Below are 144,179 nucleotides of genomic sequence, written 5' to 3' on the forward strand. Positions count from 1 at the left end.
TGATCAAGGCGGAGCCTTTGTCTCCAAGGTCTTCAAAGACTACTGCGAACAAAGGAGGACTGGGTTAGAGCACAGCACGCCACGTAATCTGCAATCAGCGGGGCTGGTGGAATGTAAAAACCAGGAAGTAAAAAAGCTATTGGCCAAACTGTTGAGAAGCAGGGGAAATAAGTGGACCACCATCATTCTGGAGGTGCAGCTATCACTGAATAATGTGCCCGCAACTGCATCAGGGACAGTGTCCCCTAAAACTCCATATTATCTGATGTATGGGGTTGAGATGCATGCACCACTTACCCATGGTTCTTTTATTGCCTCTACACTCTCTGATTCCTTGACCCGACAGGGACAGTTAGATTTTAAAAAAGAAGTAACAGAGGAGATTCATCAAATTGATCAGAGGATAAGGGAGGCAGATAGGCAGAAAAAATTGACGAACAAAGCATAGCAACCTCTAGCAGGGGAATGGGTGCAGAGAAAGAAATTCAAGCAAAAACCTGGTTTAAGATCTAAGTGGATAAAACCTGTTCAAATACGTTCCATTATTAATGAAAGATCAGTTAAAATACATATTAATCAGCCAAATGGCAAGCATATTCTTAAAACTGTCTCCATAGACAATCTCAAAAGATGTCCTGTGGGATACTGAAATGGAGGAACAATACAAGGTGCAGTCATACACTATCTTTCAAGACCCCACTTGGGGCACGACACAGGAAATGGATGCGATCAAACTACTGACGACGGTCAGCCAGACGGTGTCGCCGACTCCTCCACACGATGCTTGGCAACGCCTCAGGAATTGGATTTGCAAAAAGCCACAACCAAAACAAGTAAACTTCAATGAGTTACTTCAACGAAGGAGGAAAACACTGCGGATGGAGAAGGAATCAACTGAGCTCCTGACAAGGCCTTTACGAAAACAAGAATCTGTCCTCACGCTGGATCAATGGAACAGCGTGTCAAGCTTCAGCCAGTTCCAAATGACGTCTCCATGACTCGTATGAATAACTCACCTCTAAGGAACGTACATCTGCCAATTGGACATTCTAAGTACATGTTGTTTCGCTAATTGCCTGACATTGTACCTATCATCCTTTTAAGTTGTGTTCAATTTAAAATAAGGCACAACATTGTCCTGGGATGACTTAAAAGGAATTTTCATGTAGCACATGATTAGGCTCCTGTGAATCTCGTGAAATTAATGTGCTATTGTAACCTTATTAGTAACATTGACCAAACTCTGTCTTGATGCCCGAGCTCATTTTTTAGTCAAGAGGGGGGTGTGAAGGAATAAGCCAGATAAACTATTCAGAAAAATACACCGTTCTATGAAAGACTTCTGGCCTTATTGAAACATGACAAACTGGGTCTGGAAATCTAGAAACCGAACGATGAGAAAACTGTAAAAGCATTCTGGCTATAGAGATAAGATAGTTGTTGACACTGAATCAATAACCTTATTGAAACAGAAGGTTAAAGGCTCCTGACAGGCTGACCTTTGGGAACAAGACAATGGTTTACCCTGGTTAAGGTGTTCTAATTTACACTTCGTAAAGAAGCACAAACATCTGCCTTTGTAAAAATGACATCAAGTAAAACGCACCTGCTGTTACACCAGAGAAGAGACATAATTCTGTAATGCTACCAGCTGAGGTGATGGTAAGAATTGCAGGGGTCAGCAGAAAAATGACTAGAGATAATTAGCTTACATCAGCAGAAAACCTTAAAGGAAATACCACTGGAAAAGGGTATAAATATTGAACTCTCAAATGGGATAACATTTGCTTTAATCGGGCAAAGTGATTCTCGGCTTTGGAGGTGGCCCTCTAAGTCTCCAACTCTTTGTACCTCGAGGATCAAAGGTATTTGATTTTGGTGGATATCCTGTAGAAAACTAAGAACTGTAAAACTAGCGAAGTTAAGATTTGAGAGTAAGGATTTCTGATAATAGAATTGTAAGCTTTCTCTTTTTGGAGCTGTTAATGTTGCGATTGACTCACCAACTGTAAATTACATGTCGGTTCTTTAATAAATCTATATATTTTTAGAATTGTCTCACACAAGACTTCTGTATCAAACTCGCAAACTCAATCTCTGTACACTCTTTGGTGACTGAAATGAGGAGGAATTTCTTCACCCAGAGAGTGGTGAACCTGTGGAATTCTCTGCCACAGAGGGCGGTGGAGGCCAGTTCACTAAATATATTCAAGAAAGAGTTGGATATATTTCTTAAGGCTAAAGGGATCAAGGGATATGGGGAGAAGGCAGGGACAGGGTACTGAATTTGAATGATCAACCATGATCTCATTGAATGGCGGAGCAGGCTCGAAGGGCCAAATGGCCTACTCCTGCTCCTATCTTCTATGTTTCTATGTTTAAGATGGCGGGTAAGCCTGGATCATTGTGTGACATCATATAGACTGATGACCAATCTAATTTTATTCTCTCCATCCACGAACGTCCCAGCAGGGAGGGGTAGTCTCCTTTAACTACGTAAAGCGGTAACTTCCTAGTTTGTCCATTCAACTGAACTGTGACCTCAGTGATACCTCTCACGGTTACTCTTTCACCGGTATATGTCTTTAACGCTATGTTAGCTGGCTGAAGTGGAAGGTGGAAGTTTTAAAGTTTTTTCTCACATTGCCTTCGGTTCTTTTGCCAATCACCTTGAATCTGTGTCCTTTGGTTCTTGACCTTCCGCCAATGGGAACAGTTTCTCTCTTATCTACTCTGTCTAGACCCCTCATGATTTTGAACACCTCTATCAAATCTCCTCTCAACCTTCTCTGCTCCAAGGAGAATAACCCCAGCTTCTCCAGTCTATCCACGTAACTGAAGTCCCTCATCCCTGGACTCATTCGTGTAAATCTTTTCTGCACCCTCTCTAAGGCCTTCACATCCTTCCTAAAGTGCAGTGCCCAGAATTGGACACAATACTCCAGTTGAGGCCGAACCAGTGTTTTATAAAGAACACATAAGAAATAGGAGCAAGACTAGGCCATTTGGCCTTTCGAGCCTGCTCCGCCATTCAATAAGATCATGGCTGATCTTCTACCTCATCTCCACTTACCTGTACCATCCTCATTGATGTGCCTTTATAACTCAAAGACAAGGATTTTAAAGGATTCAACTAAAGGCTTTTAATCACTAAGAACATAGCAGCATAGCAGGTCTTCCCACATCGAGTTCATCTGGTAGTGAGTGACTCATACAGCTCCTGAGACCTTTATATGGCAAAAGACAGGGGCGTAGCCAATACACACAATAGGAACAAAAGGGTATGGTTCACACAATACAAGCAGGTAAAATACAAGCAGGTCTGATGAAGGCATATTTCATCACATTCACCCCTTCTACAGATTTAGTCTGTCCGGGGGTGTGATAGTCCTTCCTGAACGTCGCAACAGTACCTCGGGTTCCGACCGGGAGTCCGTGGTGCCCTCCTGGGCATACCCATGTGCCGCGGGTGTTGCAGGTACTTCTGGGGGTGGTGAGGATACCTCTGGGGATGGTGGAGGTTCTTCTGGGGGTGGTGGTGATGGGTCGTCGTCGTCGTTTCCTGCCGAGGCGAGGTCCTTTATGGACACGGTGTCTTCACGCCCATCGGCGTGCTTGACGTACGCGTACTGTGGGTTTGCGTGGAGTAGGTGTACTGTCTCCACGAGGGGATCCATTTTGTGGCCCCTCACATGCTTCCCTGGGGTGGAGAGCCACGAGGGTAGGGATACTCCTGAGGTTGATTTGCGGGGAAAAACAAACATCTTCTCGTGAGGAGTAGTGTTAGTAGCAGTACACAGTAGCGACCTTATCGAGTGGAGTACGTCTGGGAGGACCTCCTGCCAGCGGGAGGTGGGGAGGCCTTTAGATCTTAGTGCTAAGGTGACCGCCTTCCACACTGTCGCGTTCTCCCTCTCCACTTGCCCATTACCCCGGGGGTTATAACTAGTGGTCCGACTCGTGGCTATCCCCTTCGACAGCAGGTATTGGCGCAGTTCATCGCTCATGAACGACGCCCCCCTGTCAGTGTGGATGTAGTTAGGCATGCCGAACGTGCAAAACAGGTTGCCGAGGCACTTGATGACCGTGGCACTGGTCATATCTGGGCAGGGGTAGGCGAATGGGAAGCGGGAGTACTCGTCCACAATGTTGAGAAAGTACACATTGCGGTCGGTGGAGGGGAGTGGTCCCTTGAAATCTAAGCTCAGGCGCTCGAATGGCCGTGTAGCTTTGATCAGGTGGGCTCGGTCGGGTCTGAAAAAACGGGGCTTGCATTCCGCACAGGTGCGGCAGTCCCTGGTCATAGACCAGACCTCCTCGATGGAATAGGGCAGGTTACGGGATTTTATAAAGTGGAATAGCCGGGTGACCTCCGGGTGGCAGAGGTCATTGTGGAGGCCCTGTAGCCTGTCCCCCTGGATGCTGGCACACATCCCTCGTGATAGGGCGTCGGGGGATTCGTTGAGGGCCCCCAGCCTATATATTATGTCGTACTCAAATGTGGAGAGTTCGATCCGCCACCTGAGAATTTTGTCGTTCTTGATCTTCCCCCTCTGTTTGTTGTTAAACATGAAGGCTACCGACCGCTGGTCGGTAAGCAGGGTGAAGCGTTTGCCGGCTAGGTAGTGCCTCCAGTGCCGCACTGCCTCCACTATGGCCTGGGCCTCCTTCTCTACCAAGGAGTGTCTGATCTCGGGCCCTTGGAGGGTTCTTGAGAAAAAGGCTACGGGCCGCCCATCCTGGTTGAGGGTGGCTGCTAAAGCGAAGTTGGACGCATCGCTTTCGACCTGGAAAGGGATGTTTTCGTCCACTGCCCGCAGCGCGGCCTTCTCAATGTCGTGTTTAATGCTGTTGAAGGCGGTGTGGGCCTCGGCTGTTAGCGGGAAAGACGTTGATTTCAGGAGGGGACGGGCCTTGTCGGAATAATTGGGGACCCATTGGGCGTAATAGGAGAAGAACCCCAGGCACCTTTTCAGGGCTTTGGGAGTGTTTGGTAGGGGTAGCTCCCGTAGGGGGCGCAATCGGTCGGGGTCCGGGCCGATTTCCCCGTTTTCCACCACGCAGCCCAGGATACAGAGGCGCGTGGTGCTAAAGACACACTTATCCTCGTTGTAGGTGAGATTGAGTCTGAGGGCGGTTTTCAGAAATCTCGCGAGGTTCGAGTCGTGGTCTTGCTGGTCGTAGCCGCAGATGGTGACATTGTCTAGGTATGGGTAGGTGGCTGTTAACTGGTTCTCATCGACCATGCGGTCCATCTCCCGCTGGAAGACCAAGAACCCCGTTCGTTACCCCAAAGGGGACTCTGAGAAAGTGGTAGAGACGTCCGTTCGTCTCGAAGGCGGTGTATGGACAGTCCTCCGGCCTAATGGGGAGCTGGTGGTATGCCGATTTTAGGTCGATGGTGGAAAACACCCGGTATTGCACGATTTGGTTAACCATATCCGCTATGCGGGGCAGAGGGTAGGCGTCTAGCTGGGTGTATAGATTAACCGTCTGGCTATAATCTATCACCATCCGCTTCCCTTAACTACTACTACCTGGGCGCGCCATGGGCTGGTACTGCATTCGATGATACCCTCCCGCTTGAGTCTTTCTACTTCCGACGCAATGAACCGTCTATCCTCCCAGCTGTACCGCCTACTCTTGGTCGCTATGGGTTGACAGTTGGGTGCGAGGTTGGCGAACAGAGAGGGTGGCTTGACCTTCAGGGTAGCCAGACCGCACACTGTGAGGGGTGGCTGGGACCCACCGTAGGTAAGTGTGATACTTTGGTGGTGGCACTGGAAGTCCAGACCCAAGATCACGCTCACACAGAGATCTGGCATTATCAATAGTTTAAAATCTCTGTAATCATTGCCTTTTACCGACAACATAACCGCGCAGAAACCTGTAATTTTTGAGGTATGAGTCTTATCGGCCATGGCGATTTTGCCCTGTGTGGGGACTATCGTTAGAGAAAGTCGTTTTACCAGGCTAGGATGAATAAAGCTTTCGGTGCTCCCGCGGTCAATCAAGCATTTAACCTTGTTCCCGTTTACCTCTATGTCCATCATCGATTTAGACAACAGATGTGGCCTGGATTGATCCACTGTGATCGAGGCCACCAGTGGGTCCTGGAGGTCCGTGTAGTCGGGGCAAGATGGTGGACTCCATGAGGGTGGGCAAGATGGCTTCCAAGATGGCCGCTCCCACGGCGCACACGCGGCAGTGGTGGAGTTGGAGGCGGGGTTCCCTCTGCAGACTTTGCTGAAGTGTCCTTTCTTCCCGCATTTAGAACAGGTGGTGCCCTTCACTGGGCACAGATGCCTGGAGTGTTTGTCCTGACCGCAGAAGTAGCATTTCGGGCCCCGATGCATCGCGGCAGTAGTGGGGCTCCTGGGTGGAGGCTGGGGCTCCGATGGTGCTGGGCTGGCCTGAGGCCTGGGAGGTGAAGATGGCTTCCAAGATGGCGGCCCCCACGGCGCGCACGAGGCGGAGTGGGCTGCGTGGCCTGGGGAACAGGATTCAGAGTTCCTCTGGGCCATATTCAGCGATCGCGCTATATCTATAGCCTGTTTTAAGTCCAGTCCCTCCTTTTCAAACAGTCTCTGCCGAATACAGTTTGAACTGAGGCCCGCAATAAGGGAGTCTCGAATCAGCTCCTCCGTGTACACGATGGCAGACACGGCCTTACAGTTACAGTCTCTGCCCAGTACTTTTAGGTTTAGTATAAAGTCCTCTAGTGACTCACCATGCCGCTGCGTGCGAGTAGTCAGAAGATGCCTGGCGTACACCACGTTTATTGGCCGCACATAGTGGGCCTTCAGGATGGTGCAGGCCTCCTCGTAGCTGGTGGCATCTTGGATGAGAGGGGAGACCCGATGGCTCACCCAGTTTCGCAGGATTCCCAGTTTCATGTCTCCGGTAGCGGTTTCGGCTGCGGCTATGGCAGTGGATGAGTTTGCAATGAAAAATTCGAAGCATTGGAACCAGTGTCCGAACTGTGTGGCTGCGTCTGAGGCATGAGGGTCCAGATCCAAGCGCTCTGGTTTCAGGAGTCGATCCATCTTGTTTTAGTGATTAAAATTGATGTGCCTTCAATAACTCAAAGACAAGGATTTTAAAGGATTCAACTAAAGGCTTTTAATCACTAAGAACATAGCAGCATAGCAGGTCTTCCCACATCGAGTTCATCTGGTAGTGAGTGACTCATACAGCTCCTGAGACCTTTGATGCGCTATCAATTACTCATAAAAGACTGAGAGTTAGAAGAGTAACCAAAGGCTTTTATTAACAACAGAATGGAGGTCTGCCTCGCGTGGTCAACCGGTCCATGATACTAAGAGCTGGGGAGCAGTCACCTTTATACTAGGACCTGTGGGAGGAGTCAGCCGAGGCATGTCCAGGCATGTACACAGTGGAATACAAACAGGACAAACAGGAATACAAACAGTGGTTTACCACAACCTTTATATGGCAAAAGACGGGCGTAGCCAATACACACAATAGGAACAAAAGGGTGTGGTTCACACAATACAAGCAGGTAAAATACAAGGTCTGATGAAGGCATATTTCATCACACTCATATTCCTTGATTCCCTTAATATTCATAAATCTATCGATCTCTGTCTTGAAAAACTCAACGACTGAGCCTCCACAGCCCTCTGGGGTAGAGAATTCCAAAGATTCACCACCCTCTGAGTGAAGAAATTTCTCATCTCAGCCCTAAATGACCAACCCAATTCAATTGGAATTCGTTCTGACACAAAGCACATTTTACATAGGTAGTGGGAGTGAAACCAGGCCCATCCCCCAATTTTGCCACTTTTCCTGAAGGTACTCCATTTTAACAGGCACTGTGGGTTGCAGGTACCTCCTCTTCTGAAGTGGCCATTCTTCATTTGCCAGTCTATACGGTGGGAGTTGGCAATCTATTGAACCACAGAATCATCGAATGGTTACAGCACAGGAGGCCATTCAGCTCTTTGAGCCTATGCCGGCTCTGCAAGAGTACTTCAGCTAGTCCCACTCCCCTGCCCTTTCCCCGTAGCCCTGCAATGTTTTTTCTTTCAGGTACTTATCCAATTCCCTTTTGAAAGCCACGATTGAGTCTACCACCACCACCCTCTCAGGCAGTGCATTCCAGATCCTAACCACTCCGTAAAAAGTTTTTCCTTATATCGCCTTTGGTTCTTTTGCCAATCACCTTGAATCTGTGTCGTCTGGTTTTTTGACCCTTCTGCTAATGGGAACAGTTTCGCTCTATCTACTCTGTCTAGGCCCACATGATTTTGAACATCTCTATCAAATCTCCTCTCAACCTTCTCTGCTCCAAGGAGAACAACCCCAGCTTCTCCAGTCTATCCACATAACTGAAGTCCCTCATCCCTGGAATCATTCTCGTAAATCTTTTCTGCACCCTCACTAAGGCCTTCACATCCTTCCTAATGTGCGGTGCCCAGAATTGGACACAATACTTCAGTTGAGGCCGAACCGGTGTTTTATTAAGAACATAAGAAATAGGAGCATTCTTGTAGTCTATCACTATCCTCCTCACTGTTCAGTATACTTTCAAGTTTTGTGTCATCAGTGAATTTTGAAATTGTGCCCTGTACACCCAAGTCCAAGTCATTAATATATATCAAGAAAAGCAGTGGCCCTAGTACCTTCCTCCTGTCCAAAAAATAACCGTTCACCACTACGCTCTGTTTCCTGTCACTTAGCCAATTTCATATCTATGCTGCCACTGTCCATTTTATTCCATGGGCTTCAACTTTGCTGGCAAGCCTATTATGTGGCACTTTATGAAACACCTTTTGGAAGTCCCTATACACGTCAACCGCATTGCCCTCATCAACCCTCTGTAACCTCATCAAAAAACCCAATCAAGTTAGTTAAACACGATTTGCCTTTAACAAATCCGTATTGTCTTTCCTTAATTAATCCACACTTGTCCAAGTGACTGTTAACTTTGTCCCTGATTATTGTTTCTAAAAGCTTCCCCACTACTGAGGTTAAACTGACTGGCCTGTAGTTGCTGGGTTTATCCTTACACCCTTTTTTTCACAAGGGTGTAACATTTGCAATTCTCCAGTCCTCTGGCACCATCCCAGTATCCAAGGACGATTGGAAGATTATGGCGAGTACCTCCACGATTTCCTCAACCTCCCTCAGCATCCTAGGATGTATCCCATCCGGCCCTGATGACTTATCAACTTTAAGTACAGCCAGCCTTTCTGGTACCGCCTCTTTATCAATATTTCTTTCTGAAGTCCATCCTATCTTATCACCAACCCATCCACACATGTCCCAGCAGGATTGCTATCGGCAATGGAAACCCCTGATTTTGTACTTTTATACTGGTATAGGACAGATAACCTGCATTAGTTAAGAACTAGGAGCAGGAGAAGCCATTCGGCCCTTCAGGCCTGGTATGCCATTCAATCAGATCATGGCTGATCTTCTACCTCTGTTCTGAGTATAGTGCACCCGGGCATGGTTTGTACTTTCCTCATTGATCAAGTCTGAGTTTAGATGGATTTTTTTCTTGCTACTTTTCTTTCCTTTCAAGTGTGTTGACTCTTTGGGGTACAGCAGGAAAGTTAGTAGAAAAAAAAGGTACTGTTACAGCGAACTCAAGGACCTTCTGGATCCCCTCAAGAAACAGTCACAGAGTTACTTGAACATCAACTGCTATTGCTCTGCATATGTGCAAGTAACCAAACAGAAACTATTTTTAAATATGTAAGAAGTTGAAGGCCAAACTGGGGTTTTGGGGGTATGCCATGTTTCATTGTGATTAATCACGCCACAGTCCGCAAACTCAGCTGTCATTTTCTGCTGTTTTGGCTGCCGTTATTCTTTTGCAGGAGGAATGGGATGACTCTTTCAAAAGGGAATTGGATAAATACTTGAAGAAAAAATTGCAGGGATATGGGGAAAAGAGCAAGGGAGTGCAACAAACTGGTTTGCTCTTCGAAAGAGTTGGCGCAGACTCGATGAGCCGAATGGCCTCCTTCTGTGCTGTACTATTCTATGAATCTGATTACTACCTTCTGCATTGCAGGGAATTTCCTATGCCAGTGTGAAAAACATCAGTCACGGGCCTGACTGATACCAGGTTGCACATCAAACCAAACTTAGCCCACGTGGCAGTTTATACATAACTGGTAAAATAAACTATATCCCATATTGTCAGGCCATCAATCATTCTTAATTACAGAACTTTCTGGACCTAATCAAGATTACATGCAAGGAGAATAAAAACAAATGATAGAGAAGTGCCCTAATGGATCTTTCCAGAGCCCACATACTCTTACAATACTGACAGTTTATTGACATAAGAAAAGCATTTATTGGCGTTTTTGATACAAGATACATTCAATATACATCTTACACAATTTTATAGAATGAGAGGAAACCTACAAAAGTTGATTTATCCAGAGGGTGGTGAATATATGGAGATGACTGCTCAGAGAGATGCATACTGTCATCAAATTTGGGAGCTAGAGATGAGAGATAGAAGTGTATGGCATTTTTTGAACTTTGGGACTAGCCACATGGCCCACAATAGTCTCTTCCAGTCCTATACATTCCTCTGAAGGGTATATTATATATAAACTGTTCTAATCAAATTGGGCTAATTGTCCGAGTACAGCCAGCAGCAGGGAATCTCATCGGCCACCAACACATGTTGGATAATTACAGGCAGTTCATTCACAATGTCCTGATATGGACTGGCGAGGTTCTCCACTGCTGGCATGTACGAAGAAAATTCCTCCTTGCTGTGCTCCCATGCTTGGACAATCCCATTGATTTGTTGTGTGTGTGGTGGGGGGGGGGGCGGTGGAGGGTGGGTGCAGGAGCATGATAGCCCATTTACACACATCCATCATTACACGTTGCCTGGGAGTCCAAGTGAGGCTACAACTGGACAGAAATTTACCACTCCAGAACAGGCTCAGCTGACTAATTCCAGCTGCATTGTCATCTTTGATTTTAAAGATTTCTTCTTCTCATGATTAAACAAAACAAAAATCAATTATTGCAGATGGTGACACTAGCACTTAAAAAAATACATAATTATTGGAAAGATCATGTTGGATTACTGCCCACCATCACAGTCAACACAGCAAAGCGGTTTACATTTCAAGTTCTCCTGGCCTGTAAATAAACGCTGCTCCATGACGCTGGCCCTTTAAATATCTTGCTCAAAGCACCTTTATAACGTGGATAAATTGACTGCCATGTAGTACAAACTTATCCCGTTACAGAAGATACAACACAGATTACATAAAGTGGAGGCGTTGTGATACTGTGTTAGTTGGTGTGAAAGTGTCTTGTATTTGGGGTTACGCTCCTTCAGCTGGATATAGGCCTCCCTGTTGATTGATAGTCCAATATCCTGCCCCAGCCCACAGCTCTTTTCAATCAGATGCATGTCAGCCATGGTTTCAGAAGTTATCTTCCCAAACCATTGAGCATTGAGTGCAGAAGCAGTCACACAGATGAAGAAAATTATAATCTGCAAGAAAAGAAATTGGGTGTAAACATTTTGAATCAGCATCGCTGGCTGAATCACATACATCAGTCAGATACAAAGCAAAAGTTCCTTTTATGCTGCCAATTTAATGATCAAAGTTAAAGGCAGTTTTCTACCGTGGGCTAATGGTCCTTAGAAATTAGCATAAGGCTATCAAAACACATTTCACTTAAGAGTTACAATAGCAAGCAAGCCACAGCTGAAACAGCATATTTAACAAACTATGCCATCGATTTGACATTGTTGAACATTTTAATACCCATTTAAAATAGGCTGAGAGAATGCTGCTGAGCGCGCTTGTATGTTTGTGAGTGCATGTTACAAGCATCGGCTTAAGTGACCAGATTTCAATGTAGCAATCTACGTTCTTCAACTCGGATTACTGCATTCCACAGATAATGACAGAGCCCTTAGCTAATTTTTAAAAGGACACCCTGGTAAACTACCTGGGATAGAGTCCTCAGTGTCCACATTCTCTCCTGGCCCTCCCAAGGAGCTGTAGCAGTAGAACATGAGAAAGTGCTTCAGAGGGCCTTCCACAATACATCTAGCAATACAGTGCTGGTGTGGCGACACGCCACCACTGGACATAATCCGCTCACGGCGGCACGGACAGTTTAAGCAGACGCCCCCAGCCGGGGGCCCTTTCCTCCAGCAACTTGTTTCCTGCAGGGACAGGCTGCCGGGAGCACTTCCTATCTGGGGAGTATTTAAGCGGATGCGCGGGCTTTTCCAGTTCCTCTTTGCCATGAGGTTGAATAAAGCAGTTGTGTTTTACTAGCTCTGGTCTCGACTCCCACGTTTGCCGCGGTATCTCAACACTGGTGACCCCGACGCTCAGGACGAATCCTAAGCTAGCATGGCGGATACAAACGCAGTCACGGTTAAACTACCGGACTTTTGGGAGAACCTGGCTGAAGTCTGGTTTGTTCAAGCTGAGTCCAGATTCCGGCTGAAACACATTACAGTCGACGCCACAAAGTACGACTACCTCGTCTCCTCTCTCACCTACGCCACAGTCCCCAAGGTTTGGGCAGCGCTGCAGGATCCACCAGTGGAAGGCAAGTACGAACATCTGAAGGCTGCGCGCCTTAAAAAATTTCAAACGTCCTCTTACCGGCGCAACTGCCAACTCCTTGACCTCCCTGGCCTTGGTGCCGCTTCACCCTCGGATCTGCTTTCCCACATGCTGTCCCTCTCGGACGACAAAAACACCGGCGCCCTCTTTCGCACGCTTTTCATTTGGCAGCTCCCCGCCAGCATCCGCCCGCTCATTGTGGAGTCTGGCTCCACGGACCTGAATGACATAGCCGAAAAGGCTGACCGGCTGCTCTCTGCGCAGTCTGCTCGCGACGTCGCGCCCGACCTCACGGCAACGACCACGCGGTCTTCCCGGCCCACTAGGCCCGACCGCCCTACCACTCCGGGTCACTGCTACTACCACACCCGTTTTGGCACTAGGGCCCAACGCTGCACGCCACCGTGCACTTTCAAACCCCCCCCCCCCCCCCCGCACCGGCCCCCGCGATGGCCGCGGGGCAAAAGGGGCCTCTACTGTACGTCACAGACGACAGAACCAACCGCCGATTTCTGTGCGACACAGGGGCCCAGCACAGCATCACCCCCGCCTCCGCCCTCGAAATCCAACGCGGCACACGGGGTATCACGCTGGCCGCAGCCAATGGCTCTGACATCCGCACATATGGCACCCGCATGGTCACACTCGACCTCGCAGGCCGCCGCTATCGTTGGGAGTTCCTCACAGCCAAGGTCCTCTGCCCACTCATCGGCGCCGACTTCCTACGCGCCCACGGCCTCCTTGTCGACATTCCGAGGCACCGCCTCGTCGACATCAACACTATGGCCCCCATCCCCGGCGCATTCACCCTGGCCCGTTCGGCCGGCCTGACGACCTACTGCCTCGCCAGAGCCACGGACGACTACTCGGCCCTCCTAGCCGAGTTTCCCGCCCTCACTAACCCGACATTTTCGGCCAAGGCCGCCAAACATGGTGTGGAGCACTATATCCCCACCACCGGCCCCCCAGTTTCTGCCCACGCCCGCAGACTCAACCCGGCCAAGCTGGAAATCACGCGGGCCGAGTTCACCACCATGGAACAACTCGGCATCATCCGCCGCTCCAGCAGCCCTTGGGCCTCGCCCCTCCACATCGCCCCCAAGCCCGGCGGAGGCTGGCGCCCTTGCGGGGACTACCGCCGCCTCAACGACGCCACCACCCCCGACCGATACCCGGTGCCACACATCCAGGACTTCTCGGCCCGACTGGCCGGACGAACCATCTTTTCCAAGGTCGACCTGGTGCACGGTTACCACCAAGTCCCCGTACACCCCGTGGACATCCCCAAAACGGCCGTCATCACTCCATTCGGCCTGTTCGAGTTCCTGAGGATGCCCTTCGGCCTCAAGAATGCAGCCCAGGCTTTCCAGCGCCTTATGGACTCAGTCCTCCGGGACCTGAACTTCCTATTCGTCTATCTAGACGACAATCTCGTGGCCAGCTCCTCCAAACAGGAACACCTCGAACACCTTCGCATCCTGTTCGGGCGCCTAGCCCAACACGGGCTCATCCTCAGCCCGGCGAAGTGCCAATTCGGCCTAACCGAGATCGATTTTCTCGGTCACCACATCACCCCTGCTCGAGCCGTCCCCCTGCCCAACAAGGTGCAGGCCGTCCAGCAATTCCCCCGCCCCAAAACCATCAAGGGCCTCCAGGAGTTCCTCGGGATGGTGAACTTCTACAACAGGTTCATCCCCAGAGCTGCAGCCCTCATGAAGCCCCTATATGACTCACTCCGAGGTAAATCCAGCAAGATGGACGTAGCCTGGACCACTGACACGTCAGCCGCCTTCGACGCCACCAAAAACGCGCTCGCTGACGCCACCCTGCTCGCGCACCCGAAGGCCGATGCCCGGGTCGCGCTCACCACCGATGCCTCCGACCACGCGGTCGGAGCCGTGTTCGAGCAGTGAGTCAATGGCGCGTGGCAGCCACTTGCCTTCTACAGCCGCCAACTGCGCCCCCCGGAGGTCAAATACTCCACTTTCGACCGCAAGCTTCTCGCGCTCCACCTGTCGGTCCGCCATTTCAGGTTCCTCCTGGAAGGCCGCCCCTTCACCGCGTACGTGGACCACAAGCCGCTCACATACGCGATGGCCAAGCACACCGAACCCTGGTCCGCTAGGCAGCAACGCCAGCTCGCAGCCGTGTCCGAGTTTACTACGGACATCCAGCAGGTCTCCGGTAGAGACAACGTTGTCGCCGACTGCCTTTCCCGTCCCGCCATTTGCGCGAATCACCTCGCGGTCGACTACACGCAACTAGCAGTGGCCCAGCTCACGGACCCAGACCTCCTCTCGGCGGCTACCAGCCTGCCAGGGCTACGCCTAGCCAAGGTCGCGCACGGGCCCGAAGCCACGGCAGTCACTTGCGACGTCTCACTCGGCCAACCCAGGCCGGTCGTCCCTGCAACCTGGTGCCGCCGCATCTTCGACGTGCTACACGCGCTCTCCCATCAGGGTGCCCGCGCATCCGTCAAACTCCTCTCCCAGCGTTTCGTCTGGTGCGGCCTCAGCAAAGATGTTCGGACTTGGGCCACCTCCTGCCAACGGGCTAAGGTACAGCTACACACAAAAGCACCCCTGGGCGACTTCGAGGTACCCAGCCGCCGCTTCGACCACGTACACGTCAATCGGTCCTCTGCCACCATCACAAGGCCAAACTTATCTCCTCACGATGGTCGACCGCTACACATGCTGACCTGAGGCAGTGCCGCTGCCCTCCACCACTACAGCCGACATCGCCAGGGCGTTCGTTAACACCTGGGTCGCAAGGTTCGGCGTACCAGCCGACATAACCTCCGACAGAGGCGCCCAGTTCACCTCCGAACTCTGGACGGCCACAGCATGCAACCTCGGGGTGACGCTCCACCGAACCACGGTGTACCACCCGCAGGCCAATGGGCTGTGTGAGCGCTTCCACAGGTCACTCAAGGCCTCACTCCACGCCGGCCTGCAGGACAGTACCTGGACTGACCGCCTACCGTGGGTGCTACTAGGCCTACGCACCGTGGTCAAGGAAGACCTCCAGTCCTCGGCAGCGGAGTTAGTCTACGGACAACCGCTGCGCGTCCCAGGCGAATTCCTTCCGGAGGCTACCACGCCTTGGTTGGCCGAACAGCAGCGGCTCAACTCTTTCTCTTTCGCTCAGCAGTTCGCCCCACTTCCGGTCAACCGACACGGCGAACTCGCACCTCACGTCCCGCCAAATTTACAGCAGGCGCGCTTCGTCTTCGTGCGACACGACGCGCACCGCGGGCCCCTGCGACCCCCGTACGAGGTACTACAAACCGGGAACAAGGTCTTCAAGCTGCGACTCGGCGACAGGGTCGACACAGTCTCCATCGACCGGCTCAAACCAGCACACACAGAACCAGGGGAACAGGTCCTCGTGGCCCGGCCTCCAACTAGAGGCCGTCCCACCAACTAGACCGGCGACCACTCAGAGCCGCTGCGGCAGAACCATCAGACCACCGTCACGACTCGTCCACTCCTCCTAAGCGGATTCTGGGGGGAGCTCTGTGGCGACACGCCACCACTGGACATAATCCGCTCACGGCAGCACGGACAGTTTAAGCAGACGCCCCCAGCCGGGGGCCCTTTCCTCCAGCAACTTGTTTCGCGCAGGGACAGGCTGCCGGGAGCACTTCCTGTCTGGGGAGTATTTAAGTGGATGCGCGGGCTTTTCCAGTTCCTCTTTGCCATGAGGTTGAATAAAGCAGTTGTGTTTTACTAGCTCTGGTCTCGACTCCCACGTTTGCCGCGGTATCTCAACACTGGCCTCTAGTTCAGAGGATCTTCCCAGAATTCTAGCAGAACATTCGACTCCCACTCAACACTCCCTGGGGGCTCTAGCAATGCTCAATGCCTCTAGAGTTTCTTTGTACGATGACAAGGCACCAGTGAGCACTAATGTGTGGCACCCGCAGCACTGGTGAGTTCAAGCAATTGCCCATGACTGAGCTCATCTCGGCCAAATAGCTGCAGGGAAGGATCCAACCTCCACAAGGGCAGCAAACATTTTTTTTTTTATTTTTTAAAAAGGGGCGAGAACAAGCTGCACTACTGCAGCTCCCATGTCTGGTTCAAAGCAGCAGAGCCTGGGAACAAGTAGATTAGAGTTTGTGCATAATCCAGACAGACCCAGAAAAGGGGAAAATAACTTTGAATGAAAGGGTTACATCCCCACCCACAATACAAAATAGGCTTCCAATGATGACCATTAACCCCAACACAAGACATACGTGCTTCCATCCATTCCAAATCTTCCCTTGTGAGATGGCAAGCACTGTGTATGGTACCTGAAATGTCTCTTCTTTGTTTAACAGTTCACTGGGATGATGCATTGCAAAGATGGTTAAGTTAAAGAAAGCACAGGTAGATCCAAGTTGAAAATAGTATGGAAAGAGTCTGCTCTGAATGAAGCCAAACGTGTGTCTGCTGAGGTTACCATCCATGACCAAACCTGTAGAACAAACACACCAGCATTAAGGGCTTCTAGAGGAGAGCGATGCAAAGCTGCCTGTAGCTTAAACTGCAAGGAGGAAACCTCCCCCAGCCCCCTCAAATAAAAAGGAAAAAAAAAATCATACAAAATCAGTCTTAGGCTATCTACATTGGTTATCTTTTCACTATTTTATTTACACAATATACATAATGAAGTTCAGCATGAATTCCCTTACCCTCACCCTAAATATTTTCTGCACTGCTGCAAATGGTAATTATGGATGGCCACTTGGGCAGCTTTGCTGCAGCAATAATTTACTTAATTACAAAACTAAATTTAATGCAGCACTGTAGGTTCTCTGATGCTAATATTAAATGGGTGCAGGGGTACTTATTTATGGATGTAAATGTCACATTCCTTAGACAGCAGTTTTCACACACAATGCCTGTACAAGTCAGCAAAAACAAACTCAATAGGAGATAAAACATTTGGAAAGGAAAAGGGACAGTTTGTGCAACAGATAACCACTACAAAGCAATCATTCTCCTGAGCTTAAAAACACAATAGTCAATATCAAATAGACTCCAGTAAATTCTTCTGCGGCCCTTCAATCCCCATTCCAACAGCTGACTCGTGACCCATCTTGCCCTATTTCCGATAATGGGAAATACTGAGTTAAATGGTCCAACATGCAGGCTTGCCTGCACCTGCAATGCAGAGAGCTGACCTGGGCCATTTTAAAATGGGAATCCCTCCCCTATTTTAAATCGGCTACAGGGACAGGAAAAGATGGCCCAGATGGCTTGGCCTGCGGTACACTGCTGAGGATAGGAAAATCTGCCATGGGAGCTGATCTTAAAGGGCTGCACCTAGTCATTAAAAGGGAAATTATACTACTTCTCCAGTTTCTAACCCCAGTAAGTAGGTGGAGAGGCAGACATGTGTAGGGAGGGAATTCCAGAGTGTAGGGCACAGCTGCCAATGGTGAACAAAGGGATCTGGGGGATGCACAAAAGACCAGAGTTGGAGGAACACAGAGTGGAACCAAACAAGGAGAGTCCCACGGTGCTGGATAACCTCCGATGGTGTGGTCGACTGTGTCAAAGGCTGGGTGAGAAGTCGAGAAGGACGAAGGGTGATACTGCACCACAGTCACAGAGAAAGTCATCTGTGACTTTGGTTCAGGTGTTTTGGTGCTGTGGCAGGGTCATAAACATGATTGGAGAGATTCAAATGTGGAGTTGTGGGAAGATGGGCACAGATTTAGGAGGCAACAACACATTCATGGACTTGAAAGAAAGGGCGGGTAGAGATGGGGCAGTAGTTTGCAAGGACAGAGGGTATGTTTTCTAGCGGTGGGTGATGAAGGCAGTTTTGAAAGGGAGTGGGGCAGTACCCGATGAGAGGGAGCTATTTACAAATCGCCAACTTCCACAATGCAATCCGAGGTGAGAATGGAATTCCTGAAAATACAGGCCCTGTGGTCAAGATTATGAGAACCAACATAATGAGGGCAATTTTAACCTACCCTGCCTGGGAAACTGACGGGATCGGGAGCAACGCTGGTTTTATAACTCGCCAGTGAAGAGTAATATTCGGCGGGGTGTAAAACCTGTATTCCACCCGATCCTGTGGGATTCCCGCCGGGAGAGTTAGGTTAAAATTACCCCCAATCTTAGAGAAAAACATCACTCTGCTAGATGAACCGGTACGTATAAATCTCTTCCACTGGCACAGTTTCTCAGGTTGGACTTTGCGGGTTTGAGAGTCTGTCCCAATGCCTCTCTTTTACTACAAAGACATCCAGACTGGAATGATTAAAAAATTGGAGGCCATGAAGAAACATAATGGCCCAGAAATTGGTGTCGTGGGCTTCCCGCGGGTGCAAGCCCCCGACCTACACTTACATAGCGCGCTGACAGTTGAAGCCTGGCCCTGCGTGGATTTCCTGTCAGTGGTCCGGTTCAGCTCCCGGCGCGCTGTGCTTGCGTGATCCAGCGGCGTAGTTAGTTCGATGAGCTGGCTGGGATCACGTGAGCACTGGGCAACCAATCGGAGGTTGCAAAAGTTCATTCATGAGTTTGATAGTAAGAACTGTCAAACTCATGAAAACTCTGGGCACCCAAAACAGTACTTAAACTTCAAATAAAAGTTAAAAAAACATCCCACTAATTAAATGAACTATTAATAACTGTAAAAAAAACTATTTTAAACAATTATTCAAATTTCTGAAAAAAATTTTTTTTTAAAGAAATCGGGTCTAAAAATACACTTACCTTACTGTAAAGTCTTTAAAAATAATAAACCTGTGGAAAAAAATTTCTAACTTTAATTATTAGACCACTTACCTTTTAAAACGAAGTCCTTACGTCTGCTTTTTTCATTCGTAAAAAGTTGAGGCCTTCACGCACGGGCAAACTTTAAAAAAAAAAGGAATTTCAGCGCGCACGCGCAGACTCCTGCGCGCACGCGTTCGACCTCTGAACCCCTTGGTTCAGAGGAAAGGAAATGCCGGTTTTCCGCGTATGCGCTGTGCATGCTGAAAACCGGCAATTCCTCCGGGCACACGCGTGAGTACCCCGTCCGTACTCACGCGTTGTGCCCGGAATTACTGGGCCGATCGTCAAAGACATTGGCCTTGAAATTAGGATCGGGAGCTTGCCGCGCGTGCAAGCCCCCGATGTGCACTCACCCTGCGCGCCGACATCGCAAACCCGGGCCTGCTTGCATTTCCTGTCACTGGCCCGGTTCAGATGTCGGCGCGATGTGCTTACCTGATCCAGCGGCGTAGTTAGTGCGATGTGCCGGCTGGGATCAGGTGAGCATTGTGCAGCCAATCAGGGGAGGGGAAACTCATTCATGAGTTTGACAGTAAGAGCTGTCAAACTCATGAAAAGTATGGGCTGCCAAAACACTACTTTAACTTTAAATAAAATTTTAAAAAACATCCCACTGATTATATTAACTATAAATAAGTTTAAAAAAATGTTTTAAACAATGAATCAATTTTTTGTAAAAAATAAATTTTTAAATAGGGTCTAAAACTAAACTTACCTTACTGTAAATTCTTTAAAAATAACAAACCTGTGGAAAAAAAAATTCTACATTGTACTAAAAGCCCACTTACCTGTAAAACTAAATACTTACGTCTGGTTTTTCCATGCATAAAGACCAGAGGCCTTTACACTCGGGCAACTCTGGAAAAAAAAAGGAATTTCACTGCGCACGCGCTGCCTGTGCAGTCGCGCGCGTACTGCCTCTTAACCCCTTGGGTCAGAGGACAGGAAATGCCAGTTTTCAGCGCATGCGCTGTGCATGCTGAAAACCGGCAATTCCTCCGGGCACACGCGTGAGTACCCCGTCCGTACTCACGCGTTGTGCCCGGAATTACTGGGCCATTACAATCAGCAGTGGAATTATTTACACGCTCAAGTAGATGATGGCAGAGAGACACAGGCACTAAGTTTTATATGCAGTGCCAATTCCACTGACAGGGTAAGTATTTATATTTCTTTGGTCAGTGGCTTCTCAAGACCAGCCAACATACCCTTTACTACATTACATCATCATGTCTGCTAAATTGGTGTACTATTTGCTATTTGCAATGCAGAACAGAAAGAAGGACACTAACATTCCTGTGCCAGTATTGGGACAGGACTGTTACACAACCTCCTAGCAACGATTTTCTTATGTTTACTTTTCCATCTGGTACTGTGCCTTGACCAAAGTTACTGCCAGCAAATTTGTGACAGTTCATAAGATCCACAATAAATAGGTCTTTGCTGCTGCAGAAACAAGGCACACCTAGAAGTGGCACCTTGGGGTGGGGATGGAAGTAGAGTGGCTGCATTGTGGGAGGGAGTGAGGAGGGAGCATGCCAGCATGACCTAGGGAACGGAAAATGTGCCAGTGTGACCTCTGAAGTGGGAGAGGGGACGAGGGGAGGAAGAGTACCTGCTTAAATAAGAGAGTGGATGAAGAGTGCCAACTTAACTAAGTTGGAGAGGGAGTGCCAGGATGAACTGTGAGAGTGGGAGACGAGGTTGTCTCTGTGAAATAGTGGGGAGAAAGATAGAATCATAGAAAGTTACAGCACGGAAGGAGGCCATTTCGACCCATTGTGTCCGCGCCAGCCAACAAAGAGCTATCCAGCCTAATCCCACTTCCCAGCACTTGGTCCGTAGCCCTGCAGGTTACAGCATCCCAAGTGCACATCCAAGTACTTTTTAAATGTGGTTAGGGTTCCTGCCTCTACCACCCTTTCAGGCAGTGAGTTCCAGACCCCCACAACCCTCTGAGTGAAGAAATTTCCCCTCAAATCCCCTCTAAACCTTCCACCAAATACTTTAAATCTGTGCCCCGGTTTTTGGCCCTTCTGCTAAGGGAAATAGGCCCTTTCTATCCACTTTATCTATGCCCCTCATAATTTTATACATCTCAATAAGGTCTCCCCTCAGCCTCCTCTGTTCCAAGGAAAACAGATCCAGCCTATCCAGTCTTTCCTCATAGCTAAAATTCTCTACTCCCAGCAACATCCTTGTAAATCTCCTCTGTACCCTCTCTGGTGCAATCACATCTTTCCTGTAATGTGGTGACCAGAACTGCATGCAGTACTCTAGCTGAGGCCTAACTAGTGTTTTATACAGTTGAAGCATAACCTCCCTGCTCTTGTATTCTATGCAAGATGGGGTGCAGCATCTCTATAAACTTCTGTGAATTGTGATGGTAGAAGGTTTGAAAGGGGGAAAGAAGATGTATAAAAGTTAGTGTAGCGGTGCATGATGGGGACTTGGTTCTATGCAAAAAATGGTCAGGAAAGGCAGTGTATGGCATTACCTCACATAATCGCGTGACTGGGCTGGCTACAAGATATAATCAAGGATAAAGAACTGCAAATGCTGCAAGAAATTAGGTTGAGTGAAAGAGCTAATGTTGCAAGATAAAAGGTATGCTCAAGATGTGTAGCCGCCCTAGAAACCAGATGGCCTAACAATATCCCAAGGACAGTAAGTAGATCAGGAAGCAGACACAATTCTTGGGACGAGGACAAAGGGCCAGTAAACAAATGCTGATCAGAGCTAATGATGTTATAACGCAGAACATTCTAGAAGGTAGGTGGGAACAATGTATAGCGCATCAAACTATACTGTATGTATAAATATCGACTAACCGCTGTAACAATTCGGAGGAGCTTGGCTAAGGCGGAAGCAGGCTGTCTCCCCACCGGTGGCTGCCTCACCGGTGCGAATTGGACTCTCGATCTCAGACTTGTGTTGAGTGATTTGAAAATACTCCACAACAAGGTTACATATGTAAATTGTTTTTGCCTTCAAATGCTGAATCACACTACACTTCAAAAGCATTGGAAAGTATACCAAAAAATATAATTTCTTCATACATTTCTACATTTTCATTGTGAAAATTACACTTCTGTATACTTAAGTTTATTTTCCCTGTACAATACAATTGAGGCAATATTGTGTACAGCTGCAGTACAAGTCGTGACAAGTTCACATCCCAATGCACTTGTAACCATTTCTTTTTCTATGTCTCATGTGAGGCCATTGGGTTTCATTTTTCACAGAAAAACAAATTGGATTGGAGAATGTGATCCTAAAACACTAACAAATCCTGAAATCCAGGAATCCTGTGATAAAAAGGAATTGAATTTATTCAAGCCACTTTGATGCAGTGGCCTTGGCCATATGTCTTTTTTGCAGCCCATAATCGTTGTACATTGTTTTTTTTAATGAGTTGTCAATTTTTTTTGAGGACGGGGGTTGTGTCAACATTTAAACTGTTCAACAGCTTCCCAGGTTTTATAGGCTGGCATGCATGAATGCTGCAGATGCATGTTCATTGTGACATGTTTTAACCTGCTAAAACTTGGTTCTGTTACTGGGAATTTAACGGTTAAGCAATAGTTCAACATGGGAATCTATTACAGTAAAGGAAAAAGGGGAGACACTTACCTGATATAAATGTAACCCATATCTGCATCCCCCAGAATGTAGACAAGAACATCAGGTGGAGAAGTTTGGCAAACGTTGTGGGTTCTCCTTCAGTAGACATGGCAATTGGCATAGATGACATCACACAACCAAGGAAGGCAGAAACCCTGCACCAACATACAGAAAATATATGGAAGGGAGGTGAAGTGCAGAAAGAAAATTAAACCAGGCTCAAGGTGATTATCTCTGACCCAATTGTGATTAGTAAAAGGCAAATCTATATATATAAACGAGTCGATCTGTCTGTCTGTCCTTCTGTCTGTCCTTCTGTCTGTCCTCAGGTGTGCGTCTGTCCGGCTATGCGCTCGAAAGTTATACCGCGTACCTACGCGCGCGTTACCTCCGAAGAAAGCTTACGCTTCCGGGACGCTGGTAAGCGTATTTACTTTTCGGTCGGACGAAAATTGTTCACGCCTTATGCAAAAAACCTTCAAAATTAAACTCATTATCTGCTAGCATTGATTGACTGACGTCAAGGTTCGACCAATCCTGTGCCGTCACGATTGACCAATCCTATAGTACGGTCCCCTGATGGTTGGCCAATCGGTGTGTGTGTGTGTGGGCGGGACTAATCATTTTCATCTCGGGGATCTGGCAGCCATTGTTTCAGTGCCATGACTTCAGCTTCCAGCTCAAACTACTTTGAAAGTTAGTATCTCTTTTAAAAATAACATAAGATTTACCAAAAACGTTTTATAAGTACTTTCACTTTCATCTTTCAAGGTATTAAGTGTGTGTGTGGGCGGGACTAATCGTTTTCATCTCAGGGATCTGCCAGCCATTGTTTCACTGCTTGCAGCTCAAACTACTCTCCTTATCCAGCTTTGAAAAAGTTAGTATCTCTTTTAAAAATAACATAAGATTTACCAAAAATGCTTTATAAGTACTTTCACTTTCATCTTTCAAGGTATTAAACGGTAGAAATGTTGCCCGGCAGCAGATTCACAAAGGGACACAGACAGGGCCCCAAAGCCTGGCACTCGATTTAAACCGCCCGCCCCAAAACAGCCCTGGCAAAGCCGGGCTCCCCCAGCTAGTATATATATATAAATATAAAATATATTGGCAAAATAAATGTTTAGTATAGATAATGATGGAATGCGCCGTGGCTCAATGGTAGCCTTCCGGCCTCCGAGTCGGGTTATGGGTTCGCGCCCCACTCCAGACAACCCCGGCAAGTGGGAACAAATGTTCCGGTCTCTAAATACTGGGTTGACATCCAATGGGATACTAGTGTCCCTCCCTTCCACTGCCCAATTGCATCTAGTTAGTCCTTCTGGTAGGCAGTTGTGAATCAGGCTAACGCCCCGTCCGCATCATTGCGGAAACAACCAAGAGCACAATCTGCTGGATGTAAAAAGCAGCATTGAAATGGCTTGTCTCATGTGCCACTGGGCATGGAAGAGAAAGAAGAAAAAGAACATAGACAACAAATAAGTGGTGGGAGATTGCAAAGAGCTCCAACAGATCACAAAGGGTCTGATGTAGCAGACAATCAGAGAAAAATACGAATGAAGAATTAGATATGAAGTGGTTCAAAAAATGAGTTTAACACAAAAAACGCAATAGATCACAAAGGTGTGAAATAAGAAGTGTGGCCAACAAAATTCTCTAGTTCAAAGTGAGAACAGGAGGAAACCCCACCAACACAATATTCAGTGCAACAGTGGAAGAAGTCAAGGAGGGGTCTAATTAGAACTGGGTCAGAGAGTGGTTAAAGTATCTCTGAGCTTCCAGTTCTGGTGATAGGTCTACACCTAAAAATGTTACCTTGTCTTTTCTCTTTTCAGATGCTGCTACACCGATGTTATTTCCAGCACATGTGCTTTAATTTGCATTTCCAGCATTTGCTGTTTAATTTTTTTAATGTCTATTTTTTAATAACAGGCACTGGATACGTGCAAGGGACCAGATCAATTTTAAAAGGGATATTTCATATTCACTCTAATTATTTTGAAAAGACCAAATGGGTTACAAATAAATATGACTAATAACATTGAAGGTGGTTATGTTTTCCTGTAAATGTCCTCCAGAATAAATTCCAAAGCAACTAATAGAGGTCTTTAAAATTATGAAAGATTTTGATAGAGTAGACAGAGGGGGAAAAATTCAGTTGCTTTGCGTCTGCAGTTAGTGCCCCAAGGGGGTGCCAACAGGGCGCAAAGCAACTAGAGCCTGGGCATGGCGCCGCTAACGCCTCCCGCGAAATTCAGCGGGAGGTTAGTAGCGGTGGTAGCGCCCTGTGGTGCTGCGCCTCTGGCGATTACGTCATCTGGCTGGGGCGGCGATAATTAAAAGGGTGGGTGCCGAGCGGCCATTTGCTTTTGGGCCGCCTGCCAGCACCTGCCCCCTCTGGCTTCCTCCTGTGGGGTGCTGGCTGCAATCTGTCAGCCCGGCACTCCTCGAGTGCCAGGCTCTTTTGCCGGCACCCCGCTCCCCAGTGGTCCAGCAGGGCCCCGGTGCGTGCTGCGCTAGGCCCCTCCTCTTTAATGAGGGCAGGGCGGCCTGCAGTACTGTGGCGCTGCTGCACGTAGCGCCGCAATGTTCAATTGGAGCACCCCAAGAGGGAGGGGTAACGCTTCCAGTAGAGCCCTGCCTCCTGCTTGGGGCACTACCATTCAATTTCGGGCGCAGGAGCACTAACTTTTTCAGGGCGCTAAAAGTAGTGCCCCAGCGAAGTTATTGCCCCAAAGGAGGCGCGAGCCAATGTCCCCCCACCCCCACCCCCCCAGAGTATTTCCACTTAGAAACATAGAAGATAGGAGCAGGAGTAGGCCATTCGGCCCCTCGAGCCTGCTCCGCCATTCAAAATGATCATGGCTGATCATCCAAATTCAGTACCCTGTCCCTGCTTTCTCCCCATATCCCTTGATCCCCTTAGCCTTAAGAAATATATCTAACTCCTTCTTGAATATATTTAATGAATTGGCCTCAACTGTCTTCTGTGGTAGAGAATTCCACAGGCTCACCACTCTCTGGGTGAAGAAATCCCTCCTCATCTCAGTCCTAAATGGCTTACCCCTTATCCTTAGACTGTGACCCCTAGTTCTGGACTCCCCTGCCATCGGGAACAGCCTTCCTGCATCTAGTCTGTCTAGTCCGGTTAGAATTTTGTAAGTTTTAATGAGATCCCCTCTCATTCTTCTCAACTCTAGCGAATATAAGCCTAATCGACCCAATCTCTCTTCATACGTCATTCCTACCATCCCAGGTATCGGTCTGGTGAATCTTCGCTGCACTCCCTCCATGGCAAGAACATCCTTCCTCAGATAAGGCGACCAAAACTGCACACAATACTCAAGGTGTGGTCTCACCAAGGCCCTGTACAACTGCAGCAAGACATCCTTGCTCCTGTACTCGAAACCTCTCGCTATGAAGGCCAGCATACCATTTGCCTTCTTAACCACCTGCTGCACCTGCATGCTTACCTTCAGAGACTGGTGCACAAGGACACCCAGATCTCGTTGCACTTCCCCTTTTCCCAATCTATTGCCGTTCAGATAATAATCTGCCTTCCTGTTTTTGCCACCAAAGTGGATAACCTCGCATTTATCCACATTATACTGCATCTGCCATGCATCTGCCCAACCTGTCCAAATCGTACTGGAGTTTCTCTGCATCCTCCTCACAGCACACACGCCCACCCAGCTTTGTGTAGTCTGCAAACTTGGAGATATTACATCTAGTTCCCTCGTCTAGATCATTAATATATATTGTGAATAACTGGGGTCCTAGCACCAATCCCTGCGGTACCCCACTAGTCACTGCCTTCCACTCGGAAAAAGACCCGTTTATTCCAACTCTTTGCTTCCTGTCTGCCAACCAGTTTTCTATCCAAGTCAGTAGCTTACCCCCAATCCCATGTGCTTTAACTTTGCACGCTAGTCTCTTATGTGGGACATTATCGAATGCCTTCTGAAAGTCCAAATACACCACATCCACTGGTTCGCCCTTATCTATTCTACCAGTTACATCCTCAAAAAATTCCAGATTAGTCAAGCATGATTTACCTTTTGTAAATCCATGTTGACTTTGTCCGATCCTGTCACTGTTTTCCAAGTGCCCTGCTATTACATCTTTTACAATGGACTCTAGCATTTTCCCCACTACCGATGTCAGGCTTACCGGTCTATAATTCCCCGTTTTTTCTCTACCACCTTTTTTAAATAGTGGGGTTACATTAGTTTAGGGTTGCAAAGGGGTGGAAAGTTTCCGGTAAATTTCCGGTAATTTTCCACGGGAAGTTTAGCTTGGGAATTTTGCCCAAAAAAGCACATGCTAGCATAATATTGTTTTTTTTGTATTTCTTTCTTTTTTTTCCCCCCCCACAGGTCCTCTCTTAAAATTACTAACAGAGATGGAATCTTAATTATTAAGGAATTTCTTAATCAATATATGTTTATCTTCTTACTTGGCTTGTTTTAATAATTACAAGTTTTGTGTGTGACTGTGAACAAATGTGTCCTGATTGGTTGGATGAGTGGATGAGCGATTAGCTCCCTCTATTTGTAATATTTGCATATCGAATTGTGATTGGCCTGCAGGCATCTGTAAGACTGCTATAGTTTTTTTAAGATCCAGGTTAGGGGTCCTGAGGGAAGTCATTTTGTTTTCTGCTGATGTTGTGATGATGCAGTAAGTAAATCAGACTTTATACCAAATAAACCAGTTACTTGTTGAACTCTGTTGTCCTTCAATTTAAAATATACAAAATAATACACTATTGGTGATGTAGCGTCGTGTGTGTACAGGTCATGCTTCCATCACATGGAGCATCAGCAAAAATGTACTCACCCTGTTGCAATCGTGCTGATCGACCGCAGTTCGACACAGATGAATGCCCTTTATTTCTCTGCATAGAACAATGCCACGTTTACCGTCGGATGTGTGGAAGCATTTTACCCCAGGCATTAAAGATGGAAAGACTGTGTACATGTGCAAACACTGTAGAAAGCCATATGTAAAGAATGCCACAAAGATGCAGCAGCATTTATCCAACGATCTTGGATCACAAAAGGTCTTTGCAGTAGTTACTGACAATACTGCAAATATGAAGGCTGCTTGGGCTCAAGTGGAGGAGGCCTACTCTCATATTACGTCTATTGGGTGCGCAGCTCATGGGCTTAACCTGCTCCTCAAGGACATCATGGGTTTGAGAACCATGGAAGCACTGTACAAGAGAGCCAAGCAAGTTGTTAAGTATGTCAGGGGAAAACAGGTAGTTGCAGCAACCTACAACTCCAAGCAAATGACAAAGAACAACAACACCACACTGAAGCTGCCCAACAACACTAGATGGGGTGGTGTTGTCATAATGTACAACAGCCTTCTGGAGGGTAAGGAGTTGCTGCAAGAAATGGCAATATCCCAGTCTGGGGATATGGAAACCACCATCAAGAAAATACTGCTGGATGATGTGTTTTGGGAGAGAGTGGTTAGCAGCCTTAAACTACTCTCACCAGTAGCATCTGCAATTGCTCAGATTGAAGGAGATGACACTGTCTTGTCAGATGTTCTCAGGCTTTTTACTGATTTAAAAGAACAAATCAGCATTGCCCTACCCACATCCCCGCTGCTCAAAGCAGAGGAGAAGGCAATTGTTCAATTCATACAGACGCGTCAAGAATTTTGTGTCAAGCCGATTCATGCTGCAGCATACATGCTGGACCCAAAGCATGTTGGGAGACCAATACTTTCTGGAGAACAGATCAACAGCGCTTACAGTGTGATTTCTACCCTCTCACACCATCTCAATCTGGATGTGGGCAAAGTTTTGGGAAGTCTGGCAAAGTTCTCTACCAAGCAAGGTCTTTGGAATGGGGATGGGATATGGGAATCATGCAAGCATATCAGTGCACATACCTGGTGGAAGGGACTTTGTGCATCTGAGGCCCTGTCACCTATTGCATCGGTGATACTCCAAATCCCACCTTCATCAGCAGCCTCTGAACGAAACTGGTCACTTTTTGGGAACACGCATACAAAGGTGCGCAACAGGCTGACTAAGAGAGTGGAGAAACTGGTGGCTATCCGGGCGAACCTACAACTTATTGAGCCAGATACAGAAGTGTCCACCACATAGCTAGACACTGACACAGAGGAGGAAATGGACACGTCAGAGCCAGAGTCAGAGAATCAGGAGGAGCAATGAGGAGTGGAAGACTCAGAAGACTCATGAATAGAAGACTCAAAGGGACAAAATAAGGACAAATTACAGGCTAAATAAGCTGACGCTCTTTTTATTTTATTTTAGATGGGTCTTTTTTGTGGGGGTTCAATAAAGTTCAAAATTATAACCTAAATAAAGTTTTGAAAGCCTGTTTTTATTTGTATGGAACAGTATGTCTATTTTGACGACAAAGATAATATAAGGGTCAGAGACAAAAACCATCAGTGTGCAAAAAAACTCAAAATTCCCATAAATTCCCCAAATTCCCATAAATTCCCAAAAATTCCCATGGAAAGTTTCCTCTTAAAAATTCCCAGAATTTTGCAACCCTACATTAGTTACCCTCCAATCCATGGGAACTGTTCCAGAGTCTTTACAATTTTGGAAGATGACCAGTAATGCATCTACTATTTCTAGGGCCACTTCCTTAAGTACCTTAGGATGTAGATTATCAGGCCGTGGGGATTTATCGGCCTTCAATCCCGTCAATTTCCCTAACACCATTTCCCTACAAATACTGATTTCATTCAGTTCCTTCCTCTCATTAGACCCTATGTTCCCCGACATCTGAGTTTATTTGTGTCCTCCTCTGTGAAGACAGAACCAAAGTATGTATTTAATCGGTCTGCCATGTCTTTGTTCCCCATTATAAATTCCCCTGATTCTGACTGCAAGGGACCTACGCTTGACTTCACCAATCTTTTTCTCTTCACATATCTATAGAAGCTTTTATTGTCAGTTTTTATGTTCCCTGCAAGCTTACTCTCATACTCTATTTTCCCCCTCTTAATTAATCCCTTTGTCCTCCTTTGCTGAATCCTAAACTGCTCCCAATCCTCAGGTTTGCTGCTTTTTCTGGCCAATTTATATGTTGTCTCCTTGGATCTTATGCTATCCCTAATTTCCCTTGTTAGCCAATGTTGAGTCACCTTTTTTGTTTTATTTTTATGCCAAACAGGGATGAACAAATTATGTAGTTCATCCATGCGATCTTTAAATGTTTGCCATTGCCTATTCACGTCAACCATTTAAGTAACATTCCCCAATCCCTCCTAGCCAACTCGCGCCTCATACCATCGTAGTTTCCTTTATTTAAATTCAGTACCCAGTTCTCTGAATCAACTACTTCACTCTCCATCTTACTGAAGAATTCTATCATATTATGATCGCTCCTCCCCAAGGGGCCTCGCACAACAAGATTGCTAATTAATCCTTTCTTATCAATTAATACCCAGTCTAAGATGGCCTGATCTCTAGTTGGTTCCTCGACATATTGGTCCAGGAAACCATCCCGTATACACTCTAGGAATTCCTCTTCCACGGTATTGTTACTAATTTGGTTAGACCAATCTATATGTAGATTAAAGTCACCCATGATAACTGCTGTGCCCATATTGCACGCATCTCTAATTTCCCATTTAATGCCATCCCCAACCTCAGCATTACTGTTTGGGGGGTTTGTATACAACTCCCACTAACGTTTTCTGCCCCTTGGTATTTCTCAGCTCTACCCATACAGATTCCACATCATCAGAGCTAATATCCTTCCTTACTATTGTGTTAATCTCCTCTTTAACCAGCAATGCTACCCCACTGCCTTTTCCTTTTTGCCTGTCTTTCCTGAATATTGAATACTCCTGGATGTTGAATTCCCAGCCTTGGTCACCCTAGAGCCATGTCTCCGTAATCCCAATTATATTATATCCGTTTACATCTATTTTCGCAGCTAATTCATCCACCTTATTACGAATGCTCCTCGCATTAAGACACAAAGCCTTCAGGCTTGTTTTTTTTTTAAACACTCTTAGACCTTTTAGAATTATTGTTTCCTGCGGCCATGTTTGATTTACACCCTTGATTTCTCTGACTGCCACTTTTGCTTTTCTCCTTCCTGTCTTTTGCTTCTATCCTTGCTTCCCTTTCTTCTGTCGCCCTGCACAGGTTCCCAACCCTCTGCCATTTCACTTTAAACCCTCCCCAACAGAACTAGCAAAACACTCCCCCTAGGACATCGGTCCCGGTCCTGCCCAGGTGCAAACCGTCCAGTTTGTACTGGTCCCACCTCCCCCAGAACCGGTTCCAATGTCCCAGGAATTTGAATCCCTCCCCTTGCACCATTCTTCTAGCCACGTATTCATCTGAAATATCCTTCTATTTCTACTCTGACTAGCACGTGGCACTGGTAGCAATCCTGAGATTATTACCTTTGAGGTCCTATTTTTTAAATTTACCTAACTCCCTATATTCAGCTTTTAGGACCTCATCCTGTTTTTTACCTATATCGCTGGTACCTATATGCACCACGACAACTGGCTGTTCACTCTCCCCCTCCAGAATGCCCTGCAGCCGCTCCGAGACATCCTTGACCCTTGCACCAGGGAGGCAACATACCATCCTGGAGTCTCGTTTGCAGCCGCAGAAATGCCTATCTATTCCCCTTACAATAGAATCCCCTATCACTATAGCTCTTGCGCTCTTTTTCCTCCCGTCCCGTGCAGCAGAACCACCCATGGTGACAGGAAGTTGGTTGCTGCTGCCTTCCCCCGATAAGCCATCCTCCCCAACAATATCCAAAGCGGTATATCTGTTTGAGAGGGGAATGGCCACAGGGGACCCCTGCACTACCTGCCTGCGCCTACTACTCTGCCTGGCAGTCACCCATCCCCTTCCTGCCTGTGCAGCCTTTACCTGATTAAACGTGATATCCACGACGTCCTTAGCATCGCGAATGCTCCAGTATGTATCCATTCGCAGCTCCAGCGCCGCAATGCGGTCTGCCAGTAGCTGCAGCTGGATACACTTCCCGCACACATGGTCGTCAGGGACACAGGAAGTGTCCCTGATTTCCCACATAGTGCAGGAGGAGCATGCCACGGCGCCGAGCTTTGCTGCCATGACTTACCTTTAATTAATTTAAATTAAATCAATACCACCAATTATATTACAATTAAATGATATACTCAAGGGCCCTTGTTTCCTAGCACTCCCCACTACACAACAGAGACCTTAGAAATTATAACCACAAAATTAAGACCATCTAAACTTTATAAACTATGAACCTTAACTGTCAAACTATAGAGTAGTATAAATACTCACCCAATCAGCTGCTTCCTCCTGCCTGTGTCAATTTTTGAATCGTGACGTGGCTCTGGAACGCCGCCGCTGGTCTGCGAGATTGGTAAGCCTCTGTAAAAAAGCCTGCGAAAGTGAGTTTAAATACTCACTGAACCTCCGCTCTCACCGCTGGCCTGTGAAAAAAAGCCCGCGAAAGTGAGTTTAAATATTCACTGAACCTCTGCTCCCGACAATGGCGTGTGAAAAAAAGCCCACAAAAGTGAGTTTAAATACTCACTGAACCTCCGCTCTCACCGCTCCTGGCAATGACTTATGGGGAAGAGCAAAACTAAAGGTCATCAATGTAAGATAGTCACCAAGAAATCAATTAGGGAATTCAGAAGAAACTTCTTTACCCAGACGGTGGTGAGAATGTGGAACTCGCTACCACAGGGAGTGGTTGAAGCGAATAGTATAGATGCATTTAAGGGTTGGCTAGATAAGCATATGAGGGAGAAGGGAATAGAGGGTTATGATGATAGCGTTAGGTGAGAAAGGATGGGAGGAGGCTCAAGTGGAGCACAGACACCGGCATAGACTGGTTGGGCCGAATGGCCCATTTCTGTGCTGTATATTCTATGTAATTCTATGTAAAACAAATTAGGGCTTTACATGGTCCATTGCTGCCTGTCCCAACATAATCATCAGGTCTTCTGCAATAGCTTCTCCTTCTGCTCCATATAGTCATTTCCATTCTGGACCCTGTCTCATCCTCATCTATATGCTGTCACTTGTCAATATTATTTAGATTTATCAAAATTGATTGATCCTGCCAGAACTCTACATCCTAGACCTGATTCCATCCACTCCATGACAGTTCACAACTTTGGTGTCCTTAATCACCCTGAACTAAGCTTCAAACCCATCATACTATCCATCACAAGACTGCCCAGTTTCACCTGCATAATACCAAGTGCCTCGGTCCCTACTTCATCCCCAGCATTATTGAAACTCTCATCCATGCTTTGTTGGCTCTAAGCACAGCTTATTTAATGGTGTACAAAAGCAAAATACTGCAGATGCTGGAAATCTGAAACAAAAACAGAAAATGCTGGAATACTCAGCAGGTCAGGCAGCATCTGTGGAGAGAGAAACAGAGTTAACGTTTCAGGTCGATGACCCTTCGTCAGAACAGCTTATTTAATGGTGTCTTGGGCTGCATACCACAAGCCCCAACTCACCTATACAGTACTACGTTCCGCTCACTTATCACAGATATCTGATGAAAAGTCATTGACCTGAAACATTAACTCTATTTCTCTCTCCATAGATACTATACTGTCTGACTTGGAGTGTTTCCAGCATTTTCTGTTTTTAATTATAAAAAACGCTGCTCGCTGGCTATTTAATGCATTAATTGCTTCTTTGTGACAGTACTTAGCATTTCCACTTTTTACTATTTCTCTACCCTCCTCCCATTTTCTTATCTTCCAGTTTTGAAATCTGACGCAAAGGGTTTAGATCCAAAAATGTAACCAGATTTCTTTTTTCAGATTCTGCCAGACCTGCTGTGTCTTTCCAGCACTTTCAACTTTCATTAAAAGGCAGGCCGGAGTTGTTTAGCTAGGCTATGGACAGCAATCTAAAATCCTGGAGAACCGTCAATATTAAATGGATCTGAAAATGACCTTGGGGGGAGTGGGGCGGTAATGTTTGTGGAGAGGAAGGCGGGGGGGGGGGGGGTCGAAGAGAAAGAGGTAAAAGTCCGATTGTCAACGGGAACTGTGTGCGGTTAATCCATGATGCAAGGCTGTTGCAGGCGTCATTAACTAAAGCGCAGAGTTTAACCAAATTAATTTCCCCTGAAACAGAAATAGCACAGAGATTTTCAAAACCCGTTAATAAATAAAACATTCAGATGCTTCTTCAGGGTCTCAAATGTAGCTTTTTTTTTCATTTAGGACAATAAGATCTAGATTAAAATTCAGACTAAACATTCACTGATAAATCGTTTTCATTTAAGACAAAAAGTTAAAACTTTGAATCTGTGCGGCTCTTTATTAATCGCTCATAAATTGAACGATCAGGAAAAAAAATTCAGAGTCAGAGAAATTTACAGCACAGAAGGAGGCCATTCAACCCATCGTCTCTGTGCCGGCCGAAAAAGAGCTATCCAGCCTAATCCCACTTTCCAGCTCTTGCTCTGTACTAAATGGCTTACCCCTTATCCCTAGACTGTGATCCCTGGTTCTAGACTTCCCGGGAGTGCACATCCAAGTACTTTTTAAATGCGATGAGGGTTTCTGCCTCTACCACCCTCTCAGGCAGTGAGTTCCAGACCCCCACCACTATCTGAGCGAAAAAAATTCTCCTGAACTCCCCTCTAATCCTTCTACCAATTACTTTAAATCTATGCCCCCCTGGTTATTGACCTCTCTGCTAATTGCAGTTACATTTGCTGCTTAAACTTCCAACAGATGAATGCCCCGGGTAAAATGCAGAATGCTTACCCTCCTCCCCTACACGACTTATCCTGAGCCAGGCTATCCCACAGGATGCAACCTTTCTCGCTTCAGCGCTGCGCACTCATCCTAACTTGGCTGCCAGACTTATTCTCTCCCTCTCCCCCCCCCCCTTCCTGCTGTTCTGATTGGTTGTGGCGGCCGCTACATTCTACTTTTTTCGCCCGCCGAGTCCCCCAAATGCGAATCGGCGGCACGCCCCCCTATGCGTCCGCGCATGCGTTCAGAAAAGCGGTCTCACGGGACTTGTAGTCTTTCCAGGCGGACACCCGCGTCGGCCGTTTTATTTTAAAAACCAGCGAGAGCGAACGTTAAGCAACAATTCTTACGCTTGTATGCTTAAGTGGGGGGGGGGCAGCAAGAAGCCTTTTTTGTGGTTATAATCTTGGAGGGAGACATAAGATGGGAGAGCTGTCGCCCCTGGCAACCGGCCTCCCCTTCTGGGGAGGGAGCATCATTCAGTGGAAGCCAGCCAGTCGGCACGGGCCTAGTCGGGAAACTGGGCCGGGCCCGTGTCCGCGCGTGCGCACGCGCCGATCGAGCGAGTGTTTTTTTTCTAAAGCCGGGGAGCTTGCGCGCGCGTGCACGAGCCGGCTGGTCGCGCGCGGGGCGATGACGTCGCGGGAGAGGAAGCTGGCTGAAGGAGCAGTGAATGGAGCGCTGAGCTCTCCTGTACCCAAGTGCAAGTGTGCAAGATGGAGAAACTCCGGAGCAGCTTCTTTCGAGGCAGACGTTCCGCGGCTGCAGAAACTGTCAAGCTGAGAAAGAGAAAATCGACGCTGTACAGCAAAGAGCGCTCCGACACGGAGCGGGGCGCAGGTACAGTCAGGATGGGCAGCCAGTTTAAGTGTATTCTGCCCTCGTCTTGCCGCTGCTCTTTGCAAATGATATTGCAATTCGTCTCGTTGTATTCGGTTTATAAATGCCCTTAGAAGAGACCTGTTCTGGGGGAATCTTTCCCGGCTGCCAACTCGTTGGATAATACCATGTGCAAGAGTCTAAAGTGTCTATGAACAACGTTGCATATAGTTCCAAGTGCGGCAGTATTATTTGAAGAATTGCTACACTTTAATCTGAATTGAAAGAGCTTAATGCACCCTCTGGACGGGGAAGATTTTTGTTGCCTAATAGTCCCGTAGCATAAGTCAGCCTCTTTTATGTACCTCTTCCGACCAGCTGGAGTGAAGTTTTTCCAATGGATCGCAGGATCCCAGAAGTCAGCCTAGGAGGCCATTCGGCCCATTGCGTCTGTGTCGGCTCTTTGCTAGAGCAATCCAAAATAATCTGATCTGGCCCGATGAAAGGTCATCGACCTAAAACGTTAACTCTGTCTCCGTAGATGATGCACGACCTGCTGAGTGCAACATTTTCTGCTTTTATTCCAAAACACTCTTCCCATTGCCTTGTATCTTCCTATGCCTCAAATATTCATTCCTTTTCCCCATAAAAGATCCCTCAACCAATTTCTGTGGCAAAGCATTCCATGCTGCAACAGCCCTCGGTATAAAGAGATTTCGCCCAAACTTTCTTCTCCCTCACTATGACAATTTTAAATTGATGATTCCCCGTCACTGACTCTCTCCAGGGTACTATCCTGTCAATACATTTTTGTATTTGAATTACTAGCACATTAGTTATGTTACTGTGTACGAGTAAACGTTGTGTGCAGTGATAGCATTGTTTTTCTTTGGGTGGCCGGCACTGCCTTTCAGAAATTAGGTGAGGGGATCCCTAGTCTTATGTGTCAATACTTGCAGGGGATCTCCCACACAAAAATGCTTGCCAACCACTGCTGTACACTATACATTTTTTGGAGCAATTATGTGTTCTGAAGGATTTTGATGGAGTAGATAGGGAGAAACTGTTTCTACTGGCAGGAGGGTCAGTAATCAGAAGGCTCAGATTTAAGATAATTGGCAAAAGAACCAAGGGGGAGATGAGGAATCACAGAAATCACAGAATCACAGAAACCCCACAGTGCAGATAGAGGCCATTTCGGCCCATCAAGCCTGCACCGACACATATCCCACCCTATCCCCGTAACCCCACGTATTTAATCCCCCTAACACTAAGGGTCAATTTATCATAGCCAATCAACCTAACCCGCACATCTTTGGACTGTGGGAGGAAACCGGAGCACCCGGAGGAAACCCACGCAAACACGGGGTGACTGTGTGTGGAGTTTGCACAGTCACCTGAGGCCGGATTCGAACCCGGGTCCCTGGCGCTGTGAGGCAACAGTGCTAACCACTATGCCACCGTATTTATGCAGTGTGTTGTTATGATCTGGAATGCGCTACCTGAAAGAGTGGTGGAAGCAGATTCAATGGTAACTTTCAAAAAGGAGCTGGATATATACTTGCAAAGGAAAATAAATGCAGGGCTATGGAGAAAGAGCAGCAGGGGAGTGGGACTAACTGAATAGCTCTTTCAAAAAGCTGGCACAGGCATGAATGGGTCGAATGGCCTTCTGTACTGAGCTTGGGAACATAGACAAGAGTGTTATTCCAGTTGAAATAAACTTGAGTAAAAAGTTGGCAGATGCAAGTTTTAAAAAATGGTTTATGGTTGTTCCAGAATTTGACCAAATCATGCTGTTGCTAATAACAGGAATCAGATATACCAAGTAAATTCCCTAATTCACCCCAGTGTGTTCTCTCCACTGATTAGGTGCTGAGATAGTATACAGGACTTTACAGAAATGGGTGTTTTGGAGAGCAAGAAAATGTTAATTATCTAGCAGTGAATGCTTAGCATTCATAATATTTAATCATGGGACATGATTTTCTTTAAGAATAAAAATTGAATTGTGCACAGGAAGCTTTTTTTGTGGGAAGTGCTTCATTGGATATAATTTTTCTATAGAAGTACTCGTTTGCGATTATAAGATTGCTTTTTCTTAAGGTGTAATATTTACTTTATAAAAAAATGTCTAATGTGACACTGTCTTCCTCAGAAAAACACAACTGGTATTTGGATCCACCAAAAGATTTTGCTGCTTCTGTACTGCTTGTGTAATTGTAATGTTTCTGTTTTTTAATCCAGGTTTATTGGGTCCAAACACCTATTTAATTGTATTCACTGTAGCTTTGAGGATGGTGAACTGCATTCTAGTCCAGACGAGCTTTGTTCCGGATGAGTATTGGCAGTCACTCGAAGTTGCACACAACATGGTCTTCAAATATCCTTTGGGTTTTCAAATTGTTCATGCACATTGTAAAAATTGTAACTTTTAGATCAGCTTATTGCAATTCACAGATGTGCAAATCTTTTGGACATCACAGATGTAGTATAACTTTTATGCTTGGCCATGCTGCATTTTTGTCTATTTATGACAGCAGAGTGGGATGGAAGTGGGATATATGGGATAGTTATGTGCTCCTGAACAAGGAGACCTAATGTAGCAATATATGCTTTAAAGTAACCTTGACTTCAAAAGGCTGTGAATTCCTAAAATTACTTATTTAAAAACAACTTTTTAATTTTCTTTTATATTCTTCTCTATCCCGCACCAAAAAAAAGCTTTTGGAATGATGGTTTACATGTTTGCAGCTGTAGTTCTACATGCAGTGAATTGCATAATGTCCTGGACAATATTTATCTCTCAATCAACATATTCTATCACATTGCTGCTTGTTGGAGCTTGCTGTGTGCAAATTGGCTGCCGCGTTTCCCCCATTACAACAGTGACTACACTTCAAAAATACTTAATTCGCTGTAAAGCGCTTTGAGACATCCGGTGGTCGTGAAAGGCGCTATAATAAATGTAGGTCTTTTTATTTCAAACCAATCTGGGGAATGAAGGGGAACTCGACCTGGCATATGTGTTTGTGCTCTTTCTTAGTGTTTGATATCTACAGATGTCTAATAGCATTTCTTGTGCCCACCCCACTTTGGTCAGAAAATAGTCAACAGAATCTAATTAGGGAAGGGGAAAATACTAAAAATTAGAAGATGGTACAATGCAAATATGAATTAAGGTTTTTTAATTACAGAAAGGAAGACATGAAAACCTTTGTGCGTGCTACAACCAGACCTCAAATATGGCCTGATACTATATCTCATTTGTTGACTGGGATTGCTAAAACTGAATGCAAATTGCATGAAGTGTGGATAGATTTGGGGACAGCTAGCTTTGTCTACTAGAATGTATTGCAGTACTGTAAAGGAAAAGTTAGTGTCACTTTTTCACGTCTAAACTTAAACACGGTCTCTGATAGATTGGTTTTGTAAAGTACAATTTTAGTCAGCTGTGTCTAAATTAGTTGGCACATAAAACTTCTCACCCATTTTCCATTGACCACAATGCACTGTACTGAGCGAGAGAGTGACACTCTCTTTTTGTAAGAAAGTGCCTGACTCCTGCTGGATGCTTGTCTCAGTTAAAATTGGGAAGAAAGAAACTGATCCAAAAATCTGTAATAATATTAAAAATATTACATCCGCATGCACGTCCATTATAAGTTCCAATGTGAACATGTATAATGGTAATTGTCTAGGTAAACTTGTAATGTTGTGATTACACCCTCCTGCCAATGGTCGTGCTGCAGTGCCTCAGTTTTACATCCTCCAGCTCGTCAGTCTGCACTGCAAAGAAACTCCTATACGCCAACCTTCTCTGCTTCCCAAATTGTTGTAAGCTGTGCTATTTAACTATAAATAATATAAACTCAAAGTATTATGTAAAAATAAGGATAGAATATATGACTTTAAAATGTGGACTGAATTACATCTGTGCACCCTAATCCAATTATCCCAATGTCTGGGACGTCCAGATAAACAAATCAACCCCTGTTGCATTTTTTTTGATCAGATATTTTACGTTGTTCAACTTCCTTGTTTACATCAAACTTTTGGTAATCTACTAGGAAGGAGAAGCAGGGCCTTGGCAAGTTGAGGAGCAGAGAGGACCAAATGACACTCCGAATGTCTGATGTTGCAGCTGGGTATGAAGGATCAAGGAGTTGTGAAGTGGAGGGACCAGCCATGGAGCAAGATGGTGGCCTATATATACTATATCTTGTATCAGATTATTGCTAAGCACTTGCTTAGTAGGGATTAATCAGAAAACGGGTCATGCCCAATCAGAGCTCACATTTTGGTGGTCACATGGTACTCAAGGATCAATCAATCACGGTGCTTAAAGCAGACAGACTGACTTGTTTATTTTTAAAATAAATATTTAATACTACAACCTTAACATTCTCAAATATGGATATTTAACCTGGGAATGGAAAGAGAGGCTACGAGGCTACACTTATCCATTGTTCTTTGCAAGCTTTTATAAATTGTTGCAAATATTAAAGAAGGATACAGTTCAACTGCTGGTAAGGTTTAAAAAGTGTATTTGTTTGGAACTAATCAGCCTTGCCTCTCAAAAATGAGATTTATATTGAAATGCTGGGAAAGTTATTGGCTGAATTGTTTATTTTTCGGAAACCTCTATGCTTGTCTGTTCTTTGGCATCCTAGAATCATAGAATGATACAGCGCAGAAGGAGGCCATTCAGCCCATCATGCCTGTGCCATCTCTTTGGTAAAACTATCCAATTAGTCCCACTCCCCTGCTCTTTCCCCATTGTCCTGTAAATTTTTTCCCTTCAAGTATTTATCCAATTCCCTTTTGAAAGTTACTATTGGATCTGCTTCCACCACCCTTTAAGGCAGTGCACAACAACTCTGTGTAAAAAAAAAAAAAAAAAAAGTTTCCTCCTTGTTGCCTCTGGTTCTTTTGCCAATCACCTTAAATCTGTGTCCTCTGGTTACTGACCCTTCTGCCACTGGAAACAGTTTCTCCTTATTTACTCTATCAAAACTGATCATAATTTTTTGAACACCTCTATCAAATCTCCTCTTCACCATCTGTGCTCCAAGGAGAACAACCCCAGCTTCTCCAGTCTCTCCACATAACTGAAATCCCTCACCCCTGGTACCATTCTACTAAATTTCTTCTGCACCCTTTCTAAGCCTTGACGTCTTTCCTAAAGTGCGCTGCCCATATTTGAACATGATACTCCAGCTGAGGACTTGCCAGTGTTTTATAAAGGTTTAGCATAATTTCCTTGCTTCTATGCCTCTATTAATAAAGCCAAGGGACCCGTATGCTTTTTTAACAGCCTTCTCAACTTGTCCTGCCACCTTCAAAGATTTGTGTACAAACACCCCCAGGTCTCTCTGTTGCTGCATCCCCTTTAAAATTGTATCATTTAGTTTATATTGCCTCTTCTCATTCTTCCTACCAAAGTGTATCACTTCACACTTCTCTGCATTAACTTTCATCTGCCATGTGTCTGCCCATTTTGCCAGTTTGTTACTATCCTCCTCACTGTTTACAACATTTCCAAGTTTCATGGCATCTGCAAACTCTGAAATTATGCCCTGTATACCCAAGTCCAGGTCAATTAATATATATCAAAAAGTGCAATGGTCCAAATACCGACCCCTGGGGAACACCACTGTATATCTTCCCTCCAATCTGAAAAACAACTGTTCACCACTACTCTTTGCTTTCTGTTTCCAATTCTTATCGCTGCCATTGTTCCTTTTAATCCCATGGGATTTAATTTTGCTAACAAGTCTATTATGTGGTACTTTATCAAATGCCATTTGAAAGTCCATATACAGAACATCAACCGCACTACTCTCATCAACCCTCCGTTACTTCATTAAAAGAACTCAATCAATTTAGTCGAACACCATTTGCTTTTAACAAATCCGTGCTGACTTTAATTTATTAGCCCACACTTTTGTCCCGGATTAATGTCTCTAAAAGTGTCCCCATCACTGACATTAGGCTGACTGGCCTGTAATTGCTGGGTTTATCCATCTTCCCTTTTTTGAACAGGGATGTAACATTTGCAATCCTCCAGTCCTCTGGCACCATTCCCATATCTAAGGAGGATTGGAAGATTGTGGCCAGACCCTCCACAATTTCCACCCTTATTTCCCTCAGTTACCTTGATACATCCCATCTGGACTGAATGACTTTTCTACTTTGAGTACTGCCCACCTTTTTAAGTACCTCCTCTTTATCTATTTTTATCCCATCCAATATTGCTATTACCTTCTCCTTTACTGCTACATTGGCAGCATCCTCTTTAGTGAAGACAGAGGCAAAGTACTCATTTAGTACCTCAGCCATGCCCTCTGCCTCCACAAGAAGATCTCTTTTTTGGTCCCTAATCGGCCCCACCCTTCCTTTGACTACTATTTTACTATTTATATGTTTATATAAAACCTTTGGATTCCCTTTTCTGTTAGCTGCTAATCTATTCTCCTACTCTCTTTGCCCCTCTTAGTCTCTTTTTTAGATCTCCTCTGTACTTTCTGTATTCAGCTTGGTTCTCTGCTGTATTATGTACCTTACATTTGTTATAACCCTCCTTATTACATTAATAAGGATGTATATTAGATGTATCCTGCAAAAATATCAAATAAGATGCTGTGATTCTGGCAATTGGTTGATCCTTCTAACTAGCCAGAAGATGCTGAAAATGAAGGCCTTTAAGTAGTATCAGATGTTTCATTTATTCCTTGCAGCACTGTAAGAATGGTGGCATGCATGATTTTTTTTTTTTACCTCAATCTGCTGAAATTTGCAACTGCAATGTGTTGCTGTGGGGAGGTGCTGACTTGAGGACAGGTGCTTCCCTCAGGAAAATTTGTTAGAAGCGATATCACCAAACAGTATTTGCATTTTTGCTACAGCTAGCCCAGCAGAATTGGAGGTGGAGCCTGGAAACAGGACTGGCCCCGACAACATCCTGAAGACTTGTGCCCCAGAACTCGCTGCGCCTCTAGCCAAGCTGTTCCAGTACAGCTACAACACTGGCATCTATCCGACAATGTGGAAAACTACCCAGGTATGTCCTGTCCACAAAAAGCAGGACAAATCCAATCTGGCCAATTACTGCCCCATCAGTCTACTCTCAATCATCAGCAAAGTGATGGAAGGTGTCATCGACAGTACTATCAAGCGGCACTTACTCACCAATAACCTGCTCACTGATGCCGAGTTTGGGTTCTGCCAGGACCACTCGGCTCCAGACCTCATTATAGCCTTGGTCCAAACTTGGACAAAAGAGCTGAATTCCAGAGGTGAGGTGAGAGTGACTGCCCTTGACATCAAGGTAGCATTTGACTGAGTGTGGCATCAGGGAGCCCTCGAAAAACTGAAGTCAATGGGAATCGGGGGAAAAAACTCTCCACTGGCTGTGGTCATATCTAGCACAAAGAAAGATGGTTGTGGTTGGAAGTCAATCATCACAGCCCCAGGACATCGCTGCAGGAGTTCCTCAGGGCAGTGTCTGAGGCTCAACCATCTTCAGCTGCTTCATCAATGACCTTCCCTCCATCATAAGGTCAGAAGTGGGGATGTTTGCTGATGACTGCACAGTGTTCGGTGCCATTCACAACTCCTCAGATAATGAAGCATGCAGCAAGATCTGGATGACATTCAGGCTTGGGCTGATAAGTGGCAGGTAACACTTACGCCACACAAGTGCCAGGCAATGCCTATCTCCAACAAGCGAGCGTCTAACCACTGCCCCTTGACATTCAATGCATTACCATCACCGAATCCCCCACCATCAATGTCCTGGGGGTCACCATTGACCAGAAATTTAACTGGACCAGCCACATAAATACCGTGGCAACAAGAGCAGGTCAGAGGCTGGGCATTCTGCAGCGAGTGTCTCACCTGACTCCCCAAAGCTTTTCCACCAGCTACAAGGCACAAGTCAGGAGTGCGATGGAATACTCTCCACTTGCTTGGATGAGTGCAGCTCCAACAACACTCAAGAACCTCGACACCATCCAAGACAAAGCAGCCCACTTGATTGGCACCCCATCCACCACCTTAAACATCCACTCCCTCCACCACCAGCGTACCGTGGCTGCAGTGTGGACCATCTACAAGATGCACTGCAGCAACTCGCCGAGGCTTCTTCGGCAGCACCTCCCAAACTCTCGACCTCTACCACCTAGAAGGATAAGGGCAGCAGGTGCACGGGAACACCACCACCTCCAAGTTCCCCTCCAAGTCACACACCATCCTGACTTAGAATTATATCGCTGTTCCTTCATCGTCGCTGGGTCAAAATCCTGGAACACCCTCCCTAACAGTACTGTGGGAGTACCTTCACCAGACGGACTGCAGCGGTTGAAGAAGGTGGCTCACCAATTCTGTTCGATGCTCCTTTCTATTCTGCTTTACCCTCCTCTTCAGTCTTTGTATCGCTGCTTTGGGAAGTGAAATGACCTGATCTGGCTGCTGCAGGGTGCTCTTTGATTTCAGTCCTTCCTTTAGATTGACTTTTAGTCCTTTGGTTGGCGCCATGCTTTGACACATTAAGAATTAGAACTTGATGTGATGAGTTGTGGGGGGAATTTTCCAGGTGGTCAGCAGGTGCTGGTCGGGACCCCACTGTCAACCCACCTTTACCAAATGTTGGTTCTATCAGCGTTGAGCAGACCAGACAGTGTCGGGGGAGGCAGTTCAGGTCCTTATGACCTTGTTAACAGAGGGTTAACAACAACTTTGAGCTTACCGTTCTAATTTACCAGCTCGCCAATGGGATCCACACTGCTCAGGGATCACGTCTGTTAAGCTGGGTGGGTGTTGAATGGCCATGGAATCATCTCATTACTTGACAGCTTGAAATGTGCTATAAAAGCTCCCATCTCACAGTTGTTTACTTTCCAAACTCACAAGCTGTTGCTTACTGCATTTGGAAGACAGATTGAGCTTTATGCAGGTTGCAAGTGTTTGGAGCAAACTCTCTATCCAGTGTCACCTCATTGGAACAACCTCTCTTACCATTGACAGATTGCACCTGCGATCTATTCCATCAGCATGGGTACGGTTTATACTCTCTCACCTTGGTCCACGATCAGCTGCAACACCAGCATCACCAGGCACACCAACAACCACACCAACCTTCTCCATAATCACCTGATGCTGCACAGGACAGAGGGCATCAGCACCCGACCACATTGCTACCCGGGACGCCAGGGATGGCCTCACCATGGCCAGATTTACTTCACTTGACGGTGCACACCATGGCTGCCACATGCGCCAGGTTGGCACCACCCACACCAACAACATAAAGCATCCCTACAATGCCCGAGCCATTCCTTTCACACTCATCAGCATTGCGGGGGATACTGTTAGGTCTCACCATTCACTGCAACTCACTAAGCCACTTCCAAAAGTGCGCACAAATCTGCCCAAGAACGGAAAGTGTTGAAAATAAAGATTTCAATGTTTGACACCATATTAACAGAAACTTCACATGAACATTAGCTAAAAAACACAAGTGCCTACCCTTGTGTGTTGTTAGTTGATATGATTGGACTCGGATGAGGGTGAGTGCGAGGGGTGGCTAGTAAGATGGGGAAGTGATAATATAGATAGAGAGGGATGGGTGGAGGTGCAAGGTAAGTTGGTGTGAGTAAGGATGTGCAGGAATAGGGTAGGGAAGGCAGAGTGATGGGGATGTGATGAGTGGCACAGCAGGATGAGGTTGAGTGTGGCTTTGCAGTAACGTTTCGTGATCTATTGAGATCATTGAAAGGTTTGTGCCACTGCAGCCTGGTCCTCCTGACGACATCTCTGCTTGTGCCCTCCTGTACAATGTGCAACCAGGCTGCATTGGTGTCCTGGGGAGGTCTCTTCCGCCCATTGGAAGGGAAGAGAACCTCCCTGTGTGCTGTGACTCCCTCCATAAGCATATGGAGGGAGTCATGGGAGAACCTGGCTGCAGCCGTGCACCTCTGTGCAGTGCTCATCAGTGTTTGCAGCACCTCAATGCTGTAGAACACTGACAGTACTAAATGTCTAAATAAATTTTTGCATGGTCCCTTTAAGGAAACCGGCTGATGACGACGCGTCGTCAAATGACATCATCAGACCTGCTTCCTTCAGTTGGCTGGGAAACGTTGGGGCGGGGGGGTGCTTAACAAGCCCAAGCAGGGGAAATTAATTCTACAGAGCAGGCAGGAACCAGCAGCGGGGTCTCAGAGCCACAACTTGCACTGTGTTGAGCAGGATGCTGGAGATTGAATCAATTCAGATTATATAGAAAATGTTCTGATTGCACAGATACCTATTCAGCAAAGAAAAATATAAGTTTCACATCCATCTGTGCTTTTTTCAGCTGTAATGGTGCAAGAGGGCAGGAATAATGGTTCTTTCACTGGCAGAGATGGCACTCACTTAGCAATGATTTACATCTGCAATTTTCCCTCCAACTTAAACTGTATTGCTGTCAATGAACCTGCCATAATTGTTTTTGCAGATCTGGGTTCCTCGACTAGTCCAGTCTTTCCTGGCAGCACTGGCAGATGTAAAACTGTACTCTATCATGAAAAAACAGGAGAGTGCAGAGATTGCAAAATGGGTGGTAAGCAGGTTGCTTCTTATATCTTTTCATATTTATTTTCTTTTTATTGATGTGGTATAGAAATTCTTCCCAAGGTGTTTGACTCTGCCTTAAGTCCTTCTCAACTTGAGGGAGAGACTTAAAAGTGAGTGATGCACATGGAAGAATTTTCATGCAACAAGCACTGAAGGCATGATACAGTTAGTATCTATAGTATTCAGCACACCAATAGACTTTATAATGTGTGTGTATATAAAATAAGTTGGAATTGTTGTCTCCTTGAACACTTGTTTTTCAGATAAACTGACAAATTATTGCAACAAATATAACAAAAGTGAACTGGAACATTCTTCTGTGACAAAAAAAAGGCCGCAATCCTGAGGATTGGGAGCAGTTTAGGATTCAGCAAAGGAGGACAAAGGGATTAATTAAGAGGGAAAAATAGAACATGAGAGTAAGCTTGCAGGGAACATAAAAACTGACTGTAAAAGCTTCTACAGAGATGTGAAGAGAAAAAGATTGGTGAAGTCAAGCGTAGGTCCCTTGCAGTCAGATTCAGGGGAATTTATAATGGGGAACAAAGAAATGGAAGACCAATTGAATACATACTTTGGTTCTGTCTTCACAAAGGAGGACACAAATAACCTTCCAGAGATGTCGGGGAACATAGGGTCTAATGAGCGGGAGGAATTGAAAGAAATCAGTATTTGTAAGGGAAATGGTGTTAGGGAAATTGATGGCATTGAAGGCCGATAAATCCCCAGGGCTTGATAATCTACATCCTAGGGTACTTAAGGAAGTGGCCCTAGAAATAGTAGATGCATTGCTGGACATCTTCCAAAATTATATAGACTGTCAAGTCCAGCTCCACCAATGTTAGTCTACCCTAATTTGTCTATTCCTCTAAGCATTAGCCTATAAGTAAGACCTTAAAGGCTGCATTTTAGGTACAGTACGTTGAACCGTTTTTTTGTACAAGGCGATTGCAATCTAGAAATATTAGAAAGCTCTCTATTTAACAGCATAATTACTGTCATGAATTATGTTTGTTGCAATGGACTATGAAATCAAAGGGGGGGGAAAGGCATTGACACCAAAGATCTTGGTTTCCATGGTTTGCACTATGGTAAAAGAATCCTTTCGTTGTATCATTTTGTCTATTTCACAACCGTGCAGGTCTAAGTTAGTTTTGTGTGTCAGATGCATGGACAGCACCATCTAATGACAGTAATGGGGAATTAAATTGCAACACTAAGATGTGCATTCAAAGCTCCAAACCAGAAAATAGGGGGTTTGCTGCCCTTAACTGTAACAAAAAAAAAGTATTTGTGTATTTAGAAAATTATTTTATGTAAACTTGATGAGTATCCATACAAATTTTGAGAGACTATTTAAAAAAAATCTCTTATTTTCTTCCAGTATTTCTCCCAACTGTGTTCCTGGTTCACCTGGTATTGCAGTACCCGGACTATTACGAATAGTATGGAAGCTGTTCTAACCAGCTTTACACTTTATTACTACCCTTTTCCGGGTACAAAGACTGGGAGTAGGTCAGGAAAATGTTTGCTTATTCTAAATCCTTTTTAAATGCTATTGTATAATTTAGTATAGTATGTTGGTGTGATAGGATGTAAAATTTGTGCTCCTAACTTCCCACACAGAGTAGCCTGATCTTGGCTAGACCCTCATGGCAAGCTATTGAACAGAGAGCTTTTCAATAGAGAAAATAGGAGGCAGATTCACTTCCCAACTATTTTTGTCATTGTCCACTGCTATTGAAAATATTACCTGCATGCGCTTTCCTCAAAGGCATGTTTTGTGGACAGGAGAAAATGAAGGATTTATAGAAGATATGAAAAAAGCTACAATTTATAAGAAAAAATACAAACGTTGATCGGGAATTGCGATGAACTAACAGTTTGCTGCTGATCAAATATTCTTGTAATCAGTTTGTTTACACTGGCGATTCCTGTTTTGGAAGCTAGTCATTATGGAAGACCATAATGGTCTAGAAGGACAAGGGCAGCAGGCACATGGGAACACCACTACCTCCAAGTCCCCCTCCAAGTCACACATCATCCTGACTTGGAAATATATCGCCGTTCCTTCATCTTCGCTGGGCCAAAATCCTGGAACTCCCTCCCTAACTGCACTATGGGAGTACCTTCACCACACGGACTGCAGCGGTTCAAGAAGGCGGCTCCCCACCACCTTTTCAAGAGCAATTAGATTTGGGCAATAAATGCTGGCCTTGCCAGCAATACCCACATCCCATGAATGGATAAAAAAAATGTCCCTGTGACTCATTTATTCTGAGCATTTTGCATAATCAGACATGTATTGGGAACGTGAATGTGATTGTGAAAAGGTATAATCATTGATGTATTTTGGGTAGGTCCTATAGCCTTGCATACTGCAAATATTAGTGTGGCGACACGCCACCACTGGACATAATCCGCTCACGGCGGCATGGACAGTTTAAGCAGACGCCCCCAGCCGGGGGCCCTCTACTCCAGCAACTTGTTTCCCGCAGGGACAGGCTGCCGGGAGCACTTCCTGTCTGGGGATTTTTAAGTGGTTGCGCGGTCTTTTCCAGTTCCTCTTTGCCATGAGGTTGATTAAAGCAGTTGTGTTTAACTAACTCTGGTCTCGACTCCCACGTTTGCCGCGGTATCTCAACACTGGTGACCCCGACGCTCAGGACGAATCCTAAGCTAGCATGGCGGATACAAACGCAGTCACGGTTAAACTACCGGACTTTTGGGAGAACCTGGCCGAAGCCTGGTTTGTTCAAGCCGAGTCCAGATTCCGGCTGAAACACATTACAGTCGACGCCACGAAGTACGACTACCTCGTCGCCTCTCTCACCTACGCCACAGTCCCCAAGGTTTGGGCAGCGCTGCAGGAGCCACCAGCGGAAGGCAAGTACGAACATCTGAAGGCTGCGCTCCTTAAAAAATTCCAAACGTCCTCTTACCAGCGCAACTGCCAACTCCTCGACCTCCCCGGCCTTGGTGATGCTTCACCGTCGGATCTGCTCTCCCACATGCTGTCCCTCTCGGACGACAAAAACACCGGCGCCCTCTTTCGCACGCTTTTCATTTGGCAGCTCCCCGCCAGCATCCGCCCGCTCATTGTGGAATCTGGCTCTACGGACCTGAATGAGATAGCCGAAAAGGCCGACCGGCTGCTCTCTGCGCAGTCCGCCCGCGACGTCGCGCCCGACCTCATGGCAACGACCACGCGGTCTTCCCGGCCCACTAGGCCCGACCGCCCTACCACTCCGGGTCACTGCTACTACCACACCCGTTTTGGCACTAGGGCCCAATGCTGCACGCCACCGTGCACTTTCAAACCCCCCCCGCACCGGCCCCCACGATGGCCGCGGGGCAAAAGGGGCCTCTACTGTACGTCACCGACGACAGCACCAACCGCCGATTTCTGTGCGACACGGGCCCAGCACAGCATCACCCCCGCCTCCGCCCTCGAAATCCAACGCGGCGCACGGGGTATCACGCTGGCCGCAGCCAATGTCTCTGACATCCGCACATATGGCACCCGCATGGTCACGCTCGACCTCGCAGGCCGCCGCTACCGCTGGGAGTTCCTCACAGCCAGGGTCCTCTGCCCACTCATCGGCGCCGACTTCCTACGCGCCCACGGCCTCCTTGTCGACATTCCGAGGCACTGCCTCATCGACATCAACACTATGGCCCCCATCCCTGGCGCATTTACCCCGGCCCGTTCGGCCGGCCTGACGACCTACTGCCTCGCCAGAGCCACGGACGACTACTTGGCACTTCTAGCCGAGTTTCCTGCCCTCACTAACCCGACCTTTTCGGCCAAAGCCGCCAAACACGGTGTGGAGCACTATATCCCCACCACCGGCCCCCCGGTTTCTGCCCACGCCCGCAGACTCAACCCGGCCAAGCTGGAAATCGCGCGGGCCGAGTTCACCACCATGGAACAACTCGGCATCATCCGCCGCTCCAGTAGCCCTTGGGCCTCGCCCCTCCACATCGCCCCCAAGCCCGGCGGAGGCTGGCGCCCTTGCGGGGACTACCGCCGTCTCAACGACGCCACCACCCCTGACCGATACCTGGTGCCGCACATCCAGGACTTCTCTGCCCGACTGGCCGGACGAACCGTCTTTTCCAAGGTCGACCTGGTGCGCAGTTACCACCAAGTCCCCGTACACCCCGCGGACATTCCCAAAACGGCCGTCATCACCCCATTCGGCCTGTTCGAGTTCCTGAGGATGCCCTTCGGCCTCAAGAATGCAGCCCAGGCTTTCCAGCGCTTTATGGACTCAGTCCTCCGTGACCTGAACTTCCTATTAGTCTATCTAGACGACATTCTCGTGGCCAGCTCCTCCCAACAGGAACACCTCGAACACATTCGCATCCTGTTCGGGCGCCTAGCCCAACACGGGCTCATCCTCAGCCTGGCGAAGTGCCAATTCGGCCTAACCGAGATCGATTTTCTCGGTCACCACATCACCCCTGCTGGGGCCGTCCCCCTGCCCAACAAGGTGCAGGCCGTCCAGCAATTCCCCCGCCCCAACACCATCAAGGGCCTCCAGGAGTTCCTCGGGATGGTGAACTTCTACAACAGGTTCATCCCCAGCGCTGCAGCCCTCATGAAGCCCCTATACGACCCCCTCTGAGGTAAATCCGGCAAGATGGCCGTAGCCTGGACCACTGACACGTCAGCCGCCTTCGACGCCACCAAAAACGCGCTCGCCGACGCCACCCTGCTCGCGCACCCGAGGGCCGATGCCCGGGTCGCGCTCACAACCGACGCCTCCGACCACGCGGTAGGAGCCGTGTTCGAGCAGTGGGTCAATGGCGCGTGGCCGCCACTTGCCTTCTACAGCCGCCAACTGCGCCTCCCCGGAGGTCAAATACTCTACTTTCGACCGCGAGCTTCTCGCGCTCCACCTGTCAGTCCGCCATTTCAGGTTCCTCCTGGAGGGCCGCCCCTTCACCGCATACGTGGACCACAAGCCGCTCACATACGCGATGGCCAAGCACACCGAACCCTGGTCCGCTGGGCAGCAACGCCAGCTCGCGGCCGTGTCCGAGTTTACTACGGACATCCAGCACGTCTCCGGTAGAGACAACGTTGTCGCCGACTGCCTTTCCCGTCCCGCCATCTGCGCGAATCACCTCGCGGTCGACTACGCGCAACTAGCAGCGGCCCAGCTCACGGACCCAGACCACCTCTCGGCGGCTACCAGCCTGCCAGGGCTACGCCTAGCCAAGGTCGCGCACGGGCCCGAAGCCACGGCAGTCACTTGCGACGTCTCACTCGGCCAACCCAGGCCGGTCGTCCCTGCAACCTGGCGCCGCCGCATCTTCGCGCTACACGCGCTCTCCCATCCGGGTGCCCGCGCATCCGTCAAACTCCTCTCCCAGCGTTTCGCCTGGCGCGGCCTCAGCAAAGATGTTCGGACTTGGGCCACCTCCTGCCTCGCCTGCCAATGGGCTAAGGTACAGCTACACACAAAAGCACCCCTGGGAGACTTCGAGGTACCCAGCCGCCGCTTCGACCACGTACATGTCGACATCGTCGGTCCTCTGCCGCCATCGCAAGGCCAAACTTATCTCCTCACGATGGTCGACCGCTACACACACTGGCCTGAGGCAGTGCCACTGCCCTCCACCACCACAGCCGACATCGCCAGGGCGTTCGTTAACACCTGGGTCGCAAGGTTCGGCGTACCAGCCGATATAACCTCCGACAGAGGCGCCCAGTTCACCTCCGAACTCTGGACGGCCACAGCACGCAACCTCGGTGTGACGCTCCACCGAACCACGGCGTACCACCCGCAGGCCAATGGGCTGTGTGAACGCTTCCACAGGTCACTCAAGGCCTCACTCCACGCCGGCCTGCAGGACGGTACCTGGACTGACCGCCTGCCGTGGGTGCTACTAGGCCTACGCACCGCGGTCAAGGAAGACCTCCAGTCCTCGGCAGCGGAGTTAGTCTACGGACAACCGCTGCGCGTCCCAGGCGAATTCCTTCCGGAGGCTACCACGCCTTGGTCGGCCGAACAGCAGCGGCTCAACTCTTTCTCTTCTGCTCAACAGTTCGCCCCACTTCCGGTCAACTGACACGGCGAACTCGCACCTCACGTCCCGCCAAACTTACAGCAGGCACGCTTCGTCTTTGCGCGACACGACACGCACCGCGACCCCCGTACGACGGACCGTACGAGGTACTACAAACCGGGGACAAGGTCTTCAAGCTACGACTCGACGACAGGGTCGACACAGTCTCCATCGACCGGCTCAAACCAGCACACACACAACCAGGGGAACAGGTCCCCGTGGCCCGACCTCCAACTAGAGGCCGTCCCGCCAGCACAGCCAGCGGCGAATCGCCCGGCCCCACCAACTAGACCGGCGACCACTCCGAGCCGCTCCGGCAGAACCATCAGACCACCGTCACGACTCGTCCACTCCTCTTAAGCGGATTCTGGGGGGAGCTCTGTGGCGACACGCCACCACTGGACATAATCCGCTCACGGCGGCATGGACAGTTTAAGCAGACGCCCCCAGCCGGCGGCCCTCTACTCCAGCAACTTGTTTCCCGCAGGGACAGGCTGCCGGGAGCACTTCCTGTCTGGGGAGTATTTAAGTGGTTGCGCGGTCTTTTCCAGTTCCTCTTTGCCATGAGGTTGATTAAAGCAGCTGTGTTTAACTAACTCTGGTCTCGACTCCCACGTTTGCCGCGGTATCTCAACAACAGTCATGTCGTTTTTTTAATTGGCAAACATGGTATGTGTGATTTGAAAAGTATTGAAAGTACAACTTGAATGCTTCATCACATGATGTGATACTCGCCTGAGGTTTCTACAGGAGTTCTCTGATGGGAATTTGACACAACCCCGGAGAAGTGGTGTAAAAGTGGCTGATCTTCTCACTAAGTTACAGGTAGGAGATCAAAAGAGCCCTATGGAAATTCAGGACTATTGATGAGGACTCATGGAGTTTAAAGTCATTACAAACTCTGTGCAGGGAGTGGTAATATCACTCCCATGAATAATTTGGTTTTCCTCCACTGCTTTCTCTCCACTCCCTTACATTATGCTCTTGCATCTTCATGGTCTAAATTTGTTGCGTTGACATTCTAGTGCATGGACGTCTCTACAGATTCTCTTCATTACAGCTTCATAATGTACTGAGTTACTTACTTGAGGTTGGTTTGAAGACAGGACCTTCAGCCCACCCCACCCTAGTTTTTTTTTCTGTCCAGACAGCACCATAAGAACATAAGAAGCAGGAGTAGGCCATTCGGCCCTTCGAGCCTGCTCTGCCATTCAATGAGATCATGGCTGATCTTCTACCTCCACTCCATTCACCGGCCCTATCGCCATATTCCTTGATGCCCTTACTAGTCAGAAATCTATCGACTTCTGTTTTGAATATACCCAATGACTGAACCTCCACAGCCCTCTGGGGTAGAGAATTCCAAAGATTCTCTACCCTCTGTGAAGAAATTTCTTCTCATCTCAGTCCTGAATGGCCTACCCTTTATCCTGAGGCGGTGGCCCCTGGTTCTAGACTCCCCAGCCAATGGAAACATTCTCCCAGCATCCACCCTATCGAGCCCTGTAATAATTTTGTATGCTTCAATGAGATCCCCTCTCATTCTTCTGAATTCAAGAGAATACAGGCATAGTCTACTCAATCTCTTCTCATACGACAGTCCCACCATCCTAGGAATCAATCTTGTGAACCTTCGTTGCACTCCCTCTATGGCAAGTATATCCTTCCTTGGGTAAGGAGACCAAAATTGTACACAGTACTCCAGGTGTGGTTTCACAAGGCCCTATATAATTGGAGTAAGACTTTTTTACTCGTGTACTCAAATCCTCTTGTAATGAAGGCCAGCATACCATTTGCCTTCCTAATGGCTTGCTGCACATGCACATTCACTTTCAGTGACTCATTTACAAGGACACCCAGGTCTCTTTGAGCATCTGCATTCCCCAATCTTTCACCATTTAGGAAATTCTCTGCCTTTCTGTTTTTTCTACCAAAGTGGATAACTTCACATTTATCCACATTATCTTCCATCTGCCATGTTCTTGCCCACTCAGCCTGTCGAGATCCTCTTGAAGCCTCTTCACAACTGACACTGCCACCTAGCTTTGTATCATCAGCAAATTTGGAAATGTTACATTTAGTCCCCTCATCCAAATCGTTGATATAGATTGTGAATAGCTGGGGCCCAAGCACCGATCCTTGCGGTACCCCACTAGTCACAGCCTGCCATCCTGAAAAAGACCCGTTTATCCCTACTTTTTGTTTTGTCTGTTAACCAATACTCAATCCATGCTAGTATATTACCCCCAATTCCATGTGCCCTAATTTTGTTCACCAACCTCTTATGTGGGACCTTATCGAAGACCTTCTGAAAATCCTGATACACCACATCTACTGGTTCCCCTTTGTCTACTCCACTAGTTACATCCTCAAAGAACTCCAATAGGTTTGTCAAACAGGATTTCCCTTTTATAAATCCATGATGACTCTGCCCAATCTTACTATTAGTTTCTAAGTGCCCAGTTATTGCATCCTTTATAATAGATTCCAGCATTTTCCCAACTACTGATGTGAGGCTAACAGGCCTGTAGTTCCCGTTTTCTCTCTCCCTCCTTTCTTAAATAGCGGGGTTACATTTGCTATCCTCCAATCTGCAGGAACTGTTCCAGAATCTATAGAATTTTGGAAGATGACAACCAATGCGTCCACTATCCCAATGGCCACCTCTCTCAAAACCCTAGGATGTAGGTCATCCGGTCCTTGGGATTTATCGACTTTTAGTCCCATTAATTTTGCTAGTACTGTTTTATTACTAATAATAATTTCTTTAAGTTCCTCATTCTCGCCACACCCTTGGTTTTCTCGTATTTCTGGGAGATTTTTTGTGTCTTCCTCCGTGAATACCGAAACAAAGTATTTATTTAATTTCTCTGCCATTTCCTCATTCCCCATTATAAATTCTCCCGTCTCTGACTGTAAAGGACCTACATTTACCTTCACCAGTCTTTTCCTTTTCACATATCAGGTAGTTACATTCTATGGACTAAAATAAAAATGCGCAGGTCAATCTGGATAGAGATTTGAATTTGGCCTCTTAGCGAAGAGTCCCACTTCCTAGCATAACAGTTTATTTAATTTTTATTATTTTGCCTTTTTTGGGTGGGAGGCCATGGAGTTCAGTTTTTCTCCTTTGAGGTTTTACCATTGATTAATCTCCCTCCTCTGGAGAATAAATAAAAGTCCCTTGAAAAATTGGTCTTTTTTTTTGTTCCATGCTTTTTTTTAACTGCACAAATCACTTTGTGAGATGACGTGCCAATAGTAATGCCATTTTATTTTTGTGATAACATTTAAGGGCAGCTTTAAGCAGATCTCATTGTGTCTGTTTTTATTTTTTCTATCTGCAGTTCAAAATATCTGGCTCTGACTGCTTTCGCAGTTGTTGTGCGCCCCACCGCTGTCATCCTTTGGCTGCCGCTGCTATTTTCTCATTTCTGGCAGGAACGGAAGAAACTGGATCTACTCTTGCACAAATGTCTACCAGTTGGGTATGTACAAGAGGGGAGAGGAGTTTGCCCTATATCAGTCCAGACAGCTACAATTTCAAACAAACCAGTTGAAGAGCCAATTCTGTATTTTTTGCTGTTGAATACTATTTGCTACCAGCAACTAGATTACTTCACTGTAGATACTCCTGCATTTCCATTTCATGTCAAGATCAGAGTTTGTTGTGGAACAGAAAGGAGCAAAAATTCAAACACTAACTATAAATTATTAGTTATGAAATTTTAAGTTGGGAGCAGCTTGGCTCTGACCTAGATAAAGATTTAATGGTAAAACAGTGCCTCCCATGATTCTCACAAAGCACTATTGCTGGCATGAGTTGTGTCCCAGCTTCATATCCACACCATCCATGGTTGGTGGCTCTGTACTACTGCTGACCTGCCTGAAATTAATGGGGTATATCACAGAAATGCAGGATGACTATTCTGTCTGGTGGAAAGTAGGTGAAGAGGAGGGGGTGAGGCAGGGGTATGGCATTAACAGGAACAGTAAGCAATTCCTCACCAATACTTCAAAACAAGCCTGTTTCATGTTCATATTGAGGATTATAACTCTTGCCTGAACACTCTGGGACTTGACTTCCAGATAACCCTGACATGAGCAGAGATTTCATTTTGGACTTGATGGAAATTATCCAATGCACAGGTATGCTTAGGATTCTAGCTCCCACCACCTATGTGGATTGCTTCAAGTACCTTTGAGAATATCTGGGTCAGCTGTGCATTAGACTTGTCCTAAGAGGCTTTCTTGATCCCTGAGGAATCATTGTTTACAGAGCTTGTGGCAAACTCCTCTGTAATTTTTCATGCACAAAACAAAGAAAATCCTCAATGCAGGATCAGGTCTCAGTTGCTCCTGCAAAGGAGTCGGGAAGGCTGGTTAGCTGGGGCAGACAATTGTATCTAACAAGCAGTGGCAGAAATGCTAGGATGTACAGGAAACTTTTTTTTTATCCGGGACCGACGTGGTGCCGGTTCATCAAAAAATCCGGATAACCGAGAGCTATAGTAAAAGATATGGAGAGCTGACAGCTCTGTATAAAGCAACAAACCCTGTTGCTTAGCAACAGGTGCAGAACAATGACCACAAGTTCCAAGCGTCTCTGTAGCTTAGCAACAGCTGCAGCCACACCTAATTGCACAGCAACAGATCCAGAAAGGCAAGTAACATGAAGTAAAACTTACCTGAACCTACTCCTGAATTTTGCCGGTTAACCGAGATTTCCGGTTATTTAGGTGCCGGTAAATCTAAAGTTTCCTGTAGAATCATGTTTCTGATTTTCCGTGCAATGTAATTTTTCCACTTTTGGATGTTTTGAGGTGGGGACAGATGCAGTAGAGAGGTTGTTTCCATTGCACATTGTGTGCCATTCTTTGTTGGTGAGCAACTGCTACCAGTCTTCTACCAATATTTTTCTTTTGCACAATTCTCAGCAGTTGGTTAGAGTGGCTTAAGGTGACTCGTTCCTTCCTGGTGGCACAACCAAGATCATGAACCTGTTGTGTGGAGGAAATCAGGGTGGAAATGTGTGTCCTAGCACTATGAGGCTGTGTGTTGGTGTGCCAGTTATTTTTTTTAGAGAAACCTAATCATTTTTTTTTTGTAAAAAAAAAAATTGGAATTTTTTCCCGCTGTGAATATGCTGTTTATTTTACAGATGCTTAACACTTGGGATTTCTCTGATCATTGACCGAATATTTTATGGTGAGGTAGGATGGTTTTTCAAATTCTTGACTGATCTTTCAAAAGCTACTGTTGAGCTGCATAAGACAACTGTGGTAGTGTGGCTAGCCTACGATAAAGCCACTGGCCTGGCCTACTTTGGAGCAAATTGTAATGCATCTTGTTTTTAATAGATCTAGGGTTTGTTATTTTCAGTTTTATAGATTAAATTATTTTTTGCTTTATTTAAAAAAAAACACTCAAATTGTTAAGTCTTCTGCTTCAACAAAGCAAACCGAGTACCTGCTTCTGTAGCTCTGCCAATAGTGCTCTTAATCTGGCTGCTGATGCATAAGGGTAGTTAGGGAAAGGATTACTATCCATTAGTTTAATTGATTAATTTATAAATGCTAACTGTTCAGTTGTGTATCTATGTAAAATGGTGATTCTGTACCACTCATTTCTTTTCCTAAAGTTTATATATCTTTTATATAAAAAAAAAAAAAAAATCAATTAAGCTGTTTTGGATTCAGAAACTTACATAATATGGTATCCCAGTTTTGAAGAAAAACATTCTGGGGCAGGGCTACCCAAGATATTTGCCTTTCACTCTCCCCTGTTGGTAATACCTATGCTGTTATCTTGTTCCATTTACAACCCCGTAACATAATATGTTGCCAATTTACGTTTTGTTCCTGTCTGTCTTTGCTTTTTTCACTCTTTCAGTGGGTTATGGTTCAATGGAATTTCCTCCGATTTAATGTGATTCAGAACATGGGATCGTTCTACGGCTCACACTCGTGGCACTGGTACTTCACTCAGGGATTTCCTGTTATCATGGGAACACATTTGCTCTTCTTCATTCATGGATGTCTGTTGGTGCCCAAGAAGTACAGAGTTTTGCTAATAGCGGTAATGTGGACCCTCGTGGTGTATAGGTGTGTAGCACTCAGTTTGGGGCTCTCTGTGTAAAGTATAATGGCTATCTGGGATTGAAGACAGGACCAGAATCCTAATCATTGGTTTAAAACTATTTCAGTCTTGAGTTTTTACAGATATTGAAGTCCTGAGCTAAGATTCAACCTTATAACTCACTCCCTGCTCTCTGATTTTGTTTCTGCAACCACCTTCAGTAGAGTTGCTGCTTTTGTAAAATACTCTGATAGCTAAGAGAAACACAATATGTTCTCCACAAGAAGGTATTAAAGATGCCTGTCGTTAATGCAAATTCATCAGAATTCATTTTTAGAGAAATTCTTTGTCCAGTTTATTAATTTGTGTTGGTGAAGCTGCATAATCTCACAAATAGGCACTCACAAGTTATTGCCCTATGCAAAAATTTTATTTTTATCCTGTTTAATTACAGATATACCATTTAATGTAGTGCTGCAGACCAATAAGGTGTAAATCTCTCCCATCTGATTTTCTCCCCCCTCCATCCTCACTTACGGTTGTTTCTTGATCTGGGAACACATGAAGTGGACGCAAGGTTTGGCTACACTGAACTATAGAAGCTTGCAGCACAGAACGATTGAAGACAAGACCACGATTCTAATCATGGGTTTACAAACTATTTGACCCAAAGTATCTCTGCCAGGTTTTTGCTAGAGCAATCCATAACTAATCTTTCTGCCCTTGCTGTCTTCGCATAGCCTTTGTAAACTCCTCGGGTTTCAGATATTTATCTACCTTTCCATTAAAATACGCACTGTTCATAATATAGAAGAATTTGTTGTTTTGAGACTTACTGCAGAAATTTAGAATGAGGAGAAATGTAAGTACAGGTTGAGGAGTTACTGTATATACTTGCTACATAAAGGTGGCTGTTACTTAGGAGGTAGCTTCACATGAAAATGCATTACTGTCTTTCCTCCCTTTCACAAGCATAAGTCTCCAATGTTTTAGTTTTAAAGAAAGAAAATAAAGAAAGACTTGCATTTTTAGAGCATCATTCACAACCCAAAGTGCTTTGGAACCAATAAAGTATTTTTGAAGTGTAGTCACTGTTGTAATGTAGGAAATGTGGCAGCCAATTTGGGCACAGCAAGGTCCCACGAATAGCGACTAAATAAATAACCAGATCTATCTGTTTTATGTGTTGTTTGAGGGATAAATGTTGGCCAGCATACCGGGAGAACTCATCGAATAGTATCATGGTATCTTTTACATCCACTTGAGAGGGCAGACAGGGCCTCGGTTTAACTTCTCATCCGGAAGACTCCACCTCCGACAGTGCAGCACTCCTTCAGTACTGCACTGAAGCCTAGATTATGTACTCCAGTCTCTGGAGTGTGACTTGAACCTACAGCCTTCTGGCTCAGTGGTGAGGGTGCTACCACTGAGCTACAGCAGTTTTAAACACAATTCTACCTTTGCAGAGTAGGGAAAGTGGAGAAGTTCCTTCACTCCCTTCACCACCTGCTCTCCCCCCTCTTTCCCCCCCCCCCCCCCCCCCCCCACTCCATGAACTGTATTACAGCCCAAAGTAGCTGTCGAGGGTAGAAAAAGATGAAAATGAGATGATTTGGGTAGTGTGTGCTCTCAGTACTGGCAAAAGCCTAATTAGACATAATGACAAGGCTGGTGCTGGAGCCATATATTGGGCACTGTGTGGCTGAATTGACCTACCAAGATGTAGTTATAATGGGTAACCTACTGTAGTGAATAATCATTCCGTGAGAGCAGGCACGCAAGCTGTTCTCTGCTTTGAAGCTGACACTAGGAGGTGTATGAGTGGTTGAGTAGATTACTTCTTCCCCTTCACTCACTGCCTCGCTCAATCTGGATGTTGTAGAGAAATTGACATTTGGGGATATGTGTGGCACAGCATGCTGATGCACTGACATACAGCATTACCAGGTTTTTGCACATGCACACTTCAAATATCACCTCTTGAATACCTGTGTTTAAAAATATATATTTTTTTCTTTATTACAGTTTCTTAAGCCACAAGGAATTCAGATTTATTTATCCAGTAATGCCTCTCTGCATGGTGTTTTGTGGTAAGTATCCTCTTGATAATTCTACCTCAAGTAAGTAACCCACTTGACTTGTATAACTGTTGCAGTTTAGATTTTAAAACAAAATATCTTAAATTTAAAAAGTTTTCCTCATGAAATACTTGGCTTTGAAAAATGTAGAATGCATGAGTGTTTTTAAGATTCTTAAAAGGAGAAATGCTTTTGATTTTTTGCATAATTTTTTTGAAAGATATTCTCTGACTTTAGCCTGTTTATTTCCAGAGGCAGTTTGATGGCAGGTATTTGTAGCTCTCCCCTGTTGTGGCATTATGAATGGGGTAGTGCTATATATAGTTTTATATTTTAACTTTATAACTTGGGGATTGTTGAAATAGTCTTAAATTATGCAATTTGTGACTAAAATTTGAGTATAAATCTGGTAAAATGCATAATCTGTACAAAAGTATGCACTTACTGGGTCATATTTATTTACTCCTGTTTTATGTACAGAAAATGTTATAGGCTTTAGATTTCTTTACATTTGTATTCACTTAAGTAGAGTCGTTTAATAAATGCTTGATTTTATTCCCTTTTCTGTATAGGCTACTCATTGGCTAATTTGAAAGCGTGGAAGAAGCCAGCAGTCTGTTTTCTGCTTTTTTCTAATATATGCCTAGTTCTATATACTGGCTTAATTCACCAGCGTGGAACGCTGGATGTGATGCAGCATGTTCAACAACTGTGTAAGGACACTCTGCCGCAGAGAGAAGAGCCCTCCTTGTTCTTCCTAATGCCATGCCATTCAACACCATTCTACAGGCATGTTAAGTATTATGCAAAAACAGCTAATGTAGAAAGGGAGAGACTACAGCTGTATGGGGTTTTAAACCCTTACCCATGTATACCAAAGCTTTGCAATATTGGGTGCTAGTAATTCAGAGTTGGAGGAAGTGATTCTTTTTCCAGCAAAGTCTGTGACATCTGAACGCGTATTTGAAGACGACTTCTTATCGTGTCCACGGACAGTCTATACATAGCCCTGCCAGAACTGGACACATTTTTGCGCCTTGTTGTTGGATTCGGCAAGATCTACAACAGTGCAGGGTTCCTCTAACGATGGGCATTGCAGGAGATGTTGCATAGTCTGTGCCTCAGTTCCACATTCACAAGTTGTCGGGCTGGTTGAATATCCCCATTTGCTTAGTGACACCTTTGAGCAACCTACACCGGTCCTAAGTCTGTTAAGGCACTTCCAGATTGCCCAGTTGCAATTAGCTCCCGGGGGAAGGCTTTCATCAGGTAAAATTTCCATCGCTGGGGGTTGTTCAAGACTGGGAGCAAAGGTTCGGATTTGTGATGAAGGCACTGTATGTTGATTCTGGATGGCTGAACTGTGATGGGGGAATGGTTTTTCTCATTGCATTTATCTTCTGATTTTGTGACGCATGAGAATGAAGTTGTGTTTAAAACAGTACAGCTTCAAATAGCCATCACTTTGTGGTGGTCCTTGTAAAAATACAAAGTCACTATTTATTTGGTAAAGACTGGTGATAGAACAGGCCATAAGTTTGATATTCACCCTCTATTTCTTTAGCAAGTTCTCTTATTAGAGTGCATGCGATCCAGTTCTCATTCTAATTTTAGAATAATTGTAAAGTTGGCAATAATGCCCTCTGGTAATTGCAAGAATCGTGTTAGTCATGTAGGCATCTGATTGTCTTGCCTGTGGAATTCCACAGAATCAGTGAGATAGACATTATTTTTGCCCTCCTTTTCTTCCCCCCCCCCCCTTCCCGGCCCCCGGCCAAAGCCTAGTTCTTGTACTATTGTATGATGGAATCTATGAAATTAATGCTAATCTTCAGCAAATACAGTTGTGTAACTTGTATGTTTTGTTTAAAATGTTAAAATGCAAACGTTGCCTATCCATGTTGGCCATGGCTCAGTGGTAGAACTAATGCCCATCGTCAGAAGGTTGTGGGTTGAAGCCCCACTCCAGAAACTTGAACACATAATCTAGGCTGACACTTCAGTGCAGTGCTGAGGATAGTGTTGCACTATCTGAGATACCGTCTTTCGGATGAGATGTTAAACTGCCCTCAGGTGGACTTACTATTCGAAGAAGAGCCAGGGCCGTTATTGTGTTCTGGCTAGTGCTTCTCCCTCAACCAACATCTTATTGCTGTTTGCTATGTGCAAGTTAACTGCCACATCTCCCTGCATTACAGCAGTGACTGCACTTCAAAACAAAAAAAACAAAAAAAGTACTTCATTAGCTGTGAAGTGCTTTGGTACACCCTGAGGTACAATATAAATTCAAGCTATTTCATTCTTTCAATGCCATATTGGAAAATTGAATGGATGTTTTGGAAATTATGTATGGTCTATAGCTCTCTGGCCATTAATCTAATTGGCAAGTACTGTACTTTTTATGTAGCCAGTGATTTTTTTTTTTAATGGAGAGGTGTTCAGTGCCAGTATTTGTGTATAGTAAAGACATTATTCTCTTTATTCACCTGTTTGTCATTCCCAGTGAAGAAAGTGGGCAAATGAGTGCTCAAAACATGCCCGGAGTGACTCACCTCTCACTTAGACTGTTTTGCAATATTGGAGCATTTGACCAGAGGAAAGGGAATGAAAAGAATATTGGGCCGACTACAAATGCATCTCCAGTCAGTTAACTATAAAGTGGAGAGTAACAGTCAAGGAAATGGTGATAAATCCAGATTGCATACACTTCCAATGCAACCGAACCGAATTCCCCAAAGTAACATTATCCAAATAATACAGGAGAACCATCACATTTCAAAGAGAAAATGCAGACCTCCCATTCATAAATGCCTGGTCCTGCCTGAAGCTCTGTAATCTTGAAAAACAAATCCCTAATAAGAACTGCTTTATTTTCTACTTCACGGAAATGGAGAGAAAATTGCAGGGCTGCTTATCAGGGTATTGGCCGAGATCTGTAGGTGGGTCTCCAGCCCATTCTCACAGCTGGAAAAGTCACTTGATGTGGGAAGACAAAAGAAGGCAGGCAAGGAGGAAATAATGAATAAGAAATACTTATTCTCAATAATTGTGTGGTGCATGAAGCTTGCCTGTCTCTCAATTCTTTCTCATTTCTCCACAGCCATGTTCATTGCCCATTAAAAATGCACTTTCTGGAATGTCCTCCAGACCTGACTGGAAATAATAGCTATGTTGATGAAGCTGACTTGTTTTTCGAGGAGCCACTTAAGTGGCTGAACATAAGATTTTCTGGTCAAGCCTCCCTTCCTACTCACCTAATATTTTATAACGTAATGGAACAGGTATGTATATATTATTGGCCAACTGACCAATGGCGACTTGTTCCAAGCTAGCTAGGGAATGGTGTGGGTTGGCTTGACTACATTATTTGTTTTCCTCTTGCTTATAGGCAGCACTTCCTAATAATGGTGATGTTGGGTTGTAATATTACAAATTGAAAAATATGCATTCTAGGCTATTATAGAATCTTGCCAGCAGGCTCCTTTTTGGAAGATCCTTTGGTTTTGGTGCTTTTTGAGTTCTGGAGTGGCGAATGGTTAGAAGTAACGGAGTCTTGATGATTTGAAGGCTCAGTGCCTCTTTTCATGGGATAATTGAGACTGATGTGGAAAATCACAGCCTAAAACACAGATTGTTCAGCTGTATTTTATTTTAAATTTAAGAATTGCTTTTTCTCTCCCTCCTTTGCTATTTAAATTGCAGCCTTAACTGATATTATAAATGTAACTGTTCTAAAATCAGGATGAAGCAGGTCACATTGACTGAGTGGCAGTAAAAGTGTCTGTGAGGAAAGATTTGCAGCGCAGCCTGCCCTGCCCTGCCCTGTCCTTTCAACTAAGATAGGGGAGCATGGAAGTCGGGAAATTAAGAGGAAATGTATTAAAAGAAAGCTAACCTTTTATAGATTTGTTTGTTAGTAAATCTTCTCAAGTCAGGCCAACCAGCATTAAAGAGTAACAATGTGAGAGTATATGTTGACAGTAAATTTGAACAAATAGCGTTAAATCTGCTACAGTTTTAAGCATTTTCTAACCTGGAGATTTTGTTTCTTTCTCATCAAAGAAAATAGAACCATTCCTGATGACCAGAAACTACGTGAAAACTGCAACATTTTTTCACACTCATGTGCCAGATGGCCGACTAGGAAGCCACATTCATGTATATGAAAGAAAAAAAATGGATAGATGACTTTTTTTATACTTTAAACTTGTACGTAAATGTATCTGCTATCTCAACTGTTTTATAAATGTGTTTTCGCCCCTCCAAATCTGATGTCTTTATTTGTGTGCTTCTGGACAATCGAGTTGATGCCCCATGTATCTGTGTAACTGTTCAATCAATGGGAGGTATTGCAAGGAAAATGCCCTGTAAATTGCCTAAAATGTGTTCTCAAAATGGAGTTTCAGCTTAAAGGTAGCCACACACTATGGAGTCAGTCGTTCAACTGAATGCTGGGAAATTTAACTTATTAAAACCATGAAGGTGTTTGTTGGAACAGAATATTCCTTGCCAGTGATAAGATGGCCAATATTACGAATAAGCACAGGAATAGCTCGTTAACCGACATAAAAATGCCATACCTTATCTGTTCCTGTGTAGGACCATTTGTTAAAGAAATGATTGAGAAGTTAGAGGAGTGAAAATGGGACCTGGTATGTCTAGGTATCTATGCCTATTTAACTTTGTCATCTTCCAGGAACTTGTGTGACTGTTAGAAATGATTGACACCATAAAAGCTGAACCCTTCTGCTACACGAGTCACCCAGATTGGTCAATTGAAAGGAAAGAGGCTTTTCTTTGAATTTAAGGTATATAATCAGGTGTTTGGCACACCTCTAGCAAATTCTTTTTGTCTATATTAGATTATCTTTGCTAGTTAGAAGATTCTATTTGTCGTCTCTATCCCTAGCAGATATAGTACCTTTACAAGTAAAATTATATTCAGGACAGAGAGTGAGTAAGAGGTTATAAAAATCAGATTGTATGGCTACACTAGCCACAATTACAGACAGAGATAAGTGTATCACTTAATTGTACAAGTTGCCTGAAATCAAGGAAGGTGAGAGATAAGCCAGCTCGCTCAGATACAGTTACTCGTTTGCAAGGTGGATTCAGTTGGAATGCAGGATCCGAGTGGAACAGATAACCTCACCAACATCAACTTGATGTTCCAGAAGCAAATATTGCTATCCCAGAGGATGGAAGAACAACAACCCAACCATGCTGCTCATATGGAAATGGTTGCAGAAGCTCTGGAAACATTGCAGATCACCAACACAGATTCTGACCTATTCAATAGACTGACCTTGCAATGATCTTAAATCGTCAGCTATCTAAGTAGTTAATCCTAAATTAATCTCACCAGTTTGCAGCAGTCCGAGACACTGGTCTCAACTATAATTTAAAATTCACCAATCCAGTTAATGCTGGATCGGTAATACACTGAGCTGCCGAAGTGTCCACACACGAGAGTACACAGAGCTGCCTTTACAACCTCTGTGATTAATTCATAAAGTAACTATCTTTTAATTATGTTCTTCCAATTGCTAGGTAACCCTGTTTATAACCATATCTATTAATTATTTCTATACTCTGTTTAAATTTAAGTAGTGATAATTAGGATCTTGTACTCAATAAATAATTGTTGGTGCATGACTTATTGCCTGATTTCTTTGATTTGGCAAGAAAGGGTTAATTCATTCACTAGCTTGCGGGCATTGTAATTGATGGCTGGTAAGATAAACTCAAATTCAATTTGGTGATCAGACAATTCGGTGAACCAAATTAAGGCATCATTTGCTCCTAGACCTAAACTGGGCAGTAAACCCCAAATGGTTCTTTGATGAGGAGTTAAGGCGAAGGGGGTGAATGACATATATATTTGTCGGGATACCAAACCCAGAGTTCTTACAATATGGGTTGACCAGCTGCTTAGTTTTCACTTCTCTTACAGTTTCAAAGTGTCATTTCTGTGATCTCTATCTCCTTGTGTCTGTTCACATCAGGAAAAGTAGACTGTGGGTTTGCAGTTCCCCATGTGACATGTTTGCCTTTTATAGAGAAGGCTGGGGATATAAATCACTGAATAAAGCAAAGCAATTCCCTAATTCTCTGAGCCAAAGACCAGATTTTTAAAACTCCAGTATTGTCCTTTTGATTGAATTCCAGTCAAGCATTACAGGAGCCTTCCCCCAGTATCATTGAGAAATTTACTTCATCTTTTCAGCGATTAGGTTAGATAACTGTTTTGAAATAGTACTGACTCTTTTTAATACTACTTACTTTTTAAAAATGTAATTAGGCATATTTATTTTTGTGATAGACTTTGGATCTGACTCTGAGATTGTGATTTGAGTTTTTTTTAAATAGGAAATTGTTGGTATGTTTGAAGTGCATCAAGCATTGTTAATTGTCTGAATGTAACCCTGGCATATTCCAGCTGATCATCTAACCTCATTGTTAATTATGTTTATGAATGCTAATCTTAAAGTATAGTTGGAATTTTAACTCCAAAACCAAAATATTAGACAGAAAGCTGGGCTTTGGTTATTGCAAAGAGTTCTCTAAGTTGTGCTGGAGTGCTAAAATAATGCAAGCAAAGTCTCCTTTTCTTTATCAAAAAACTTTGTCCACCAGAATGGCTTATCTTCGGATCATCAGAAAATTTTAAAGGACAATGCTAAGGCGCTTTTTTAATCATTGCACTCTTCTATATTTCTGTAATTCTGAAGTTTCATTGTATTCATTAATTTGAAATAAATATTTGGTTATTTTGTTTGTAAAGGCTTGTACTGTTTTTTGATATCAGACTGATCACATTGTACTAATTGTTTAAATCACAAATTCCACTATGCGGATTACTGTAATTGTCACACAACCTCTGAATAGGTAGATCTCAAAAAGATAGTTTCTGGATCATAGGGGGTAGGGTCTGATTATAGGATCTGCTTTGGAACTGTTGAAGAGAAAAATATACTTTAAAGTACTGGAAATTGTTAAGGGGTTTGGGTCTGTAGACTGCTAACTAGGGTTAGACACTTCCCTAGTATGGAGGTTCTTACTCTCTACCAGATACTCAGATAGTTGTAATAGAGGCAAACCCATGAACGCAAATTTCTGCCTGGCTTATTGCTATGCAATGCTACTTAAGGGGTAGGAAGAAATTCATTTATAATAGCTTCATTACTCAACCAAAAGTGTTCTTCATAGAATTGGCTTTGTTCTCTTGTATACATTACCATTGGCGAATGCGAAACCTTGAATCAACTAATTAAAATGATCCCTGCAAACAAAGTCATGATTTTAAAAAAATGTTGCAATGCCGGTACGTACGACTTAAGCAGCAGTAAGTCCGTCTTACTTTTATCCTAAACTAAGAAAAATGCTTCTAATTATATCCGCACGCACAACCTCTTGAGGTGCAGTTATCAAGCATGTAAATAAAAACAGAAAATGCTGGTAACACTCAGCGGGTCAGACAGCATCTGTGAAGAGAGAGAAACAGAGTTAACGTTTGTTACTGCCGAATTGGAGCCTGAACGGACCCAGTGATATACAGGGTCAACGTATACCCAACTCCGACTTATAGAGCAATAAACTCAGACTACTGCGGACCTTGCTGGAATGTGCGAGTACACTTTTATTTACAGAGCGCTCTGGGAGAAGTGCTATACACCCCCTTGGTGCAATCGCCAGCTTCTTAGCTTTACAATAGCAGCCGCGCTCCTTTTATACAATTTAAAAACAGGAAAGATACCATATTACATTAATTCCTTGGCCAATCTGGTACTTTAGCATCCTTTAACTTTGGCCAATCCGATACCTTAGCAACCCTTAATCACATTCTGTCAAAAACAAGTTGATTATATTATTATACTGTTCGCAAACAACTTTTACTGTTCTGTACAAGTGACATCACATGTTTGGCGTAAGCAGATCAAGTCAGCTGTCTGTTATGCCAGTGTCTGCAAAATGTCAATGAATGTCAAGTATTTCAGCAGGCACTACGGTGCCATTTTAAAATTTCCTCCAACAACGTTCCAGGTCGATGACCTTTTATCAGAACCAATCAAACCTAATATGACGTTGGGAACGTCACAGTGAACTCGTAACTTTGCTATTTGTGTACTATTTGGACGTGTTTGTTTATTGAATAAATATTGTATGCAAAAGCCTCGTGCTCCCTATGTTGATTATGCGCAATAAAAAGACGTGCAATTTACTCTAGCAGCGGCGGGTAGGGTTTAGCCTTGTTTAGAGTAAAACATAAAATGCAAATTGATTATTAGCAAAGAAAAGTAACCGCCTGGCCGCATTGCCTTTGTAATTCAAATGAATTAAAACACTATATCGGTAGCTTGGCGTCCTAACCCGGAAGTACACGCGCCGTACCACTTCCTGCCGGTGAATACGGTCTATACTTTGGTGATGGCATCCGGGTGTTTAGATCTGGACGTCATTGCAGGCCGGTTGAGCATGCGCAGTATTTTTCTTTAAGTCGGGTCTGAGCGGAAAGTCGGCGCCATGGGTCTCGGGGACGAGGTGATGTTGAGCACCGGAGAGCCCGAGGTGAGGCCCAGTTAGAGCAGGTTAGGGGTAGCAGCAGTAGTTGAAGCCGGGTTGTGAAAGTTGGCTGTAACTCTGAGCCTGGGCCCGGTGGACAGCCAAGGGCAAGCCTGGGCCGGGGTTACCCAGGAGTGGGCGGAGCGGTGATTGGGGGTGAGTCCAAGGGCAGAGGCAAGGGTGGTCGAGCTGTAATGTGAGGAGACTCGAGCAAACGGATTGCGGGACCGTGTGCGGGGGCCGGGGTCAGTCTGGCTTGGATTTGTCCTTCCTTCCTGATCAGGTCACTAATGTGCACGGCGACTCTCGTTCCTCCCCACCCGTGCTGACCGACCTGCTGTGTTTTCAGCATTTTGTTTCTAGCTCTTGCAGTATCTTATTCACTGATGTACTCGCTTTCCCCAGCTATTAAGGAGGGTTACATAGGATATACGGCACCGAAACAGGCCTTTCGGCCTAACCAGTCCATGCCGGCGTTTATGCTCCACACCAGCTTCCTCCAAATCTATCAGCAGAACCCTCTATTCCATTCTCCCTCATATGCTTGTCTAGTCTCCCCTTAAATGCGTCTATACTATTCGCTTCAACCACTCCCCGTGGTAGCAAGTTCCACATTCTCACCACTCTTTGGGTAAAGAAGTTTCTTCTGAATTCCCTATTGGATTTCTTGGTGACTATCTTATATTGATGGCCTCTAGTTATGCTCTTCCCCACAAGTGGAAACATTCTGTATCTACTCTATCAAAACCTTTCATAATTTTAAAGACCTCTATTAGGTCACCCCTCAGCCTTTTTTTTTAAGAGAAAAGAGACCCAGCCTGTTCATCCTTTCCTGGTATGTGTGCCCTCGCATTTCTGGTATCATCCTTGTAAATCTTCTCTGCACTCTCTCCAGTGCCTCTATATCCTTTTTATAATATGGCAACCAAAATTGTACGCAGTACTCTAAGTGTGGTCTAACCAAGGTTCAATACAGGTTTAGCATAACCTCCCTACTTTTCAATTCTATCCCTCTAGAAATAAACCCTAGTGCTTGGTTTGCTTTTTTTATGGCCTTGCTAACCTGTGTCACAACTTTTAGTGATTTGTGTATTTGTACTCCTAGATCCCTTTGTTCCTCTATCCCACCTAGATTCACACAATTTTACAATTTAAATCGCTTTATTGGCATGATAAGTTACATCTTATGTTGCCAAAGCATCAAAATACATTTATGGTTCAGCACATAAACGCAGTTCTATTCATACAGTGTATAAACAGGTATATCCCTGAGTGTATAAATATACATTCGCATTGTTTATATATATTTTTTTCTTAGCTTACTGGTTGTCCCTCTGTTCATGGCAAGCTGCAACATAGTGCGCCGCCAGCGTTACACAGCTTCTCTCCTCTCCCAGTAGGAATGGGAGTTTTTGGTTGTCATTCAGATTTCTGAAATCAGGGCATATTTGTGAGAATTTTTGGTAGAAATTCTCCCTGATGCCCTGATATTTTCCACAAGCTGTGAGGAAGTGCATCTCTGTCTCCACCACTCCCTGACTGCAGTGAGAGCATATCCTGTCCTCTCTTGGCAGCCTGGTCTGCCTGTGTCTGCCTTTTTCGATCGCTAGGCTATGTTCGCTAAGTCTGTACCTTGTCAAGGTTCTTCTCAGTTTGTTATCCTTTACCATGGTCAGGTAATCAGCTATGTTGTATTGTCTGTTTAGGGCCAAGTAGCAATTGAGTTTGCTTTGGGTTTTTGTTGTTTCTGCCCAATATGTCAGATATTTTTCCTTTTGCTTAGCGACGATTGTGTTGGGTCGAATTCTTTGTGTTACCCTGTCACTGTCCTGGGGCTGGTTATTGTTAGTATTGTTAGTAGTTACTTCACTGAGTCCCAGGACTAGTTGACTGAGGGTATTCTTCTTTATGGTCAGCTCTTGGCATTTCAGGGCGTCGTAGTGATAGCATTGGGGATTGCTCATTTGTAGGTGATTCCAAAATTTGGTGGCTCTTTTTTGGATAGTGATTATTAATGGATATTGGCCTAGTTCCGCCCTGCATGCATTGTTTACTGTTTTCCTTTGAGTCCGGAGGATACTTTTACAGAATTCTGCATGTAGGATCTCAATTGGGTGTTTGTCCCATTTTGCAAATTCTTGTTGAGTTAGCGGTCCCCATACCTCACTGCCATAGAGTGCAATTGGTTCAATTACTGATTTGAAAATTTTGAGCCAAATGCTAATTGGGATTTCTATTTGGATTGATTTTTTGATGGCATAGAAAGCCCTTCTTGCTTTCTCTTTCAGTTCATTCACAGCCAGTTTGAAGTTTCCCGTAGAACTGATTTTTAAGCCCAAGTATGTGTAGTTAGTGGTTTGTTCAATTTTGGTTGTTCCTACTGTGAAATTTATTTTGGGTCCCTGATGTTTGGATCTTTGCTGGAACACAAGGACTTTGGTTTTTTGGGGATTTATTGTCAGGGCCCAAGTCTGGCAGTACGACTCCAGCAGGTCCAGGTTTTGCTGTAGCCCCTCTTTAGTAGGTGACAGCAGAACCAGGTCGTCTGCATAGAGGAGGAATTTAACCTTGGATTCATATAGGGTGAGGCCGGGTGCTGTAGATTGTTCAAGTAGTTTTGCCAATCCATTTATGTAAATATTAAAGAGTGTCGGTGAGATTGGCGAGCCCTGCGTCACCCCCCGCCCCTGTGGGAAGTATTTTGTTTGTTTGTCTCCAATTTTAACTGCACATTTGTTGTTTGTATACATTGATTTAATTACATCATATGTTTTCCCTCCTACCCCACTTTCGATAAGTTTCAGGAATAAACCGTCATGCCAGACGGCTCCATGTGATGTGACCTCCCTATTCTTCCTACCAAAATGTAATGCCTCACATTTATGAACTTCATTTGCCAATTATATGCCCATTCTGCAAGTTTATTAATGTCCTCCTGTAACTTGTTGCATTCCTCCTCAGTATTGACTATCTCTGCCCCCCCCCCCCCCCCCCCCTCCAATTTGGTGAAATCTGCAGATTTAGAAATTGTGTTTTTGATTCCTAAGTCTAAATCGTTAATGTAAATTGTGAACAGCAGTGGTCCCAGCACTGATCCTTGTGGAACACCACTACCCACCTTCTGCCACTGTGAATAGCTACCCTTTACTCCTACTCTCTGCTTTCTGTCCTGAAGCCAGCTAGCTATCCATTCTGCTACTTGTCCCCTGACTCTGCATTCTCTGACCTTGTTCATCAATCTATTATGGGGTACCTTATCGAAGGCCTTTTGAAAATCCAGATAAATTACATCTACTGCATTACCACTGTCTACTCTGTTACCTGTTCAAAAAATTCAATAAGGTTGGTCAAGCAAGACTTTCCCTTTTGTAATCCATGTTGACTATTCATTATTATATTTTTGGTTTCTAGATGTTCTATTTTCTCTTAGTAGAGATTCCATTATTTTTCCTACCACTGATGTTAAACCGACTGGTCTATAATTCCCTGGACATGTTCTATCCCCCTTCTTAAATATAGGTATTACGTTAGCTATCTGCCAGTCCTCTGGCACTATACCTTTTTCTAACAAATTATTAAATATGCTAGTAATGCCTCTGTTATCTCTTCCCTAGATTCTTTTAAAATGCATGGATGGGATTTTATCCTCTGAGTTTGATTAATTAATTTAATATATCCCCTTTTTAAAAATGTTAAATGCACTTATCTCATTACTAATCTCATCATCCAATGTCATGTCCACCTGACATGTCTATCTCCCTGGTAAATACTGAAGCAAAATGATTATTTAATATTTCTGCCATCTCCCTATCGTTACCTGTGGTATTGTCCTGTCTATCCCTTAATGGCTCTAGTCCCATCCCAACCTTTTTTTTATTGATGTGCCTATAAAATATTTTACTATTTTCTTTTATGTTCCTTGATAATTTAATTTCATAGTTCCTCTCCGCCTCCGTAATTGTTTTTTTGACTTCTCTCCTAATCTTTTCGTATCCTCTCTTATCATGCTCTCCCCTGCTGTTTATGTACTTAATGTATGCCTCTTTCCTTACCCTCAATTGTTCCCTTATGGTTTTATTCTTCCATGGAGTCTCATTATTGTTTAGTTTGTTCTTTCCTTTTAGCAGAATATATTTTTCCTGCACTCTGTTGAACACCGTTTTAAATGTTTCCCATTGCTGTTCTGCTTCATTGTTTGCCAATATTGTTGCCCATTTTTGTTTCCCAAGTTCTATTCTCAGCCCCTCAAAATCAGCTTTTCTCCAATCTGGTTTTCATCATGCTTATGTCCTTCTCAATTATCATCTTAAAGCGTATTATATTATGGTCACTATTGCCTATATGTTCCCCTACCTCTGGTCCTGGTGCCAACAATTTTATTTTCAAATCATGACTTTCTTTCAGTTGCAGTTGTTTGCTGTGGAATCTGCACCTGTAAGGAAAGCAAGGCAGAACTGGAAACCTAGGATAATATCCAACCTTTTTTTTTCTTGATCTAGTTCTGTAATGTAAGTGTCCCAGCATCACTCTGCCTAAAAGCATGGTTGTTGTTGGGAAATAAATACCCTACTAGTCCAGGAGGTCTCACACTTCTGACGTAACATTAAAGCAAAAAAAGCCAGATGCTTGAAATTTGAAACAAATACATAAAATGCTTGAAAGACTCAACTGGTCAAGCAGCATCTGCGGAGAGAACAGGCAAGTTAACATTTCAGTTAACCCAAGTGGACCCATCAGCAGAACTGGAAGATGTTAACAGTTGAACAGCATTTAAAAAGGAACAGAACCAAAGGGGATGATGCACACATGCCTGACCATCTCCTGTTTTCCACTTAAGCACTTTACATGTCATTATATTTCTTCTTGCATGTGATTTTTCCCCACTCCCCCTTCTGTTCCTTTTTAAATGCCCCTAGTGAAACATACTGATTTTTTTTGGAGAGTTTAATAGATGCAGGAAAGGTGTCTTGAATAATATCGATGCTTTTTAAAATACAGTAACATTTTAAATTCTAATCTAGCTTGCTGCTAGAATAACTTGCATTTATATAGTGCCTTTAATGTTGTTAAATGTTCCGAAGTGCTTCACAGAAGCATAATCAGACCAAAATGGTCACTGAGTCAAAGGAGATATTAGGAGGGGTGACCGAAATGAGGTGGGTTTTAAGGACTGTCCTAAAGAATGAAAGGGAGGTGGAGAGGCGGTGTGGTTTAGGGAGCAAATTTGAGTGTGGGGCCTTAGGTGACTGAAGGGGGGTTGAACAGAAGACCGGTGTCAGAGGAATGAAGAATTCTTGGTGAGGTGGTTTTAGGGCTGGAGGAGGTTAGAGATGGGGAGGAGGCATAGCCATGAAGGGATTGAAACACAAGGATGGGGGAATGGGCGCCATTGTGGGTCAGCAAAGATGGATGAGCTGTATCGGATACAGACGGCAGAGCTCGGGCGCCATTGTGGGTCAGCAAAGATGGATGAGCTGTATAGGATACAGGCGGCAGAGCTCTGATGAGCTGTATAGGACACAGACGGCAGAGCTCTGGATGAGCTGTATAGGATACAGGCGGCAGAGCTCTGGATGAGCTGTATAGGACACAGACGGCAGAGCTCTGGATGAGCTGTATAGGATACAGGCGGCAGAGCTCTGGATGAGCTGTATAGGACACAGACGGCAGAGCTCTGGATGAGCTGTATAGGATACAGGCGGCAGAGCTCTGGATGAGCTGTATAGGACACAGACGGCAGAGCTCTGGTTGAGCTGTATAGGATACAGGCGGCAGAGCTCTGGATGAGCTGTATAGGACACAGACGGCAGAGCTCTGGTTGAGCTGAAGAGGATAAGAGGTCAGCCAGGGGAGTATTGGAATAGCTGAGTCTGGAGGTGACCGAGGCATAGACGAGGGTTTCCTGCGGCAGATTGGCTGAAGTAAAGGCAGAGGTGGACATTGTTATGGAGGTGGAAATAGGCAGCCTTTGTGATGGAGAGGATGTGGGATCAGAAGCTTAGCTCGGGGTCAAATAGGACATCAAAGTTGTGATCAGTCTGTTTGAGCCTGAGACAGTGGCCAGGATCATCATGGCCAGAACTATCCTTCTCCAATGCCACCTCTGCTGTCTAGCTCGGTGCTACTGCTCTTGCTTGATTTCACTCTTGGCTATCTGATCATAGCCAGATCATCTGTAACAATTGCTTCTCTTCCTACCCCGGCACCATTACCTTGGCAGCCCCCAATAGATCCATCCTTAGCCATGTCTTCTTACCCATCTCTGTGCCACCCTTGGCTGATACCATTAGCTGAGGGGGTCAGCCTACACCCCTCTACTGCCTCTCTTAACCTCCCCACTGTCTGTGCTGTCATATTGTCCAACATCCAGTCTTGGATGAGCCTCAATTTCCTCCAGCTAAATGTTGGGGAAGACTGAAGCCATCATCTTCAGCCCTTGTCACAAACTCCAAACCTCACTACAGATTCCATCTCCCGTCCCACCCACTGCCTGAGTGTGACCATGTTTGTTGGCACCTCAATGTCCTATTAAACCCTGAACTGAGTATCGTCATCACAAAGTCTTCCACCTCCATAATATTGCTCGCCTCTACCTCTCCCTCAGTCCATCTGCTGCTGAAATCCTCATTCATGCCTTTGTCACCATGGGACTTGACTAGTTCAATGCTCTGCTGTCTGGCGTCCCAGCTTTCACTCTCCCTAAGCTTCAGCCTGTATCCTGTCCTGCAGTGTCCCACTTGTCCATCAACTCTGTCAATGCTGACCTACATTGGCTCATAGGAACAGGAGGAAGCCATTTAGTCCCTCGAGTCTGTTCCACCATTCTATTACATCATGGTGGATCTGTACCATTAACCTACCTTTGCTCCATATCTCTTGATGCCCATACCTAACAAAAATCTATCTAACTCTGTATTGAAAATTTCAATTCACCCAGCATCAACAGACTTGTTTCCAGCACTTCATTTGAAATTCCCATCCTTGTGTTTAAATCCCTCTGTGGTCTTAACCCTCTCTATCTTTGTAGCTTCTTCCACTGCTATGTCCCCCTTCCCCGAACCTGCCATTGCTCTGATTCTGACCTCTTAGTTATCTCCCCCCCCCCCCCCCATTGGCGGCCTTGCTTTCAGCTGCCTAGACCTCACGTTTGGGAGTTCCCTCCCTAAACCTCTCCACCTCTCTCCTTTAAGACCCTCCTTAAAACCCACCTCTCACCAAGCTTTTGGTCACTCCTAATATCTTTGTTTGGCATCCATTTTTTTCTAGTGCACATCTGTGAAAGGTGGTGTATAAATGCAAATAGTTGTAATGGATCAACTTGTCATTTATCTCATTTCCTGTTTATTCTTGCTAATCAAGTTGTTTCTCCTTAGGAGGAGGAGGCGGAAGAGGAAGAGTTGGTGGTAAGTACACAATGATCTGTGTAAATCTTACCTATCTAATCATTCTCATTTGATTATTAATTGTTCTCGATGTGGGCAGGGTTGTATTTATTGCTCATCCCTAGTTGCTCTGAGACGGTGGTGATGGATCTTCAACCGCTGCAGTCCCTTGTAGTGATGGTGTGCCCAAAATAGCATTAGATAGGAAATTTCAGGATATTGACTCAGCGACAATGAAGGGACAGCGATATTTGTTCAAGTCGGGATGGTGTGTGACTTCGAAGTTATGGTGTTCCCATAACATTGCTGTTCTTGTCGTTCTGCATGGTAGAACTCTCCGGGGAAGAAGGCACCGTCGAGGTAACCTTGGTGAGTTGCTGCACTGCATCCTGTAGATCATACATAACTGCAGCCACAGTACATCCATGATGGAAGGGCTGGATATTGAGCCTGGTGATATGTACCAATCAAGTGAACTGCTCTGTCCCCTGGATGGTCTTGTGTTGTTGCTGCCGCACCTATCCAGGCGAGTGTGGTCCATCGCACTCCTGACAGCCTTGCAGATGGTGGATAAGCTTTGAGGAGTCGGGAGGTGAGCCACTTGTTGCCGAGTACGTAGCCTCTGCCCAGACTTTGTGGCTGCGTTGCTGGTATGGCTGGCCCAGTTCACTTCCGGTCAGTGGAGGCCCCAAGATATTGATGGTAGCGGACTCGGTTTCATTGCGTCAGTGACGGTTAAAGGGGGCAAGTTAAAATAGTGTAATTTCATCAGTGAGGAAACAGCAAGCAGCTCTTTAATATCTAGTTACCAACTCTTGTGTTTATTGTGTAATACAGTTGAAATGATCTGGTATGCTGTGGATTGTTTAAAAATTGAGTTCAAATGTCTGTTGCAAATTTTTTCTATTTTACTTTAATTATTTTTACTCCTTGCCTCCTCTTTCTGCTGCTTGCCCTCTGCAAAAATACATTTAGAAATTTAACCACGGTTAGCCCTGGTATTAATGTAGGACTAAACTAAAGCTGTGACCAGACTTACTAAAGGTTAAATATTTGCCATTAATATTAATTACCTGTGGGCAAGAGGAGAATGTAGATTTGGCCTGACATTGCACTCTGAGTCTATGGTTTAACAAAAAAGTTTTATATAAAACACTCTTCTCCCCACCTTCTCCCCCTCAAAGATCCTGTTGTTTATTGCACACAAGAAACGGTCATTGTTGTCTCAGGCCTCTGCTTTTGCTGATGTCAAGCTGATTCGTCAAACTCTCACAAGTCAAGTGACTGACTTCCTGTTCATTTTGCCTCCCTCTGTCATTTGAAATATTTGGTTAAAGTTGAAAATCTCAACGGTTAAGGTGATCATGAACATGATCATACATTCTGTTGATCTGTTGTGGCTTTTGCATTGAGCCAGTCGTAAGGAAACTTTAAGAACATAAGAAGTAGGAGCAGGAGCAGGCCATACGGCCCCTCGGGCCTGCTCCGCCATTCAGTAGGATCGTGGCTGATCCGAACCTAGACTCACGTCCACTTCCCTGCCCGCTCCCCATAACCCTTAATTCCCTTATCAGCTAGGAAACTGTCTATCTCCGTTTTAAATTTATTTAATGTCGCAGCTTCCACAGGCAGAGGTGGAGGGGGTGAAGAAAGGGAATCCATAATCTGCAAGCTAGCTTTCAGATGTACAGGTAAGACTACTGCTGCCCCATCCCATTTAATCCACTTATTTTTTTCACACACAGGCAAGGCTACGATTAAAAACTCAGCGATGTGGGGCTAGCAGGCCTGAATCCTCTCCCTGTCACTCCTTGGAGTCGCACATTTCTGAGAACCTAGCAACACAAAATGTTAACAGTCGCAAACCCAGAACAAATAAAATTGAGAATTAAATCTAATTTGATCACCTTAAAAATCCACTTTTGCTTGAAAACAGGAGTTTAAATAGTGGGCAAATGCTTAAAGTTTAGTATTTAAACACATTACATAGGTGAGGGTGCTATTTAAATTTATTTGATTTGTTTAAAACATTCTGTTGTACTTGTGAAGGATCCCTTAACGACTGTCAGGGAGCAATGTGAGCAGAATGAGAAGTGTGTGGAATTTCGATCACGAATGGACGCCTGTACAGAGCGCGTGAACTCTCGATCACAAACATTAGAGACCTGTACTGAGGAGCTGTTTGACTTCCTGCATGCCCGGGACCACTGTGTAAGCACTTTGTTCTTTGCTTGTATAGTAAATACATACCTATGTTCTCATTTGGGGGAAGAGTTCCAATTTTCCTTACGGGCATTGTTCACCTTAACGTTTGGTTTTGGAAAAGTGCCCCGGTGGCACACAGTTCTGATGTTCCTACTCACAGTACCACTTAGTAATAATATGCAGGTTTCTGACTGTAGTCTCCTCATACAGAAATCTTTCTTGAGTATCATAGAATTTATCAAGGAAGCTTGGCCCTCTATTTTTAATTGGAACTGTTACTATAAGCACCTGATTGTTTCTTTTTGACGTGTGATGGTATTCACACTGAAGGAGGATTAAATAGTAATGAAAACACTATTTTTGTGATCAGAATTAAACATTGGGAAGTATCATGGTCAGTATAAATTCTAAAGAATTCCGATTGAATTTTTTAAAATGTTTTAGTTCTAGAATCATAAAATGATACAGCACAGAGAGGCCATTGACCCATCGTGCCTGTGCCGCCCCTTTGAAAGAGCTATCCAATTAGTCCCGCTCTCCTGCCCTTTCCCCATAATCATGTTTTTTTTTTTTTACTGCAAAATAAATGAAGTACACAAATGTCTGTGTTGATGATGGCCCCTCTATCAATTGAAAAGCAATAAATCCATTTTGCTAAAAGGTTCTGAATTGGATGTATTTGCGTTATAAATTTCCTCCCGATTCACTTATAGGATATTCGCACACACTGTTCCCAGTCTGCTCTCTGTGCAGTCTGCCCATCCACTGTGCTGTCACACAAAGATTAAAACACTTCTTTTTGTTGTTCCAGGTGGCTGAACATATCTTCAGTAAGTTGAAGTGAAGTCCAGTACCGGGATTCAAATCAGTTGTTGGGAGCTCAGTTATTCGCTGATTTCCAGCTGTGCTTGTGATATATGAATCTTTATGGTCTACTGCACAATGATTCAGGCATTGCTTTTGTCAAAGGTTGTGTTTGTAATTGAGTTTGGAGCCAGCAATTGTTTTAGTAGTACTTGTCATTATAAATAAATTTATTGAACCCAAACTTGAATAATCTTGTCTCATTTCATTATCTTTGTATTTGTTTAGATTGCTGGTTTAGAGTTGAAATGGGCTAGCGCTGTCCTGCAGTAATAACTGGGTCCTCTTTTCATCCTATACAAATGGATTCTCTCTGCTACCTTCGCCAAACCAAGCTTCTATATATTTTCATTCAATTGGATCATGGTTGAGCTGTATCTTAACTCCATTTACTTGCCTTGGTCCCTTTGGCAATCTGCTAAACCATTTTCCTCACCTGAAGTTGAACAAGGGATATGTAATCAAGACTGGTAAATGGAGTTGCGATGCAGATCAGCCATGATCTAATTGGTCAATGGGGCTGAATGGCCTACTACTGCTCCTGTTCCTAATGGCGAGGGCTGCAATATGCTTTACTAGTGCTGGCGCTGCAACAGTTTCATTCAGTTTTCCTTCTGAAGAAAGATCTATTTTAACGTTCTGTGGGAAGTATTTGCTTCTACATTGAGTTGATGCCCTGCCTTAAATGTGATTTGTGTGTGAACAAAGACATCTAGTGGAAGTAATTGAAAACTGCAATTCACAAAGTATAAATGGTTTTTATGCCTTCAAGATAAACAATGGATTATCAAAGTTTAATAGCTGCAACATCAGTTGTAGTTAGCTAAGGCAGAAATCCTCACTTGGTACTTTTCCTACTGTAAGGGATTCTTGATCTTGGCCATACCGCCATAATTGCAAAGTCCAGGTACACCTCTACACAGGCTGGGGCCAAACTTTTCATTTCTTTTACACGCTGCCTTTTGCCCACTTATGGTAGAGTCTGGGTGGTGTTAGCCTTTGAATCTGGAGTATTAGGGAAAGGGGATGTATTAAAAGACATTTCATGTGCAGTAAGTATCCCACACAGGCCAACTTGTCGCACATTGTGACATTCAAGATATTGGGTCATGTCTACACAACATACAAAGAATGGATCTGATTGAGATGGATGGAAAATAAGTGTAGGAACCAGCAATATTATGAAATTGGGACAAGTAATTAATTGAGACTGCCCTACATTTTATACGATAGCCTTTACATTAGTACATGTAGATACATAGAGCCTCATCAACAAGTGACAGATTGACTACAACAAATTGAAGTAAAATACACTGGGTTTGTTAAACTAGCAAATCACTCGTGGCATTGCTCCTAGTAAATTGGATGATGTCCTCCACAAAAGCATACTGGGCTGCTACCGAACCAGGTGCCCCCCTTCCAAGAACAGACACCAACTCCTCCTGCCCCAAACCCACCTACCTACATTCCAGCCCAGAGTCTGGCTGAATCACCTGATATTGTGATGGCCTGGAGTCGGCGAGTTGCCCTGGTCACTTATTTTCCACTTGTAGCCCCTGGCTCTATGCTAACAAGGCCCAGCCCTCAGCATCGAGCTCTGGGTTTTGTGGGACAGTCACTTGAAAAGCAGCTGTTCTGGTTCCAGTATTTTTAAAATTCATTCACAGGATGTGGGCATTGCTGGCAACACCTGCATTTATTGCCCATCCCTAATTGCCCTTGAGAAGGTAGTGGTGAGTTGCCTTTGAACTGCTGCAGTCCGTGTGATGAAAGTACTCCCACAGTGCTGTTAGGGAGTTCTAGGATTTTTGACCCAGCGACTGAAGGATCGGCGATATATTTCCAAGTCAGGATGGTGTGTGACTTAAGGTAACTTGCAGGTGGTGGTGTTCCCATGCGTCTGCTGCCCTTGTCCTTCTAGGTGGAAGAGGTTGCGGGTTTGGGAGGTGCTGCCGAAGAAGCCTTGGTGAGTATCTGCAGTGCATCTTGTAGATGGTACACACTGCAGCCATGGTACGCTGGTGGTGGAGGGAGTGAATGTTTAAGGTGATGGATGGGGTGCCGATCAAGCGGGCTACTTTGTCCTGGATGGTGTCGAGCTTCTCGAGTATTGTTGGAGCTGCACTCATCCAGGCAAGTGGAGAGCATTCCATCACATTCCTTACTTGTGCCTTGTAGATGGTGGAAAGGCTTTGGGGAGTTCATGTAGAAGAAGTTGAAAATGGACCAGACCAGGTGGTCGCGGAGCAGCAGCACATTGGGGGCCAGGTTAATGACGGTGCTCGGCACCGAGCCACCATCCTTCTTCAGCCCCTGGTATGGGTATATGATGCTTAAAACGGGCCTTTCCCCTAACTACGTAGACACATAGGTGAGCCACTAAAGATGAGATTTGTCAAAACATGAGGGTGGTAATAAGAAATCAGAAAAAAAATTAAGAAACTATATTATAAAAAACTAATTACACATGTTGGAAACTTTTATAAACAAGGTTATTTACTAGAAAATTTTACACTAATGCATGTTAATTGGCACTGGAACATACATGTTAGAGGATCGTGCAAACGTGAAGGCATTTTAAAAAGACTCCAGCTATGGTTCTGCCCAACAACAACTTGCACTTTATATAGAGCCTTTAGCACAGTAAAGCATTCCAAAGTGCATCACAGGGCTGTAATCATAGACAAAAATAGACACCGAGCCAAAGAAGGGGATATTAGGACAAGTGACAAAGCTTGGTCAAAGAGATAGATTTTAAAGGACCATCTTAAAAGGAGATTTAAGGAGGTAATTCCAGAGTTTAGGGCCAAGATGGCTGAAAGCACAGCCTCCAGTGTTGGGGCAAAGGAAGTGGGGGAATTGTACAAAAGACTGGTATTTAGAGACCATATAGTAGATGGGAATCATACATGTATAAATTCAAGTGTATTTTTTGAGCAACTAATCTTACCCATGGGTATGGAAATGTTAAAAGACTGTTCGAATATAGCTGTGAGGAATCAAAAGCAGTTTTAAGAACATAAGAAATAGGAGCAGGAGTAGGCCAATCGGCCCCTCGAGCCTGCTCTGCCATTCAATAAGATCATGGCTGATCTGATCCTAACCGCCAATCCACTATCACAGAACCATCTCCTGAATCTAACAGAATTAGACACACGAAATAGGAGCAGGATCAGGCTACACGGCCCCTGGGCCCGCTCCGCTACCCACAGGGCCATGACCGATCCGAACCTAGACTCATGTCCAAATTCCTGCCCGCTCCCCGTAACCCTTAATTCCCTTTACTTCTAGGAAACTCTCTATTTCTGTTTTAAATTTATGTAATGATGTAGCTTCTACAGCTTTTTGGGGCAGCATATTCCATGGACCTACCACCCTCAGTGAAGTAGTTCCTCCTCATCTCAGTTTTGAAAGAGCAGCCCCTTATTCTAAGACTATGCCCCCTAGTTCTAGTTTCACCCATCATCGGGAACATCCTCCCAGCATCCACCTGATCCAACCCCTTCACAATCTTATGTTTCAATAAGATCGCCTCTCATTCTTCTGAACTCCAATGAGTAGAGTCCCAATCTACTCAACCTCTCCTCATATGTCCATCCCCTCATCCCCGGGATTAACCGAGTGAACCTTCTTTGTACTGACTCGAGAGCAAGTATGTCCTTTCTTAAGTATGGACACCAAAACTGTACGCAGTATTCCAGGTGCGGTCTCACCAATACCTTGTACAACTGAAGCAATACCTCCCTATTTTTATATTCTATCCCCCTAGCAATGAAAGCCAACATTCCATTGGCCGCCTTAATCACTTGCTGCACCTGCATACTAACCTTTTGAGTTTCGTGCACCAGGACCCCCAGATCCCTTTGTACTTCAGTACTTTCCAGTTTCTTGCCATTAAGATAATAACTTGCTCTATGATTTTTCCTGCCAAAGTGCATAACCTCACACTTTCCAGTATTGTATTCCATCTGCCAAATCTCTGCCCACTTACTTAGCCTGTCTATGTCCCCTTGCAGGTTTTTTATGTCCTCCTCACTCACTACTTTCCCTCCCATCTTAGTATCATCTGCAAACTTTGATATGTTACACTCGGTCCCCTCCTCCAAATCGTTAATATAGATTGTAAAGAGTTGGGGACCCAGCACTGACCCCTGCGGAACACCACTAGTTACTGATTGCCAGTCTGAGAATGAACCATTTATCCCAACTCTCTGCCTTCTGTTAGATAGCCAATCCTCTATCCATGCCAGAATATTACCCCCAATCCCGTGATTTTTTTATCTTAAGCAATAATCTTTTGTGTGGCACCTTGTCAAATGCCTTTTGGAAGTCTAAATACACTACGTCCACTGGTTCCCCTTTATCCACCCTATATGTTACTTCCTCAAAGAACTCCAGCAAATTTGTCAAACATGACTTCCCCTTCATAAAACCATGCTGACTTTGTCCTATTAAATGATGATTATCCAAATGTCCTGTTACTGTCTCCTTAATAATGGACTCCAAAATTTTACCTACCACAGATGTTAGGCTAACCGGTCTATAGTTTCCAGCCTTCTGTCTACTGCCCTTTTTAAATAAGGGTGTTACATTAGCAGTTTTCCAGTCTGCCGGGACCTTTGCCGAGTCCAGGGAGTTTTGGAAAATTATTACCAATGCATCCACAATCTGTACCGCCACTTCCCTCAAGACCCTAGGATGTAAGCCATCAGGTCCAGGTGATTTATCCACCTTGAGTCCCATTATTTTACCGAGTACCACTTCCTTAGTGATTTTGATCGTGTTTAGCTTCTCCCCCCTTTTAGCTCCCTGTTTGTCCAGTGTTGGGATATTCTTAGTGTCTTCTACTGTAAAGACTGATATAAAATATTCAGTGTTTTTGCCATCTCCATATTTCCCACCATTAATTTCCCGGTCTCATCCTCTAAGGGACCAACATTTACTTTAGCCACCCTTTTTCTTTTTATATAACTATAAAAACTCTTACTATCTGTTTTTATATTTTTTGCTCATTTACTTTCATAATCTATCTTCCCTTTCTTAATCAATCTTTTTGTTATTTTTTGCTGTCTTTTAAAGTTTTCCCAATCCTCTATCCTCCCACTAGATTTGGCTACCTTATATGCCCTTGTTTTTAGTCGAATACTATCCTTAATTTCTTTACTTAGCCACGGATGGCTGTCTTTTCTTTTACATCCTTTTCTTCTCAGTGGAATATATTTTTTTTGGAAGTTGTAAAATAACTCCTTAAATGTACACCACTGATCATGTATCGTCTTACCCTTTAATCTATTTTCCCAATCCACTCTACTCAATTCCGCTCTCATACCTTCATAGTCTCCTTTATTCAAGCTTAGCACGCTTGTTTGAGATCCAACCTTCTCACCCTCTAATTGAATATGGAATTCATCCATGTTATGGTCACTCATTCCAAGGGGATCCTTTACTAGGACATTTTTAATTAATCCTGTCTCGTTACACAGGACCAGATCTAAGGTTGCTTGCCCCCGGTCGGTTCAGTTACATACTGCTCAAGAAACCCATCCCTAATACACTCAATGAACTCATCCTCAAGGCAGCCCTGCCCAATTTGATTTGTCCAATTAATATGATAGTTAAAATCCCCCATAATTATAGATGTTCCCTTATTACAAGCCTCAACTATTTCCTGATTGATACTCCGTCCAACAGAGTTGCCACTGTTCGGAGGCCTATAGACTACGCCCACTAGTGTTTTTTTCCCCCTTATTATTCCTTATCTCCACCCAAACTGTTTCATTATCCTGATCTTTTGACCCAATATCATTTCTCTGTATTACAGTGATTCCTTCCTTTATTAACATAGCCACCCCACCTCCCCTTCCTTCCTGATCGTTAAATAACCTGGTATGTTTAATTCCCAGGCATTGTCACCCTGCAGCCATGTTTCTGTAATGGCCACAAGATCACACCCATATGTAGTTATTTGTGCCATTAACTCGTCTATTTTGTTACGAATGCTACGTGCATTCAGATAGAGAACTTTCAAAGATGTTTTGTGACACTTAGTTCCTGCTTTTGCCCTTTTTATTACTTTACCTTTTACTCCATACCTTCTGCCCCTTCCTGACACGCTCTGGTTTTTAATTCCCCCACTGCTGCCTAAGTCTATGACTTTCTCTGTTGTCATTTTTATTATTTGCTCTCTAGGAACCTCCCCCCCACCAGTTAGTTTAAAGCCCTCTCTACAGCCCTAGTTATATGATCCACCAGGACTCTAGTCCCAGCACTGGCCAAGTGAAGCCCGTCCCAACGGAACAGCTCCCTCCTGCCGCAGTACTGGTGCCAGTGTCCCAGGAAGCAAAACCCATTTCTCCCACACCAGCCACACATTTAACTCTCTAATTTTATTTGTCCTAGCCAAATTCGCTCGTGGCTCAGGTAATAATCCAGAGATTATTACCCTTGTGGTTCTGCTTTTTAATTTGGCCCCTAGCTGCTGAAACTCCCTCAGCAGAACCTCCTTCCTTGTCCTATCTATGTCGTTGGTACCAACATGGACCACGACAACTGGATCCTCCCCCTCCCACTCCAAGTTTCTCTCCAGTACAGAGGAGATGTCCTTAACCTTGGCACCGGGCAGGCAACACAGCCTTCGGGACTCTCGCTCTCGGCTGCAAAGAACTCTATCTATCCCCCTAACGATACTATCCCCTACCACTACAACATTTCTTTTAACTCCCCCCACTTGAATGGCCCCCCGCTCCACGGTGCTGTGGCCAGGTTGCTCATCCTCCCCGCAGTCCCTGTTCCCATCCTCACAGGGAGCAAGAGCCTCGAACCTGTTGGACAAGTGCAAGGGCTGCGGCTCCTCCAACACTACCTCCTGGATCCCCGTACCTGCCTCACTTCTAGTCACACCATCCTGACCCTGGCCACGGACTACATCTGAATTAATTAATCTAATTGGTGTGAATACCTCGTGATACACAGAGTCCAGGTAACTCTCCCCCTCCCTGATGTGTCTCAGTGTTTGAAGCTCGGACTCCAGCTCTTCAACATGGAGCCGGAATTCCTCGAGCAGCCAACACTTACTGCAAATGTGATCACCGTGAGCATCAATGGTGTCCACCAGCTCCCACATATTGCAGCAGCAACACATCACCTGATCTCCCATTCTATGTAATTAATTAAATTTATTAATATTATTCTTAAATACCCTCTGCCCCGATTCTAGATGGTGAATATCACACCTTAGAAACTATAAACCAAAGAGATTTAAGCTTAAAAAGGGAGAAATACTTACCAACCAATCACTTACCCGCTTTCTGGTGACATCACACTTGGATTACTTTTACCTCTCTCCTTCCCTCCGAGTTCCCAGACTAGAGACTGGTAGGCCTTACCTGGTCTCTGGGACTTTTATAGCCCCGCTGCTGCCGCTGAAACACCCGCCAACGCACTGAGTAAGCTCTGACAACAAACAGCCACAGGCTGCGAGTGAAGGTTAAATTGTTAAATAACATATTATAATGCTAAGCTTAATTAGAGTTTGCTTAACACTGCTTGTACTAGGGAAAGGTGAATTCCAATGAGGTGAAGAACTATAAACAAGATAACGATGAAAGAGGGTAGAGTTGTTGGAAAATTACTGAGCCAGGAGTTGTCGGGATGCTACCCTTAGTCTGAGTGACTGGTATTTTGACCATTAGAACCAATTAAAAAAGGTGATTGTTAAAGACCATATATGGACACCGACCAAACAAACTTTTGATAAATGGGTTAAAACCTCGATACTCAAAAAACTGTACACAGTATTCCCTGCAAGAACAAAGGAACAGACTGAAGACAACGTCATCTGTGTCTGAGAGGTTCCACAGACCAAGGGCTGCGAGCTACTCGTTAAACTATCACCTGTTAAGTATATTACGCTGTAAGCTTAATAAATCTTGATCTATTGCTCAAACATATTGGCTGCTGCCTATTGGTGTCTTATCCAAGAACTCAGTTCATTAAGATCTTACAGGATGCACAAGAGGCAAGAGTTGGAGGGTTGTACGGCTGGAGGAGTTTAGAGATATGGAGGCACAAGGCCATTTAGAGATTTAAACATATGGATGAGAATTTTAAAATTGAGGCGTTGGTGGACTGGGAGCCACTGTAGGCCAGCAAGCACAGGGTTGATGGGTGAACGGGACCTGGTGCAAGTTAGGAAACAAGAAGTAGAGATTTGGATGATCTCAAGTTTAAGGAGGGTGGAAAATGGGAGGCTCACCAGGGGAGCATTGGAATACTCGAGTTTGGAGGTAACAAAAGCATAGATGAGGGTTTCAGCAGTAGATGGGCTTAGGCAGGGATGGAAACGGGCAAATGTTACAATAGTGCAAGTTGGCGCTCTTTATGCTGAAGAGGATAGGGGGTTGAAAGTTCAGCTCGGGGTCAAATTCGATGCCGTGGTTGCGAACAATCATATTCAACCCGAGACAGTGGTCTGGGAGGGGGATGGAATCGATGGCGAGGGAATGGAGTTCATAGCGGAGGTCGAACACAACGGCTTCGGTCTTCGCAATGTTTAATTGGAGGAAATTTTGGCTCATCCAGGACTGATGTCGGACAAGCAGTACAGAGGCAGTATGGGGTGAAGATAGATTAGATATATGTATCCCACACATGTGACTGACTTGCTCTGCATTTCAAGCATTTTTCTTTTTTATATTTCTAACTAGACTTTGAAATATAAATCTTTCACATTAAAACCATCTACTTAAAGAGCAAAAATTTACTTCTGCCAACAACGGATTATAGACCAGCTTTCAGAGGACGGCGGATGCTGGAAATCTGAAACAAAAACAGAAAATGTTGGGAACACTCAGCATCTGTGGAGAGAGAGAGAAACAGATCAGACAAATGAATGCAGATCCTGCAGGCTTCCATTAACACTGAATGCACTGGTCGCCAGCCGCCCGGGTTGAGGGAGGCGGAACGCTTGTGGCGGTGGGCCGATGCAGTGAGCGGTGGGATGGCGGCGCTGGGTGGATGGAGGTGTCGCCTGAAGATTTTACCCGAGAGACTGGGAGAGTGGCAGCGGCTCCTGCGGCGGAGCATTTACAAGAAGAAATGGGTGAGTTCGCGAGGACAACGCGAAGTTGGCCTCCGTCACAAGCCGTCCTGTCAGTCAGTAACCCCAATTCTCTGCTTTCAATCCAAAGGCTTCATCCCGCCGCCGAGTCCCGAACACCCAGCTGGCCCTGCAGGGCCTGGACAGGAGTTGCGGCCTGCAGCTCGGCGACCTCTGGCCCTCCATCCGCGTCGGCTTACTCTGCGAGCAGAAATACGGGGCGCTGCTCAACGGCTTCGGGGAGGTGGAGAAAGTGCTGGAGGAGCTGCAGCAGGCCGCGGACTTTGTGTTCGAGGCCGGGAGAAGAGGCCGGGGCCCAGGCCTGGGCCCGGACGGTAAATCGCACGGCGGCCCGGCACTGGGGGCGGTCCAGGATTTGCCCCCGAATCGGCAAACTCCCGAGCCGGCGGTGCTCAGCCGTCATGACCCGGCGCAGGAATCGCCTTCCGTCCTGGAAACCAAGCGGCCTCTGCTCATCAGCCCGAACCTCAAATGTTTTACTTTTCCAAGGGGAGATACCACCCGCTTTAAGCCTGCAAGGTACTTTTGTGGCTTGTTGTAAACCTCGTGCATTTCTGAAGCTTGATTGTTGAACAAGACACATGTATTTTCATTGTGGTGAAGTACTGATTTCAGCTCTGTTAATGGGACAATGTCGAGTTCCCGATAGGGTACAAAGTAGAAAAAACCATGAGGACCGTTTTCACCCATCTGTGGTCAGTCATAATGGGTTACTCCTTAAGGTCTCTGTAAGAACTCTATTCCACTCTTTCCAATGTCATTGGTTCCTAATCTTCTGGAATTTTTTGAGGATGTAACTGGTAAAATAGATGAGGGAGAACCAGTGGATGTGGTGTATTTGGACTTTCAGAAGGCTTTCGATAAGGTCCCGCATAAGAGATTAGCGTGCAAAGTTAAAGCACATGGGATTGGGGTTAAGGTACTGACTTGGATAGAGAACTGGTTGGGAGACAGGAAGCAAAGAGTTGGAATAAACGGGTCTTTTTCCGAGTGGCGGGCAGTGACTAGTGGGGTACCGCAAGGATCGGTGCTGGGACCCCAGCTATTCACAATATATATTAATGACCTAGACGAGGGAACTAGATGTAATATCTCCAAGTTTGCAGATGACACAAAGCTGGGTGGGCGTGTGTGCTGTGAGGAGGATGCCGAGAAATTCCAGTATGATTTGGACAGGTTGGGTGATTGAGCAGAGAATGGCAGATGCAGTATAATGTGGATAAATGCGAGGTTATCCACTTTGGTGGCAAAAACAGGAAGGCAGATTATTATCTGAACGGCAATAGATTGGGAGAAAGGGAAGTGCAACGAGACCTGGGTGTCCTTGTGCACCAGTCGCTGAAGGTAAGCATGCAGGTGCAGCAGGCGGTTAAGAAGGCAAATGGTATGTTGGCCTTCATAGCGAGAGGATTCAAGTACAGGAACAAGGATGTCTTGCTGCAGTTGTACAGGGCCTTGGTGAGACCACACCTTGAGTATTGTGTGCAGTTTTGGTCGCCTTATAGAAACATAGAAGATAGGAGCAGGAGTAGGCCATTCGGCCCCTCGAGCCTGCTCCGCCATTCAACGAGATCATGGCTGATCATCCAAATTCAGTACCCTGTCCCTGCTTTCTCCCCATATCCCTTGATCCCTTTAGCCTTAAGAAATATATCCAACTCCTTGAATATATTTAATGAACTGGCCTCTACTGTCCTCTGTGGCAGAGAATTCCACAGGTTCACCACTCTCTGGGTGAAGAAATTCCTCCTCATTTCCTTAGACTATGACCCCTGGTTCTGGACTCCCCGGCCATCGGAAACATCCTTCCTGCATCTAGTCTGTCCAAGCCTGACAGAATTTTATAGGTTTCGATGAGATCCCCTCTCAATCTTCTAAACTCCAGTGAGTATAAGCCTAATCGACACAATCTCTCCTCATACGTCATTCCTGCCATCCCAGGTATCAGCCTGGTCAATCTTCGCTGCACTCCTTCCATGGCAAGAACGTCCTTCCTCAGATAAAGTGACCAAAACTGCACACAATACTCAAGGTGCGGTCTCACCAAGTCCCTGTACAACTGCAGCAAGACATCCTTGTTCCTGTACTCGAACCCTCTTGCTACGAAGGCCAACATACCATTTGCCGCCTTAACCGCCTGCTGCACCTGCATGCTTACCTTCAGCGACTGGTGCACAAGAACACCCAGGTCTCTTTGCACTTCCCCTTCTCCCAATCTATTGCCATTCAAATAATAACTTGCCTTCCTGTTTTTGCCACCAAAGTGGATAACCTCACATTTATCCACATTATAGTGCATTTGCCATGTTTCTGCCCAATCACCCAACGTGTCCAAATCATACTGGAGTTTCATGACAGCCTCCTCACAGCATACCCTCCCACCCAGCTTTGTGTCGTCTGCAAATTTGGAGATATTACATCCAATTCCCTCGTCCAGATCATTAATATATATTGTGAACAGCTGGGGTCCTAGGACCGATCCTTGCGGTACCCCACTAGTCACTGCCTGCCACTCGGAAAACGACCCGTTTATTCCAACTCTTTGCTTTCTATCCAAGTCAATACCTTGCCCCCAATCCCATGTGCCTTAATTTTGCACGCTAATTTCTTATGCGGGACCTTATCGAAAGCCTTCTGAAAGTCCAAATACACCACATCCACTGGTTCTCCCTTATCTATTTTACCAGTTACATCCTCAAAAAATTCCAGTAGATTAGTCAAGCACGATTTACCTTTTGTAAATCCATGTTGACTTTGTCCGATCCTGTCACTGCTTTCCAAGTGCTCTGCTATTACATCTTTTATAATGGACTCTAGCATTTTCCCCACAACTGATGTCAGGCTTACCGGTCTATAATTCCCCGCTTTTTCTCTACCACCTTTTTTGAATAGTGGGGTAACATTAGCTACCCTCCAATCCATGGGTACTGTTCCAGAGTCTTATCGAGTTCTGGAAGATGACCAGCAATGCATCTACTATTTCTAGGGCCACTTCCTTAAGTACCCTAGGATGTAGATTATCAGGCCCTGGGGATTTATCAGCCTTCAGTCCCATCAATTTTCCTAACACCATTTCCCTGCAAATACTGATTTCTTTCAGTTCCACCCTTTCATCAGACCCTATGTTCCCCGGCATCTCTGGGAGATTATTTGTGTCCTCCTTTGTGAAGACAGAACCAAAATATCTGAGGAAGGATGTTCTTGCCATGGAGGGAGTGCAGTGAAGATTCACCAGACTGATACCTGGGATGGCAGGAATGACGTATGAGGAGAGATTGGGTCAATTGGGCTTATACTCGCTGGAGTTTAGAAGAATGAGGGGATCTCATTGAAACTTATAAAATTCTAACAGGACTAGATGCAGGAAGGATGTTCCCGATGGCCGGGGAGTCCAGAACCAGGGGTCACAGTCTAAGGATAAGGGGTAAGCCATTTAGGACAGAAATGAGGAGGAATTTCTTCACCCAGAGAGTGGTGAACCTGTGGAATTCTCTACCACAGAAGGCAGTGGAGGCCAATTCATTAAATATATTCAAGAAGGAGTTAGATATATTTCTTAAAGCTAAAGGGATCAAGGGATATGGGGAGAAGGCAGGGACAGGGTACTGAATTTGGATGATCAGCCATGATCTTGTTGAATGGCGGAGCAGGCTTGAGGGGCCGAATGGCCTACTCCTGCTCCTATCTTCTATGTTTCTATGTGAACCATGATTTCTAGTTGGTTTTCTTTTCTTTTCAGATGGACGGGATATATATCCCATGATACCTAGGAGGCAACATAGACATAAGACGTAGGAGTAGGTCATTTGGCCTCTCGAGACTGCTCCGCCATTCAATAAGATCATGGCTGATCTGATCTTGGCCTCAACTCCACTTCCCCGCCCGCTCCCCATAACCCTCAACTCCCTTACCATTCAAAAATCTGTCTGTCTCCACCTTTAAATATATTTAATGACCCAGCCTCCACAGTTCTCTGGGGAAGAGAATTCCAAAGATTCATGACCCTCTGAGAGAAGAAATTTCTCATTTCCGATTTAAATGGGTGTTCCCTTATTCTGAAATTATGCCCCCTAGTTCTAGATTTCCCCATGAGGGGAAACATCCTCTCTACAGCTACCCTGTCAAGCCCCTTCAGAATCTTATATGCTTCAATACGATCCCCTCTCATTCTTCTAAACTCCAATGAGTATAGGCTCAACCTTTCTTCATAAGACAACCCCTTCATCTCCGGAATCAACCTCGTGAACCTTCTCTGAACTGCCTCCAATGCAAGTATATCCTTCCTTAAATAAGGAGACCAAAACTGTACGCAGTACTTCAGGTGTGGTCTCACCAGCACCCTGTACAGTTGTAACCGGACTTCCCTACTTTTATACTCCATTCCCTTTGCAATAAAGGCCAACACTCCATTTGCCTTCCTAATTACTTGCTGTACCTGCATGCTAACGTTTTGTGATTCATGTACAAGGACCCCCAAATCCCTCTGTACCTCAGCATATTGTAATCTCTCCCCATTTAAATAATAATTTGCTTTTTTATTTTTCCTACCCAAGTGGATAACCTTGCATTTTCCCACATTTACTCCATCTGCCAGATTTATGCCCACTCACTTAGCCTATCTCCCTTTGGAGATTCTTTGCGTCCTCCACACAATTTGCTTTCCCACCTATCTTTGTATCGGCAGCAAATTTGGCTACATTACATTCAGTCCCTTCATCCAAGTCATTTAATATAGATTAAAAATAGTTGAGGCCCCAGCACTGATTCCTGTGGCACCCCACTAGTTACAGTTTGCCAACCTGAAAATGACCCATTTACCCCGACTCTCTGTTTTCTGTTAGTTAGCCAATCCTCTATCCATGCTAATATATTACCTCCAACCCCCTGAGCTCTTATCTTGTGTAGTAACCTTTTATGTGGCACCTTATCGAATGCCTTCTGGAAATCCAAATACCTTCTGGAAATCCAAATACACCACATCTACTGGATCCCCTTTATCCACCCTGCTCATTACATCCTCAAAGAACTCTAGCAAATTTGTCAAACATGATTTCCCTTTCATAAAACCATGCTGACTCTGCTTGACTATATTCTGATTTTCTAAATGTCCTGCTACCACTTCCTTAATGATGGACTCCAGCATTTTCCCAATGACAGATGTTAGGCTAACTGGTCGATAGTTGCCTGCTTTCTGTCTCCCTCCTTTCTTAAATAGGGTGTTACATTTGGGGTTTTCCAATCTGCTGGGACCTTTCCAGAATCCAGGAAGTTTTGGTGGATTACAACCAATGCATCCGCTATTTCTGCAGCCACCTCTTTTAAGACTCTAGGATGCAGGCCCTCGGGTCCAGGGGACTTGTCCACCTTTAGTCCCATTAGTTTGCCTAGTACTTTCTCTCTAGTGATAGTGATTGTTTTAAGTTCCCCCCCCCCCCCCCCCACCTCACCCCACCCCAATAGCCCCTTGATTATCCATTATTGGGATGCTTTTAGTGTCTTCGTGAAGACCGATACAAAATATTTGTTCAAAATCTCTGCCATTTCCCTGTTTCCCATTATTAATTCCCCAGACTCATTCTCTAGGGGACCAACGTTTACTTTAGCTACTCTCTTCCTTTTTATATACCCATAGAAGCTCTTACTGTCTGTTTTTATATTTCTTGCTAGCGTACTCTTATAAGCTATCTTCTCTTACTCTCATAAGCTATCTTCTCTGTCATTTTTTTAGTTGTCCTTTGCTGGTTTTTAAAAATTTCCCAATCCTCTGGCCTTCCACTATTCTTTGCAACATTGTATGCTTTTGTTTTAAATTTGATACCATCCTTTACTTCCTTAGTTAGCCACAGATGGTTCATCCTTCTCTTAGAGTCTTTCTTTCTCACTGGGATATATCTTTGCTGAGAGTTATGAAATATCTCCTTAAATGTTGGCCACTGCTTTTTTACAATCTTACCCTGTAATATATTTTCCCAGTCCACTTTAACCAAGTCTGCCTTCATACCTTTTGTAATTACCTTTTGTTTAAGTTCAGGACACTAGTTTGAGACCTAGCTTTCTCGCCCTCAAACTGAATTGGAAATTCTACCATGTTACGATCACTCTTCCCAAGAGGATCCTTCACTTCGAGATCGTTAATTAATCCAGCCTCGTTACACATTACCAGATCTAAAATAGTCTTCTCCCTGGTTGGTTTCACAACGTATTGTTCCAAGAAACCATCCCGTATACACTCTAAGAACTCTTCCTCAAGTCTACCTTTGCCAATTTGCTTTGTCCAATCAATATGAAGATTAAAATCTCCCATGATTATAGCCGTACCTTTCTTACAAGCCTCTATTATTTCTTGATTTATACTCTGTCCTACAGTGTGGCTACCATTTGGGGGCCTGTAGACCAGTCCCACCAGTTACTTCTTACCCTTATTATTTCTTCACATGCCAGGTTGTGTCTCCCCCTATTTATAGAATCTCTACACAAGTTCCACCATCCTGATGGGTAAGCCTTTGTTTCACAGTGTAGTGGCATTGCTCACGATTACCCTCCCCTGTGCCTCCATCCTTCTTGTGGGTGGTGAGAACCGTTTACCTGTTGGACAAGTCCAGTCCCACAGAGTTTTCCTGTACTGATTCTCCCTCCTCCTGTGGATCGTCATCCAATTCATTTTCTCTGTTTCATTATTTCTCTCTGTAGAATAACCCACTTTTGGATAGGATCTTCCAGAAACCTTTCCTCCCCACATATGTTCCAGTTGTAGTCTGTTCGTCCTGAACCTTAGCAGACCTGTTCGCGAGCAACACAGCTATCTGATGTGGCATGTCAACTACTGGATACTTTGCAGAGTTCGGATATCTTGCACCCACATATATGCTGCGTGCACCAGTAACTGTGCTCCTAATCCTGACCTTTAATATACTCCCCTGTGTTACTCATGACTTAACTAATTAATTAGAACTAATTTTCCTCTTGCTTGTCTCGTTTTGTAGCTTCAGGCCTACCCTTTCCCCGTACCAAACTCTTGTTCAGGTGAAAGTCGTCTTCTGTCTGTAGAAACCCACTCCTGTCAGTGTATCACTCAGTCAGACTCTCACAGCTCAAATTTTATCATGTTTTAAAATGATTTAAAAAAAGTAATGGGGAAGATCAAGAGTAGAAAAATAATTGGTGCTAGGGAATGGAGGGCAGCACAGGGATTTTTAAAAAGAGAGGGAAGATAAATGCAATGTAATATGGAGGGGGGGGGGGGGGGGAAGATTCAATTTAAGATTAACTCTCAAGAGCTTTGCATAGATATTGGCCCTGAAATTAGGATCGGGAGCTTGCCGCGCGTGCAAGCCCCCGATGTGCACTTACCCGGCACGCTGACATTTCAATCCTGGCCCGCATTGCATTTCCTCTCACTGGCCCGCTTGAGGTCCTGCCGCGCTGTGCGTGCGTGACCCAGCGGCGTACTTAGTGCGATGAGCCGGCTGGGATCACGTGAGCACAAGGCAACCAATGGGAGGTTGCAAAAGTTCATTCATGAGTTTGATAGTGAGCGCTGTCAAACTCATGAAAACTCCTGGCCCCAAAACACTACTTAAACTAGAAAGAAAATTTAAAAAAACATTGCACTACTTAAATGAACCATAAATAACTGTAAAAAACTATTTTAAACAATTGTAACCCCTTCACGGTTCTCTAGATATATGTGAGATGTGGTCTCTGTTGTAGACAGTATTCTATAGTCCAGTAAGGAGATCACTACTACAATGGCTTAATTCTAATTATCTTACTTTATAGTTTTAACGTCAGACAGTATAAGAAGATTACGGGTCAATGACCTAAATTAGACATTTGCATACATTAGAATGAATCTAGACATAATAAACATACATTCTCCATTTATATGGATTCAAAGGAGAATCTGTCCCTGTGTCCAAATTCGAGTGCACTCTTTCGTTGGCGCGCTTAAGTTGGAGCTCATGGTATGTATAATGTCTGCAAGACTTACGACTCCGAACCCCTTCGTTGAATTCTCTTCACGATCACTGAATCCCACTTTGAGTTCTGGATGCAGAGCTACTAATACGAAGGGCGGCGGCCGAGTTTGGAAGCCCGGGACGGGATGCGGCAGCCATTTGCCTCCTGAGCCCTCTTTTCAGAGCTCCTGCCCTCTTTTCTTCCAGTCGCTCCTTTTCCCGCTCGAAAAAACCCGACTCCACCCCTTCCTCCTGGGGTTTCTGCCTGGAGACTGCGCAGCCTCACTGTCTGCAACAGTTGATACTGGTGCAGAATTATGGAAAGTCTGCTCTTAGTCACATTGTGTCCTTAAAAGTTCTTGCCGTACCTTCACATGGGCAACTTTAACCCAAGGATTTATAACAATGATAATACAGTGTCTAAGTTAAAGATTGATAACCATACTTAGCGTACATAACATTTCCAGTGGGTATTACACAATAATTTTAAAATTTGAAAAAAATTATTATACCTGTATATTAAAAATCGGGGCTAAAACTAAACTTACCTTACTGTAAATTCTTTAAAAATAATAAATCTGTGGAATTTTTTAAATAAATTGTATTAATAGACCACTTACCTGTAAAACTAAGTACTTACGTGTGGTTTTTCAATGCGTAAAAACCGGAGGCCTTTACACACATGCAACTGTCTAAAAATAAAGGAAATCCAAGTCGCACGCGCTGCCCGATACCGCGCACGCGTTCAGCCTCTTAACCCTTTGGGTCACAGGAGAGGAAATGCCGGTTTTCCCCGCATGCGCTGTGCATGCTGAAAACCGGCAATTCCTCCGGGCACACGCGAGTACCCCGTCCGTACTCACGCGTTGGGAGAGAAATTACTGGGCCATTTTCTGAAGATCTGGAATTCTCCTTCCCTCCCTTCTCTCAGATGTGGGGAATTTTTCAACTTCTGCTATTGCCATAATACATTCTGATACATTATTCTGTCCCATTTCAGACCAGATGGTTTAAGACTGCTGGAATACTATCTGATGGATGCTGCATCGCTCCTCCCAGTACTCGCACTGGGTGTTCAGCCAGGTCACACAGTCCTTGATCTCTGTGCAGCTCCTGGTGGGAAGACTCTGGCACTGCTGCAGACAGAATGCTGTCGTAAGTTAACTGGTTCCTTTTAGTGGGGAGCGGGAGAAACTATTAAACATCAACAATGCAAAATCCTGAAGACAGTACAACAAAATGGTGCAACGTTTATAGGGTGTATTCCCTATCTTTTCTGTGCCTGAGAGAGACGTCAATATGCTACCCAAGGTAGGAAAAATCAACTTCTGCTAACAGCTGGTTAAAGACCAGCTTTCAACGAGGATCACTAGAATAATTGCACAGGAGGATGAGAAAATGTTAGTAACAGACTATAACGTATTGTGAACTGTTCTGTAATGCTGAAGAGTGAGAAGAAATGTTGCTTTTGTTCTTTTGTGTTGGGACAGGACATCTCGCTGTCAATGATATATCCTCATCTCGACTCAGCAGGTTACGTAAAATTCTTCGCAGTTATGTTCCAAAGAACGTTTGTACAGAGGACAGGCTACGCATCACGTCATTTGATGGCAGGCACTGGGGAGAAATGGAGAGGAATACCTTTGACCGGGTGGGTACGATATTATATGACTAATGTTATTGTGATTTATTTTAAAAAAATACTCCAATTGCATTAAACAAATTATCAGCCAGGATTGAGTTGTTTTAAAAGGCTTCTAATTGAACTTCCAGCTGTCTTTTTAAAACTTCGTAACAGTAGCTACCCGAAACAGCTGACTACTTGATTTCCACTAGATGGTTAGGAGGTTTAGTTCCAGGTGTCTCTATGGCTCCACTTTACTTCATTTGGATGAGTTTTGCCAGGTCCAAAGATGTGTGGGTTAGGTTGATTGGCCATGATAAAAATTGGCCCTTAGTGTTAGGGGGGATTAAATACGTGGGGTTACGGGGATAGGGCTTGGGTGGGATGGCTGTCGGTATAGGGACCGGGTGCTAGGGTTTGGATAATCAGCCATGATCTCGTTGAATGGCGGAGCAGGCTCGAAGGGCCGAATGGCCTACTCCTGCTCCTATCTTCTATGTCATCATGCACTGTACGGAGGTGAGATTTATCATTTTTTTAATATATAGGAGCTGTGCAGACTGGAAAAGGCCGGTCCACATTGAAGTTACACTGCCTACTTAACCTGTTGAGGGGTGTCCTCCACAGATGTTCGCGTACAGATTAGAGAATGCACCATTCCAAAGTGGAAAAAATGCATAGAATAAAACATTTGGGTTGCCATGTACTCCATGGAAGTGAACAGTTGGATTGAAATAATTGGCCAGTGTCACAATACTCATTCTCTGGCACTTCACAGCATGCGTTTTCAAACTGAGGTTGCAGGCCCCAGGGATTCTATTGGAGTGATCCCAGGGAGGTCCTTGAGACCTGTTACTCCTCCGGCTTCTGTATTTTTCTTACTTGTTGACTTACTAACACATTATTTCTGTTGGCATGTACTAACAAAAACATTTCTCAATGATAGTACTAACCAACATTGCCTTTTAGAAGTTAGGATGGGGGCCCTGGCACTTTGTCAATATTTACAGGGATCCCACACAGAGAAAAGTTTAAGAAGCACTGTTTTACAGGAGCCTTGAGTACATAATCTAGGCTGACACTCCAGCACGGTATTGAGGAGGTGGTGCACTGTCGGAGGTGCTGTCTTTCAGATGGGATGTTAAACTGATGTCCTGTCTGCCCCCTCAGGTGGATGAAAAAGGCCCCATTGCACTATTTTGAAGAGCAAGGGAGTTCTCCCCGGTGTCCTGGCCAATATTTATCCCTCAGTGAAACTTGCTCTGCGCAAATTGGCTGCCATGTTTTCTGCATCGCAACAGCGACTGCATTTCAAAAGTTCTTCATTGTTTGTAGAGCGCTTTGGGATGTCCTGAGGTCATGAAAGACACTATAAATGCAAGTCTTTTTCTTTCTTTATATGCTGCCATATAGAATGGTAGAACCAATTCCTACTTATAATTGCTTGTGTGGCAAATCATGGGGAGGGACCAAGTGGGATGGGAAAAAGAATCAGACGGCATTGGGTCATTCTCACTCGCCTCAGTGGCTGGTTGCAAAGATCTGAATGACGGCCTACCTGCCAACCTGTGGTACATTGGACAGGGAACAATTAGACTTTGGGGAATATATGAACATTTATTTTGATCCCTCCAAATTTTTTGAGAAATTTTGGAGATGGGCAACTTCCCTGAAAGGTCTGTCTATAATAAAGATGTTCATTTGAATTGTCTTTGCAGGTGTTAGTTGATGTTCCCTGTACAACTGACAGACACTCGGTAGTTGAGGAAGACAATAACATCTTCAGTCGATTACGACTCAAAGAGCGGCAAATGCTTCCTTTATTACAGACCCAGTTGTTGGTGTGAGTATTAATCATAGAATGGTTACAGCACAGAAGGAGGCCATTCGGCCCGGCGAGCCCGTGCCAGCACTTCAGCTAATCCCACTTCCCCGCCCTTTCCCTGTAGCCCTGCAAATGTTTTCCCCTCTGGTACTTCTCCAATTCCCTTTTGAAAGCCACAATTGTGTCTGCCTCCACCACCCTTTCAGGCAGTGCATTCCAGATCCTAACCACTCGCTGCATAAAAAAGTTTTTCCTCGTGTCACCTTTGGTTCTTTTGCCATTCGCCTTGTCCTCTGGTTCTCGACCCTTCCGCCAGTGGGAACAGTTCCTCTCTATCTACCCTGTCTAGACCCCTCATGATTTTGAATACCTCTATCAAATCTCCTCTCAACCTTCTCTGCTGTAAGGAAAACAACCTCAACATCTCAAGTCTATCCACGTAACTGAAGTCCCTCATCCCTGGCTGGAATCATTCTCGTAAATCTTTTCTGCACCCTCTCTAAGGCCTCACATCCTTCCTAAAGTGCGGTGCCCAGAATTGGACACAGTACTCCAGTTGAGGCCGAACCAATGTTTTATAAAGGTTCTTCATAACTTCCTTGCTTTTGTACTCTCTGCCTCTATTTATGAAGGCCAGTATCCCGTATGCTTTTTTAACCACTTTCTCAACCTGCCCTGCCACCTTCAACAATTTGTCTCTCGGTTCATGCATCCCCTTTAGGGTTGTACCTTTTAGTTTATATTGCGTCCTCGTTCTTCCTACCAAAATGTATCACTTCGCACTTTTCTGCATTAAATTTAATCTGCCACAAGTCTGCCCATTTCACCGGCTTGTTTGTCTTCTTGAAGTCTATCACTATCCTCATTGTTCACTATACCTCCAAGCTTTGTGTCATCTGAAAATGTTGAAATTGTGCCATGTACTCCCAAGTCCAAGTCATTAATATATATCAAGAAAAGCAGTGGTCCTAGTACCAACCCCTGACGAACCCCACTGTATACCTTCCTCCAGTCTGAAAAAACAACCGTTCACCACTACTCTGTTTCCTGTCAATAAGCCAATTTCATATGCCATTGTTCCTTTTATTCTATGGGCTTCAACTTTGCTGGTAAGCCTATTATGTGGCACTTTATCAAATGCCTTTTGGAAGTTCATGTACACCACATCAACCGCATTGCCCTCATCAACCCTCTCTGTTACCTCATCAAAAAACTTGATTAAGTTAGTTAAACACGATTTGCCTTTAACAAATCTCTGCTGGCTTTTCTTAACTAATCCACAGTTGTCCAAGTGCCTGTTAACTTTGTCCCTGATTATCGATCCAAAAGCTTCCCCACTACTGAGGTTAAACTGACTGGCCTGTAGTTGCTGGGTTTATCCTTACACCCTTTTTTTTAACACGGGTGTAGCATTTGCAATTTCCAGTCCTCTGGCACCACCCCCCCGTATCTAAGGAGGATTGGAATATTATGGCCAGTACCTCCTCAATTTCCTCCTTAACCTCCCTCAGCATCCTAGGATGTATCCCATCCAGTCCTGGTGACTTATCAACTTTAAGTTCAGACAGCCTTTCTAGTACCTCCTCTTTATCAATTTTTATCTCATCCAGTATCTCCACTACCTCCTCTTTCACTATGACTTTGGCAGCATCTTTTTCCTTGGTAAAGACAGATGCAAAGTACTCACTTAGTACCTCAGCCATGCCCTCTGCCTCCATGCGTAGGTCTCCTTTTTGATCTCTAATCGGTCCCACCCCTCTTCTTACTACCCATTTATTATTTATATGTCTAAAGACGACTTTTGAATTCCCTTTTATGTTAGCTGCCAATCTATTCTCATACTCTCTCTTTGCCCCTCTTATTTTCTTTTTCACTTCCCCTCTGAACTTTCTATATTCAGCCTGGTGTTCTCGCTTGTATTCTCAACCTGATATCTGTCATACGCGTCCTTTTTCTGCTTCATCTTTCTCTCTATCTCTTTCATCATCCAGGGAGCTCTGGCTTTGGTTGCCCTCCCTTTCCCCTTCGTGGGAATGTACCTCGACTGTACCTGAACCATCTCCTCTTTAAAGGCAGCCCATTGTTCGATTACAGTTTTGCCTGTCAATCTTTGATTCCAATTTACCCGGGCCAGGTCCGTTCTCAACCCACTGAAATTTGCCGCCTTCCAATTAAGTATTTTTACTCTAGATTGTTCCCTGTCCTTTTCCATAGCTAACCTAAACCTTATGATACTATGATCACTTCCTTAAATGTTCCCCTATTGACACTTGCTCCACTTGACCCACCTCATTCCCCAGAACCAGATCCAGCAATGCCTTCCTTTTGGGTCGGAAACATACTGATCTCCTGAAAGTTCTCCTGAACACACTTCAGAAATTCTTTCCCCTCTCTGTCCTTTACACTATTATTATCCCAGTCTATATTGGGATAATTGAATTCCCCATTATTACTACTCTATCGTTCTTGCACCTCTCTGTAATTTCCCTGAAAATTTATAGAATACACCTAGTAGTGTAATGGCACCTGTATTATTTCTTGACTCTAACCAAATAGATTCTGTCCTTGACTCCTCCAGGACATCCTCTCTCTACAGCACTGTAACATTCTCCTTAACCAATACTGCCACCCCACCTCCTTTCTTTCCTTCCCTATCTTTCCTGAACACCTTATATCCAGGAATATTTAAAACTGATATGGACCACGACCTCTGGCTGTTCACCTTGCACCCCCCTCAGAATGTCCTGCAGCCGCTCAGTGATATCTTTGACCCTGGCACCAGGGAGGCAACATACCATCATGACATACCATCCTGGAGTCACGTCTGTGGCCGCAGAAATGCCTCTGTTCCCCTATCGAATCCCCTGCCACTATATGCTGTTCATCTGTAATATCTTCCAGTTCTGAGTAAGGGTCCAAACCTGAAATGTCTTGTCTGTTCTCTCCACGGTTGCTGCCTGACCTGCTGACTGTTCCCAGTATTTTCTGTTTTTGTTAAAATGCCTGTTCCTGTTTTCAAGCTGCCTTAATACTCCAAGCTGATTCCTGAAACTTATCGTATTGGGAATTATTGGCCAATATCCACTTCCTGTTGATCTCTGGCGGAGCAGATTTAAAAACCTGCTTTGCCAATATGCAACTTTGCTGCATTGCTAATTGATTCTGCCTGCATTTCCTATGAAGTCCTCAGATTTTGTCGTCCTATCTTTCTTGCAATAGAGTTTGTTCTGTCTTTAAGACTGAGAGTTGATGGTTGACTCCTCTTTGGTTTTCTTTCTCAGTTCTGGTATTCTTGCCACGAAGCCTGGCGGATCAGTTGTGTACTCAACGTGTAGCCTGTCCCAGTTGCAAAATGAGTATGTGGTGGAGAGAGCAGTGGAAGTGGCAGCGACAGAACATGATGTGGAGCTGCATCTGGAGGACCTGACTGATATCCGGACCCTTTACGGAGACACATTTAACTTCTATGGCCGTTGTAAAGTCGGGGAACTAGTGCTCCCACATCTCACTGCAAATTACGGGCCAATGTATTTCTGCAAACTGCACAGAATGCACTAAAAAAAAATGTATTTTATAACCTAATAGACCAGTAACTGGCTTTATTTTCCTTCTGGGAATCTAACTTGTACAATAGAAAAATGAGGATTAAAACCAATGTGAAAAATGAAGAAACAGTGACTTGGTGCTGGCTGTAAGTCAGTTGAATGTGATGACAAACCACAAAACAAAATGATTTAAATCCTGAAAGTTGAACCCTGATTGTTATATCCTCTAATGGTGTGTGTGGTGTTTTACATTGATGATGGTTATATAGGAGTGAGTAATAGGTTGTAATTTACTTGAGGGTTCAAATAACATAACCGTGGTGTATTAAATTGAACCAATAGGATTCTAAATGAGGTGAATTTAGGGCAGTCGCAATTCAATTTATTGTGGGCACAACACCGAATAGCCCACAATTTGGTACTGAATTAATAATTTTGTTCTTTGGGGCCATAAGAATGTCTGTGTAGGAATTGGAAATGTTACATAGGTGCAATAAGGGGTGCCTTTATAAGGTTGGGGTGAAGGTATGTTGGAACCTAGAGGAGGGAGCTTTAGTTTGCATTGGCTATGAGGGCACTTAATACTGCATGGGCAAAGAATGCATTCCACAGGAATGGTGTTTGTCATTTTGAGCAATAGCAGGTTGTATTGTATTGTACAGTGTAGGCAGGGCCAAGTCTGTAACTTGTGACCTGGAAGAAATTCAGTTATGAAAAGCGTTGTGATTTTAAGTACTCCTGATTAGGCAGTTGCACTGTAAGAAAAGGGGATTTTGTGTGGAAATGCACAGTTTATCATATAAATAGTATTAATTTCTTCGAGCAGAATTTGTGACATATTCTGTGTAACGAGAATGGAGTTTAAATCGTTCCAGCACTTCCTGTCTGATCAACTGAAAACCCTGGTAGTCTGGATTATGGATTCCTGGATTGATATCCTGGCCGCTGTGATTATTTGGACGAACACCTTTGCAGCCTTCTGCGCATGCGCGTTGGTATACCGGAGCTCTGCATGCTCACCCGATCCCCATGTGCGCTGTGTACCGGAGCCCCGAATGCGCGATGTGTACCGGAATGCTCACCCGACCCCTTCTGCGCATGCGCGCTGTGTACCCGAGCCCCGCATGCTCACCCGACACCCTCCTGCGCATGAGCGCTGTATACCGGAGCCCCGCATGCGCAGTACCCAACAGTGCCGCAGTTGAGATCTGCACGGTGGGCCACGCTTTCTTCTCTGTGCGGAGAAGGTCAAGGGATCCATTGGCCGGGGGGGGAAGAAGAGGAGATAGGGGAGGGGTCAGGAACTCGTGGGGGCTGGGGGAAGAATGTGATCCAGGTCTAAAAGGCGGGGGCGGGGGTTGAGTGAGAACGTGATCCAGATGGGAAGACGGATCATGTTCTTCCACCCCCTTTACACCTACACCCCCTTGCCCCTCTCCACCTAGACTGGGTTGATTTCTAGGAAAGCTCGGTGCATGTGTGGCAAGTGACATAATTGGACTGGACGAAATCCTGAAGTCATGACACATTCACTTCATACCCAATAAACCTGTTAACAATCTGTGACCCACACACAATACCCCATCTGTGAGGGGATGGAAGGTCAGGAACATGGGCAGGGGGAGAAGGGATGAGGGGAAGGGAAGGAAATCAGGAACTTACTGGGGAGGGAAAAGTTCAGAAACTCGGTGGAGGGGAAGGTTAGGAACTTGTGGGGAGTGGGTGGTGCAGGAACTTGTTTGGGGGGGGGAGAATGTCCTAACCCACGAGAGTGAGCCCTGTCTGTTCTGTGAGCTCTGTCTGGAGCCTGGCAGTCTGAATGAATGGCTCGAATTACACATTGCAAAGTACTTAGGCAGGCAGGATCTAATTACACATTCCAGATAAGCTGCTGGGTGTGTCTTGTACTCCAAAGGGACCAATCAGAAACCTGGTCTTGTCCTCCAAGGGGACCAATCACAAATCTGGTGTTGCAAATAGACGTGACCATATTGGGCTGGCAGTAGAATTTCCACAGCACAAATGTTCTTTTTTTATTTTATATTCTCATATGATCCATTTTTCACCACTTCTCCAAATTAAGAATGATTCAGAATGCAGTATTGGTCTCCTGGCTACATGCCAGCCTCGCTTTCCTCTCCTCCCAGTTATTGACAACATTGGGGCTCCAGGCTTGTCCCTTCTGTACCAAAGTCTTTCTCCTTTGTTTATAAAATTTTAATTGTTTAGATGTGGTTTTTCCCTGTTTTTTTCCCCCAAAATGTTTTGATATTTAAATTTAATTAGATCAGTTAGGATTTCAAAAATATGCTGAATAAAATTCGATCAGTAGTTTTAACATATGAATAGATTTTAAAATTTTATACAAAATTAAATATTTCAATATTTTATTTTTTTATTATTGATCTTCATGTTTTATATGATGTTTAGAATGCTGCTGATTGGGGGAAGTTAATGTATGGAGAGTGGGAGAAGGCGGATCTTGGGGTTCAATGAGACGGTGCGTGGTGGTGTAGTGTTCGGGGGCACAATAGTGTTGGCAGCATACAGTTGATAAAGTGGCGGCGAGGCAGCGGTTTTCCTGTAGCCTCTGGTGTATGGGCATAACTTTGGAGGTGGACCCGATATAATGGATTGTACAGGAGCAGCTGGAACAGCTCTGACAGAATGTCAGGCGTGTAAAATGTCCGACTGTTTCGTCCGACTCACCGTGGGCAACGCTGCAAGAGATCAACTTGTATTAACTTTACTTTATTATACTCCCTATTACAAAAAAGTCTGGCTGTCATTTACCCTAAAGAAATAAAATGTGGCTTGCAGAAATTAAAACTGAAGAACAAACTCCGCTAAAGAGGTATTTGGTAGGGTTATAAACCACTTTCATTTTGCTGCTGGTTTATGACATTGGAAACTTTCAGTTCTCTTACTGCCTTTATCACACTGACTCCCACAGCTACCTGGACTACACTTCCTCCCACCCTGCCTCCTGTAAGGACACTCTTCCATTCTCCCAGTTTCTCCGTCTCCGCCACATCTGCTCCAAGACGATGCCACCTTCCACACCAGTGCTTCTGACATGTCTTCCTTTTTCATCAACCGAGGATTCCCCTCTACCATGGTTGACACGGCCCTCGACCGTGTCCGTTCTTTCTCCCGCACTTCTGCCCTCAGTCTGCCCCTCCCTCCCGGAACCACGATAGGGTTCCACTTGTCCTCACCTTTCACCCCACCAGCCTCCACATTCAACGGATCATCTTCCGCCACCTCCAAAGTGATCCCACCACCAAACGCATGTTCCCCTCCCCTCCCCTTTCATCATTTCGTAGGGACCGCTCCCTCCGAGACACCCTAGTCCACTCCTCTATCACCCCCAGCACCCCTTCGCCTTCGCCTGGCACCTTCCCGTGCAAGCGCAGGAGATGTAACACCTGCCCTTATACCTCCCCCCTTCCCACTGTCCAGGGCCCCAAACACCCCTTCCAGGTAAAACAGCGATTTACTTGTACTTCTTGCAATTTAGTATACTGTATTCGCTGCTCACGATGCGGTCTCCTCTACACTGGGGAGACCAAACGCAGATTGGGTGACCGCTTTGCGGAACACCTCCGTTCAGTCCGTAAGGGTGACCCCGAGCTTCCGGTCGCCTGTCATTTTAATTCACTGCCCCACTCCCACTCGGACCTCACCGTCCTCGGCCTCTTGCATTGTTCCACGGAAGTTCACCGTAAACTCGAGGAACAGCACCTCATCTTCCGATTAGGCACTTTACAGCCTTCCGGACTCAATATCGAGTTCAACAATTTCAGATAATAACCTCAGCCATTATATTTTTACTTATATTTTTTATCCACACCTTTGTTTTGGCCTTTCCCCCCCCCCCCTTTTTTTTTCTCTCTCCCACATGGCAGCTGTCTCCCATTCTGCCAGCGCATTTCACACCTAATCTAGAACCGTCTTTTGTCTCCACTAGTCCTATCACCATCTCGTCTCGTTTTGAATACCTCAATGTCTCTTCACTTCTCTTGTTCTCTCCTAGTCTGGCCTCTTAATCTATTTCATTTCCTGTGCTTCTTTAGTCTTGACAAAGGGTTCACCCGAAACGTTGACTCTATTTTCTCTCCACGAATGTTGCCTGGCCTACTGAGTTTTTCCAGCATTTTCTGTTGTTATTTCGGATTTCCAGCATCTGCAGTATTTTGCTATCATCATACTGCCCTGTAACTTGTGTTCTAATGTAAAAATCCCTAATTTTTCACATCTTTCATAATATTTATTATTAAGCTATTTACAATCTATATTACTGACTTAGGTGAAAGGACTGAGTTTTTAATTCGTTTATGCGATGTGGGCGTCACTGGCAAGGCCAGCATTTATTGCCCATCCCTAATTGCCCTTGAGAAGGTGGTGGTGAGCCACCTTCTTGAACCACTGCAGTCCGTGCGGTGAAGGTACTCCCACAGTGCTGTTAGGGAGGGAGTGCCAGGATTTTGACCCAGCGACGATGAAGAATGGCGATATATTTCCAAGTCAGGATGGTGTGTGACTTGGAGGGGAACTTGGAGCTGATGGTGTTCCCATGTGCCTGCTGCTCTTGTCCTTATAGGTGGTAGAGGTCGCGGGTTTGGGTGGTGCTGTCGAAGCAGCCTTGGCAAGTTTCTGCAGTGCATCTTGTAGATGGTACACACTGCAGCCATGGTGCGCTGGTGGTAGAGGAAGTGAATGTTTAAGGTGGTGGATGGTTGGCTGCTTTGTCCTGGATGGTGTCAAGCTTCTTGAGTGTTGTTGAAGCTGCACTCATCCAGGCAAGTGGAGAGTATTTCATCACACTCCTGACTTGTGCCTTGTAGATGGTGGAGAGGCTTTGAGGAGTCGGGGGGTGAGACACTAGCCGCAGAATACCCAGCCTCTGAACTGCTCTTGTAACCACAGTATTTATGTGGATGGTCCAGTTAAGTTTCTGGTCAATGGTGACCCCCAGGATGTTGATGGTGGGGGATTCGGCGATGGTAATACCATTGAATGTCAAGGGCAGTGGTTAGACTCTCACTTGTTGGAGATGGTCATTGCCTGACACTTGTGTGGCGCGAATGTTACTTGCCACTTATCAGCCTAAGCCTGAATGTTGTCCAGATCTTGCTGCATGTGGGCATGGACTGCTTCATTATCTGAGGGGTTGCGAATGTCACTGAACACCGTGCAATCATCAGTGAACATCCGCACTTCTGACCTCATGATGGAGGGAAGGTCATTGATGAAGCTGCTGAAGGTGGTTGGGCCTAGGACACTGCCCTGAGAAACTCCTGCAGCGATGTCCTGGGGCTGAGATGATTGACCTCCAACAACCACAATCATCTTCCTTTGTATGACTCCAACCAGTGGAATGTTTCCCCCCTGATTTTCATTGACTTCAATTTTACTAGGGCGCCTTGATGCCACCCTCGGTCAAATGCGGCCTTGTTGTCGAGGGCAGTCACTCTCTCCTCACCTCTGGAATTCAGCTCTTTTGTTCATATTTAGACCAAGGCTGTAATGAGGTATGGAGTCGAGTGGTCCTGAGCATCGGTGAGCATGTTATTGGGGAGTAAGTGCCGCTTGATAGCAGTATCGACAACACCTTCCATCACTTTACTGATGATTGAGAGTAGACTGATGGGGCGGTAATTGACCAGATTGGATTTGTCCTGCTTTTTTGTGGACAGGACGTACCTGGGCAGTTTTCCACATTGTCAGAAAGATGCCAGTGTTGTAGCTGTACTGGAACAGCTTGGCTAGAGGCGCGGCTTGTTCTGGAGCAAGAGGAGGCCGAGATGGATCATTTGCTCGACACTTCTAGCTGAAGATGGTTGTAAACACTTCAGCTTTGTCTTTTGCACTTGCATGCTGGACTCCGCCATCATTGAGGATGGGAATATTCATGGAGCCGCCTCCTGCTGTTAGTTGTTTAATTGTCCACCGCTTTTCATGACTGGATGTGGCAGGACTGCAGAGCTTTGATTTGATCTGATCTGTTGGTTGTGGGATCGCTTAGCCCTGTCTATAGCATGCTGCTTCCGTTGTTTAGCATGAAATGTAGTCCTGTGTTGCAGCTTCCCCAGGTTGGCACCTCATTTTTAGGTACGCCTGGTGCTGCTCCTGGCATGCTCTTCTGCACTCCTCATTGAACCAGGGTTGGTTCCCTGGTTTGATGGTAATGGTAGAGTGAGGGATATGCCGGCCCATGAGGTTACAGATTGTGGTGGAATACAATTCTGCTGCTGCTGATGGCCCACAGTGCCTCATGGATGCCTAGTTTTGAGCTGCTAGATCTGTTCTGAATCTATCCCATTTAGCACGGTGGCAGTGCCACACAACACAATGGAGGGAGTCCTCAGTGTGAAGATGGGCCATTGTCTCCACAAGGACTGTGTGGTGCTCACTGCTGCCAATGCTGTCATGGACAGATGCATCTGCGACAGGTAGATTGGTGGGGACGAGGTCAAGTGGGTTTTCTCACCACCTGCCGCAGGCCCAATCTGGCAACTATGTCCTTCAGGACTCAGCCAGCTCGGTCAGTAGTGGTGCTACCGAGTCACTCTTGGTGATGGACATTGAAATCCCCCACCCAGAGTACATTCTGTGCCCTCAGTACCCTCAGTGCTTCTTCCAAGTGGTGTTCAACATGGAGCAGTACTGATTCATCAGCTGAGGGAGGGCAGTAAGTGGCAATCAGCAGGAGGTTTCCTTGCTCATGTTTGACCTGAAGCCATGAGACTTCATAGGGTCCAGGGTCAATTTTGAGTATTTCCATGGCCACTCCCTCCCGACTGTATACCACTGTGCTGCCATCTCTGGTGGGTCTGTCCTGCCGGTGGGACAGGAAATACCCAGGGATGGTGATGGAGGAGTCAGGGACATTGTCTGAAAAGTATCATTCTGTGAGTATGACTACGTCAGGTTGTTGCTTCACTAGTCTATGGGACAGCTCTCCCAGTTTTGGCACAAGTCCCCAGATGTTACAAAGTATTTACAGCACAGAAACAGGCCATTTGTCCGAACTGGTTCATACCGGTGATTATGCTCCACACGAGCCTTCTCCCACTCCTCTTTATCTAACCCCATCAACATAGCCATCTATTCCTTTCTGCCTCGTGCTTGTCTAGCTTCCCCTTAAATGCATCTATTCTATTCACTTCAACTATTCCCTGTGGTAGTGAGTTCCACATTCTAACCACTCTCTGGATAAAGAAGTATCTCCTGAATTCCCTATTGGATTTATTAGTGACTATCTTCTATTTATGTCCCCTAGTTCTGGTCTCACCTGCAAGTGGAAACATCTTCTCTACATCTATCCTATCAAACCCTTTCATAATCTTAAAGACCTCCATCAGGTCACCCCCTCAGTCTTTTTTCTAGAGAAAAGAGCCCAGTCTGTTCTATCTTTCCTGATGGCTATAAACTCTCAGTTCAGGTATCATTTTAATAAATCCTTTTTGCACCTTCTCTGGTGCCTCTATATCCTTTTTATAATATGGAGACCAGAACCGTTCACAGTACTCCAAGTGTGGTCTAACCAAGGTTCTATACAATAACATAACTCCTCTGCTTTTCAGTTCCATCCCTCTAGAAATGAACCCCAGTGTCTTGTTTGCTTTTTTATGGCCTTATTAACCTGTGTCGCTACTTTTAGTGATTTATGTATCTGTACCCGCAGGATCTCTCTCTTCCTCTGCCCCTTTTAGACCCGTATTTTCCAAGGAGTATCTGGCCTCCTTATTCTTCCTACCAAAATGTATTATCTCGCACTTATCTATATTGAAGTTCATTTGCCAATTACACACCCATTCTGCAAGTTTATTAATGTCTTCCTGTATTGTGTCACGGTTCTCCTCTGTATTAACTACACCCCCGAATTTGGTGTCCTCCGCAAATTTTGAAATTAAGCTTCTAATTCCTGTACCCTCTTACCACTGCACTGGAGTGTCAGCCAAGATTATGTGTTCAAGTACTGGAGTGAGGCTTGAACCCACAACCTTCAAGAGTGCTTCCACAAATCCAAAGATATATCATTCAATTTTTCTGTTTATTTAACAATGAATACTGTTTTTGAGTGATATAATTATTGTCTTCTAGTTGAGTCAATGATTTGTCCATTAGCCAGAGATGTGGATAGCTTGGCATTGTGCATGAAAGCTCTGTTATGTGAAGACATGTTCCAGTTGGATCCCACAGTGCCACCTGTTCCCTTCAATGATGAGGTAACTTGCATAACAACAATTAGTTGCATTTATATCATGCCTTTCAGGTATTTTATGCTCCAAAGCACTTCACATAAGAGAAATGGATTCTGAGAAGTAATAGAGTCAAGAGAGATGACTGAAAGCATGGCCCACATGATACGTTTCAAGGAGGGTTGGGGAGAGAGCTTGCAAGGCAGAGGGCTTAAAGAGGGAATTCCTGAGGATTGGACCAAGATGGCTGAAAGCCCTGCCACTAGTAGTGGTGCCGATGGAGTGAAATTCACAAGACGCTAATCACAAGACCGAAGGGCATAGGCTGGGATGTAGGGCTGGAGGAGCTTGCAGAAGTGGAGGGATTTGTAACAAAGACGAAGATTTTGAATTTGATGCCTTAGGGAATTGGGAGCCAGTGGAGATTGATGAAGACAGGGCTAATTAGAGAGTGGAACTTGTAGAGGTCAAGATCAGAACTGGTGAAAGGTCATCGACCTGAAACTTTAACTCTGTTTCTCGCTGCACAGATGCTGCCTGACCTGCTGAGTATTTCCAGCATTTTCTGTTTTTATTTCAGATTTCCAGCACCCGTGGTATTTTGAAGCTGGAGATTTGAATAGCTGTGCTCATCCTTTCTGCGCTCATGAGGTCATTGAACCTCTTCCTACAATGAAGCCAGGTCCGCGGGGTGATGCTGGTTGTACTGATCGTGTCAGCCATCTCTGTCCGGTAGTGCGTTAATGTGGCCCCAGGGATGCTCCTGCCCTGATCTACCCCTCCAGGTCCTCCAGAGAGGCATCAGAAAACCTCGGACTCTGACCGTTTCTGGGGAAGGTGGGACCTGTACAAGCCGGATGGGTTACACCTCAACAGAGCTGGGACCAATATTCTCATGGGGAGGTTTGTTAGTGCTGTTGGGGAGAGTTTAAACTAGCTTGGCAAGGGGATGGGCACCAGCATATAGGAGTAGAAAAGAGGAATAAGGTGCATAAAAGAGTGAGTGTGTTGGATAGTACTGGAGGCAATAGTAGTACCATATTAGATAGGAGCAGACTAAGAAAGACTACGAAAAATGGGTTTAGAATGCATGTACATAAACGCACAAAGTGTGGTGAATAAGGTTGGTGAGCTACAAGCATAATTAGCCGTGTGGCAATATGATGTTGTGGCAATACGGAAACTTGCAAAAACGGTGAGGACTGGGCACTTAATAACAAGGGTACAAGGTGTTCAGAAAAGATAGGGAAGGAAAAAGCGAGGTGGGGTGGCAGTGCTGATTAAGGAAGACGTAGTGTTGGAAAGGGAGGATGTTCTTGAGGGGACAAGGACAGAATCCATTTGGTTAGAGTTGAGGGGCAAAAAGGGTATGATCACGCTATTGGTATTCTATAGCCCTCCAAATAGCGAGAGGGAGGTAAAGAAGCAAATCTGCTTGGAAATTGCAGAGATATGCAAGAGCTATAGAGTGGTGATATTGGGGGACTTTGATTACTGAAATATCGATTGGGATAATGCTAGGGTAAAGGGAAAGGACGGGGAGGAATTTCTGAAATGTGTTCAGGAGAATTTCCTTGACCAGTATGTTCTTGGCCCAACTAGGAAGGAGGCATTGCTGGATCTGGTGCTGGGGAATGAGGTGGGCCAAGTCGACCAAATGTCTGTGGGAGAACACTTGGGTATGAGTGACAATCGTATCTTAAGATTTAGATTAGCAATGGAGAGGCGCAAGGAACAATCTAGAGTAGAACTTCTAAACTGGAATGGGGCTAACTTCAATGGGATGCGAAAGGATCTAGCCAGGGTAAAATGGAACCAAAGACTGACAGGAAAAACTGTAACGGAACAATGGGTGATCTTTAAGGAGGCGATGTTCCAAGTACAGGCTAGGTACATTCCAACAAGCGGGAAGGGCAAGAGAACCAAAGCAAGGGCTCCTTGGATGACGAGGGAGATAGAGAAGATGATGAAACAAAAAAAGAGGGTGTATGATGCATGTCAGTTGAATTCTTCAAGGGAGAACCAGACCAAATACAATAAGTTGAGAGGGGATATGAAGATGAAAATAAGATTGGCAAAGAGAGAATATGAGTAGAAAGACGGTTAACATAAAAGGGAACCCAAAAGTCTTCTACTGGCATGTAAACAGTAAGTGGGTAGTAAGAGGCAGGGTGGGGCCTATTAGAGACAAAGAAGGTGATATATGCTTAGAGGCGCAGGGAAAGTTCTAGAATACTCAATGAGTACTTTGTATCGGTGTTTAATAAGGAGGTGGATGCTGACAAAATATCGGTCGAAGTGGAAAAGGTAGAAGCAATGGAAGGGGTGAAAATTGATAGACAGGATGTACTAGAAAGGCTGGGTATGCTTAGAGTGGACAAGTCACCTGGTCCAGATGGCTTGCATCCCAGGTTGCTAAGGGAATTGGGGGAGGAGATAGCAGAAGGGCTTGCCATAATTTTCCAATCTTCCCTAGATGCGGGGGTGGTGCCTAAGGATTGGAAAGTGGCAAATGTGACACCATTGTTCAAGAAAGGGTGTAAGGACAATCCTAGTAACTACAGGCCGGTCAGTTTACCATCAGTGGTGGATAAAGTTTTAGAAACAATAATCAAGGAAAAAATTAACAGGCACTTGGAGAGGTTTAAGCTAATTAAGGAGAGCCAACATGGATTTGTAAAAGGCAGATCGTATTTGACTAATCTAATTGAATTTTTTGATGAAGTAACAGAGGATTGATGAAGGGAATGTAATGGATGTTGTCTACATGGATTTTTGGAAGGCGTTTGACAAAGTACCACATAGAAGGCTGGTTAACAAAATTGAGGCTCATGGAATAGGTGGGTCAGTGGCAGCTTGGATAAGCAATTGGCTTAAGGACAGAAAACAGCGAGTTGTGGTAATTGGCTGTTTTTCAGACTGGAGGATGGTAGACAGTGGTGTTCCCTAAGGGTCAGTGCTGGGGCCACTGCTTTTTTTGATATATATAAATGACCTTGATATTGGAATACAGAGTAGAATTTCTAAATTTGCTGATGACACCAAACTTGGGGGGGGGTGGCAAACAGTGAGGATGATACCAATCGACAGCAACAGGACATAGAAAGGCTTGCAGAATGGGCAGACAAGTGGCTGATGGAATTTAATACAGAGAAGTGTGAGGTGATGCATTTTGGCAGAAGGAACAGGGAGAGGCAATATACACTTAATGGCACAGTTTTAAAGAGTGTGCAGGGACAGAGGGACCTGGAAGTTAGTGTGCATAGGTCCCTGAAGGTGGCAGGGCATATTGAGAGAGTGGTTAACAAAACATATGGGATCTTGGGCTTCATAAATAGAGCTATTGGGGGTGATTTTCATTCAGAAGTTGGGAAGGAGGCGGGACTACAACTTTCGGGGTTGTAGTCCCGCCTCCATCGAGATGCGGCCAATCCATGCGATTTTAACTTGATTGACCTTGTTGAGCCCGCCCAGCGGGCTCAGCCGGCCAATTAAGGGCCACCCGGCAACAGGTGACGTCACAGACTGAAATTTCATCTGTCAAGACCCTTTGACAGATGAAATATCAGCGTTTCACAGCTGTTTGAAGCTGTCAAACACTGACAGTCTTACTTCTAACCTGAGTCCTTCTACACAGACTCAGTTAGAAATCTCACCGGCACAGAAAGCTGCAGGCTGTCACTTTTGACAGATCGCAGCCATTCTGCTTTCTGTGCCGGTTAGATGATGGACTCCCGAAACCTAGAGGAAGGAAGGCTAAAAAGGTAAGTACAGGTAATTTAAACTTCTTTAGACATACCAAACACACTTACCTTTGCACTCATGCACCCATCACTCACCTGAACACCGACATCTCGACCCCTCCAAATCCTTCAACCCGACGGCCCGACGACTCTAACTTGGCGTGGTTTGGAACTGTCGGGAATCCCACAATTCAAGCTTTAAAATAGGGATTAGGCTAAAAATTGCCTGTTAATTACCTGTTAACAGGCAGTTAATTGGCACTAATCCCTTCCCGCCTCGGGTAGGCGGGTCCCAGTGCGGGGCGGGTAGCAGCCTCCTTTGAAACTTACATGCGGGCGGGATGGTGTTGGGACCACCGAATTCGGGACTTTAACCCCCCCGCACGCCTCCAATCCCGACTCCACGGGTCAATGAAAATCGACCCCATTGAGTACAAAAGTAGAGAAGTTATGCTGAACCTTTATAAAGCACTGGTTAGGCCACAACTGGAGTATTGTGTCCAGTTCTGGCCATCACACTTTAGGAAGGATGTGAAGGCCCTTGAGAGGGTGCAAAGGAGATTTACCAGAATGGTTCCGGGGATGGGGGTTCTTAGCTACAAGGTTGGAGAAGCGGGATTTGTTTTCTTTGGAGCAAAGGAGGTTGAGGAGTGATTTGATAGAGGTGTACAAGATTATGACAGGTTTGGATAGGCTAGACAGGTAAAGGCTGTTCCCACTAGTTGATGGTAGAAGGACTAGAGGACACAGATATAAGGTTTTAGGCAAGAGATACAGGGGGATGTGAGAAAAAACTTTTTTACGCAGCGAGTGCTGATGACATGGAATTCGCTGCCGACAGATGTGGTGGAAGTGGAGACACTCGGCTGGATTTTGATTCAGGGGTGGGCTGGGGTCGTGTAATCCGCATTTTGTGTTGGCCACCCGATTCTAAATCGATGTGGGAGAATGATGCGATTTAACTTAATTGGCCACATGTTGGAACTCAATTGGCCAATGAGTTTTTCCAGTCTGAAAGTCGCCTCCGATGACATCAGCATTGCTGCTGCATTTAAGGTCTGCAACAAGCCTTGCTTCTTCTGCAGACTGCCAACCTTTTGGCCTTTGCAGTGAGAGGGTCCTGGAGGAAGAATGGCCAGCCAGAGACCTAGGTCTGCTCCCAGGTTCGATGATGTTGCCCTGCAAGCTCTAGTAGAGGGAGCAAGAGCTCATAAAGAGGTGCTCTTTCCTTCTTCAGGGAGGAAGAAGCCTCCCAAGCAGACCAAGACTGCGTGGATCCAGGTGGCCCAGGAGGTCAACTCTTTGTCTATGTGCCGCAGAACCTGGCTTCAGTGCAGGAAGAGATTTCATGACCTGCACACTGGAAAAGTGAGTATGAATTTCCCATCACCCTCAATCTGATCCCCATTGCCTCTCCTCACCAGCACTCAGCTTTAGCAATTTCTTCCTCCACATCCCACTTGACACTGACATCCATGCACCCTTACCCATTCCCTCTCTCTCTCTATAGTCACATTCACCTAACTATTCGACTATGCAGCCCTCACACTCCCTATCACTGTGATGCTATGAAAACAACTGACAACACACAGGGAGGGCCCTTGGCTTTGCCACCTCACTCCACCTTTGTCTCCTTCTAAGCATCTATGCTATGGATTCTCTACACTCACTCCTTCATTCTCACTCAACCTCCACTTGTCTCCCTCATTGCAGGAAAAGAGAGCTCATAAGAGAGAAAGAGTGAGGACAGGAGGAGGGCCACCCTCAATAGCCCACCTCACCCCCTGGGAGGATGGGGTCCTGGAGATCGTGGGAGTGGAGGACGATGCGCAAGTGGGGGGTGGACAGATGGGTGCATCACAGCAAGCTGGTGACAGAATAGTTTTCCATCTCTCTCAATGACATTGCATGAGTCGCTGATAATGATTCTGAAGCTCTAACAGATGGACTTATGATCATCTGCAATATGCAATGTGCATGTAACCTTGGCATCACATCTCTGACTCTTTCCTTTACTCCTCCACAGGACCATCACAAGCACCTGTCCCCATTGGCCGGGAGGAAGAGCCTGAGCATCCAGAATCCTCAGAGGAAGCTGCAACCTCTGAGGGCGCAGCATCAGCAGAATTCAGCGCACCCAGCACCAGCACAGAGACTCACACCTTGGTGGGACCTTCACGAGATAGAGTAGTGTTGTCACCTGGTGTATCACAGCTCACAAGTGAGCATCAGCAGATTGTGGCGACAGGGACAGCAGTGGAGAATCCTAGTCGGAGGGCGCAGGATTCTGCCAGCTCAGCTCAGCTGCATGTCGACCCTCTGCCTCTGGGTCCATCCATAAGATCAGCGGTGCTGGAACTCCATGAACAGATGCAGGAGTCTCTGGCAGGTTTTGTCTCCAGGGTCGCTGCGAGTGTGGAGCGAATGGAGGAGTCCATTGCGAACATGAGCAGAGCCTTTATGGAGTCATTGGCGCATGAACGCATCACTATGGAAAAGATGGCAACCTCCATGGAGGTGATAAGTCGCCAGAGTGCTGAAAACATGGTGAGTGTTCTGAATAGAATGACATCTCTGGAGGAGCGATGGTCATCTATTGAACAGAGAAACCAGACCTTCATGGAAGTCCTTCTGAGTAGGACTGCCAGTGCAGATATGGGTCCCCATGGCCCCCCTGATGTGCAGCAAGGTGCTCTCAAGCCACTTGCAAGCGCTGAGGGGGACCTGACCCATGAGAGGGAAGTTGGTGGCAGACATCAAGGAAGTTGGGGCTCCTCTCCAGGCGATCACACCTCCGTGCCACTGCTGAGCCCTCGGTCAGAGCCCCACCAGAGTCCACACCCATCTGAGATCGATGTCTCAACCCCTGCACAGCCGCAGGAGCAGCAGACTGTTGCCGAGCCCTCACAGGTTCGCAACACCCGCCAAAGGTGTCGAGACAGGAGCAGCAGGAAATTGAGCAAGGGACCGCCACATCTGCTGAAGCCACAGGGGAATCACCACGTAGGAGCACGCGTAAGAGAAAGATACTGCACAAATAGTCACAAGGGTAGTCACTTGGGTGAAATTTGATGTTTTATGTTAAAAAGCCATCAGATGATTGCTGTAAATAAAAAATCTGATGGCTACTACTGTAGTTGTGGCGTGTGTCATTTCGCTAATGGGACTTCCACATTGAGGGCTTAGGATTAACATAGAAACATAGAAGATAGGAGCAGGAGTAGGCCATTCGGCCCCTCGAGCCTGCTCCGCCATTCAATGATATCATGGCTGATCATCCAAATTCAGTACCCTGTCCCTGCCTTCTCCCCATATCCCTTGATCCCTTTAGCCTTAAAAAATATATCTAACTCCTTCTTGAATATATTTAATGAATTGGCCTCCACTGCCTTCTGTGGTAGAGGATTCCACAGGTTCACCACTCTCTGGGTGAAGAAATTCCTCCTCATCTCAGTCCTAAATGGCTTACCCCTTATCTTTAGACTGTGACCCCTGGTTCTGGACTCCCCGGCCATCGGGAACATCCTGTGATGAAATATTCATCATCATCACTGCCTGTGACTGAGATCGGTTTCAGTGCCATTTCCCTTCCCCCAGACCTCATTGTATTGTGTACTGGAATGTGCTGTATTGTATACTGGAATGTGCTGTGTGTAGGGCTCCGCCCATACCTGGCCCCGTTTGTAGGCTGGCTCAGTCTGGCCTCAGCCTCCAGAAGGAAGACATCTCTCTCGCTTACGTGTTACGTTCTAAGTTAATAAAAGCCTTGTTTTGTTCTGCTAACTTCGAGTCTCGGAATTATTGAGGCACATCAATTTTATTAACTTATTTTTCAACACTATGGATCAACTCCTGAAACCCGAACGTTTGGATTTGGATCAACATGCTCCGGACGCATCAGCATGCTTCGGACACTGGTTTGAGTGTATGGAATTCTTCCTGGACAATTCCGCAGCCGTCAAAGACGCTACGGACGCTGCGAGGATGAGACTCGTAATTCTGCGGAATTGGGTAAGCCACCGGGTTTACCCCCTCGTCCAAGATGCCGAGACGTACCTGGCCGCCTGCGACATCTTAAAGGCGCATTACCAGCAGCCTACGAATGAGGTGTATGCTAGGCACCTGCTCGCTACCCGCGCACAGCGACCTGGGGAATCGCTGGAGGAGTTCCTAAGCACCCTGAAAATGCTTGGCAAAGACTGCAAGTGCCGAGATGAAAAAGCCGCAGTGTACACTGACGAGCTTGTTCGCGATGCCTTCATCACAGGCCTCAGCTCCACTTACATCCGGCAAAGACTGCTGGAAAAAACGGGGTTGGACCTGAAACAGGCTGCGGACACCGCACAATCCCTGGATGTGGCCCAGAGAAACTCGGACGCCTACTCTTCAGCCCGCGCCGTCCATGCCGCCACGTGTGCACCGAGGGCGCCGCCATCTTGGAAGGCATCTTCCCCGCCCGACAGCCCGACACCGGCTGGGCCCCGCTCTCCCCCCAGAAGCCCTACGACAGCCGCAACGCGTCAGGGACCCAACTGCTACTTCTGCGGGCAGCCAAAGCACACCAGAAACCTGTGCCCGGCGAAAGGCACCACCTGCTTTAAGTGCGGTAAGAAGGGGCACTTCGGGAAGGTGTGCAGAGGGAACCCCGCCGGAAAACCAACCGCCGGAAAACCCGCCACCGCCGCGTGTGCGCCGTGGGAGCGGCCATCTTGGACGCCATCTTGCCCGACCTCGTGGGGTCCGCCATCTTGTGAGCAGACAGCGTGGACGCCATCTTGTATCGATCAGGGCCCTACAGTGGCATCGGTCACAGTGGACCAGACCAGGCCGCACCCGCTATCCAGATCAATGGTGGACATCGAGGTAAACGGGTGCCGGGTTAAATGCTTAATTGACAGTGGAAGCACGGAGAGCTTTATCCACCCAGAACTGGCACAACAACTCTCCCTAAAGGTGGTCCCTACTCAGGGTACCATCTCTATGGCTGACAAAACCCAGACATCGACCATTCTGGGTTACTGCACGGTACAATTGTGCGTTAACGGAACTGTATATGATAATTTTAAAGTATTAATCATGAAGAACCTATGTGCGAGCGTGATCTTGGGCCTGGATTTCCAGTGCAACCACCAAAGCATCATGCTCAAGTACGGTGGGTCCCAGCCGCCCCTCACAGTGTGCGGTCTGGCTACCCTGAAGATAAAGCCGCCTTCGCTATTCGCGAACCTTACCCCTAACTGCCGGCCAATAGCGACCAAAAGCAGGAGGTACAGCTGGGAGGACAGGCGGTTTATCGCGACCGAGGTAGACAGGCTCCTGAAAGAGCGCATTATTGAACGCAGCAACAGCCCGTGGCGCGCCCAAGTGGTAGTGGTAAGGGGTAGCGAGAAGAAACGGATGGTGATCGACTATAGTCAAACGATCAACAGGTACACCCTACTAGACGCCTACCCGCTACCCCGCATATCAGAAATGGTGAACCAAATCGCCCAATACCGGGTGTTCTCCACCATCGACCTCAAGTCAGCGTACCACCAGCTCCCTATCAGACCAGAGGACCGCCCGTACACCGCCTTCGAGGCGAACGGACGCCTCTACCAATTCCTCAGAGTCCCCTTTGGGGTGACGAATGGGGTCTCGGTCTTCCAGAGGGAGATGGACCGCATGGTCGATGACCACCACTTGCAGGCAACCTTCCCCTACCTCGACAACGTCACCATCTGCGGTCACAACCAGCAGGATCACGACTCGAACCTCGAGATGTTCCTGAAAACCGCACAAAAACTCAACCTCACCTACAACGAGGACAAGTGCGTTTACAACACCACGCGCCTCTGCATACTAGGCAGCATGGTGGAGAATGGGGAAATCGGACCAGACCCCGACCGATTGCGCCCCCTATGGGAGCTGCCCCTGCCCAACACTCCCAAAGCCCTGAAAAGGTGCCTGGGGTTATTTTCTTATTATTCCCAATGGGTCCCCAACTACTCCGACAAAGCCCGCCCCCTCTTGAAAGCATCCTCTTTCCCGCTCTCTGCTGAGGCCCACGCCGCCTTCAAAAGCATTAAGCAGGATATTGAGCGGGCCACGCTACAGGCAGTGGACGAGAACACTCCATTTCAAGTGGAAAGTGATGCGTCTGACTTCGCCTTGGCGGCCACCCTCAACCAGGCGGGGCGGCCCGTAGCTTTCTTCTCGAGGACCCTCCAAGGGCCCGAGATCAGACACTCCTCCGTGGAAAAGGAGGCCCAAGCCATCGTGGAGGCAGTGCGCCACTGGTGCCACTACCTAGCCGGCAAACGCTTCACCCTACTTACCGACCAGCGGTCGGTAGCGTTTATGTTCAATAATAAACAGAGGGGGAAGATTAAAAATGATAAGATTCTTAGGTGGCGGATCGAGCTCTCCACCTTCGAGTACGACATCATTTACCGGCCAGGGGCCCTTAACGAATCCCCTGACGCCCTCTCACGAGGGATGTGTGCCAGCACCACCGGGGATCGGCTACAGACCCTCCACAACGACCTCTGCCACCCAGGGGTCACACGGCTGTTCCACTTCATAAAGTCCCGTAACTTACCCTACTCGATTGAGGACGTTCGGTCCCTGACCAGGAACTGCCGCACTTGCGCTGAGTGCAAGCCTCGGTTCTACCGCCCAGATAGAGCCCACTTAATCAAAGCTACACGGCCCTTTGAGCGGCTCAGCTTAGATTTCAAGGGCCCCCTCCCGTCCGTCGACCGCAATGTTTACTTCCTGAACATTGTGGACGAATACTCCCGGTTCCCATTCGCCTTCCCCTGCCCAGACATGACCAGCGCCACGGTCATTAAATGCCTCAACAGCCTGTTCTGCCTGTTCGGTATGCCGAGCTACATCCATACGGATAGGGGGGCGTCCTTCATGAGTGAAGAGCTACGCCAGTACATGCTGTCCAGGGGGATCGCCACGAGCCGTACCACCAGCTACAACCCCCGGGGTAACGGCCAAGTGGAGCGAGAGAACGGGACAGTATGGAAAGCAGTCACTCTAGCTCTAAGGACCAAGGGCCTCCCTATCTCCCGCTGGCAGGAAGTCCTCTTGGATGTGCTCCATTCGATACGGTCGCTATTGTGTACGGCCACTAATACCACGCCTCATGAACGAATGTTTGTCTTTCCCCGGAAATCCACCTCAGGCGTATCCATGCCGTCATGGCTCTCCACCCCAGGTCCGGTACTCGTGCGAAGGCATGTGAGGGGCCACAAGACGGACCCTCTCGTGGAGCCAGTACACCTACTCCACGCCAACCCCCAATACGCATATGTCCGGCACGCCGACGGAAGGGAGGACACCGTGTCCATAAAAGACGTCGCCCCAGCCGGCATCGACAACAACCACGGCAATAGCGGCAATGACGATCACAGCAACTCTTACCCACCCACTACTCTTTCATCACCCCCGGAAGAACACCGACCAACGGCACCCCCACCAACTACCCCTTCAACAACCCTGGCGGCACCCCCGGCAGAGACCCAGGAGGCTACCGGGGACACCCAGCCGACACCCGCGGCACCGCAACAGCCACGTCGGTCGCAGAGGACTATCAAATCCCCGAACAGACTAAATCTATAGAAGGGGTGAATGTGATGAAATATTCATCATCATCACTGCCTGTGACTGAGATCGGTTTCAGTGTCATTTCCCTTCCCCCAGACCTCATTGTATTGTGTACTGGAATGTGCTGTATTGTATACTGAAATGTGCTGGAATGTGCTATGTGTAGGGCTCCGCCCATACCTGGCCCCGTTTGTAGGCTGGCTCAGTCTGGCCTCAGCCTCCAGAAGGAAGACATCTCTCTCGCTTACGTGTTACGTTCTAAGTTAATAAAAGCCTTGTTTTGTTCTGCTAACTTCGAGTCTCGGAATTATTGAGGCACATCACATCCTTCCTGCATCTAGTCTGTCCAGGCCTGTTAGAATTTTATAAGATTCTATGAGAGCACCTGCATGCTTACCTTCAGCGACTGGTGCACAAGGACACCCAGGTCTCGTTGCACCTCCCCTTCTCCCAATCTATTGCTGTTCAGATAATAATCTGTCTTCCTGTTTTTGCCACCGAAGTGGATAACCTCACATTTATCCATATTATACTGCATCTGCCATGCATCTGCCCAATCACCCAACCTGTCCAAATCATACTGGAGTTTCTCGGCATCCTCCTCACAGCACACACGCCCACCCAGCTTTGTGTTGTCTGCAAACTTGGAGATATTACATCTATGACTCTACGGGCTGGATTTTACCAGCCCTGAGGAGGCGGGACTGCTGGGAAAGTCAAAAAGAATGGGAGCGAGTCCCGAACCCGCTCCCAATCCGCCTCCAACCAATCTTCCCGGGAGTTGGGTCCCCGATTTGTGCAGGGACCCGACTCCGAGTGGTGGGAAGAGGATTATAGCCACTTAACTGGTCAAGTGAGGCGTGCTGTGGGTTTGTTGTTATGTTGGTGTTTGGCTGACAGCTGCAGAAGTGGTGTGAAGGATGCAATGTGACAATGGTTAGTATCAGAGGTAAGGAAATGTTGGAAAGTCATTTTTAATGTGGTTAGATGTTTCTGCAGGTGACAAGCTGTGAAGTTTGTGCAGTCTTATCTCATCGGGAGAAGTGACACATGACTTCTGCAATCTCAGCTGCAGCTGTCACCTGTCTTATTCTAAGGAGAGAGTAATTGGAGGGTCTGGATGCAAGGGCTCACCTTTGGACAGTGATTGCCAGTGTTTGACAGCACCTCAATGCTGTCAAACATTGACAATTCATCTGTCAAACAAGTGTGGTGCATATGCCTTTAAGAAAACCGGCAGATGAAGCATCATCAACTGACGTCATCTGATGCCGGTTTTCCCTTAATTGGCCGGCAAGCCCGCAGGACGGGCTTAACGAGGCCAATCAGGGCAAAATAGCGTCTGTTTGTCAGACGTCGCTGGGGGCGGGACTAGAACCCAAAAGGCAGCAATCCCGCCCCCAACTCGTCTCGGTAAGTCAAATCCAGCCCTATGACTCATCTGCTGCTGCCAGAATTGTTTCCAACACTGTTGAAATGAAATTCAATGCAGGGAATGCAACCTTGCTTTAAAAGGTGCATTCCCATTTTAAATAGGCCTGAGGAGGCTCACCGGAAAATGTGCATGTTATGTGGGGCGGGCTGCCTGATTTGATTGAATGGGCAGCTCATCAATTAAATCGAAATAAGGGCCTGACAGTCACGCCTTCTGCCCGCCCAATTTGCGCTCCAAGTTACAATCAGGGCTTGATCATTTGTCAAGTAATGAACAGGATGGCTTTGCCTTGCTAATGCTGATGTGATAAAAATTCTGGCTCATTAAAGATGTATTGTTGGACTAGCAACCAGATAATACTGCCAACGGATAATATGCAAACAATAACAAGTAAGGGCCAAGGAAGCTTAGGTGTACTCCTGGGGTGACAGTGCATGAATGGGAGAAGAAACCATTGGAAGAGATTGGCTGGCTATCGTGTGGCAGGTCAGAATTGAACCGAGTGAGGGTGGTATCAGAGGTGGATCTTGGTTGGAGAGTTTAGTTGTGTTGAATGTTACAGGTAGGTTGTCGCTGGTATAGTGCTCCATGGTTGCAGTCACAGAGGTTGTCATCAGTAATGTTGACCAAGTTGTTGTCTTGTGTGGGCAGAGTTCAAGTTAGACTAATGGGATTTGAATAGAGAGCAGTGGGATAAGTGACTGTGAAGCTGGGCATTAACAATTCATTTAAGGACCTGAGGAAGGAAAGGGAGATTAGAAATGGGTGTCATCTGGAGAGAATGAAAGGGTTGAGCGTTGGAGGGTGATGATGCAGTTTTGAAGAGGAGGGATATAGTGCTTGTGCAAAGGGACTTGTTTATAATGTCAGAGGACTCTGGAGGAAAGAAAGGTAGTTTTGTGGTTGGGAGATATTCCAGGCTATGTTGGGACAGGTAGGAGTAGGCCCCCATCAGGGGAGCTCTGCATACTCTGCTTTAATAAATCAGAATGCAATGAGACTCAGAATTGGCTGGTGGGCACACTCTACAAAGATAGAGTCATAGAGTAATACAGCACGGATAGAGGCCCTTCGGCCCATCGTGTCCGCGCCGGTCATCAAGCCCTGTCTAATCTAATCCCATATTCCAGCATTTGGCCCGTAGCCTTGTATGCTATGGCATTTCAAGTGCTCATCCAAATGCTTCTTAAATGTTGTGAGGGTTTCTGCCTCCACAACCCTTTCAGGCAGTGAGTTCCAGACTCCAACCACCCTCTGGGTGAAAATGTTCTTTCTCAAATCCCCTCTAAACCTCCCGCCCTTTACCTTGAATCTATGCCCCCTAGTTATTGACCCCTCTACTAAGGGAAAAAGCTCCTCAGCATCCATCCTATCTATGCCCCTCATAATTTTGTACACCTCAATCATGTCCCCCCTCAGCCTCCTCTGCTCCAAGGAAAACAAACCCAATCTGCCCAGTCTCCCTTCATAGCTGAAGTGCTCCAGCCCTGGTAACATCCTGGTGAACCTCCTCTGCACCCTCTCTAATGCGATCACATCCTTCCTGTAGTGTGGCGACCAGAACTGCACACAGTATTCCAGCTGTGGCCTAACCAGTGTTTTATACAGCTCCATCATAACCTCCTTGCTCTTATATTCAATGCCTCGGCTAATGAAGGCAAGTATCCCATATGCCTTTTTTACCACCTTATCCACCTGTTCCGCCGCCTTCAGGGATCTGTGTACTTGCACACCCAGATCCCTCTGACCCTCCGTCTTGCCTAGGGTCTTACCATTCATTGTGTATTCCCTTGCCTTGTTAGTCCCCCCAAAGTGCATCACCTCGCACTTTTCCGGGTTAAATTCCATTTGCCACTGTTCCGCCCATCTGACCAACCCATCTATATCGTCCTGCAGACTGAGGCTACCCTCCTCGCTATTTACCACCCTACCAATTTTTGTATCATCCGCGAACTTACTGATCATACCTTTTACATTCATATCCAAGTCATTAATGTAGACCACAAACAGCAAGGGACCCAGCACCGATCCCTGTGGTACCCCACTGGCCACAGGCTTCCAGTCACAAAAACAACCTTCGACCATCACCCTCTGCCTTCTGCCACTAAGCCAGTTTTGTATCCAATGTGCCAAGGCACCCTGGATTCCATGGGCTCTTACCTTCTTGACCAGTCTCCTGTGCGGGACTTTATCGAAGGCCTTACTGAAATCCATGTATACCACATCCACTGCGTTACCCTCATCCACACACCTAGTCACCCCCTCAAAAAATTCAATCAAATTAGTCAGACATGATCTTCCCTTGACAAAGCCATGTTGACTATCCCTGATTAATCCTTGCCTCTCCAAGTGGAGACAAATTTTGTCCCTCAGAATTTTTTACCTCATTGTATGTCATTGGAGTGTTTCATTTTGAAAATAATTAGATAAAATATGGGTCAAAGGATTCTTTCAACAGGGATGCCTAAATCATTCGGTTTGTGAAATCTACCACTGCACCAAACACAGGTCAGAAATTTTCCTGCAAGCACTTACCCAGAAGGTAACATTCCACCTTTGAGTATTTTCTAGTTATAACTTTGAGACATGCTCACTGCAAAAGACATTTTCACTCCGAAACACCACAATATGCCGCACAATGACTCTAGAAATGAGATCAATTTCAAACATGGCAACAGAGCAATTTCTAGTCACCATTGATATACAGCGGCCAGAAGAGCTGTTTAAAAGAGTTTGGGGAAACACTAATCTCGAGGAAACATGAACTTCTCCAGAATCCTGCCAACAGTTCACGTATACATGAGCCAACCCCAACTATCACAAACAATATCCACTGCAGACCTGCAATAATGCAGACTACTCACTGTTCACGTTATTCTAAGATTCTACACGAAAGAGATGATTAAAAAAAACACAAAAATAGTGTTTTTAATCTGTAAAGAATAATTAATGATGGAGTGAATCTTGCTGCCCATGTATCATCTATTTGTGACAAAATAACTTCTATTTTTAAGTAAACTGCAACTACAGTTGAGTCCTGAAAAACAAAAAATAATTTTGATAAGGGATGTTCTGGTTATATTTCTCCTAAATGCAGATTAAAAACAGGCAGGTTGTAAATATTTATTCTTCAGTCCAGTTAATCAGCCATTTAGTAACTTAATCTAAAGAGAAAACTCTGAACACTATCTCTCCCTTTTTTATAAGTTTGTGAACTTTGGAGCTAATTGTAAAACAAAACTCAAAGGAATTGCATCTTAACATTTACTTTAAAATTATTTTAAGATGTATTCCAACAACAAACTAATGACGATAGGTTATTTTGAAAGCAATGGGTACTTGATCCCCACCCCCAGCATGAAGCGTGCCAACACGGAAACCAAACACCCGCTGGAAGAAACTGGTCACACGGTGTGCTTACTAATCCTTAAAGGAATGGAGAAATTCCTGAAAGTAGAGGGAGGATGAGGAGGGATGATGGAAAAAGATTGAGTGGACTAAGAAATGATTTACTTTTAATTCATCTTCACACCCCCCACACCCCCCTCCACCCACCACCAACCCCCACCCCCAAACAAGAAGACTGGAAACACATGTATGAAAGCCTGGTTTAAAAAAAAAATCTGTTTTAGTGTACTAATGTATCGCTCCATGCAGTGAAAAGATGCTGATGAATTCACCATTCAGTGAGTTCCTAACGTTGACTGACATGTTGGGTAACATATGGACATATGAAAATGACAGTCAGGAAAAGATCATTTGCCAGAATTTGTCCCATTCCCTTAGGCATTTAAGTCTTCTTGCAGAAATTTGTCCTCCTCCACATTCCTAACACTTGCACAAATCTTTGTATCACCTGCGAACTTGCTGACCATTCCCCATCACCTATATCAAGGTCATTTATGAAGAAAGTTTAAAAAAAAAACTGGCCCTAACACTGATGCCTGTGGGATTCCACTGGCAACAAGCCTCCAGGTAGATCCACAGCCATTAATAACAATGTTCTGCCTGTGGGACTGCAGCCAATTCTTAATCCAATGTAGCAACTTCCCACTCATTCCACAGCATTCTGTCTTGTAGAGCAAACTATAGTGAGGCACCTTATCAAATCCTTTCTGAAAACCCAAGTAGACAATGTTTACTGGAATACCCCATTTATTCTAGTAACTTCTTCAAAAAAAATTCTAGCAAATTATTGAAACACAAACGTCTTTTACAGAGGCCATGTTCGGTGTCACTGATGACAACTTCTCTGTGCAGGTGATCATAAATCTCTTATGATCGCTTCAAGCATCTTACATACCTGACATCAGACTAATGGGCCTATAGTTCTCTGAATTTGACTCGTCACCCTGTATAAAAAATGGAACTAGGTAAGCATCCTTCTAATCAAAGGGAACAATCCCAGACTCTAGTGCTTTGTTAAAGATATGGGCAAGGAGTTAGTAAAGCAAATGTCTCATCTCTTTAAGCACTTCCGTGGGTATGTAATCTGGCCCTGTGCCCAATTTATTGTAAAGTGCCTTGTTCTGTCTAAAATTATATCCTGAGCTATTTTAATATTTACAAGTTCCTTATCTACAGTACAACTTATAGCTGTTAGTTGAGCATCATCCACAGGAGTGAAGATTGATGGGAAGTAATCATTTAACGTCACTGTTCATTGAACCTGTCCTAAAGCTTCTTTTAATGGTTCTCTGCAGTCTTTAATGGTCCTCTGATGTCTAACAAATGTCTCCTATCTTCTTCTCCATTAATCTCATAGCTGCTCTGATAGCTACTTTGGGTTCTCTTAATTATGCCCAATATTTATCTCTCTTCTATGAATTAAATTCCTTTAATCTGTAGAAGTATTTTTGCTTAAGTTTAATTTGTCCTTGCATGTATCTTGTCAGCTATTTTGGATTTGTTTTGCCATGCGCCCTTTTTTTGTTTAACCCTTGGGACATCCATGGCTTGTTTTTGCTTTATAATGGGTTTACAGACTACCCATTCCTCCTCAGCATTAATTTACCTGCCTAGTAGGGTTGCCCAATTAACCTTTTCCAAATCTTCATTTATTTTTTGTAAAACTATCCCTCTTGAAATCAGGAACCAGCATTAAATTGTCAGTAGCTTTTGCTTGGCTAATAAGATTAAATCTAATTATATTGTGATCACTTTTGTCCAGGTGCTTCCCACATGGAGGTCTGATGCAGCATTTGGGTCACTGCTCAAAAATAGATCAATAATTTCATTACCCCCTAGTCTCATCATTAACATTCTGTGTTAGAAAACAAGGAAAAAGCATTTGGAAATGATCATCTTGGGTACTGTTAAGTAGTTCTAAATGCCAGCATTGATAGAGACCTGAGACCAGTTCATCTTCCTGCTTTCTTGGTCAATGCAATAGAATGTGCAGGAGTGATTAACAAAGAGGAAAACAACAGATGCTTAATGACGAATATGAAAGGTGTCCTATTGTCAAATATGGTTAGTGCCATAGTCAGAATCCTGTTCTTTTATCTCTGAGATTTGTTTTAATTAAGAAATTTAAGTGAAGGGCTGAGGCCCCAAAGTGCAGGACATCATCAACATGGAAAAGAACAGAAGAAGTTTGTAGAAAGAAGACTGATGTAACAAGTTCCATAGTTTAGAAGTCCTGGGAAAGAATGATACAGTAGGAGGCAGTGTAATGAGTCTTAAGTTTCAACAAAGTAAAGATGCAGGGAGAAGGAAGAATATTTGGACCTTAGGAGGAACAAGGCATAAAAGTTCAGAGGGGTGGTGGTTATAGTGGTATTGATAAAATAGAGAGATCTCAGCAAATTAGCAAGACTTTGAAAGATGGAGGTGAGAGAAAGATCACCCATCAGAGGAAATTTTTTCTTGTATCCTGTCTGGGGGTGTGATGTAAATGCTTCTTTTTCCAGAAATGGGAGCAGTATTTAATTCTGGGATGGACTTGGGCTTCATGAAGATTTGAGATTTTTGAGGGGAAACTGTGGCCGCGATTTTGCTGACCTTGGCGGGTCCCAACCCTGCTGCTGGCTTCATCCAGCTCTGTGAAATGAATTTCGCTTGATAGGGCTTGTTAAACCTGCCCAGCACATTTCACGGCCAATTAGAGGAAGCGGATCTGGTGACGTCATTTGATGACGCATCATCAGCCGGTTTCCTTAAAGGGACCATGTCCAAATTTATTTTGACATTTGTGCTGTCAGTATTCTACAGCATTGAGGTGCTGTAAACACTGACAATGACTGCACAATGGCGCAGGGCTGCACCCAGGCTCTTCCATGACTCCTTCCATTTATGCAAGGAGGTCCTCTTCCCTTCCCATGAGCGGAAGAGACCTCCCCAGGAGATTAACACAGCCTGGTTGCACATTGCACAGGAGGGCACAAGCAGGGATGTGGTCAGGAGGACCTGGGTGCAGTGCCGCAAACGTTTCAATGATCTCTGTAGATCGCAAAACGTTAGTACAAAGCCGCACTCAACCTCATCCTGCTGTGCCTCTCATCACATCCCCATCACGCTGCCCACCCAACCCTACTCCTGCACATCCTTACTCACACCAACTTACCTTGGTCCTCCACCCATCCCTCTCTAGCTACATTATCACATCCCCATCTCACTAGCTACCCCTCACACTCGCCCTTATCCTAGTGCAATCATACCAACTAACAACACACAAGGGTAGACACTTGGGTGTTTTATGCAACGTTCGTGTGAAGTTTCTGTTATGTGCTGTCATTGAAACCTTTATTTTCAACACTTTGCATTCTTGGACAGATTTGTGTGCACCTTTGAAAGTGGCTTAGTGAGTTGCAGTGAATGGTGAGACATATCGGTACCCCCGCAATGGTGATGAGTTTGAAAGGAAAGGCTTGGACATTGTAGGGATGCTTTATGGTGTTGGTGTGGGGTGGTGCCAACCCAGCGCATCATGTGGTAGCCAGGGTGTACAACATCAAGTGAAGTAAATCAGGCCATGGTGAGGCCATCCCTGGCCTCCCGGGCAGCAATGTGGTCAGGTGCCGATACAATCTGTCCTGTGCAGCATCCGGTGATTGAGGAGCAGGTTAGTGGTGTTGTTGGTGCTAATCATGGTGGGATTCTGAGGACCAAGGTGAGAGAGTATAAAGGGCACCCATGCTGATGGAATAGATGGCAGGTGAAGTAGAGATGACAGAAGAAGAAGAATTGCATTTATATAGCGCCTTTCATGACCACCGGACATCTCAAAGCGCTTTACAGCCAATGAAGTACTTTTTTTGAAGAGGAGTCACTATTGTAATGTGGGAAATGTGGCAGCCAATTTGCACACAGCAAGGTTCCACAAACAGCAATGTGATAATGACCAGATAATCTATTTTTGTTATGTTGGTTGAGGGATAATTATTGGCCAGGGCACTGGGGATAACTCCCCTGCTCTTCTTCGAAATAGTGCCATGGGATCTTTTACGCCCACCTGAGAGGGCAGACGGGGCCTCGGTTTAACGTCCCATCCGAAAGACGGCACCTACAACAGTGCAGCACTCCCTCAGCACTGCACTGGACTGTCAGCCTAGCTTTATGTGCTCAAGTCCCTGAGGTGAGTGTGCTACCAACTGAGCCACAGCTGACACATCAGAAGCAATCTGTCAATGCTGAGAGAGGTAATGAGGTCAGACTGGATGGAGACTTGTGTAAAGACTTGCAGCATGGTGAATCTGTAGTGAAATTGCAGTGAGGAACAGCTTGTGGCTGAGGGAAGCTATCTCTGGAAGGTGGGAGCTTTTACTTTACATTTGAAGCTGTCAACTCAACAGCTGATTCAATGGCCACTGAACCCCCACCTCAGCTTGACAGACATGGTCCACGACCAGCGTGGACCCCGTGGGCGAGCGGTCAAATGCAAAAGCTAAGCTGAAAATCTTTCTTAAGTGGCTCTAAACAAGCCACTAATTAACTGAATTGGGTCGCCCATCGCTGCCTGCCCTGCCTCCTCAGCACTGACAGATCTGACATCAGGAAAGGTGTGTGGGAGCGAGTTGACAGCGGATTCCTGACCCACTGTCAAAAAAAAACGATTTTCCCACCTGACCCACCACCAATCCCGCCCGCTGACCCCCTGGAAAATTCTGGCCTGAGTATTTGACTTGAAAGAGGTAGCTAAACTTTTCAGAGGGAACTTTAACAATAGAGAAGATGTAGGAGCTCCTTTTGAGATCAGATAAAATGGTGAAGCCAAGAATATTAATAGATGAAGACAGATTAAAAGCATAGCTGTTGGCTGGATGTAAAAAAAAAGAGACTGTTTCTATAGGGTTGAAAGAAGCTAAATTTTCACTTCTGTGCCAGAAGTTGTGGAGGAGATCAAGATACAGTAATTTAGCCAGTGCATTGCAAGATAAATTAAGGTAATTTTTTCTTTACTCGTTTTATAGGATCTGGGCGTTGCTGGCAAGGCCAGCATTTATTGCCCATCTCTAGTTGCCCTTGAGAAGGTGGTGGTGAGCCGCCTTCTTGAACTGCTGCAGTTTGTATGGTGATGGTACTCCCACAGTGCTACTAGGTAGGGAGTTCCAGGATTTTGACCCAGCGACGATGAAGGATCGCCGATATACTTCTAAGTCAGGATGGTGTGTGACTTGGAGGGGGTGGTGTTCCCAGGTGCCTGCTGCCCTTGTCCTTCTAGGTGGAAGAGGTCGTGGGTTTGGGAGGTGCTGCCGAAGAAGCCTTGGCGAGTTGCTGCAGTGCATCTTGTAGATGGTACACACTGCAACCACGGTACACCGGTGGTGGAGGGAGTGAATGTTTAAGGTGGTGGATGGGGTGCTAATCAAGTGGGCTGCTTTGTCCTGGATGGTGTCGAGCTTCTTGAGTGTTGTTGCAGCTGCACTCATCCAGACAAATGGAGAGTATTCCATCACACTCCTTACTTGTGCCTTGTAGATGGTGGAAAGGCTTTGGGTGTCAGGAGGTGAGACACTCGCCACAGAATACCCAGCCTCTGACCGGCTCTTGTTGCCAAAGTATTTATGTGGCTGGTCCAGTTAAGTTTCTGGTTAATGGTGCCCCCTAGGATGTTGATAGTAGGGGATTTGGCGATTGTAATGCCATTGAATGTCAAGGGGAGGTGGTTAGACTCTCGCTTGTTGGAGATAGTCATTGCCTGGCACTTCTGTGGCGCGAATGTTACTTGCCACTTATCAGCCCAAGCCTGAACGTCGTCCAGGTCTTGTTGCATGTGGGCATGGACTGCTTCATTATCTGAGGAGTTGTGAATGGCGCTGAATACTGTGCAGTCATCAGCGAACATCCCCATTTCTGACCTTATGTTGGAGGGAAGGTCATTGATGAAGCAGCTGAAGATGGTTGGGCCCAGGACACTGCCCTGAGGAACTCCTGCAGTGATGTCCTGGGGCTGTGATGATTGACCTTCAACCATCTTCCTTTGTGCTAGGTATGACTCCAGCCAGTGGAGCGTTTTCCCCCTGATTCCCATTGACTTCAGTTTTACTGGGGCTCCTTGATGCCACACTAGGTCAAATGCTGTCTTGATGTCCAGGGCAGTCACTCTCAACTCACCTCTGGAATTCAGCTCCTTTGCACATGTTTGGACCAAGGCTGTAATGAGGTTGGGAGCCGAGTGGTCTTGGCGGGACCCAAACTGGGCATCAGTGAGCAGGCTATTGGTAAGTCCTGCTTGATAGCACTGTCAATGACACCTTCCATCACTTTGCTGATGATTGAGAGTCGACTGATGGGGCGGTAATTGGATTTGTCCTGCTTTTTGTGGACAGGACATACCTGGGCAGTTTTCCATATTGTCGGAAAGTTACCAGTGTTGTAGCTGTACTGGAACAGCTTGGCTAGAGACACAGCTAGTTCTGGAGCACAAGTCTTCAGCATGATAGTCAGGATGTTGTCGGGGCCCATAGCCTTTGCTGTATCCAGTGCGCTCAGCCATTTCTTGATATCACGTGGAGTGTATCGAATTGGCTGCAGACTGGCTTCCGTGATGGAGGGGACCTCGGGAGTAGGCCGATATGGATCATCCACTCGGCACTTTTTGCTGAAGTTGGTTGCAAACGCTTCAGCCTTGTCTTTTGCACTCACGTGCTGGGCTCCACAATTATTGAGGATGGGGATATTCTTGGAGCCTCTTCCTCCCGTTAGTTGTTTAATTGTCCACCACCATTCACGACTGGATGTGGCAAGACTGCAGAGCTTTGATCTGATCCGTTGATTGTGGGATCGCTTAGCCCTGTCTATAGCATGCTGCTTCCGCTTTTTAGCATGCATGTAGTCCTGTGTTGCAGCTTCCCCAGTATGCACTGAGGGCATGCGATCTGAAAGAAGTGGATGAATGTAGGGTAGATTCATGTGCAAGGGTGGCTCGGGTTGGATGATGAGTGGAAGAGATTATTGATATGGAATCTCTTCCTTGCTGAATTATGGACAGTTTTGTGGTACAGATTAACAACTATTAGAACCTGGGTTGAGACTGCACAAATTCATTTTACTTGAGGTACAGTCACATACACCCTCTTAGTAACTGCTCTAATTTAGCTGATTTATGTCAAGAAAAATGTCTGAGATCAGTTTATTGGTGGTCATGGAGATTTGCAACAATACATTGTGAATATGATTGTCTAATCAATCCTGTAGTAACCTGGGAGGTTATGAGTAACCTGATCCACCAGGTGGTGCTGTGGCAATTGCTCTCCTGAGTTAAGTCTGATCTGTACTGTTGTACGCTTTGTTTTTGCTGCCTCATGGCAGAAGCTTTTATGTGCAAGGGTTGATTAAACCATGTTACGGAGTTAACCGGTGTCCGTCTCCATCTATGGCCACTCAAGATACCACATATGGCGACGAGAATAAAGGACGGAAAAGTTTTGTGGATCAGTCATAGTTAGGGAGTATTCGGAAGAGGTGCTCGGGTTGGTTAGCAAACTAGTCGGAAAAGCACGAGGCTAGGCCACGGGAGTCGAAACGGAGTTTGATTTTTTGGCTGAAGTGACCGGACTCCAAGGATGGTAGGAACGGTAGGCTCCGTGGCACCTTTTGACAGCAAGTCGCAGCCTTGGGAGGAGTATATTGAAATACTGAGCCATTTCTTTATGGCAAATGAGGTGGACAGTGCTGAAAAGAAAAGGGCCATTTTACTGAGTTGTGTGGGAGCGCAAACCTATACACGGATGAGGAATCTGCTGAGCCCGGAGCGGCCAGGAGAAAAATCTTTTGACGAGTTGGTGAATCTACTAAAGAATCATTTCAATCCGAAACCTAGTGAAATAGTACAGAGATGGAAATTCAATTCGAGGATTAGGAGGCCGGAAGAAAGCATTACCGAGTATGTGGAGGAGTTTCGGAAGCTCGCACAGGACTGTAATTTTGGAAATGCGCTCACAGTCATGTTAAGGGACAGACTAGTATGCGGAGTTAACGACGACAGTATACAGCAAAGGTTGCTGTCAGAAGAAGGATTAACGTTTGAGACGGCACTTAAAAAAGCACAAGCCATGGAGACGGCTAACAAGGACATTAAGGACTTAAACAGTATGAGCAAGGAGAAATGGAGTAAACCAGGGGGAGGAGCTGTTTTCAAGATGGAAGCTGGCACGAAAAGTCCACCAGTCGGGGTTGGGGATTGTTACCGATGTGGCGGGACGAGCCATTATGCAAAGGACTGCAGGTTTGCAAAGGCAAAGTGCCACAATTGTGGAAAAATAGGGCACTTAAAGAAAGTCTGTAAAAGGGCAGTGAGTGAGAGAAGCAGTGCTAAAGGGGCAAAGCATGCAAAAGGGGGGAGGGAGAAGTACACAACGCGGGCAAATTACATACAAGAGGAGGAAGAGTCTAGTGAGGAGGTTTTCACTGTATACAGTTGATGCGCTATTAATTACTCAAAAGACAGGTTAAGCGAGTAACTAACAGGCTTTTATTAACAAGAGAATGAAAGTGTGCCTCGAGTGGTCGACCAGTCCAGAATACAGAGGGACTGTGGAGCATTCACCTTTATACCTGGACTCGTGGGAGGAGTCAGCCGAGGCATGTACAGACATGTACACAGTGGAATACAAACACCCACACAGGCAGGTATAACAGTGGTTTACCACATTCACCCCTTGTTTAAAAATGAGTCCGGTGGGGTGAAGTGTATTAAAAGTTTGTGTATTGGAGTCTCTCCGGAGGTCTTGTCTGCCGCTGTGATCGACGTGGCAACGGCAGGGGTAGTGAAGCTTTCAGCGTCGAGTCCCGCGTAGGCTGGGGCACTGGTGTGTAGTCCTCGTGGGTGTCGAGCGGGTCGCGGGGCCCAGGCGTGCCGTCTGCTGGGGTTGGATATTGGATCGTGGGGGGGGTGGTAGTGGGTAGTGGGTTACTGGGGCTCCCGAGGGTGCGAGGTCTCGTATGGAGACTGTGTCCTCCCGCCCGTCCGGGTACGCAATGTAAGCATACTGGGGGTTGGCGTGGAGGAGGTCGACCCTCTCGACCAGGGGGTCCGTTTTATGGGTCCTCATGTGTCTTCTCAGTAGGACCAGCCCTGGGGACGTCAGCCATGGCGGTAGCAATGTCCACGATGTGGACTTCCTTGGGAAGACAAACATTTTCTCATGAGGGGTGGCGTTAGTGGTAGTGCAGAGCAGTGACCGAATAGAGTGGAGCGCACCGGGGAGCACATCCTGCCAGCGGGAGGTCGGAAGGCCCCTAGACTTTAAGGCTAGCAGGGCGGCCTTCCAAACTGTCGCATTCTCTCTTTCCACCTGTCCGTTCCCCCGGGGGTTGTAACTGGTGGTCCTGCTTGTGGCAATACCCCTAGCGAGCAGGTACTGGCGGAGTTCGTCGCTCATAAACGATGAGCCCCGGTCGCTATGGATATAGCTGGGGAAACTGAACAGGGTGAAGAGGTCGTTCAGACATTTAATGACCGTGGCACTGGTCATGTCCGGGCAGGGGATGGCGAACGGGAAACGGGAGTACTCATCAATAATGTTGAGGAAGTACACATTGCGGTCGGAGGAGGGGAGAGGCCCTTTAAAATCAACGCTCAGGCGCTCGAAGGGGCGAGTGGCTTTTATCAGGTGAGCCCTGTCTGGTCTATAAAAATGCGGTTTGCACTCAGCGCAGACTTGGCAGTTCCTGGTTGTGGTAAACCACTGTTACCGTTCACAACTGTTCACTATTGTTACACTGTTGTTATCGCTACACAAGGTTACCTCTTGCCACGCACGCTGCTATACCTGGGCTTACCTCAGCTGACTCCGCCTGCTTGCCCAGGTATAAAGGTGACCGCTTGGCTAGTATTCTCCCTTGTTGGAACCGATCGCCCACGAGGGTGGGCTCTGTTATTTAGCCAATAAAAACCTATAGTTACTATCTTAACTCGTCACTTTTCATGGAATGAATTGATAGGTATATCAATTTTATTGGCTAAATTTTGAAATGAGTGGACCGGAGCAGCCAAACGACCAGCCAAACGGCCAGCTACAGCAGCCGGCCTGGCTGCGAGCCCTCCGACCGCCATACCTGGATCTAAACCCACAGGCAGCGAACTCAGCCCTCGACTTCGAACACTGGCTGAGCTGTTTTGAATCCTACCTGGGAGAATCCGGCGTGCCTCCGGGATCTAAACTAAGAGTTCTGACCGCCCAGGTGAGCCCTAAAGTATTTGCATTCATCCGGGACCTTGCTACTTACGAGGACGCCCTCAACCTGCTAAAAGAGCAGTACCGGAGCCCTGTAAATTCTATGTATGCCAGACATCTCCTAAGATCCCGCTCGCAACAGCCAGGAGAGTCTGTAGATGAATTTTTACGGGCGCTACAAACACTTGGCAGGGACTGTGACTTTAAAGCTGTAACGGCTGCAGAAAATACTGAAGGAAATATCCGCGATGCCTTCGTGAAAGGCCTTCGGTCTGACTACTCACGGCAAAGACTGCTCGAATCAAAGGACCTCGACTTGAATACAACTGCAGCCCTCGCTCGCTCTCTGGAAGTGGCCCATTGGGACCTCGAGGCGTACTCCAGGTACTGTGCTGCGCGACCCTGGGACTCGGGCCCGACTCCGGCCGCAATTCCCCTCGCACCGCCGCCCCGGGACCCACCACGGCGTCGGTGCCCCGGAATCGATCGGGACCGCCACCCCCGGGACCCGCTGTGGCAGCGGACCTCCGCGATCGGGCCGCCAGCTGCTTCTTCTGTGGCCAGGCGAAACATCAAAGGGCGCGCTGCCCTGCAAGGAACGCGACCTGCTCCGGCTGCAAAAAGAAAGGCCACTTTGTAAACGCCTGCAGGGGGAAAGCCACAGACGCCAGCATTGCCTCATGTGAGTTGTGGGGGCGGCCATCTTTGACCAAGGCCACAGACGCCAGCAGTGCCTCATGTGAGTTGTGGGGGCGGCCATCTTCTCCGCCATTTTGTCCAACTTCGTGGGGACCCGCGTCATCGGCGCCGCCATTTTGTTCGCCGCACTCGGCCGCCGTTTTGCCTCCAGACCCGACCACCGCCTCGCCTGCAGACTACAGCAGCTCGCTCAGCCATACACTGGCCTCCATCACGCTTGACCAAGCTCTCCCGCATCATCTGTCCAAGTCCATGATGGACATCGAAGTAAACGGCCACGCCACGTCCTGCCTGTTCGACAGCGGAAGCACGGAGAGTTTTATTCATCCAGACATGGTGAGCTGCTACTCCCTCACTGTCCGGCCAGCGCGCCATCGGATCTCGATGGCGGCGAAGTCCCATTCAACAGACATTAGCGGCTACTGTGTAGTGACCCTGTTGGTTAGGGGCACGGAATATAAAAATTTTAAACTTCTTGTCCTGCCCCAGCTATGCGTTGCCGTCCTACTAGGGCTGGATTTCCAATGCCACCTTCAAAGTGTCACTTTGGCTTACGGTGGACCCCTCCCCCCACTCACAGTCTACAACCAGCAAATTTTAAACCGCCCACCGCGTACCACCTGCGGCCTCTCCACCCTCAAAGTCCCGCCCCCTTCCTTGTTCGCTAACCTCACCCGTGACTGTAAACCCGTCGCCACCAAGAGCAGGCGGTACAGCGCCGGGGACAGAGCTTTTATTAGCTCTGAGGTGCAGCGACTCCTGAAGGAGGGCATCATCGAGGGGAGCACCAGCCCCTGGCGTGCCCAGGTCGTAGTCATTAAGACCGGCGATAAACACCGCCTGGTCATCGACTACAGCCAAACCATAAACCGGTACACCCAGCTGGACGCATACCCCCTTCCCCGCATATCTGATATGGTCAACCAGATTGCACAGTACCGGGTATTCTCCACCATCGACCTCAAGTCAGCCTATCACCAACTCCCTATCCGCCCTGAGGACCGCCAGTATACCGCCTTCGAGGCGAACGGCCACCTCTACCACTTCCTTAGGGTTCCCTTCAGCGTCACCAACGGAGTCTCGGTCTTCCAAAGGGAGATGGACCGGATGGTCGACCAGAACGCGCTTCAGGCCACGTTTCCTTATCTAGATAACGTCACCATCTGCGGCCGCGACCAGCAGGACCATGATGTTAATCTGGAGAAATTCCTCCGTACGGCCCAACGGCTGAATCTCACTTACAATAAGGATAAATGTGTGTTTAATACCTCGCGCCTTGCCATCCTCGGCTGCGTAGTAGAGAACGGAGTCATCGGCCCCGACCCTGAAAGAATGCGCCCCCTCATGGAGCTTCCCCTCCCCCACTGTCCAAAGGCGCTGAAGAGAACCCTGGGGCTCTTCGCTTACTATGCCCAATGGGTGCCGAATTATGCGGACAAAGCCAGACCCCTCATGAAGTCCACCTCCTTCCCCCTGACAGCAGAAGCAGGCGCAGCCTTCTCCCTCATAAAAGGAGACATTGCGAAGGCCACAATGCACGCAGTGGATGAGTCCATCCCCTTCCAAGTGGAGAGCGATGCCTCCGACTTCGCCCTAGCGGCAACCCTTAACCAGGCGGGGAGACCTGTGGCCTTCTTCTCAAGGACCCTCCAGGGCCCTGAGATCCGACACTCTTCTGTCGAGAAGGAGGCCCAGGCGATTGTGGAGGCGGTACGACGCTGGAGGCATTGCCTGGCAGGCAAATGATTTACCCTCCTCACTGACTAGCGTTCGGTTGCTTTTATGTTTAATAACAAGCTGAAGGGCAAAATCAAGAACGACAAGATCTTGAGGTGGAGAATTGAGCTCTCCACCTACGATTACGATATCTTGTACCGGCCTGGTAAACTCAACGACCCCCCGGATGCTCTATCACGAAGTACTTGCGCAAACGCGCAAGTTGATAGACTACGGACCCTCCACAACGACCTCTGCCACCCCGGGGTCACCAGACTTTACCACTTCATTAAGGCCCGCAACCTGCCCCACTCCATTGAGGAGGTCAGGACCATGACCAGGAACTGCCAAACCTGTGCCGAATGCAAACCGCATTTCTATAGGCCGGACAGAGCAAGCCTGATCAAGGCCACCCGCCCCTTCGAGTGCTTGAGCATCGATTTTAAGGGGCCCCTCCCGTCCTCTGACCGTAATGTGTACTTCCTCAACATTATTGACGGGTACTCCCGTTTCCCCTTTGCCATCCCCTGCCCAGACATGACCAGTACCATGGTCATCAAATGCCTGAACGACCTCTTCGCCTTGTTCGGGTTCCCGAACTATATACATAGCGACCGGGGCGCATCCTTCATGAGCGAGGAACTTCGCCAGTTCCTGCTCGCGAGAGGTATTGCTGCGAGCAGGACCACCAGCTACAACCCCCGGGGGAACGGCCAGGTGGAAAGAGAAAACGCAACAGTTTGGAAGGCCGTCCTCTTAGCCCTAAAGTCTAAGGGCCTCCCAATCTCTCGCTGGCAGGAAGTCCTCCCGGCAGCACTCGATTCCATCCGGTCAATGCTTTGCACTGCCATTAACGCCACCCCCCATGAACGAATGTTTGTTTTCCCCAGGAAGTCGACTACGGGAACCTCGCTACCAACATGGCTGACTTCTCCAGGGCCCGTCTTGCTGCGGAAGCACGTGAGGGCCCATAAAATGGACCCCCTGGTCGAGAGGGTGGACCTCCTGCACGCCAACCCCCAGTACGCCTATGTGGCATACCCAGACGGGCGGGAGGACACTGTTTCCTTGCGAGACCTCGCACCCTCGGGCACCCCCGAGATACCACCGTTACCCCCCACCACTCCCCCAAATCCAGCTCCTGTAGACGGCATGCCGGAACCCCAGGAGCCTTCGTCGACCACGCAGACACCAGCATTACCATCGGATACTGCACCACCGCCGCCGCTGCTGCGCCGATCAGAAAGGCTTACGAGGCCTCCTGAGAGACTGACATACACGAACTGGTAGTACACTTCACCCCGCCGGACTCAATTTTAAACAAGGGGTGAATGTGGTAAACCACTGTTACCGTTCACAACCGTTCACTATTGTTACACTGTTGTTATCACTGTTTACACTGTTGTTATCGCTACACAAGGTTACCTCTTGCCACGCACACTGCTATACCTGGGCTTACCTCAGCTGACTCCGCCCATGGCTCCGCCTGCTTGCCCAGGTATAAAGGTGACCGCTTGGCTAGTATTCTCCCTTGTTGGAACCGATCGCCCACGAGGGTGGGCTCTGTTATTTAGCCAATAAAAACCTATAGTTACTATCTTAACTCGTCGCTTTTCATGGAATGAATTGATGGGTATATCACTGGTCATGGTCCTGACCTCCTCAATGGAGTAAGGCAGGTTGCGGGCCTTGATGAAGTGGAAGAACCTGGTGACCCCCGGGTGGCAGAGGTCATTGTGGAGGGCCCGCAGTCTATCGATCTGCGCGCTGGCGCAGGTGCCACGCGATAGAGCATCCGGGGGTTCATTGAGCTTCCCGGGCCGGTACAAGATCTCGTAATTGTAGGTGGAAAGTTCGATTCTCCACCTCAAGATCTTGTCGTTTTTGATTTTGCCCCTCTGCTTGTTGTTAAACATAAAAGCAACTGAACGCTGGTCAGTGAGCAGGGTAAATCGTTTTCCGGCCAGGTAGTGCCTCCAATGACGCACAGCCTCCACAATAGCCTGGGCCTCCTTTTCAACAGCGGAGTGTCTGGTCTCCGGCCCCTGGAGGGTTCGTGAAAAGAAGGCCACGGGTCTCCCCGCCTGATTAAGGGTAGCGGCCAGGGCAAAGTCGGACGCGTCGCTTTCCACCTGGAAGGGGATGGATTCGTCCACTGCGTGCATGGTGGCTTTGGCAATGTCTTCCTTGATACGGTGGAAGGCTAAGCGGGCCTCTGCCGTCAAGGGAAAAGAGGTGGACTTGATCAGCGGACGGGCCTTGTCCGCATAGTAGGGGACCCACTGGGCGTAATAGGAGAAAAACCCTAGGCACCTCTTCAGGGCCTTGAGGCAGTGGGGCAGTGGGAGTTCCATAAGGGGACGCATCCGGTCGGGGTCGGGACCGATGACTCCGTGTTCCACAACACAGCCAAGGATGGCGAGGCGGGTTGTGCGGAATATGCACTTCTCCTTGTTATACGTCAGGTTCAGGAGTTGGGCGGCGCAGAGGAATTTTTCGAGGTTTGCGTCATGGTCCTGCAAGTCATGGCCGCAGATGGTCACATTGTCCAGATATGGGAAAGTGGCCTGCAACGCGTTTTGATCGACCATCCGGTCCATCTCCCTTTGGAAGACGGAGACCCCGTTGGTGACGCCAAAGGGAACCCTAAAGAAGTGATAGAGGCGGCCGTTTGCCTCAAAGGCAGTATACTGGCGGTCCTCAGGGTGGATAGGGAGCTGGTGGTACGCTGATTTCAGGTCAATGGTCGAGAAGATGCGGTACTGCGCGATCTGGTTGTCCATATCAGCTATGCGGGGGAGTGGGTAAGCGTCCAGCAGGGTGTAGCGATTTATTGTCTGGCTGTAGTCGATGACCAGGTGCTGCTTCTCGCCGGTCTTAACGACCACAACCTGGGCTCGCCAGGGGCTGGTGCTGCCCTCAATAATCCCCTCCTTCAGGAGCCGTTCCACTTCGGTTTTAATGGAAACCCTGTCCCCGGCACTGTATCGCCTGCTCTTTGTGGCGATGGGCTTACAGTCGGGGGTGAAGTTCGCAAACAGTGGGGGGGGGGGGGGTGACTCTGAGTGTGGAGAGGTTGCACCTGGTGTGCGGCGGGCAATTTGGAAGCTGCTGGCTGCGGACTGTGAGTGGGGGGAGGGGTCCACCGTACGCCATCGTAACACTTTTAAGGTGGCACTGAAAATCTAACCCCAGTAGAACGGCAGCGCAGAGGTGGGGCAGGACCAGAAGTTTAAAATTATCGTACACAGTCCCGTCTACTAAGAGTGTCACCACGCAGTAGCCGCCAATGTCCGCCGACTGGGACTCGGAGGCCATAGAAATCTGCTGGTGCGCAGGCAGGACTGGGAGAGAGCAACGCCGCACCCTGTCGGGGTGGATGAAGCTCTCCGTGCTCCCAGAGTCAAAAAGGCAGGTTGTTTCGTGACCATTTACCTTAATGTCCATTGTGGACCGGGCCAGTTGGTGCGGTCTCGCTTGGTCCAGCGTAACGGAGGCCAGCGTAGGGGTCGGTGTGTCGCTGCGGGTATCAGATGAGGCGGTGTTGGGGGCCTGCTGCGTCCAAGATGGCGGCGTCCATGATCCCCATGTGGCTGGAGGCGTCCAAAATGGCTGCTGTTCCGGTGGT

At 46.2% G+C, this 144,179-nt stretch overlaps 4 protein-coding genes across 6 annotated transcripts; 3 read left to right on the forward strand and 1 right to left on the reverse strand.

The window, feature by feature from the left end:
- Window positions 1-10,309: 10,309 nt before the first annotated feature.
- LOC147122246 (transmembrane protein 205) lies at window positions 10,310-35,230 on the reverse strand. 2 transcript variants are annotated; one of them, XM_085983171.1, is made up of 5 exons: window positions 35,131-35,230; window positions 32,322-32,473; window positions 23,018-23,163; window positions 16,900-17,063; window positions 10,310-11,503 (listed from the first exon to the last, which is right to left on the reverse strand). In XM_085983171.1, exons 3-5 carry the CDS (start codon window positions 23,136-23,138, stop codon window positions 11,201-11,203), a joined length of 588 nt encoding a protein of 195 aa, XP_085839297.1. In that variant the 5' UTR covers window positions 23,139-23,163; window positions 32,322-32,473; window positions 35,131-35,230; the 3' UTR covers window positions 10,310-11,200. The 2 variants fall into 2 exon arrangements, with proteins under 2 accessions (XP_085839297.1, XP_085839296.1); XM_085983170.1 differs by lacking the exon at window positions 35,131-35,230 and adding an exon at window positions 34,790-34,898.
- A 60-nt stretch (window positions 35,231-35,290) lies between these two features.
- Window positions 35,291-67,233, forward strand: pigb (phosphatidylinositol glycan anchor biosynthesis, class B). Of its 2 annotated transcripts, none has more exons than XM_085983168.1 (12): window positions 35,291-35,620; window positions 37,847-37,978; window positions 40,007-40,128; window positions 46,098-46,202; window positions 47,601-47,731; window positions 55,642-55,782; window positions 57,456-57,507; window positions 58,187-58,398; window positions 60,398-60,462; window positions 61,023-61,239; window positions 63,551-63,731; window positions 64,513-67,233. In XM_085983168.1, the coding sequence occupies exons 1-12, from the start codon at window positions 35,497-35,499 to the stop codon at window positions 64,636-64,638; spliced, it is 1,608 nt and encodes a 535-aa protein (XP_085839294.1). In that variant the 5' UTR covers window positions 35,291-35,496; the 3' UTR covers window positions 64,639-67,233. The 2 variants fall into 2 exon arrangements, with proteins under 2 accessions (XP_085839294.1, XP_085839295.1); XM_085983169.1 differs by having other exon boundaries at window positions 58,232-58,398.
- Window positions 67,234-68,893: 1,660 nt separating this feature from the next.
- On the forward strand, window positions 68,894-79,647 carry uqcrh (ubiquinol-cytochrome c reductase hinge protein). The gene is made up of 4 exons (XM_085983172.1): window positions 68,894-69,018; window positions 76,386-76,415; window positions 78,444-78,605; window positions 79,411-79,647. The coding sequence occupies exons 1-4, from the start codon at window positions 68,974-68,976 to the stop codon at window positions 79,441-79,443; spliced, it is 270 nt and encodes an 89-aa protein (XP_085839298.1). The 5' UTR covers window positions 68,894-68,973; the 3' UTR covers window positions 79,444-79,647.
- Window positions 79,648-87,899: 8,252 nt separating this feature from the next.
- nsun4 (NOP2/Sun RNA methyltransferase 4) lies at window positions 87,900-103,652 on the forward strand. Its single transcript, XM_085983173.1, has 6 exons — window positions 87,900-88,563; window positions 88,652-89,100; window positions 97,540-97,694; window positions 98,030-98,190; window positions 99,882-100,006; window positions 103,270-103,652. Exons 1-6 carry the CDS (start codon window positions 88,354-88,356, stop codon window positions 103,544-103,546), a joined length of 1,377 nt encoding a protein of 458 aa, XP_085839299.1. The 5' UTR covers window positions 87,900-88,353; the 3' UTR covers window positions 103,547-103,652.
- Window positions 103,653-144,179: the final 40,527 nt, after the last annotated feature.

This window comes from Somniosus microcephalus, chromosome 3, assembly GCF_052327205.1.
Source record: "Somniosus microcephalus isolate GS21.2 chromosome 3, FLI_Smic_1.0, whole genome shotgun sequence".
Taxonomy (NCBI): domain Eukaryota; kingdom Metazoa; phylum Chordata; class Chondrichthyes; order Squaliformes; family Somniosidae; genus Somniosus; species Somniosus microcephalus.

Excerpts from the sequence above, each read along its gene's own strand:
- LOC147122246 (XM_085983171.1), bottom strand. The coding sequence starts at position 23,138 with ATGTCATCTATGCCAATTGCCATGTCTACTGAAGGAGAACCCACAACG. Across the intron at positions 17,064-23,017 it reads ATGGGTTACATTTATATCAG|GTTTGGTCATGGATGGTAAC; the intron begins GTAAGTGTCTCC and ends TTTGTTCTACAG. Across the intron at positions 11,504-16,899 it reads ACAAAGAAGAGACATTTCAG|ATTATAATTTTCTTCATCTG; the intron begins GTACCATACACA and ends CTTTTCTTGCAG.
- pigb (XM_085983168.1), top strand. The coding sequence starts at position 35,497 with ATGGAGAAACTCCGGAGCAGCTTCTTTCGAGGCAGACGTTCCGCGGCT. Across the intron at positions 55,783-57,455 it reads CACAAATGTCTACCAGTTGG|ATGCTTAACACTTGGGATTT; the intron begins GTATGTACAAGA and ends TTTATTTTACAG. Across the intron at positions 60,463-61,022 it reads TCTCTGCATGGTGTTTTGTG|GCTACTCATTGGCTAATTTG; the intron begins GTAAGTATCCTC and ends TTTTCTGTATAG.
- uqcrh (XM_085983172.1), top strand. The coding sequence starts at position 68,974 with ATGGGTCTCGGGGACGAGGTGATGTTGAGCACCGGAGAGCCCGAG. Across the intron at positions 69,019-76,385 it reads TGAGCACCGGAGAGCCCGAG|GAGGAGGAGGCGGAAGAGGA; the intron begins GTGAGGCCCAGT and ends GTTTCTCCTTAG. Across the intron at positions 76,416-78,443 it reads CGGAAGAGGAAGAGTTGGTG|GATCCCTTAACGACTGTCAG; the intron begins GTAAGTACACAA and ends GTACTTGTGAAG.
- nsun4 (XM_085983173.1), top strand. The coding sequence starts at position 88,354 with ATGCAGATCCTGCAGGCTTCCATTAACACTGAATGCACTGGTCGCCAG. Across the intron at positions 97,695-98,029 it reads GCTGCAGACAGAATGCTGTC|GACATCTCGCTGTCAATGAT; the intron begins GTAAGTTAACTG and ends GTGTTGGGACAG. Across the intron at positions 98,191-99,881 it reads AGAGGAATACCTTTGACCGG|GTGTTAGTTGATGTTCCCTG; the intron begins GTGGGTACGATA and ends TTGTCTTTGCAG.